The sequence below is a fragment of the Trichomycterus rosablanca genome, chromosome 2 (assembly GCF_030014385.1).
Source record: "Trichomycterus rosablanca isolate fTriRos1 chromosome 2, fTriRos1.hap1, whole genome shotgun sequence".
NCBI lineage: Eukaryota > Metazoa > Chordata > Actinopteri > Siluriformes > Trichomycteridae > Trichomycterus > Trichomycterus rosablanca.
In genome coordinates this window covers 33207737-33348350 of record NC_085989.1, presented here as the reverse complement: position 1 = coordinate 33348350, position 140614 = coordinate 33207737, and the positions used below count along the sequence as shown (strand labels likewise).

General features: G+C 38.9%; 5 protein-coding genes across 10 annotated transcripts; 3 read left to right on the top strand and 2 right to left on the bottom strand.

The window, feature by feature from the left end:
• Window positions 1-36151: 36151 nt before the first annotated feature.
• Window positions 36152-107275, top strand: ripor2 (RHO family interacting cell polarization regulator 2). Of its 3 annotated transcripts, none has more exons than XM_063014505.1 (22): window positions 36152-36227; window positions 75263-75383; window positions 77610-77774; window positions 79408-79486; window positions 82178-82201; window positions 82434-82487; window positions 91021-91170; window positions 91257-91320; window positions 91403-91446; window positions 91807-91932; window positions 92251-92399; window positions 92614-92746; window positions 95341-95964; window positions 96700-96872; window positions 97927-98092; window positions 98296-98428; window positions 98925-99086; window positions 100298-100462; window positions 103409-103611; window positions 103755-103838; window positions 103933-104023; window positions 105628-107275. In XM_063014505.1, the coding sequence occupies exons 1-22, from the start codon at window positions 36152-36154 to the stop codon at window positions 105726-105728; spliced, it is 3087 nt and encodes a 1028-aa protein (XP_062870575.1). In that variant the 3' UTR covers window positions 105729-107275. The 3 variants fall into 3 exon arrangements, with proteins under 3 accessions (XP_062870575.1, XP_062870584.1, XP_062870593.1); XM_063014514.1 differs by lacking the exon at window positions 36152-36227 and adding an exon at window positions 53319-53438; XM_063014523.1 differs by lacking the exons at window positions 36152-36227; window positions 75263-75383 and having other exon boundaries at window positions 77743-77798.
• Window positions 107276-111557: 4282 nt separating this feature from the next.
• On the bottom strand, window positions 111558-118714 carry gmnn (geminin DNA replication inhibitor). Of its 3 annotated transcripts, none has more exons than XM_062990750.1 (7): window positions 118707-118714; window positions 114596-114663; window positions 113083-113184; window positions 112836-112992; window positions 112495-112577; window positions 112093-112203; window positions 111558-112006 (listed from the first exon to the last, which is right to left on the bottom strand). In XM_062990750.1, the coding sequence occupies exons 2-7, from the start codon at window positions 114647-114649 to the stop codon at window positions 111770-111772; spliced, it is 744 nt and encodes a 247-aa protein (XP_062846820.1). In that variant the 5' UTR covers window positions 114650-114663; window positions 118707-118714; the 3' UTR covers window positions 111558-111769. The 3 variants fall into 3 exon arrangements, with proteins under 3 accessions (XP_062846820.1, XP_062846819.1, XP_062846821.1); XM_062990749.1 differs by lacking the exon at window positions 118707-118714 and adding an exon at window positions 115722-115796; XM_062990751.1 differs by lacking the exon at window positions 118707-118714 and adding an exon at window positions 114804-114869.
• A 2518-nt stretch (window positions 118715-121232) lies between these two features.
• Window positions 121233-125981, top strand: c2h6orf62 (chromosome 2 C6orf62 homolog). Its single transcript, XM_063014473.1, has 5 exons — window positions 121233-122559; window positions 123197-123373; window positions 124050-124175; window positions 124626-124760; window positions 124843-125981. The coding sequence occupies exons 1-5, from the start codon at window positions 122431-122433 to the stop codon at window positions 124966-124968; spliced, it is 693 nt and encodes a 230-aa protein (XP_062870543.1). The 5' UTR covers window positions 121233-122430; the 3' UTR covers window positions 124969-125981.
• A 65-nt stretch (window positions 125982-126046) lies between these two features.
• acot13 (acyl-CoA thioesterase 13) lies at window positions 126047-131851 on the bottom strand. 2 transcript variants are annotated; one of them, XM_063014495.1, is made up of 3 exons: window positions 131793-131851; window positions 127320-127504; window positions 126047-126311 (listed from the first exon to the last, which is right to left on the bottom strand). In XM_063014495.1, exons 1-3 carry the CDS (start codon window positions 131832-131834, stop codon window positions 126155-126157), a joined length of 384 nt encoding a protein of 127 aa, XP_062870565.1. In that variant the 5' UTR covers window positions 131835-131851; the 3' UTR covers window positions 126047-126154. The 2 variants fall into 2 exon arrangements, with proteins under 2 accessions (XP_062870565.1, XP_062870555.1); XM_063014485.1 differs by lacking the exon at window positions 131793-131851 and adding an exon at window positions 128712-128887.
• Window positions 131852-133430: 1579 nt separating this feature from the next.
• Window positions 133431-138784, top strand: tmem106bb (transmembrane protein 106Bb). Its single transcript, XM_063014461.1, has 7 exons — window positions 133431-133635; window positions 133751-133814; window positions 134716-134875; window positions 135879-136019; window positions 138194-138243; window positions 138323-138376; window positions 138492-138784. The coding sequence occupies exons 1-7, from the start codon at window positions 133431-133433 to the stop codon at window positions 138619-138621; spliced, it is 804 nt and encodes a 267-aa protein (XP_062870531.1). The 3' UTR covers window positions 138622-138784.
• The last annotated feature ends 1830 nt before the right edge of the window (window positions 138785-140614 follow it).

The following is a 140614-nucleotide window of genomic DNA, read 5'->3' as shown; positions in this document are numbered from 1 at the left end:
CAAGTTAATGAAGTATGATATTTAATTAGTAGCCTGATTTAGTAGGGCCTTTTGTCCCTTACACAGATCTTAGGTACTTAGTAAGCACTCATCTTTTGTTACATTTTTTTACATATAGTGGACAGTAATTTAGAACATTTTCCACAATATTTTACTGTGTTTCTTATACACCAAATCATAAATCTGTTTGCTGTCTTGGATGTATGGTTCAGTTTACAGTCAGTTACAGTTTTCCTACCGTCATTTATGTTTAAAAAGATGCTGACTATAGGTTGATGGTTATCATGCACAGTTCATTGGGTACAGGCATTATTAAAGTGTCATGTAAGTGCATGTAAGAATGCCAGTTTTCAATAGTCGCACGGCTCTGTGGCGCAGCCATGCTTTAAGATGATTGCAGGTATTCTCTATCAGCACAAAAAGCTTCAAATGTTGTGCATGTTCAACCTTCTCTTTGTGAATTGCACCAACAATCATTGGTTATAATGTCTGTTTAGGTTGTAATATATTGGTGTAACAAATTCTGACAATCTTGAGAGGCAAGAAATGAATCGCATTGCAGTTGGTTAAGTTGTACAGAGTAATGTACAAAGCCTGGGTGTAGTTTACTTATGTGCTCCAATAAGCTTAGATTACAATTTATTTTTTATATAAAGCTTTTAGAGGGTTTTTCTATTTCTGAAAATTAATTCACTTCCAAATTAATTTTCCAAATTCTGATTTGTTTCCTTGAATCAGTCATGTTTTTTATGATTATTTATGCAGTACCAACCACTTCTTTTTCACCTGCATGATGTAAGTTCCCACAGGGATCCGTATCTCGCATGGAAAGTCACATATTGATCATCATTATAGTCTCTGTGCAGGTGCCATTGACCAGCCAGCAGAGCCCGCAGTTGCAGCAGCAGTGAGGAATCCTTAAGGTCTGCTCACTCTTAGACATAGCCAAACCTGTCTGTGTAGGCACCTGAGCGAGTGATAGCCAAGCTGAAACTCAAGGTATCAGCATAGGTATACTTCAGGCTCTAAAAATTAAATAACAGTCAGTGTGCTACTATAATTTTGAGTCCCTTTCTGGAGACAAATTAAACTTAGGTTGCATGCTCTTTGTAAACAGAGACAGCCTGTATTTAAATTTCTGTATCTTCAGTGTGCAGCTTGGCCATGTGTATCACACATGATGCAAACACACTACTGTGTTAGAGTCAGTAATGTGTTTAATAACAACAAAATGAGACCAAATACCAATTCTTACACTTTTTTGGGATGCAGTCTTTTTCAGAAGAAGCTGCATGAGCACAGTATTGTGGTGTAACTTTTTTTCGGGAACTGTAGTCTTTATGGTGTGTTCAAGTGCAGCTACATTGTGTGCTTTTGTGTCAAGGACCTATTATAGATTTTTTGTGTGTTTAAGCCTTAGTTTTAAGTTACAGTCTTTAGCGCTAATGCTAAAGAATTAAGGATCACCAGCTTACCAAAGCCTGGTGTGTTTACTCTGCAGGCAAATGGGTTGTAGGTTCTCTAAATATCCTTCTGCATATGCTAATGAACATGTCTGAACCAAAATAAGGGTACCGCTTTAAAGAATGTTACTACTTCTGTGTTTTTCAGCCACATTTTGTCAACTGTGTTGTGTGATCATATTCTCTGTTCCCTTTAGTGACACGTTGTGGTTCTTATATGTCTTCACATATTCCTGTTACACTAGTGCTGTATAGTTGTTACATGTACCCTCTGTAAAGGGGATTTTGATAACCAAATATTGTCCTTTTGTGGGTTTTATGCAAGTGTTTATGTGAGTTGGAATGCACTGATCCTATATTAAATCCTATATTTGTTTGAGTTTTTTCCTCCCATTTTGCATCCTGACAATTGGAGCTTATCTCTAATGTCACTACTGCCAAACCCAATTGAACATGCGCACAGCTAATCGCTTCTTTTCACCTCTCAGGAGTAGGGTCTCACAGAGCGCATTATTGTACTGCCATGTACCGTGATCTGTGATTAAACGCCCCATTCAGGCGCCTTGCCAATCGTGTGTCTGTGTAGGCACCCAGCCAGCTGATAGCAGAGCAGATATTTCTCATCTAATACAATTACGAGCCATGCATGTGCGTGGCACTGTTATGGTGGCTTGGTGGGTAAGCACTGTTGCCTCACAGCTAGAAGGTCCTGGGTTCGATTCCCAGGTGGAGCGGTCTGGGTCCTTTCTGTATGGAGTTTGCATGTTCTCCCCGTGTCTGCATGGGTTTTCTCTAGGTGTTCCGGTTTCCTCCCACAGTCCAAAGACTTGCAGTCAGGTTTATTAGAGATACAAAATTGTCCATGACTGTGTTTGACATTAAACTTGAACTGAATGTAATCAAAGTGTAAAACATGACGTTAAAGTCCTAATGAAATAAAATAAGAAAGTGTGTGACACTGGTCATATAGACACATTGTTCTAAAAGATTTTACCAAAACATTTACATTTACATTTTTAGCATTTAGCAGACACCTTTATCCAAAGCGACTTACAGTACAGTGACAGTATACAGTCTGAGCAATTGAGTGTTAAGGGCCTTGCTCAAGGGCCCAACAGCAGCAACCTGGCAGTGGTGAGGCTTGAACCAGCAACCTTTTGATTACTAGTCCAGTACACTAACCACTAGGCTACAGCTAAATATCAAATTATAGTTTTTCCATTAACCGCATTCAAGTGCACTTCAAACCACCTTTGATTGCCTGATTTTCGATGTTACTATGCACTTTTTATGGAAAATGTCATTGCCTGACACTGTACCACACTCCCACGCCTCATCTATCTATTTTTAAGCAAGAATATAGGATGTTTCACTCAATTATTTTAAACAAAAGGCAATAACTTTGAGTTACTTTGAAATGTTTTAGGCAGTATGGTGAATTTAAACTTTTCTGTTTATAAACATGTTTGTAAACAGAAAGTCTGAAGGGGGAATACATTATTTTAAAGTTGTTATTTTACTGAAATGAAATATTGGATCAGTGCATCCCCAATATGTTTATAAAATTACAAAATGATGTCACTGTTTTTGATATTCTAAATTATTTGCTGGTTTGCTTAGTTTATAGGTGAGCACATCTACCTCTCTCTGACGTCTCTGTTTAAGGTTGGGTTTTCTGTTTCGCGATGCATTCTCTCAGTACTATTTCTGTGCCTGAATTCTTGTATTTATTTTTATTGCAAACTTTTATATATTAAATAATAAAAAATTACAAATTTTTATTTCAGTTATTTGTGTGTTTGTGTGATCAAGAAAACCCATTGATGGTGCTTTTGTACCTGGACTCCTTGAATAACCAGAAATGCTTTTAAGTGCTTTTTGGTTCAATATGGATCAGTTAAAATAAAGTTGTTTTGCTTTATACCTGACCTAAATTTAATTTGCCACTTATTTTTTTGGGAAGTCATAGTGGTGTTACAACTACAGTGCTCGGATTGAGTGGCGAAACGTATCTCTACAACAAACTTGTGTCCAGATGAACTGATTCAACTTTGTGGATTTGTGTGCCTGGATTATTGAGCATGCATCAACAGAACTACAGTGCTTGTTAAAAGTATTTGCCCCTTCCCAATCTGTTTTTCTTCTATTTGTTACACTTACATGATTCATATCTACTTACTTTAAGTATCAAAAAATAACCCAAGTAGACACTAAAATGAAAAGGTAATTGCCCCCCTAACCGCTAATTCCACCTGTTAGTCAAATTCAGTTGATAACTGGATACAATTTCAAGAGCCACACCCAAGCATAAATACTACAAGCCCTGTTAAATCTAGAGAGTCCCAAAAAGCAGCAAATAATGCCACATTTCAGCTTCAAGAGCTTTCAGTATAGAAAGGATTACAAAGCAATTACTAAGGCTCCTGGACACCAGTGAACCACACCAAAAGTCATTATGGACAAATAAAGAAAACTTTGAACAGTGGTGAACCTTCTCATGTGGGCTAACCACAGTTTCACCAATAATGCATCAACAACTTATTCAGGAGATCTCAGCTAATAGGTTTAGAGGGGAAATTTCTATTTCACATGGATGATAAAGGTTTTCAATAAGTATTTATCTTTAATAAATCATCACTGAAATAAAAGGCATGGCATAGTGGTGTGGCAATTAGAGTGAGTGAACTGCTCTAGGGTCCTGGTGACTTGGGTTTAAACCTTGTTTTTCCAGTTTTCCAATATCTGGATGCTGAGCTTCTGCAAGATGATTGGAGGATCAGTCGAAAGGCTGAATCCCGTTTTGATTGACAGCTGTCGCTGGGAGCTTCAGTACCATCGTGGATTTTGCGAGTGAAGTCGGAAGACAAACTGCAACCCATTTCATGCCATTTTCTTGAAAACTAACAAAGGGGAGAATTTATACATTTATATATAAATAAATTGACAAATTTTATGATGTAAGCCGACAACGAGCTTCCCCTCTTTGAAAGAACAGCAGCCGCCACTGCCCTACATGTAGCTAGAATGGCTACTTTAAATTGCCTTTGCATAGCCACTACACAGGCAATAAGCTAGCATTCTCAACCTCCTCCACTCAAGCAGATTTTTTTGTTCCAGAAAACATTGCATACCTTGGTTTTACTGTGTGGCTGCTCAGCCACAGGAATCTCCTGATGAGCACTTCTTGTCCTGATGTTGCTTTAGAAGCAATTCAGAACACCTTATGACACTTGACATGCATGCATGAGCATTTTAATTCTAATTAAGTGCTTGTATGGCCTGCTGTTTCACAGCTGTTCAGTTGTTGTTCCTAGGTGTTTCTACTTCTCTAAACAGAAGCAGGGAAGAAATCTAATAAGCCTGTTAAAGATGTGGATCATTTGGCAATCATTTTGATAGCCTTAGAATTATTTAGTACAACCCATTTGGATACTACTGTGTTGGAGATTGCATGGCTGTGGGCTAAATTCCATGTGTCTGTAGCAATAGGTGTGGCTGAAATGTCAGAACCAATAGGTTTATAAAGGTGTTTGCCTTCATTTGATTATGAAAGAGGTTTTGGTTCTGTCTGTGTTTTTCATGTGGAACTAGGCAGTTGCCCCTGTGTGCCTACGTATATAACAGTCAGCTTACATTTGTTTGAATGTGTCCACTGGCTTGTATCCAGTACCCTCCTTTTAGGAGAAAAAGGGCATCACGTTTCTGTGTGTGTGTGTGCGCGTGCGCGTGTGTGTGTGTCCATGTTCCTACTTTCAGAGCTGGCCGCGAATGGTCGCTCCTCTTTGGGTCAAGGCAGCCCTTGGTTCACTAAGCCGAAGGGAGTTTGTTTCTCCTGACTCATACATAAAATATAACGCTGAGGTAACACAAACAGTCCGGCAGACACAAGAGACACACAGCCACAGTGAGGGAGCTAGAAATGTAGCAAAAAGTCAGCCTGGAGAAGCTTGAATACATTTTTAGCTAGTTTGTGAGGATGTACAGGACCTGGAGAGAGTCAGGCTTGTCTATCAATGTGATGAGCTCAGCAGTGGGGAGAAAGTGGCCGAATTAAGGCTGATGTTAACTGGATGAGTTCTTATGGACACACTGGCTCAAAGCCATGGAACTGCCTCGAAGGCTTCGCTGGATCCGCAACCAGCACTGGAGAGCCCGGGCCCATCGCAGGGAGTTCAGTAGTAAGTATGATGAGTTTTCTCTCTCTTTTCTGTCTGTTCATTCTCAATAATGAAGAAAAGAGGAAGGTTAATGATCGTGCTGAACAGCCTCTTTGCTCTCCACTGCCCGCAAGCTAATAGGTGTTCTGCAAATGGCCTGTTATACAACGGCACCATTGTTTGGCTGCTTCTGTATTTAGAGCATGTTATTGTATACACCAGGTATTTATTCATCCAGTACATTGAATCCTGCTTCACACGGTTATTCTATTTATTTTTCTAATAACTGCTATTGACTGTATCATTCTGAATACAAACATGCTATATAGTGATAACAATGTTAAACAATAGGAGTTGAGCCTGGGAGTGCGTTTGTATGTTTTGGTGGTGCAGTAAGCTGTATAAGTGTAGGATCAGGTGGCACTTAGATGCTGACTTACAATGTGCTGACAGGCTGTCAGACAGTTTTGCTTTGTTGTGATGAGTTGGCTTGGCTTCCGTTTCACACCAGACAGTTTAGGCCAACGCATAACATTTATAGTAAGATTGTAAATGACCGCAGGTAAATGTAACATATACTTTTTTATGTTAAAATAAAACCACTTATATGAAAGAACACTTGAGTAAAGTACCTTATAATTAAGAATAAAGCTGAAATGTTTCATACATGCAGTTTCTTACTAAGCTGTTTTAGCGTTCTTATTAGGGCTGTCAAACGATTAAATTTTTTAATCGCGATTAATCTCAGAATTTCATATAGTTAATCGCGATTAATCGCATTAAAAAAAATCTGTGTAAATGTTATAGAAAACAAGGATTTTTAAGTGAAATGTTACAATTACAATGGTGAACACATTTTATGCTAAATGTACTAATGTTAAAAACTGCTGGGACAAGAGAAAACTGTAAGGGAGTTTTATTCACTCACATACTAGGCAGTAATACTATCCAGTGGTTTAATGGACGTTTCTACACGAACTGAGTGTGTTTAGACTAGGGTGGCCAGATTCATAGTAACAAAAGAAAAATTACTTACACCCCAAAAAGCCGGACATCTTATTAGGAACAGGGGGACATGCTACTGCAACACACAGAATGAATCCAGAACCCATATAACAGTTTTTGACCAATTTAAGCAAGAATTATATAACAAATGACTGTTTTACTCACTGAATGTTGTGTCTTTTCATATTTAGGTCCGTTCATCGCTGCCTCAAAAGTTTACTTTTTGGCATTTTCACCGCGTTCCTGATCATGAGAGCTGAGTGATTGACTCAGGTAGCGCGGTGTTTACAAAACAGAGAGGGCGGGCGAAATTCAACCACCCAATCACAGACTAGCATTTAGAGGGCGGACCTTCTCCGATTGGCCAGTGGTAGCTCTATAAGGAGTCAAATGAGGCTGTTAAACCAATGAAATACAAAGCATTTGTTTTGACATGTACCTGAGCCAATGGTAAATAATATTGATCAAAAATGAAACCAGTTCACTCCAAAAGGAGGATTTTTAAGTGTCCGTCCTAGCGTTACGTGAATGGAGGACTGGCAGCTTCTTTATTATGCAAGTGCATTACTACGACACTACCACGCTCGGTAACATTATGTTAACAAACCGCAAATAAAAAACGGTGGCAAGTCCGACATTAAAACGTTTGTTCTACCAGTCAAGTCTCAACATGAACTAGAATTTGCGTTAACGGCACTAATTTTTATAATCGCGTTAAATTGAGATTGCGTTAATGCGTTATTATCGCGTTAACTTCGACAGCCCTAGTTCTTATACTTACAACAAACTGATGCTGATGTGCCAGGAGATTAAGTATTTCTTTATTTTTGAAACCAATGTGAAAGTATAACTTTATCCTTAATGTCCCTAATTTTTTTAAATGCATTTTCTTCCTTTTTCTCCCGATTTTTAGCGCGTCCAATTCTTACCCTCATTGCATTATACTTCCTCTCTACTGGTGCTGACCCCCGCCCCTGATTGAGGAGAGCGAACTGACACACGCCCCCTCCGACACGTGTTCAGTGGCCGACTGCATTTTTTCACCTGCACGAGGCGAGTTCATATGCGAATCAGCCCTGTGCAGAGAGCCACACCCTGATCGCATTATTCCTCTACTCTGTGCAGATGCCATCAATCAGCCAGCAGAGGTCGTAATTGCATCAGTTATGAGGTCCCTATCCGGCTCCCTACCCTGTATGAACTACAGCCCAGCTCAGACGGATGGCAGAGCTGAACTTCGATACGATGTATTCGAAATCCCACCTTTGGTGTGCTAGCGTATTTTAACGCTGCGCCACCTGAGCGGCAATGCCCCTCATTTTAACACAGAGAAAATTGCTATCTTTCTGTTGCACACTTTTTGGCCATACTATTATAACTTTATTCTCATAGGTTTTAGTTCTTCTCATTAGCTTCTTTACCTCTTTTTTTATACTTTAACCTGTGCACACAACTGGCATTATAATTATCTCTGAACATGAAACAGAATTTTGGGGGATCTGTTTTAACAGCATTGTTTATATTGATCATCACTGAAATAAAAGAAATGGCATGGTAGTGTGGCAGATACAGAGTAAATGAACTGCTAGGGTCCTGGCAACTTGGGTTTATTTATTTATTTATTTATTAGGATTTTAATGTCATGTTTTACACACTTTGGTTACATTCATGACAGGAACGGTAGTTACTCATTACACAAGATTCATCAGTTCACAAGTTTAATGTCAAACACAGTCATGGACAATTTTGTATCTCCAATTTACCTCACTTGCATGTCTTCGGACTGTGGGAGGAAACCGGAGCCCCGGAGAAAACCCACTCGTACACGGGGAGAACATGCAAACTCCACACAGAAAGGACCCTGAACACTCCACCTTGCAATCGAACCCAGGACCTTCTTGCTGTGAGGCGACAGTGCTACCCACTAAGCCACTGTGCCGCCCTGGCGACTTGGGTTTAAACCTAATTTCAACTCATTTCAATGCACTGTTAAAAAACAGTTTTTAACAGTGGTTCTAAAATGTCTTTGTGGTGTCCTTCACTACAGTACTGCAAAAGTTAAGACAATACAAAAATGAAGACGATAGTACAGCCTTAGAAATGCATCCAGCAAACAACACAAAGTTATCATATAAACAAAATCCCTTATAAAAAAACCTCTTAAATAAACGTATGGTTAAACCAACTGTCCCTGCTTACCTTATATTTGTCATGGTGATGGTGAACGCTGGTGCATTTGGCTGCCGCTACCGTTGCCGTATTTTATTTTATTTTATTGTATTTTATTTTATTTTTATCGTAATTTTCTTTCATTTTCATCTTTTCGCACACTCCTGTGGTCACTAGCCATTCGTGCATTTTTGGGTCGTTAGAGTTACGCTGGTGTGTTTGGATGCCGCTTCTCCCCCAGTGAAACTGTTTGAACGAAAACATTGCACGAAACATTTTACTGGATTTTATGCATTGGATTTGGGATCTTTTTTACTGTGCTTGTGTTGCTGATGCTTCTATGATGTGGAGCGGTGTATCCGGAGCAGTGAGAGTTAGCGGATAACTCCTTTCTCTGTCAATGTGGATTGTTTTGAATTGCTCCTTTGGCTGCTGGAATTGGATGGCTTGGAGTCCCTGCAACTTTTCTGGTCTAGACAACGTCTGCGGTCTCATCATGATGATGGAGTGCTCTTTCAGTGAACTCTATGCTCTGGGACATTCACGGTATAAACCTCCAACATCTTTACTGCTCCACCGCGACCTTGGTATTTTGCAAAGGCCTAAATATTCCCACCGAGCCTCAGTTCAAACTTTTGTTTACCAACAGCATGCTAACAGCAACGTTCCCTCACTCTGGTCACTGCAACGCCGTGAGGTTGCCAAGGTGATGCTAGGCTCCTCCCACCAGAAGTACGGAAATCTCATCTGCAGCAGCGTTCAAAACCCTCAAAACATCTTTTCCAGCTGACTCAGAACTGTGCCACATGTTTGGTGTTTCCTATGTTTGTAAATGTGTATTTTATTTATTTTTGCTTAGTAAATGTGTATTTTATTTATTTTTGCTTAGTAAATGTGTATTTTATTTATTTTGCTTAGCTTTTCTATATTTTTATTGTACAGTGTCCTTGGGTGTCATGAAAGGCGCTTTTCAAATAAAAAATTGTATATTATTTATTTATATTTATACATTGATGAGCCATAAGTACAGCTGTAACTACTGTGTGACTGTACTATACTTCACTATATCTGTGTTACACTTGTCTGTATGAAGAACATATCAGTGCAGAAACCACAGCTATTAACAATTCTATACATATTAAACCTGTGTTTGCACAGCAGGCAAAACTCGTCTATGTTCACAATATTAAAGCCCAATAATTAATAACAGGTTGACAGCTTTTGGGAAACCGCTAATGACCTTTGTACCCTGATCAACACAAGGAAATTCTGGCAGTGTTGTGTGAAATATTTTTGTAGCTAACTAAATATACACTACAGAAACTGTGTCTTAACACTGACTCCATTAAAACATCTCCATTTATGCTGACTTACATAAGAAACACATCTGGACCAGAAATACAAAGTCCATGTTTTTTGTTTATCTGTGTTCTGCTTTTAAGATGGAAAAAAACAGTGAAACTTTAAAGCTAATTAATTGAAGTTACTGGGAAACGTAGCTAAAGTCTAGGCTGTTTTTTTGTTTGATTGTTTTAGATTGGCTAGGGGGGCAGAAGGCAGAGGTTTAAGAGTCACATTCACTACTCATTTATAATGTGTTCTCTAGTTATTTTGATCAATTAAAATTTATCGTATTTATTTACTGGGTTTCAAAACCTTCAGGAAACAGTGGACCATAATTTAGACGTTATTTTAAATCTGCATGTATTTACTTCTTGTATTTGTACTGTTTCGTATTATATACAAATGAGTATGGATATGAAATGTACACAACACAGCATCTGTTCGCACATTAAGCTCTCCATTTGAATAGTAGCTGATCCCATCATGCTGTACAGCTGCTGTACAGACACAATAGCTTTGTTTCTTTGTGTCAGAGGGAAGAATGAAAGATCTCTGTAGGAGACTTAACTATCCAAATCAAACCGAATTCTGTCTATATTATAAAGAAATGTGGGTTTTTTTTCATGGAAAACAATTCTAGGTCTTTAGTGACTGTTGGATTCATTTTTACTAGACAATTAAATGGCTTGTGAGGTCTTGAGTCTCCACACACCCCTCAGGCTCACAGCTACCAGAGTCTGGGATCTGGCTTAAACCCTGTCTGAAGGTGTCTGCCCTTTGACAAACTTTTAAAGCCCATGGCTTTTTGGCTCTTTGATAAAGACAGATTATGAGACATCAAACATCAGTCTAATTATAAGTGCTTTCTTAAGTTAAAAGATGAGACTGGCCTTTATCTACAGTATAAAAAGCTAGTAAAGCTTCAGCTTTGAACTTCACTTTCCTCCCAAGTGCTCACTGCTGTGTAACATGCTGTATTGATCTTAGACCAGAAAAAAGAAGCTTCTCTTTCTGTTCTGCCACCCCTTCTTCTTGCAGCAAGGCACCTGCAAACCTCTTCAGGGAAATGTCTGATAGGAGTGATTTTTCAGAAACTTACCCCTGTGCCATTTTTTTTTACTCTGACTTGACCCTAACATGGTTTTAACAGATTCAAAGGGGGGACTGATTTATGTTTTTTAACTACTAAAATTACTTACCCTTATTGCAAAAAAAGTTAGGATAGTAGATAAAAATTAAAGAAATCCAGAAAGCAATATATTCCAAATCCTAAACTCAACTAAAAACTGTACTAAAAGAAACTAAATGTTCAGACTAATCAACTTCATTGTTTTTTGTATGAGGGATCTTCAGAAAGTTTCCGCACTTTTATATTTTGGTTGGAAATGGCGAGGGCAAGAGGAGTAGTAATTGGTCGTGTCTGAGAGAGAGAGCTTATAGTCCTGATTTCCACCTTTTTGGATTTACTTAAAGAAGCTTTAAGGGGATAAAGATTTTTATATGATGATCATGTGAAAGCAGTGGTGCATCAGTGGCTATGTGCTCAAGCAAAAACATTTCTTGCTGGTGGTGTTAAAAAAGTTGGTACAACGCTGGGAAAATGCATCATAAGGTGACTATGTAGAAAAGTGAGGTAATTTGTTTTTGAAATTCTTAATAAATGAAGTTTTAAAAAAGTGCAAAAACCTTTTGAAAAACCCTCAAATTTTTATACACACTCAAGATTTGATGGCTGTAACACATTCCCAAAAAGTTGGGTAACCACCTTCATTTTCATTATATTTTCATCAGTCGCATTATACTGGTCAGGGTCGCAGCTGTCCTGGTTCCATCGGGACAGAGTACCAATCACAGAAACACCCTGAACAGGGTACCAGTTGGAGGGCTTTATCAGATTTACAGCACATGTTTTCTCTTTGTGCCAGTCCATCACAAATTGAGCCCAGAGAACTCAACATCGTTTCTGGATGTGGTAAGATAACAAATGAATTTTACTTTCTATGTCTAACCTTGCATTTGTAGACATATATGCATGGTTTAAACATCAGTAAAAACAAAAAAGTTAAAAAGTTATTTTACATTCATAAAGTGATAAGATCTCAAGTATTTTAAGTGTAATTTGATTTTAAAAATAATATTGTAGTGAATAGCAGTAGTTTTTTTTTTTTTTAAGTGGTAAGACAGTGGAATGTTGGCCGCTCAGGTGGCGCAGCGTTAAAAACACACGCTGGAACCAGAGCTGGGATCTCAAATACATCGTATCGAACCTCAGCTCTGCCTGCCGGCTAGGCTGAGCGGCCACATGAACAACGCTTGGCATGTTGTTCAGATATGGGTGGGACTAAGTCGGATGGGGTCTCTCTCCTATGACTGGTGCAATTACGACCTCTGCTGGCTGATTGATGGCAACTGCACAGAGATGAGAAAAGAGTGCTCTTAGGGTGTGTCTCTCCGTACACAGTGCTGATCCGCATTGCACCCATCGTGTAGGTGATAAGATGCATACGGCATGCTGCCCATGTGTCGGAGGGGGCGTGGGTTAGCTTCTTTCTCCTCAATCAGAGCAGGGATTGGCATTGGTGGAGAGGAAGCATGACGCAATCTGGCAATTAGACACGCTAAAAGGGAGAAAATGCATAAAGGAAATATATTTTAAAAAAGGACAGTGGAATGTTTTGCAATAATGAACACTCAATAGTCTTAACAACATCAGCAAGGATTCTTTTAGGTGTAGAATGTGTGGTGGTTGTTCTTTTGCAGGTGTCAGTAATGAGTTTTAAAAAGCTTTTATTTTTTTATTATCATTTAAAAAGCAAGACTGAAAATTAAACTGCTTTAAAAATTTGATAATGATAAAGGTGTCTTATGGTGTCAGCTGATAAGGTGTATCCAGACAGACCTGTTGGTCAAGTAGTTTAAAACTGAAGCCAAAAAGCATGTTTGAGGTATGTGTAGCAACCCATAGTGCGCTATAAATTGTAGCCAGGGTGTTAATACTAATAACAAATAGTATTTTGTACAAAACATGTGGTTTGGAATGCAGCCACTGGTCTGATGAAAGGCTGTGTATAAACTAAACGAATAGTCAAAATACTAAACTTTTAATCACTTAGCTTTGAAGTTGTTCTGTATTTTATCAGAATTGCAGAGCTGCAATGATAAACACATCTGTATTTCATTTTGTTATTGCACACACTTTAGAGTATCAGACCAAAATAGAGAGCAGAGACTGATCACTTTAAACTTCACATTTCGGTAAGCCTGGTAATGAAAGGCTTGGTAATGATCGTTTAATGGCTGGTTTGTATTCATTTTCTATGATTCAGTAGCATTTTATGCTGTTATGTTTGCAATCCGGAAGGCCAGCAAAGCAGGATGTTAGCTGACAGTGCCGGTTTTTTCCTTCTAACTGTATATTCCTGAGAAGAAGGTGGTAGAGGTGCTATTCTTAGTTGGCAAAGTGTCTGCAATCAGTCAGCAGCTCATTATTGCTCTAATCAGTGCTTCGACTGCAGTGCCTCCTGAAACAGCAGGGACACTGCAGCTGTCCACCCACAGTCTCAGCGTTAGCACAAAAAAGCTGTACATATACTGTATATACACACACACACACACACACATACATACATACATACATACATACATACATACATACATAAAATGATTACAAATAAATACTTTAGTTAAAGTGAACATACACATTTCAGAGAGAAACTACCTTATTACTACCTTATGATCACAATTACTGTTACTCATTACATAGGATACAGTGATGTAAAAAAAAAATCACTATTTATTTATTAGGATTTTAACGTCATGTTTTACACTTTGGTTACATTTATGACAGAAACGGTAGTTACTGGTTACACAAGATTCATTCGTTTACAGGTTTAATGTCAAACACAGTCATGGACAATTTTTTATCTCAATTCACCTCACTTGCATGTCTTTGGACTGTGGAAGGAAACCGGATGCAAGAACATGCAAACTCCACACAGGAAGGACCTGGACCGCCACACCTGGGTGTTCGAACCCAGGACCTTTTTTCTGTAAGGAGACAGTGCTACCCACTGAGCCACAGTGCCACTCCCCAAAAAATATCACTGTAAACAAAAGACAAAAATGATTATACTGTATACCAAAGCTACTCTGATATTTAATAGCAAATCCTGTTACCCAGCATTTTACAAAAACCTAGCAAGACTGGCAAGACACTGCATATGTATAGTGTATTTAAAAAGTCTACAGCAAATTTCACATACTGGAAAGGATTAGTATTTCAAAGCATTTTAATAATAGTAAACCTATAATTCTACACTAACATACAAGCAAAGATAACCAAAGGGGGGTGACTGAAGCCCTGCAATGGATTGGTGTCCTGTGCGGTATGTGTTACTGCACTGTGCCTAGTGATTCTGGAAAAACCAGACCCACCATGATCCTGACCAGGATAAAGATACAGAAGGTAGATTGACTGCTCTAAAATGCCCCTAGGTGAGCCCCGAGGACAGTAGTATGTGAGTATGATGCCCTGTAATGGAATGTCTGACATGTACCACTACCTTGCACCAAGTGTTTCCTGGAACAGGTTACAGACTCACAGCGACTCTGGTTATGATAAAGCACATACGCTATTTGGCCAAATATACAGTATGTGGACACCTGAGCATGAGCTTTTTAAAACCATGGGCAGTAATATGCCACAGGTTTCTGGGAATGTTTTTCACAAGATTATGTACAGTAGTGTTCAAAAAAATAGCAGTGATTTTAAAAAAGTGAATAAAGCACAAAATCATTCTAATAACTTTTATTTCCATGAATGCAAATGCACTGAAAATACTACACTTTCAATTCTAAATCAAAACATTAACAAAATTTTGCCAGTTTGCCAGTTTGTGTTCATCATTTACAGAAAATTAAGAAAAATGAATATTAGGCTATTCAAAAAAATAGCAGTGCCAGCATTTTTTTCAAAAAATGTATCTATAAACTAAAAATGTTTGAGGTTTCACTTTAGTTTAAATTACTGAACGAATATTTAGTGGCATTACAATTGTTTCCGAGATCTGTGTTGCATGGAGTCCACCAACTTCTGGCACCTCTGAACAGGTATTCCAGTCCAGGATGATTAGACGACATTCCACAGTTCTTCTGCAATTTTGGGTTTTGCCTCTAAAGAACACTTCAGATATCAGAACACAAGTTCTCTCTGGGATTGAAGTCAGGGGATTGTGCTGGCAACTCTATTACCTCAATCTTGTTTGTCTGTAACCAAGATGTTTTGGGTCATTGTCATGTTAAAACACCCATTTTAAGGACATTTCTTCTTCGACATAGGGCAACATGATCTCCTCAAGTATTCTGATATATTTAAACTGATCCATGATCCCTCGTATGTGATAAATAGGTGTAACACCATGGTATGAGAAACATCCCCATATCATCATTTTGTACCACCATGCTTTACTGTCTTCACAGTGAACTTTGGCTTGAATTCAGTGCTCGGGGGTCGTCTGACATACTGTCTACGGCCACTAGACCAAAAAAATACAATTTTGCTTTCACCAGTCCACAAATGTTGAGCCATTTCTCTTTGGACCAGTCAATGTGTTCTTGGCAAATTTGAACCCATTCAGGTCGTGTCTTTTTCTTAACAACGGGACTTTGCAAGGAGTTCTTGCTGGTAAATTGGCTTCACTTAATCATCTTCTGTACTTACTGGTAACTTCAGATGTTCCTTGATCTTTCTAGAGGTGATCACTGGCTGAACCTTTGCCATTTTGGCTATTCTTCGATCCAATCGAACAGTAGTTCCACACTTCCTTCTGCGTCTTTCAGGTTTTGGTTGTCACTTCAAGACATTTGAGATCATTTTAGCTGAGTAGCCAATAATTTGCTGCACTTCTCTGTATGTTTTTCCCTCTACAATCAACTTTTTAATCAAAGTACGCTGTTCATCAGAACAATGTCTGGAACAACCCATTTTACCCAGTATTTCAAAAGGAAATGTGCTATGACCAACCTGTGCAACATTTGCCACCCTCCTAAATTAAATAAGGGCCAAATTTGACACCCGTTCTTCTGCAGAATGAATGACTTCACCAATTGAACTCCTCACTGCTATTATTTTGAACAACCCCCTTTTAATCAATGCTTCGATTACTCAGAATGAGCGGCATGCATGTCCTAATTGTTGGGTTTGTTTTGTTTTCATTACTCTACTACACTTTCAAGTACAATTTTTGCTATGTAGAAATATCACTTAGCAAAAATTGTACTTGAAAGTGTAGTAATGTAGAAATATCACTTCTACTAAAACAGTGATTTATCAGGTTAATGGTGTTGGACTGCTATTTTTTTGAACACCACTGTATGTATGTGAGTATGTATGGAAATTTGAGTCTATTCTGCCAAAAGAGCATTTGTGTAATGCCATTTATCCAAAAGTCTAGGTCAGGGGCCTATGCAGGTCATACACACAGTTCCTCCTCACCAAACTTTTCAAACCATGCCTGTATTGATCATCCTTTGTGCACAGGCACTCGTGAAACAGTTGTTGGAAATTGAAAGCATGTAATTTCTTATACACCTTATGAAGGGCCCCCATATACAGTACTTTTGATATATAGTGTTTTCTAGTAGGGCGGCACGGTAGCATGGTGGGTAGCACTGTTGCCTCACAGCAAGAAGGTCCTGGGTTTGATTCCCAGGTGGGGCAGTCTGGGTCCTTTCTCTGTGGAGTTTGTATATTCTCCCTGTGTGAGCTCTGGTGTCCTCTCACAGTTCAAAGACATGCAGTCAGGTGATGGAGATACTAAAATGGCCCGTGTGTGTGGGTGTGTGTTAAGGTGTGTTAAGGTGTGAATGTGTTTGTGTGTGTGTCTGCCCTGCGATGAACTGGTGCTCTGTCCAGGGTGTTTCTGTGTGCCCTGCGCCCATTTATAGTTGGGATAGGCTCCAGCACCCCCCGCGACCCTGATTAGAATAAGCGGCTTAGAAAGTGTTTACTGGTTAAAATAGAAGTTCTGTTTTATTTCCCAGAAACCACCACTAGATGGCTTTACTGCTCAAAAAGTAGCTTTTGTGTGTGTGTGTGTGTGTGTGTGTGTGTGTTATGTAAGGTTGTTTTTTAGGTACATTTTGCCCTCTTCAGGATAAAGCAGTTACTAACGATAAATGAATGAATGGATGTAATGACAGACTGATAATATTCTTGATCTAGAGCTGAATATTGAAAGGGTATATTTTTAAAAACCATTTACAATATTTAAATTAGATCCGTTTTAACCCATCACAACACTTCCCTTCCATTCAAAAAAGTGTATCTGAGTATCAGACTCACAATAATACTACATGATGATTCACACATATTGTGCCCAGACTCACTGCTAAGTAAGGACTTTTATTTTAATATGTTTGTTTGGCCATGTGAACGTTTTAATTTTAAATGTTGCCCGATGTAACCCTAAATTGTAATAGACAGCTAGTCAAAGAATAAAGTATATGAACATTTTACTTAGTCTGAAATTACTAAAATCATTAATTGCAGCATGTGTGTGCAGTTGTGTGTGTGAGTGTGTTTTACCCTGTGATAGAAAAGTCACCTGTCCAAGTTACTGTATTGAACCTAGTAGTATTTGAAGGATACTGGTTATATTTGAAAAATATGGACAGGAAGGCGCAACAGGTTGTGAGGGTGCTGCAGAAGAGGATTGGCTGGACAACATCGTCCCTATGTGTTGGTGTGTAAGTGAATGTGTGAGTGTGTGGTGCCCTCTGAAGGATAGGTGCCCTGTTCAGGTATTATTCCTGCCCTGAACCCAGTGCTTCCAGGTGGCAACAGACCCACCGCAACCATGATCAGGAGAAAGCAGTGACTGAAGATGAACAAGGGAATCAATTTAACGATAAACTGGATATAAAACTGGTTGATTTTTAAGAACAAGAAAAATTACTGTTAAGTTGACCCACTGTGACCCTGATTAGAATGTAACAAGGATGGATGAATAAATAATTGATTACTTTATTAATTAATACATAGAGTGAAATTAAAAAGCAAAATAAGCTTACTAATAGCTCTTAGCTGATGTTCTAGAAAGACGTTACGGCAGTTTAAAAAAAAACTGTGATGCAATGGATGATTGCGTTACAGAAAAGTGAAAGAGAAATGAGGAAAGCTTTTGCAATGCTTGCTAGATTGTTAAAAGTCTCACAGATTCTCACCAGTTTCAGATGGGACACACCCTGTGAGTAATTCTGCAGCTGGAAAATCAGATCTGAACTACTATCATAAAACGTTCTAATGCTGTATGGTGGGGCCATATGTTTAAAGATGAAATGAACTCTTCCTAATTTAAAAAATAATAAATTACACGCCTGTGCGTCTCTCTTTGCAGAGAATTGAAATAGAAAAGTAATAGATTTGAGTTTAGATGGTTTAAAAATTTCTTGTTTTTTATGTTCCATTAATTAAAAGTTCTAGTAAGAGCCACTTTGCTTTTATTTTGTAACTCAAGGTTCATTATTAGCTTTCACGCTGGGGTGGATTTTTAAACACCAGGTTTATTATTGGCTTGTGCTTATAATTAGTTTATACTGTGAACCTCAATAAACAAATCTAAAATCAATTAGGATTTTTCAAGGGTTTCTCAACTTTAGAGTAGTATGGTTGTGTAGCTTAATGTAAGAGCTCAGGATCAAACCAGGGACACTGAGGCTGATAGTCATCAACAGTGAAGAAACATAACCTAATGTAATAAAATATCCTTTAATCCGATACATTTATTATTAATGATTCTAAAAGCTACAACCTATTATATAAATGACCGGTTATGGTACTCGGCAATGTTAAAAAATACTAACAACACTGCTGCACCTAAAACACTCATACCAGAAGGGGGGGGTTTGCTGGAGCCTATCCCAGCTTTACAATGGGCGCAAGGCATACAGTAACACCAGTCCATAGCAGGGCAGACACACACACACACACACACACACATTCTAATTAACCTGACTGCATGTTTTTGGACTGTGGGGGGAAACCGGAGCTCCCGGAGGAAATCCACGCAGACACAGAGAAAACATGCAAACTCCGCACAGAAAGGACCCAGACCGGGATCGAACCCAGGATCCTCTTGCTGTGAGGTGACAGTGCTACCCACCAAGCCACCGTGCCACCCCAATTGTAAACAGTACTATACAAATACATTTGATTTGACTTATTACAGTGATGAGAATGGTCCTCATCTGGCCAGTAGATGTCCTACGGTTGTCCCTTTTATTTGATAAACTGGGTTGGGGGGAGGGGGGTGCAGTCATTGTACACCCACACAGTTTTTCTGTATAGTAGGTCTTATGTATAAAAGATTAATAAATGTACACCCAAGATAGTGTGTGTCTATACCTCAGCCTTATGACAAATGACATTTAAAATAGATTTAAGATAAAATACATTTATTTACAGTACCAGCCTTTTTATAAGTAATGAGTGTGGATATTCTATGTAAAGTATTATAGTTGTGCAAATTCCAAAAGTAAATCTAACCTTAATGAACTCCTCGCTTTCTTTTTCCTCTGTTCTCTTGTTTCGGTTTTGTCTATTTATTAGCTTAAACTGATTTTCAATGAGCTTTGCAAGCAGAACATCTTCCCACTCCATGGCAACACGCCTCTTTTGTGCTAAAGCCAGACCCCGAGCATGAAGGTCTTGTACACAATGCCAGTGTAAGTGGAGATTGTGTAGAAAGTAGAGCGTACTGTGATTTACCCTCACTTCTTCACTCTTTGGTACATTGCCCACTTACCTATCCCAGCTTTATTTTTATCTTTCTTAGTAAACACAGCTTCTCTGATAGGCCATCATTTTACATGTGAGTCAGCCAGGAGATTTAAATAATCCTCCAAGATTTTAGATCTGAGCCGTAATGTGGGAGGACTTCTGTAAAAAGAAGCCGTGATTATAGCAATCGAAAGCCTTCTCACAGGTAAACAGTGGGGTTAAACGTGAGCTGTAATTCAACAGCTCATTTGTTAGCAGTCCTTTGAGAACTTCAATCAAACTAACATGGGTCATAATTTTTCTTTAACCCTTTGATGCACAACCTGGGTCAAAAGTGACCCAACTGAGTTTTTATTTTCTATATCTTTGCAATAAATTAATTTCGTCATTCAAGCTTCCATTAATTTTTCAATTAACTTGTTTTTGATCATCACAAATCCTTATTTCAGTTTTATATTTTTTGCTTTTTTAATAAAAATCATTTTGTATCACTACCCTTCTAATGCGCAACATGGGTCAAAAATGACCCTTATGTATTTACTATGGAATTTGACAGAAACTACTGACATTTGTAAGTGTTTGTAGTCAAAAACATATTTACTGATCTTTTGAAATACAACCAAAGATTAGGCTCTTGAATCTTGAATATGTCCAATACTATTTGCTTGCTAGCTGTTTACATATTCTAGTATAGATAGCTTGTATTAGCTAAGACAGCAAATACATGAATAACTGACAAATGTGCATATGAAAATATTCTTGAATGGATGAATATGGGTCATTTTAGAAGGGGTTTGCTTAGCTTGTGCATCAAAGGGTTAAAACAGCAGATCTGCCACAAGTGATTTTAAAATATGTGCTTTGTAGCACAAACAGAACAAGCAGTTAGCCTTCATGTAAGATGTCTGTCTCACGTCAACACATATAGCGGCATACTGGAACTGACAAGACGGACTTGCTTTTTATTGATAGTTTCTGTAAATATAATGGGCTAAAGTCAATCTAAGCTTTAAAAAAGGCTTCTGATATCCATATACCATACCATAGCCACCCATAGCTGAGATGAAGCCATGCAGTATGTTTGATGTATGTTCAGAATTGGTGCATCAATTTAATCCCTGGAAAATTGCTATTTTGAGCAATTGTGATTTTATTGTCATCCAAAAGATTTCTGAATGGCAGTCTCACCTTAAATTCCAGCTTTGTAAAATAAATGTTCCATTTTTGGTAAGGCACATAGAAGTGCTCATTTAGATATTTTTGTGACATTACTTTGGGGCCAATTACCAACTATTCCTCAAGTGTCACTCTCTAAATATTAAATCAGTTGGTGAATAATGCACCTGCTATTTGGTCACCCAATATACACCGATCAGCCATAACATTAAAACCACCTCCTTGTTCTACACTCACTGTCCATTTTATCAGCTTCACTTTCCATATAGAAGCACTTTGTAGTCCATCTGTTTCTCTGCATGCTTTGTTAGCCTCTTTTATACTGTTCTTCAATGGTCAGGACTCTCCCAGGACCACTACAGAGCAGGTATTATTTAGGTGGTGGATCATTCTCAGCACTGCAGTGACACTGACATGGTGGTGGTGTGTTAGTGTGTGTTGTGCTGGTATGAGTGGATCAGACACAACAATGCTGCTTGAGTTTTTAAACACCTCACTGTCACTGCTGGACTGAGAATAGTCCACAAACCAAAAATATATCCAGCCAACAATGCCCCATGGGCAGCGTCCTGTGACCACTGATGAAGGTCTAGAAGATGACCAACTCAAACAGCAGCAATAGATGAGCGATCATCTCTGACTTTACATCTACAAGGTGGACCAACTATGTAGGAGTGTCTAATAGAGTGGACAGTGAGTGGACACGGTATTTAAAAACTCCAGCGGCGCTGCTGTATCTGATCCACTCATACCAGCTCAACACACACTAACACACCAGCACCATGTCTGTGTCACTGCAGTGCTGAGAATGATCCACCACCTAAATAATACCTGCTCTGTGGTTGCCCTGTGGGGGTCCTGACCATTGAAGAACAGGATAAAAGAATGAAAAGCAATTAGACATGACTGGCATTGTAAGAAGTGTGTTTCAAATGTTCAAATGTTTGTGGTAACTAAGGTAGAAGTCACGTTAGACTTTAAGCTGTTAATGGTAAGGTGCAGAGCAGGAGACCATCTGATATCTTAACACTGATCATTAAATGTACTCGGCAAACACAACATGGTATTTAGTGGACAAACTGTGTTAGCATCTGTCCAATAAATATAGAGTTTATAGAATAAAGGCTTAATAGTGGGGGTCTCAGCAGTTAGCTTAAAGCAGTGCTTGGCTCTCAGTCACTGGATCTGCTCTAACAACAGTCACAAGTGAGTCATGCCAGTAGGAGCTTTCAGATGATCTCAGTCCTGGGGAACAGACTGCAGCACAGCACGCTGCATCAAAACAACTCTGCAGCATTAAACTCTAGCCTATAAATTCTACACAAGTAATGAGCTTAAAATCTAGTGACTTTATTAGACAAGTTAATGCAAACAAACAGAGATCATGCAATAATGCTTGGTGTAAAGGAACACTTCAAATGAAATTTGACACAATTTTGTACCCAATTGTAGTCGATCAGACAAGATATCCTTGGGCTCTGAAAGACACTTTCGGTGGCACTTTTCACATGATGTAGAAGAAAACATGATTCATCAGACCAGGCTACCTTCATCCATTGCTCTGTGGTCCAGTTCTGATGCTCACGTGCCCATTGTTGGCGCTTTCGGCAGTGGACAGGGGTCAGCATGGGCACCCTGACTAGTGTGTGGCTATTGCTGCCCCATTCGCAACAAACTGCGATGCACTGTGTATTCTGACACCTATACTATCAGAACCAGTATGCTATCAAAACCAGCATTAACATCTTCAGCAATTTGAGCTACAGTAGCTCGTCTGTTGGATCGGACCACACAGGCCAGCCTTTGCTCCCCACGTGCATCAATGAGCCTTGGCCGCCCATGACCCTGTCGCCGGTTTACCACTGTTCCTTCCTTGGACCACTTTTGATAGGTTCTGACCACTGCAGACTGGGAACACCCCACGAGAGCTGCAGTTTTGGAGATGCTCTGACCCAGTCGTCTAGCCATCACAGTTTGGCTCTTGTCAAACTCGCTCAAACCATTACACTATATATACAGTATATACAGTATATATATAATTTTTTTTGAATGTATATGCACATCTCTGTCCATCTTTTTTATCAGATGATGTGGGTGGAAGGAGGGTTTTATTAGAGCCGTTTGCAGTGTACTTTTTTGCTTATTATTTGGCAATTTAAATGTTGTCTTTTGTTTTTAAGTCCTTTTACAACTCTTTTTAAGTGAATGGTTTTTAAATACATACATTTTTTCATAATTATTAAAACAAAAATGTTGATAAATGCAGTTGAAGTATAATGAGTAAAACCAAAAGTATTTAACTTTCTTTAACTTTTTATTCAACCATGACTGTTACAGCACCCCTGATCTGGCCAGTGACCCAAAAGATGGCAAATGCAAATAAGTCATGGGTCTCATATCTTTTGATTCATGTGTTCCTCATTTGTCAAGGAACACTATGGTGTTTACTGGCCTCCAGGTTCTTTTGGAATTGGGACTCGGTGGGGGGCATTTGGTGATGGCAGGTTGCCACAGTTGGCTGTGTTGAATTAAACAGGGTGAAAGGCAGTGGTGGGAAAGCTAATTCTCATGCAGATTGACCGGAAAAAGAATCTCGTCTAAAGTTCTGGAACTTAATATGAGAATCAATGATCACTTCACACTCAGATAGAAACCGGGGGGTTTGTGGACAGTGTGTAGATAGAGTGTTCCCAGCATGCTTTGCATAAACTATGAATTAAAGAAAGTGATCTTATGTGGAAGGAAATAGTGATTTGAATCTTGCGCAAAACTAAATGTCTTTTATTTATTACATAAAACATGCCCAGTGTTATCCTAGGTGTGTTATTTTTCAAACCCCATCTATGTTTCTGATATTTTAGATCAGCTTCTACATTTTTAATATCAAATCCTGATACGATTGGAAGAGAAAATGTATCTATATTGTATACATGACTGGCTAGTGATCGACAGAGGAGACAAAAACACTTTTCATCCTATCCATTGAACAGCACTGATGACATCACCTTTTGTTGTCATTTGTGATAATAGGGCGACTGTTCTGGCATTGTTTTACCCATTGAAATTATGCACAATCTAACCCTTGTAAATCTGCTGCCAGTGTGCCCATGTTGGGATTTCCGAGGCTACACCCCCATTACATTGCTGTATTACCAAAGCACCTATGTTAAGCCACACTCCAGTGCTTGTTTGCAGGAAATTGGGTAAGGCTGAACTTCAGGCACCACCAAGCCACACCCTAGTTTAGAGATGTGATACACAGTACGTTCTCTGTTCTCTTTGTTGAGTGCTACACTTCTCTTTTTGTTGTCACCTGCTGTACTGTAGATATGGATGCTGTGGTCATCACAGATTACTCTTCCAGCCTAATAAGCTCTGTGTATTTTATTGTATTCAGAATTTGTCAGTGTGTCAGCTGTTGACAATTCCAGAGGATAATAAATTATCTGATTCCGCATACCTTGTGCTAATATTAAACATCCATGTGCTCCTCTAAACAGCTGCTTGAGGATCTAAAAATAAACCCAAATAATGCCTACATTTGTCTACTTTGTCACGCCATAATGAATGCTGAAAAGAAGCTAACATTTATACTGGCAAATATCCAAAACATACCTTAAAACCCACCATTAACTATTCGTTTGGAATGCCTCTAACAGTGCTTCAACAATGGCTCTTACAGTCCCCATACTTAAATATTATTAAAAATCTGTGAATAGATAGGGTTTGAATATAAATCATTCTTGATTATTTACTTATCATCCCTTTAAACCCTAAGACATGTGCTAAAAGCAGAAGTCAGAATGAAACCTGCTTTGGGATGCCACAGAGTGAATGTTTATTATCTTTATCTCTTTACGCTAACAGCTGTTTGTCATGTTGGCAGTGCCCTCATCTTCTGCCAGCTGGAGTAGAGCACAAATGGTTTGTAAAGTACACACTTGCTGACATGTTACTATATTGGAGTAAACCAGCAGTGGCAGGCCAACCTTACCAGATTTTTCCAATTAATAAACACGTATTCTTAGTAGACCAATGTTTACAAGCACAATTTGGCAAAACGCTTACCTAATAAAAATAAAACCCAATACTTAATGTAAGAAAACAAACACAACTGCATGACCTGATTGTTCATTATTGTTTTGTTCATATGTCAGATATACCTGGTTGAAGGTCAAACTTGTTGACTAGATTGGTTGTTCCCACTGTCCTTTTTGCTGGCGGTTTTAGCCCAGCTGGTAGACCGAGGCATCATTTCTGTGTGGTAGCTCTCACAGGAACCTATCCTGACTTGTCTTTTATTCAGTGGCGTGTGGCAGCTTTCATGTGTTTTTGTTGCTGTCAGTTTGCTGTGTTCCCTTGTTTGAAACACTGGGAACTGTTTGGGTTGTAACTCACTGGTGGATTGAGTACACTCTAAAAAGTAATTCAGATGGCCTTTAACCAGTACTTAAATATATGCACTGCTGTATGACAAAAAATCAAGTTACATTATATTACACAATTTTTTACTTGCAGTTGTTATAGTAAAAAATAACGCACAAGTTCTGATAACGCACAAATTATAAGTGTTGTTTCAACACACTATAATGAATCACCTGAACTTAAGATATTGGGTTGAACAATAAAGAACAAAATTTAGCTTCTAGCAACTTAAAATACATACACTGTACGACTTAATTTTCTCATTAGTTTGAATTCGCCCCGCCCACACGGACAGAAACGGTCTGTGTTTTCAAGGCGCCCTTTCTTCACTGTGGAGTGAGTCTTTCACAAGCAAGGTGAGCATTCTAACTGTTACAAACATTTTTTTGACCTATGTATCTACAGATTTCACTTTTGTGATTTGAATAATTTGCCCGCTTTGCAGTTGAAGGTCGGCAGGCACAAACTACAAGAGCGAGAGAGCGGGAAAGAGAGAGTTTGAGTGCTATGCAAATGAGCTAGCTAGCTTTTCTTCAGAGTGGCATGGACCAACACACCATTTGGTGATATATACTGAGTAAAACTTGACTTTTTCATGGATTAAAATATTTCCAGTGACATAAAATTTCCCTGGTGAGCTATTAAAAACTTATTTTTTGTCTAGTCTATTTTACGATGTTTGTGTAGCAAAAGTAGCCAACAACTATGCTAAGGTTGGCTAGCTAATTATTACGTGTTTGCGTTCTAGGTAAAAATAAACTAAACAATAAACATTACTCATTTGTTTAATGCATATAATTTTTAAAATACTGATTTTACAGACTGATATGTGGAATTTGTTTTTTCATAGTTTTTATTGTTGTCCACTAATGGGATTTGTTAAAAGTAGATGTGTTCTGTAATAAATGACTTTTGGTAATAATTCATGTTTCCTTGTTCTTGTATCATTGTTTAAATTGTTTTACATTCAGCAAATTCAGTGCAATGCTAACAAACATTCAAATTAATGTTTAGAGATATTAGGCTACAGGATGTTGGATCAACGTAATTCTACGAGCAGTTGGCATAACTCAAAAAGACTAATGCAAAATGTTGCCTTGATTTTTTCTGTTGACCGAATGTTATATTTAGTATTAAAACTTTTAAGTTAAATGAATATTAAATAAAACATTGGGTCAACAAAAAAAATCAAGGCAACATTTTGCATTAGTCTTTTTGAGTTATGCCAACTGCTCGTAGAATTACGTTGATCCAACACAATATTTTAGGTTTTCATAATTCAGTAAAAAGCATTTTTAAATAACACTAACTTAAAAATATGTGTTCATGTTGACAGTTATTAAGTTTGTGTAATTTAAAATATTGTGTTGGGTCAACGTAATTCTAGGAGAAGTTGGCATAACTCAAAAAGACTAATGCAAAACGTTGCCTTAATTTTTTTTGTTGACCCAATGTTTTATTTTTTAGAGTGTACCTGGTGCAAATGCAACCCAGTGCTCCTTCAGTTACTTCTCCAGTCTATACCTGTTTGTTTCTGTTTTTTCCTGGTGATTACATTAAGTGCAGCATTTCTTCTCCAGTGATGCGGTCACCTGACTTTTCTATCATCAGTACTTGCTTTGTGCTGCAGTTAACAGTTTAGTTACCTTATTTATACTTCTTACATTTTATTATTTTGTTCACCCATTTGGTTCTTATTATTTTTGTTTTGATTTTGTGGTTTTCAGCCACAGTGTTGTTCTACCTTGGTTACATCTCATTCCTTAACAACATTCAGGGTTACACCTGGCCCATCCTATAACACCAAACATGCATTAAGATTAATTGTGGGTCTTTATAGACTCTGGTGTGTTTCTTTCCAAACTATGTCCGGTCAAGGCAAATTTCAGTTTATCATTTTTAATACATTTTTAAACACTAAAACATTTTTCCCTTTGTCTTTGTGGGTTATTAGGTGTAGATTGATAATAATTGCAAATATATCTACAAAAGAATAAGGTCAAGGGGTCTGAATACTTTTTAGAATCCACTGTATGTATTTGAGAATGCCTTTACTTGTCCTATGTACATATACAGAACAGTGAAATTATTATTATCATTTTTTGCATATTCCAGCTTGTTTGGAAGCTGGGATCAGAGTGCAGGGTCAGCCGTTATTCAGTGACCCTGGAGCTGAGAGGTTTAAGGGTCAAGGGCTGCTTGGTAGAGCCAGGATTTATTCCATTCACATTAACATGTATTATAATGTCATTATAATATTGTGAAATACAGTAAGCATATAAAAAATCTACTCAAAAAGTACCAGCACATTAAAAAGAAACACAAAAAACCAACAGAATACAATTTTCTTTTACAATTAAAATAATAAATAATCTGTTGCTTAGGGAGTATATACAGATTTTAATTGGCCAGATTCAGGTACAGGCTGCTCTGTATTATTGTCACCAGATAAAGAACCTTAAAAACCAAATCACTAAACTACAACTAAAAGTGTTTGTGAACACACTACACCAAAGAGTACATTTAAATCCAACATAAACTGACAAAGTGACAAAACATGTGTCAATTACATTTCTTTTAGTGGTCAATTTGGCTGTTTTATACTCAACAATCATTCTCTTGCTCCAAGTCATATAAGAGTCAGACATGATTATGTTTGCTGTTTATTTGTATAGTTAATTTGATTTTACTTTTTAATGAATGATTTTTGCTAGACATGTATTTCTGTCAGGCAATGCATCTACACTCATGACAGAAACTTTTATGTCATGTTACATGCAGACGTGTTTTATTATAGACTTTGCTATAAGGCAATATTTTGATTTGTATTGCTTGGTTGCTTTAGATTTTTAAAGCTTTTAAATAGTTGTTTAAATACATTTTTAATAGTTTTCTGTCTAATTTAAATAACAACTCTCTAAATAGGTTTTTACCTTATTTTTTTTAACTTTATAACTAGTCTGCTCTTAGCCATAAAGCTAATAGTTGATGTATATAATTACAAATCATATCCAAGAGAGACAAGGCCTTACTGTAGTGTTGCCAATCCAGCATATTTTCAAACTTCACACTTCATGCAATTATTCTGCTTTGTTTATCCAAAGAGCAGGGAAAGTGCTAAAGCTAAACAAGGTGTGAGGTCTCTGAGGGACAAGTGCTGAGGCTGAAGATGCAAAACACTTTTCTGGTGCCCGATTTTACTCAGCAGAACATTTCTGCAAGCACTGGTTTCTAAACATTTATTATATGGGTGTGATGGATGTAATAACATCTGTTTAGCCTTCATTTAATCATCTTTAGTCACAAAAACAATTGATTTTTTTCAAAAGATGTTTTAGTTTTCATCAACCACTTTATTTTAATTCTTTATGAGAGTCCAAAATCTTTCTTTTTTTTTTGACCATTTAGAGGTGGACTAGCTTGTGTGCTTCAGATCATTGCCCTGCTGCATAACACAACTGCGCTTGAGTTTTAGGTCACAAACCAATAGATGGACATTCTCATTCAGGATTTTCTGATAGAGAGCAGAATTATGGGACTATAAATGATGTTAATAATTAAGTTGTCCAGATCTTATGGATGCAAAAAAGCCCCAGACTATCACACTACCACCACCATGTCTGAATTTTGGTATTATGTGGTCTCATGGTGGTAGCTGTTCACCAAATGTAATAAGACCCAAATGTGAGACAAGCCTTTGCCAAGGGATCTGAGCATTGCACCTCTTTTATGGATGCCATTTTTGCCCAGTGTCTTTCTTATTGTGGAATCATGTACATTGACTGTAAGTAAGGCAGCTAAGGTCTGCAGTTCTTTAGATGTTGTTCTCAGTTCTTTTCATCAATGAATGAGTCATTGATGGGTTTAGGGAAGGTTCACCACTGTTCCAAGTTTTATCCATTTGTGGATAATGGCTTTCTGTGTGGTTTGCTCAGAGCCTTAGCAATGAATTTCCAACACTTTCCAGACACAAGATTTTAATGAGTTTTTTTAGCATCTGTATTTTAATCTTTTTAGAATGTGGCATCATGTGCTGTTTTTGAGACTTTTTACTTACACACAATATGTATATAAACATTACATAAATGATTCCCTGAAAAACTTGAAGCTAGGACACAAGGAAAAGGACTATAAAATATATACATATATTTTTGTAACAATTACCACTTACAGTAGCTTTTTTTTTAGTTTTTCCCCTTTTTGGCTCTTGCAACAAGCTGAAAAGAAATGTTTTGATTATGAGCACTGACAACAATAAAACAAGGTCATAGTTTGTGGCCAGAACAGTGACCTGTGTTGATACAGTATGTAGAGTGTAGGATGCTGACAGCTTTCTTGTCTAACTGGAACAGTGTGTTGTATAAAAGATGGCCAACAAGAGTCAAATTGCTCATAAGTTGGTGCTGAACACAGTGTTTGGTGCTGCTTTTATAGGGGGTTTGTGTACATGTGCAAGTTTGATAAAGCCCCCAAAACTAGGCACTAGTGTGCTTGTAAACATATAGTTTCAAGGACTTTTGTGTCTAAATTAATATAAACTTTATGCATTTTGCAGACTACTGTTATTATTGTAAGAAAAAGACAATAAAAAAGAGAATTTAAAAAGTCGATTTGTCTTCCGCTGCTGGGGATCCCAAATTTTGCAGTTGAGAAGGGTATGTTGCTGTTCACGCCTCCTCCGACCCACGTGCAGCCCTTAACGGAACCCTTTTCTACCCCCATGCACTCTGCACAGGCGCCTCTATCCGCCAATCAGGGTCCTTACACAGCATTTGAATATATTCCGGTCATCCCTCCCTGCAGGCACTGGCAATTATGCCCACTAGATGGCACCCAGCCGACTGGTGGCAACACTGAGTTTGAAACTGAGGAGTTCAGAATCTCGGCACTGGTGTGCTAGCGGAATATCTCACTGCGCCACCCGGGTGCCAGCAATACAGTTTTGTATTAGATGTCTTTACAGAACTGAATATTGCATTTGTTTTTAATGTGCCACACCTACAGAAGATTTATTTCTTTTAAAGCTCAACATTTACCTGTCACTGATTTATTTTCCACAGATACAGATGTGTTATCAACTACACATTACGTTTATACAGCAAACAGACAAGCCTAGTCTTACAGAGTGGGTTTTCCACTTGCATATGTACATTAATTGGGATTTATTTTGTTTCTAATTTAAATTAAAACACATCACACATGCACAAAGCATACGCCTGGTTTAGTCCTACCCACTAGGCTGGCTACTAGCATGAATAAAATAATTATGTATATATAAACTATGCAAACAATCACCCAACATTAAAACAAAATTATAAATGTTTATTTTTTTTATTTTAACTGTTAACGAGGGATCTTCAAAAAGTTTCCACACTTTTATATTTTGGTTGGAATCGGTGAGGGTGGGAGTAGTAGTAATTGGTCGTGTCTGAGAGACTGAGATAGAGCTTATAGTCCGGATTTAGCACCATCTGATTTCCACCTTTTTGGACGCTCAAAGAAGCTTTAAGGTGGTGCCCAGGTGGTGCAGCGGGATATTCCGCTTGCACACCAGCACCGAGTTTCTGATCTCCCCGGTTCGAAACTCGGTGTTGCCACCGGTCGGCTGGGCGCCATCTAGCGGGCATAATTGGCAGTGCCTGCAGCAGATACTAATTGGCCACCGTATCTGAAGGGTGGGGGCCGGCTTATGTGTGGGTGGGTGGGTCTTCATACGCTGTGTAAGGACCCTGATTGGCAGAAGAGACGCCTGTGCAGTATGCATGGGTGAGAAGAGGAGGGCTGTGCACGTGTCGAAAGAGGCGTGTACAGCGACGTGCTCTCCTCGAATGCAATCTGGCATCTCTCAGCAGCGGAAGACAAAAATGAGTGCGCTAAATCAGGAGGAAAATGGGGTGAAAATGCATTTTTTTAAAAAGAAGAAGCTTTAAGGTAAAGAAAATGTTCATGTGATGATGATGTGAAAGCAGCGGCGCATCAGTGGCTACACGCTCAACCAAAAAAATTTTTTGCTGATGGCATTAAAAAGTTGGTATGACGCTGGGAAAAACGCATCAGAAGGTGACTATGTACAAAAGTGATGTAATTTGTTTTTAAAATTCTTAACAAATAGAGTTAAGAAAGTGAGGAAACTTTTTGAAGAACCCTCGTATTTAATTACTTTTGCTGAATTACCCCAATATTTTGCAGACAGCCAGTGCGATCAAGATTAGTGATGGCTACATTTGACTACAAAGTTCTTAGCACTTAGTTACTATGTCCAGAGGAAAACTACTAGCATGAATATTGAATGCTTGAAGACAGACGCAAAGCAAGATGTCTGATAACATTACATGGTGATCATCTGAATTTCACCTGCTGAGCAAGGGTGCATTTTTATTTTAGCTTCATAGATTTCTGCTCTTTGTGTAAATGTATTGTGTTTTTAGGCTGATGTACAAGAGTAGAGTGTTGCTACCCTGGGCAGCTTGTTGTGGGTGGGATGTGCTGTAATAGCAGATGTGTGTGTATGTGTGAGCTGTGTCCTCTCACTGTTCACATAATGAGCACTCTCTGAAAACCCAAGGGACACCACTGAAACCCATTGAAGCATTTGTTTTGACAAATAATTTATATTCTATAATGCCTCAATTGCTCCCTAACCAGCACAAGCTGTAATCATACAGTGCTGTGAAAAAAGTGTTTGACCCTACCAAATTTTTTTGTCACGTTTCAATGATTTAAATGATCTTTGGTGAAATTTTGGTAGGCCAGAGGTTTCAAGTGTTCACCCTTGTTCCAATTGTTCTCCATTTGTGGACAATGGCTCTTACTGTGGTTCGCAGGAGTCCCATAGCCTAAGCAACTACTTTGTTTTTCAGATTTCAGTGACTTTTTCTGGCATCTGTTTTTAAATCTCTTTAGAATGTGACATCATCACTGATGTCAGTAACACATTACTTAGTAATGCGTTACTCTAATCTGACCAAATTTTTCAGTAACAAGTAATCTAACACGTTACTATTTCCAATCCAGTAATCAGATTAAAGTTACTTATCCAAGTTACTGTGCGTTACTATTTTTGCGTCTCGGAGAGTGACGTCTGGCCTATGCGACAATTAAGTCACGAGCTGCGTCCGGAATCGCATACTTACAGAGTATGCACTAGATTGGAGGAAGTATGCACTACTCGGCCGGTAAATAAGTACATACTTTCAGTACAGAAGTGTGCAGTATGCACACAACACCGCTACGTACTACACGTGGGGACGTGATGACGTAATATCACCATAGTTACTGACTCATTACAAACCCCACTCGCCAAAATTTTGGATATTTATCGTCTTTTTGTTATTTATTTGTCTCTAAAAATTTTATTTTATTTATCTTACTTACACTTGTGAACAGAGGACTTAGTTTTCCGCTATCTTTCTTGTTTCTTATTGAGCTTCAATCGCCTACGCAGCTCCAGTTGCATTACGGCAGCTGCTGAATGTATCTAATAAAGTAACTTGTAATCTAACTTAGTTACTTTTAAAATCAAGTAATCAATAAAGTAACTAAGTTACTTTTAAAATCAAGTAATCAATAAAGTAACTAAGTTACCTTTTAAAGGTAACTATGCCATCACTGGACATCATGAGCTGCTTTTTAAGACCGTTTAGTCTGCTTCACCCTAACAGGCAGGTTCTATTTAAGTGATGATAATATTCAAAAAGTCTGACTGTAATCATGCATGGGTGTGATAAGTTAAAATAAACCCAACTGTCAATTGAATTTGGTTATGTAACAGAAAGAGATGTGCCTTGCCAGTGAGGTACCAAGTAGAGGTCCTGCATTTGCAAAAATAAAAAATGAACCCAATTTGCAGGATGTTTAACCACGGTAGGAGAACACTGTGGCAAGTAACCAATAACAGACAAAACATCTGCAGCCAACAATGGAGAACAGGGATAGAAAAGGGATAGCACAGAAATGAAAACTGAAAAAAATCAGCGAACTGCTCAGTGCATCTGTGACAAACTAGCTACCGGAAAAAAGAGGAAACAAGAACAACCCAGTAATTGCAATGCACGAGTGGCACCCCACCCCACCAACTGGCACAGCCCACATTCAGTTCCCACGTTCAGTTCCTAAAAATGATAAAATGTGTCGCCTTGCTGAGATCTCAAGCTCTCGAGTTCGAATCTCAGCTCTGCTATCAGCCAGCCAGGTACTTACATAGACACAGGATTGGCTGTATGTCTGTAAGGGGTGAGACACTGGTTGAAGAGGTTTTTCTTATAACCGCAATTCCAGCTTTTGCTGGCTGGTTGATGAGAAGAAAACCCACAGGAAAAACTCCAGGCAGAAAACCCGACTGTATCAAGCTTGACATCAAAATTTTAAGAGAAAGCAGGCTGCCAACAGAAAAACTCAGTGAGGAAGAAACCATGATCAATAGAAGTACTTCCACCTTGAGCAAATTAATTAAATGAATAAATGATTGGCTGTTGTTCATGCAAGGTGGGAGCTGAAAGGGGATTCCTCATAACTGATGCAATTCTGACCTCTGATGGCTGATTGATGGCGCCTGCAGGAATATTGGGGATCAGGGTGTGGCTTTCCATACACAAAGCTGATCTGCATATGAACTCACCTCCTGAAGGTAAAAAGATGCAGTCGGCTACTGCACAGTGTCGGAGGGGGTGTGTCAGTCTCGCTCTCCTTAATCAGCAGTGGAGATCAGCAGCAGTAAAGAGGATGCATAATGCAACTGGGTAATTGGATACGCTAAAGTCAGGAGAAAAAAGGAAGAAAATGCATAAACAAAATAATAAAAATAAATAGTTTTGATGAAACGTTTTACAAATTCGCAAAAAATGGAAATAGGCAAAAAAGTCCTAGCTTTTTTCCACTTATGCCCTCACTCAGTGGGTGTTTTATCAAGTACACCCACATTTAGATGGACGGGAAAGAGTGTGTGTGCTCTTTATCTACAAGTGTGGTTATTTGCAGCTGCCTCTGGGCTCTTGTTACGCTCCCATTATCCATTATTTATGCACATAGTCCTAAGTAACACCTTCTAGCTATTGCAGGCTATCTTGTCTTCCCCTAATTGGTGCACACATACAGTCGAATGCTTTGTACTCTAGTTTGCTTAAAGAGGGATTATTAGTATATTATTTATTACTATGTATGGAAAATCAAATCAAGTTTATATAAATGTATCTTGGTCTGGCTGTAGTTTTATTTTCTTTGTGGAGCGAGTTATTATGGAGTGTATAATTGCTTTCCTGTGGCTGTGGTTTTCTGAACTGCCCCCTTCATTAATGAGATTGCTGTTAGGTCGATTCCAGAGGGTTTTTAAAAAGGAGCACAAAAATATAGAGATATGTTAAATCGAACCACTTCAGCCTAGTTACTATTTCAGCATGTCTCCGCAGACTGGCATACGTCATCCTCCACTGTGTCAGAATACATTAAGATGCAGACTGATACATTTTACAAGTTGAAATAGGTAATAGCCTGGGTTAAAATGATGCTTATTTCATCTGTACTGCTAAAATTGCAGTTTTGAATGGTTAATACTATACTATACATATACTAATTATGATGATTAGAACTATTTAGACTCCCTATTTTTATTGATAATTTCCTTATAAAACAAAAATATTATATTAACAATTAACCCAGCAGTTATGAATCTAAAGCTGAACTGTTGTTTAAAGTTGCTTTTTTTAAGGTAAGCTCAGGCACTTAATTACATAAATTAAATCCATCCACCCCTTTTTCACCTATGCACCCTTCACAGGCACCTCTCTATCTGCCAATCAGGGTCCTTACACAGCGTTTGAAGACCCCACCCACATAGTCCGGTCATCCCGCCCTAGCAGAACTGTGTCTGCTGCAGGCACTGCCAATTATGCCCACTAGATGGCGCCCAGTCGACCGGTGGCAACACCGAGGTTTTAGAATCTCGGCGCTGGTGTGCTAGCAGGATATCCCGTTGCGCCACCTGGGCGCTATAGTTAGATTTTTTTGGGTCAGGTAGCTATATTCTCTGAATGCAAATGATAAAGCACCAACATTGCTCATTAGACACAACTTTAAAATTGCAGTGTACCTTTAAAATTTATAAAGGGAAATAATTGGACCGTAAGGACCACGGTTGTACCTTTCTGGGTAGATTCACATAGTTTATTCTTTGAGGAACAAAATGCACCAGTTCAGTATCTTCTTAAGCCATTGTACATGTGAAAAAGAGTACTGTAGTAACAGCCAAATGAACAGAGGTTGAGTGAAACAAAAACAGGTTAAGTGATTCAAAACATGCTAATTGTGCCATTTTATCATTAGGATTTAGTGTACTTTTCTCATACTTAAAACACCACACTCAACACAAACCCTCATCCACACCCACACACTCAAAGTTTACTTTGTACTTCTTCCATGTAGCTGACACTCAGGAGGTTATGAAATCATCCTGTTGTTAAAAGCAGGCCTGGATGGTGTGGGCTCACACTCACTTTCTCATACACCCTCTCACACGCTTGTGCGGTGAGCAGAAGCTTAGTCAAGTCCAAACCATTCTCAGGTTCTGGTGAATACTAAGCTCCAGACTGGGACGAGGAACATAATTGCTTGAGTGAAGGTAAAACCAGAGGGGAGAAGGGATGGCCTTGTCTGACATCATGAAGGACGACATAAGTGACCAGATTCACGAGGAGGGAGAGGATGTCTTTCTGGATGGTAAGTCATCCAGGGTTATGGCATTGTTTCAAAGAGCTAAAGGGCATGGGGTTGATTTGGTTATGATTTTAATACTTGACTTGTGACTGGCTTCATACTAATGTTTAGCGGATGAGTGGAACTTAAGTCCTAAAAATGTCTAAGTAAAATGGGTATAAGATTGGTTCTAGATTAGTTTAAGACAACTATTGTTGTTGTTGTTGCTTCACTCAAATGTATGATTGAATTGCTCATTTGGACGTGTACAATGTTTGTATATAGAGAATTTTTTTGCAGCTTAGCCAAAGGTTTTCATATTCGTTCAGCTGAAGAATACAGAATGTTGTGTAGGTGTTCTTGTGGGACTCCCAACTGCCCAAAGCAAATCATGCAAGTATTTTATTACATAATTACAGTTTATACAGTACATGCACCCTCAGAAGGAAAACATTGTCCATTTTGTGTAGATAAGTCCAATTGTGTGCCTAAATTATACTACATTTATTTACCTCAAAAGTACCTGAAGATATTGTATCATGTAAATACTTTGTAATACATTTTGCCATGAGTTTTGTGCCTTTTTTTTGTTTATTAGCTTCAAGATATTAGGAATTGGCCAATAAAGCAGGATCTAGAGCATAAATACCCTAGGTAAAGCATACTTATTGCCTTTGGTCCCTAGTTAACTTTTAAGCATGAATTTAAATGTTTAACTCCTCATGAATGCTTGACCTAATTTATATAAGATGGTTTTGGGTCAGTGCAAAAATCAGATTTATTCAGAAACCAAATACTTACCTAAAACTTTACACCTGTATTGTGGCATTTAACTGTAAGTGCCATAATAATCACATCTAATATTATTAAAGAATTACAGATCACACCTACATCCAGTGTGACCCATACCCATTTGTCTTCTGAAAAACAGATCACGTAGCATATAGTGATGTAAATCTGGTTTGGTAACTGCTGTTCTATTAGCTATGTTGCATCAATTGCAGTCAGTATGCAGCATTGCAAGAGTAGTAACGCTGGGTCACGTTCTACCAATGCCAGGCTGCCATTGAGCAATGCCATTAACCTTCAATTGTAAGTCACTTTGGAAAACAGCATTTCATGAATGCATTTCATAAATGTAAAATGTAAAATTTTGCTAGAGATAACATGCTACACACTCAATATATATAAATGGTATGATATGTTTTTTTAATGTTTTTAATTTCATTCCCATCAACCTCTTTATCCTTGTGATGGTGGGTCCAGCTTTGATTAGGAAACACTGGGAGCAAGGCAGGAATACCCTCGACAGGGCCCAATACATCCCAGGGTTTCAGTCATACCCACCATCGCCATTCCTGTCTGTGTAGATGCCCAGCTGGACAAAAGCATGGGTTTACAACAGTGGTGGGCTAGCGCAATAGACGCACACACATGGTATGTTAGAATAAATAATTACAACACTATAGTGTTTGTGACTGTCTGCAAATTATGTTCTGTCGCATTATAGATACAGAAGATTAAGGTTCTACCTTAATATTATCTGCATATTACCTTAATATCTGTATTGTGAAAGGTTTAGCAGATTATGTTTAGCAATGTCTGTTATTGCAGATCAATGTGGTAATATTTTTAGAGATAGGTCCTGCATTGCCTTTAGTTGCTTTGGATGCCCTATTTTTCTGGATGAGTAAAATGCTAATTTTTGAGCATGTAGCGTGGAAAGATTGCCATGAGGCAGATGAGCCAGTTCAAATGTGCTTCTAGCTGTTTTGGCATAATCTTGGCATAAATTTGCACATACAGCTCTACTGGGAAAGATAGATAGATTAAGTAGGTTGCAAACACAATTTGTTTGCTAAATAATTTTCTAAATAATTTTTATGTGCTTTCCACATAGTACTGTTCTCAGTTCAATTGGTTGTCAGTTGCTTTGGGTTTATAGTTAGATTTGATGATCACAAAATGCTTTATTACCAGAAATAACACTCACTCACTTACTCACTCATTCACTTTTTTAACCGCTTACCTAATCAGGGTCATGGGGGGAAGGGGGGGGGGGGGGGTGTTGGAGCCTACCCCAGCTTTTCAATGGGCGCAAGGCATGTAGTAACACCCTGGACGGGACGCCAGTCCATCGCAGGGCAGACACACATACACACACACATACACACATTCACTTATAGGGCAATTCAGTGTCTCCAATTAACCTGACTGCATGTTTTTGGACTGTGGGAGGAAACCCACGCAGACACGGGGAAAACATGCAAACTCCACGCAGAAAGGACCCAGACCACCCCGCCTAGGGATCGAACCCAGGACCTTCTTGCTGTGAGGCGACGGTGCTACCCACCGAGCCACCGTGCCGCCCCCAGGAATAGAATGAATAGAATAGAATGAATGGAAGGTCACATGTGGCTCTTTGGTTTCAAAATGTAATATTGTTATTATGCTCATTGACCTTAACTGAGGCAAGTGAGACTAGGCCGGCCACTCCTGGGAAGGTTCACCACTATTCCAAGTTTACTCCATTTATGGATGGTGGTTCACTGGAGCCTTAGCAATGGTTTGGTAATTAGTTCCAGACTAGTAATCTTTGTCTGGATGGTCAGTTATATTCCAAGACTGCTTAACACTGAAGGACATTGATCAGAGTCAAGCAAGCTCTATATCACAATGGATTTGAAGTCTGTCATGCAAGTAAGAAGCCCCTTATTGTTAAATTATCTTTAATTATTTAACTGTGAACTATAGCCAGTGATTCTTAGGAAGTTGAGCAGGACATGACAAGAGGCTTACAGTTCTTCTGTGATGCAATTTAAAAGGAGAAATAAGAAAAGTCATGCACAGGTCATGTACAGTGAGAGAGTTTAAAAACCACTGTACACAAACCAAAATTGCAATAATGCATGGCTCGCATTACCTCTGATTTTACAAATATATGCAATGTAACCATCTCAAGACTTGGAGCTAAAGTTATAAATTAAAGTACTGTATTTTGCTGACCGCTAGCTCCCACATTTCCAGCACTTGCACTCATATACAGTATGCCAAGTATTTGTGAACTCTGATACTATGTGATGTAGAAGTAATTTCACAAATCATGCTGAAAAATGGCATTTATTTTCTCAGAGCTAACATTTCACTTGCAGCACCTGAGCTTATCTCTGTGTACTGCCTTGGGCAAACCAAGCAGTTCTATACAGTGTAACCAGGAAGTCGGTACTGATTGTATCACTGTTACTAGTCAAGTCTTTTTCTGTGTTGATGAGATATAAAGGTCAGTGAATGAGAATGAGCTCTATCTGGATTCTTCTTCTGACCAAATGGAGTGGATGAGTAAAAGACCAGATTCAGCCTGATTATCCATTCAGCTATGGCTGTCTTGCAATGTGTTTATTAGGGCTGGCTCGATACCACTTTTTTATGTCCGATACAATACTGATATTTAGTTTCTGCCAATACGATACCGTCATTCCTCCTCTCAAACAACTAAGCAGTAATAATACATGCCTCAATGCACAATGCTAGCTATCTAAATAACAATGCTCAGACTGTGAAACAAATATTCTAAAGGAATAAATACAGAACCTACAACATCACACTTAAGCAAAACTGCTGTTTTTATTTCAACTTTTACACACAGAACATTTAGCATTTTGTCTTGTTTAACAGCACCGTACAAACATTTAAAATAAAATTAAAAGTGCAACTTTATCTGTATTTAACAAATAAATTATAAATTCAATATAAAATTCTAGATCTGTCAACTCTCAAGCCTACACCTTGAAGAGGCAGCAAAAAAATTATAAAATAAATAATAAAAAAATATTATTTATAAACAATAAAAATTAAATAATTAAATAATAAAAAATAAACAAATGTGCCTATCTTGTCCTGGCTTGGAGATATCTCACATCCTCAACGAAATTTAATCCATTAGTGTTATGAAATAAAAGAAACTACACGGTTTCCCGTTTAGCCACAGATGTCCTCTTCAAAATCAAGCAGGGTTTTTTAATTAGCGCTCTTTGGTTTTTAATAAACAAAAATATGACAGAACTGTGTCAGTTCTAATTGGTGTCAATTGTGCCAATTGTGTGTCAATTCTAATCGCGTTTGATTGACATCCACATCTTCCAATTGTAGACGATTTATACGACACGCTGTAAAACGTGCTGTAAAACACACCGTGTTTTTAGTTGTGGCAGTAGTAGATGATTTTTTAAAATGCTAAAAGTTTAAGTAGATCGGTGTGTTTTTATTTTTGAATGGCCTTATTTACACTAAGTGTTATTTACATTAAGTGTTATTTACATTAAGTGTTATTTACATTAAGCAACGGTATCGGATCGGATTACATGGTTTTTTTCTTCCGATATACGATCCAGTGATTTAGGCCAATATCGAACCGATACTGATACAGAGTATCGGATCGGTGCCAGCCCTAGTGTTTATCCATGCAAAAATCAGTAAACTGTTTCACACAGTACTTCTTTTGCTTCCCCTTATCTAAACTGATCCTATAATAGACATGGGAGAAGTGTATCTGTTAAGGCCTGGCTGCAGGGCTTGTTTAGGGGGCATCTGATTTCACAGAGCCACCTGATCAAGTTATTCATGATTTATCAAGTTATTCATGAGATTTAGGGGTGTTACCTGTTGCACCAGTTTAGTTTGCACCAGGAGATTTGTTTTTTATTTGTTTGTGGATCAGCGAGTATCAGTATGACTTCAACTGACTGTTAACAGCTATCTTTAGATCTGAACAGATTCAGACATGTACTGTATAAACCCCATTTCCCAAAAAGTTGGGAAATTTTGTAAAATGCAATAAAAACACAAATCTGTTTATTCTCTTCAGCCTTTAATTAAATGACGAGTAAACAACAAATTGACTTTTAATCTGCCTAAACTGCTTGATTGTATTTTGTAAATATAACAACATTTTAAATAATGAAGAATTTTCAAAATACACTTTACAGCATATGCACACTGTTTTAGCATATGAGCAGTTAACATGTTTTGATGTACCAAAAATAGAATGGAAAGCCTAAGTGTTATGACAGTCAAGTCAAGTTTATAGGAACCTTTTTCTCTTTTCTTAATTTTGCAAAATGCTTTTATGAATTCTTCAGTCAAAAATATTTGTTATAGTTTTAGTTTTAGTCTATACGTGGTTCCAACAACAGGCATTTGTAGTGCCAAAAAGTTTGTTTGGTCATCAAATGCTCTAGGATTAATAGGCCTAAGGTACAAAAGTGAGAGTTCATCTTCATGTGTAGCAGTCCATAAATAGCATATGGTCTGCTGGTAAAAAACACTTGGTCTGTAGCTTTATAATACGTAAGAATCTGTAGTTATGTATTACCAACATACCAAGTAACAGCAAAACATCATAGAATTGCTTCAGTGTTTAAGTGGATAAATTCTTACTGATGGAGTCTTTTGGCAAGCAATTACCCATGGTTGTTTTAGATTGCATAATGGCTTTGTGACAAACATCAGAAATGTTTGAAATTGTAATTAAATATGTTGGGTAATTAGCGCCCAGGTGGCTCAGCAGGATAATCCGCTAGCACACCAGTGCTGAGATTCTGAACTCCCGAGTTTGAAACCTCAGCTCTGCTATCGGTCGGCTGGGCGTCCTCTAGCGGGCCTTATCGGCAATGCCTGCAGCAGACATAATTGGCCATTTAAAGATTAACCCATTAAACAATTTTGAGATGAATTGTAAAATGGATTTCAATGCTGTCCTTTTCCCTGATGTCATAAATGCTCTTTTGGCTGAACAGGCACACATTTTCACAGATAAACTCTGGGAAAGAGGGTGAATTCAAAGCTGAAAGCAGGAAAAGCACACCTGCAGAAATATCGTCCACGACTTTATTTGTATGTGTGGGTAATTCACAGTGCAAATAAGGACAGACACTTTACTGATTTCTCTAAACAGTTTCAGTACAGTCTGCTATTTCTGCATCAGTGGTTTTTAAGTAGTTAGCACTCTGTAATCTGGATTTACCTTCATGAGCTGTAATTTAGATTCAAGTTCTTTTCTATGTAACCTACAGAAGACACCCAGTTCCCATTGTAATAACAAGTGTCAGGCTCTACTGTGTTTGCTGAGATTTATTGAGATCACACTACATGACTTTCCAAGTCGTCAGGTCACTGTACAGTTCACACTACACAACTGGATCTCTTGTAATCGGGAGTCTTTCAGGTCGGTGTGGCTTTCACACTACATGACTGATCGGCGATAGGGGGTTTCACACTACACGATCTATCACCAACTGGAATCGCAGACGAGCTTCTCTGGTCTCCCAAACTACGTTTAGTCACGAAAACAAACCCGAGAAGTGATGAGGGGTTTAATGATACCACGTCCAAAAATGCACGTTAACAAGTAGCGAGCGATCAAAGTTTGTGCGCTGATGTGCAGCATAAAAACAAGTAGAAAAAATAGGAACAGCATGGATTTGTTCTATAGTGAGTTGGAGGTTAATAAATATTTTTTGCAATGCAACGTTGGTGTTATGTTTTGTAGAGAACGATAAGGTCAGAAATACTGTATAAAACTTGTGTGTGCCGATATATTCTGATATAAACTACATTAAGCCCCTGTCCCACCTTTTTACAACTCCTCCCCTGCGTTTCCTTTCACCCCATATCTTGCGTTCTCATTGGCTGTTTGACATAGCACTCATTGCCAGTCAGGCAACTCAGATCCAGATATTTGACAAGCTAAATATATTTTTTGAGATGCCGAGTTGCTCCCAAGCCGGCAAATCTAGTGCTGACCAGTCGCTGAGTAAAAATCAGGGCAAAAATCGTGTAGTGTGAACTAGGCATTACGTGATGATGTGTTTTGGAGAGTCCGTTTGCAGAATGCACTCACCTCCCCAGGCATGAATAACACCATATTCCTTTAGGCTGAACACAGAGAGTTAAACACGCTACGACTGATTTCGTTCTTACTGCAATATTATGGTTAGTCTGTGGAACTGGGATTTAATAATACCAGATGTAGCTGTCATGTAATCAGAAACATATAGCTTGCAGTATTTTGCGATTACGCCAAAGAGCCGTCACTCCCGGGCATATGTTGCATAATGTGCATGCACATTTGTCTTACTGGAGAGAAGACAGAAGCACCCATTGACCTACTTTAGCTTGAATGAGCAAATCTTTTCACTAACGCAGGGCTGCATTTAGCTTTTTTACATTGACTGAAATGAAACATGGAGAGACAGAACACAACATGGTGATGACCACTGATAGCTTTTTTTTTTCAAATGTTGAAGCCTTTGAGTTATAGATAAGATAGTCCCTATTTATAGCGTTTAGCAGATGTTTTTATCCAAAGCAACTTACAGTTAAGGGTTAAGGCTCTTGCATCCTTCAGGCCATTACCCATTAAAGGTCATGATTAATGAAAATCTTATAAGCTATATCTTTATTAGAGAAAAAAACAAGAAGTTGGGCAGAAAATGACTGACTCCTTATTCAGACACATTCAGTAATATATTGTGAATATGTTTAGAATACTTGGCACACACTTGACACATGTGAATCGCCTGTGGCAAATCATTCCATGTGTGACTGCCAAATGCAGGAGACCCCAAGAGACAGTTCAGTTGCACTGTGTCAAATCTGAACTATTACTGAACTTATTTCTGCAATTAGTGCATACATAAGAGCAGATTGGATCAGGTTGAAATTTACTGGAGTGCAAAGATAATCATCTTTAGAAGTAAAGCAGATGCTCTTGTATGCCAGATTCCTACTTTTTTCATGTAAACCTTGAAGATAAAATAAAAAGAAACACAAACAAAAGCACCCAATAAACTTGAACAGTATTTGTGTAGTATTTATGTGAAATTATACATCAAGCAATTTGTGTTTAGTGATTTCCCCAAGAGCAGGGTGATTGTGATAAACAGTAATAAATCACGCTGCTATTTATGAAAATTTCACCAGGCTCATAATAAGTCAGATATACAGTGTACAGTACACAGTCACAATTAGAAATACAACTGTGCGCATGAGTAAATCAGTTCATTAACAAATTACATTCATATCTAATGTTAGGAATGGAAACACAAAAGTTTTGAGCCGAGTCAAGTTGGCATGTCATGTATGTGCATGTTTAAATGTTCATGTAGAGTACAATGAAGGTAATGCATGCTAAATCTAAGGACTAATAATAATAATGAAGCTGCATCAGTGGTTCAAAAATAGCCCAGTTCTGTAGGGGAAAACCATGCAACTGGCTGGGTCGACTGCATGAAGCACAGTAGGGATGCTAACAAATGTTTTAGAAATGTGAAGTATTCTCTTAAAAAACAGGCAACTATTTGACCTACTTTAAAAAAAATTATATATATATACACACACACCGATCAGCCATGACATTCAAACCACCTCCTTGTTTCTACACTTACTGTCCATTTTATCAGCTCCACTTACCATATAAATGCATTTTGTAGTTCTACAATTACTGACTGTAGTCCATCTGTTTTTCTGCATGCTTTGTTACCCCCCTTTCATGCTGTTCTTTAATGGTCAGGACTCTCCCGGGACCACAACAGAGCAGGTATTATTTGGGTTGTGGGTCATTCTCAGCTCTGCAATGACACTGACATGGTGGTGGTGTGTTAGTGTGTGTTGTGCTGGTATAAGTGGATAAGACACAGCAGCACTGTCCCTGCTGGACTGAGAATAGTCCACCAACCAAAAATATATCCAGCCTAGGCAGCGTCCTTTGACCACTGATGAAGGTCTAGAAGATGACCAACTCAAACAGCAGCAATAGATGAGCGATCATCTCTGACTTTACATCTACAAGGTGGACCAACTAGGTAGGAATGTCTAATGGAGTGGACAGTCAGTGGACACGGTATAAAAAAAAAAAACTCCAGCAGCACTGCTGTGTCTGAGCCACTCATACCAGCACAACACACACTAACACACCACCACCATGTCAGTGTCACTGATCCATCACCCAAATAATACCTGTTCTGTGGTGGTCCTGTGGGGGTCCTGACCATTGAAGAACAGGGTGAAAGCAGGCTAAAAAGCATGTAGAGAAACAGATGGACTACAGTCAGTAATTGTAGAACTACAAGGTGCTTCTATATGGTAAGATTTAGGCAGTTGTACTGTGGTGCAGCATGTAGTATGTGTGTACCATATAGTACCAGGGTCCTGGAGGTATAGCTTCAAAACTCTACTCAGGCCACTTTTTGGGACAAGTATGGTATGTTCCCATGGGCTTTCTTTGGATGGCATTTAGCACCCTATCAAAGACTTGTTACCCACTTACTTAATCTTCATCACACATCATCCTCGACTGATCACAGACCTACAGATGGTAACTGATGATAAACACCTGGTGAGGAGTACACAGCCAGCTGTGCAGGGTGGGGGGCCTGGACCGCTACCTACAGCTGGGTGTGTCATTAAGACCAAAAGCAGGAAATTTGTGTTTTAAGCATGATAGTCTTTAATCTAACTAAGCCAGACTAACTGAGTATGATTTCTGCCAGTTAAAATATCCACAGCCCTTGTGGTTGGCCTGGATTCATAGGGCTGAGGATTTTTATTATAAAAGGATTTGGTTTTTAATGGGACGAACAAAAATGTATTTCTACCTTACAATAAAAAAGAAAAAGGGTAAAGTACTGACTGCATGACCTATGTGATGACCTGTTATCCAGGTTTCTAACCCCTAAAAACAAGCCTAGATAGAGAAGAGCAAGACTGAAGAAGTCATTCGGATTGAGTGACGAAACGTATCTCTACAACAAACTTGTGTCCAGATGAACTGATTCAACTTTGTGGATCAAAGCAATATGATAACAGTCAGTAATACAATAGAGTGCAGTGGTGAGATTTGGGCAGTTTTTTTCTGTTTTCTGTTTTAATGTGGGTGCAGTCACTGCAGATTCTTATGCCTACCTTTGATGGCATAATAATCTCTGGCTCAGAGGATCCAGCCTCAGGTAGGTGGGATGGTGCATTGTTGCAAGACCTCTGATGTGGTCAGATAATCACTACAGCACAGGTGCTAACCTTCTTAGAGAAAACACATATATAGTTAGACATAGTAGGAACACAATACCTAGGAGTACCAAGTACAGCATGAGACTCCGGCAGCGACAACTAGAACAGCATGTCTGAAAGAAAGAACCAGAAGGTACCAAGTGGTGTCACAATGCTTCTCTAAAAACATCAGTTTATATGACTATGAACCCCAAGTTCAGTGGCCACAAAGAAGCAAAATGTTACTAGACCAGACCAGAGCAGGACCAGGATCTCAGGCTGTGTAGGGCAAAGCTGGAAACCACCATTGAGTGTCTGTGACCTTTGAGCTTTCAGACAGCATTGCATGAGAAACCATCACGCTACTGTGTTAAATATAGTCAAGTCAAGTCAACTTTATTTATATAGCGCTTTTTACAATATACATTGTCTCAAAGCAACTTTACAAAATCCAGGACCAACAGATACAAAAACCCCTGTTGAGCAAGCCGAGGGCGACTGTGGCAAGGAAAAACTCCCTGAAAATTACAGGAAGAAACCTTGAGAGGAACCAGACTCAGCAGGGCCCATCCTTCTTGGGTGGCCTGGAGGATACTTTAAATAAATACACGATTTACACAAATCATACAAACACAGAATTAAATTATCTAAAAGTCATAACTGGTAATAAATAGATAAATAAACAATTAAATAATAATAGAGTTGTTATCCGCTCTAGTCTTCAATAAAGTCTGTAGTGATTTCTTGTCGTTGCAATTACTCCAGACCCGTCACATCTGACAGGAGCAGCATCGTTGTCCCGGCAGTCTCGACTTTAATCCTTAACCTCGGCGGGTAAACAGGTTTCCATCAGAATGCCCTCGGGGTAAAACAACAGAGAATGTAGTTAATAATGTACAATGCTAGTTGACAAACAGTTTTACAGAGAGTTTTAGACTCCGGCAGCCCTAATTATTACAGCATAACTAAAAGGGAGAGCGAGCAGGTAACAAGGTCATGAAGGCTTTCACAGGACATCAGCGCCCATCTCCCCACTGTCATCAAACCTCAGTGATCGGACAAGAGAGGCAGGACGACAGCAACCCAACATCCCTGATCACCACAAGTTTCTATGACCAAGAACCCCCAAGCTCTGCGCCTTTGTCTATACTAATCAAAAGCCTGAGAAAATAAATATGTTTTCAGTCTAGACTTAAACATTGAGACTGTGTCCGAATACCGAACAGAGGCAGGAAGATTATTCCAAAGTTGTGGAGCTTTGTAAGAAAATGCTCTTCCACCAGCCGTGATCTTTTTAATTCTAGGAACTATAAGTAACCCTGCATCTTGTGAACGAAGTGGACGTGTTGGGTTGTAGTAATTAATAAACTCACTCAGATACTGTGGAGCCAGACCATGTAGCGCTTTATAAGTTAGTAAAAGTATTTTGTAATCAATGCGAAATATAACTGGCAGCCAGTGTAAAGACGATGAGCACCATGGGCTTGAGAATAGTTCAGTAAACTATTGCCATTTAACACAGTCCATCGCTGCTTTAGGAAATGCAACCTGAAACTTTATTATAATTCTATGCAGAAATGCCTCCAGTTTCTCTGTGCCCAAAACTTACCTGAGCACATATGTTCTATAACAGTTACCTTTTTAATTTAGAGAGCCTTAATAGCACAATATGAGAAATCAGTTTTAAAGTCCAGCATGGTTGTGGAGCTCTGGTTTTATTTATGGCTTTTTACTGTTTGCATGACACTTCAGTAATAATAGCTACTGGCTAAGGGCTGCTGATGACAGTTGTAATTACAGGATGAGCTTTACAGCGGCTGAGGGAGGAGGTGTGTAGGGGTGTCAGTGCTAAACTGCCCAAGGCTATCTACATTTGTTCACTCAGCCTTTGGACTGACGTTGAACACATGGATTAGAAGGTCAGATCCACTTTTGTCTGGGATGAGCCAGTTATGGCTTTATTCAGGTAGTTTAGTTGAGTTATGGGACAGCATCACAGCATCCAGGTGCTCAGACTATATTGAACCCACTCCGATTTCACTACAAAGTGCCTTTGATTAAAATATCCTTTGCTTAAAGCCAGACTTTTGACTGCTGTGCAGTCATGCGTGGGGATAAAAAATAAGTCACTTATAAATACTTATAAATCCAGCAACATTTTGTCAGTGTTCAGAGCTCCTTAAATCAGAAATTTATTATAATTATCTTTCTTTATTTTCATTCCAGCTAAGAACATTTTCTTAGTTTGTCCTAAAAATTACTTCTGTGTAATGTTTGCATTTATAAAACACAGTTTTATGGTAAGTTGATTATTGCATAGCTCTATACAGATATAAAGCTTATTGACTCTACAAGTTGTTTACATAATCTGCCTCTAATTGAGACATGACAGTACATTTCTTGTTAGAAAGTTATGTAACTAGTCAAATTATATATTATAAAGAATACATCATATAACAATCTCACACAAGTGTAATGTTTTTTCTACTAACAACTATATTAACACATTGTCCTATATTACGAAATGAATTAGAGAAACTTGAGAATAATAGAAATATTAAACAATATTAAGAAAATAAATGGTTGACAGTAAACATCTCCTCTCCTTTGTATTTTTACAGATAGTATTTGCATGTGTACATTTGCATTTAGACATTTGGCAGAAACGTTTATTCAAAGCAACTTACATTTGAGACAAAACACAATTCAAGCACAGTTTAAACAAACGTCATTCATTGTCAATTAAAAGCTTTGTTTAAGGGTTTAGCAGCTTAATTATACTGAGGTTTAAACCCCAGTTTAGAAGTAGAACACCTTTATTTGTCATATATACATATACAGGTGTACAGTACAATGAAAGTCTTTCTTTGCATATCCGTTTGTTTGGAAAATGGGGTCAGAGCACAGGGTCAGCCATTGTACAGTGCTCCTGGAGCAGATAGAGTTAAGGGCCTTGCTCAAGGGCCCAACAGTGGCAGCATGGCAGAGCCACAATTCGAACTCTCAACCTTTTGATTGACCCCACTAGGCTACCACTGTCCTACTACTACTGACCAATGGTTCCACTAAACCAGAGTTAATACGTAGACTATTCTTCTTAGTTATGTGTGACGTTTTGTTAGTAGCATTTTATAAGTTTAGTTTTGTTTGATGCAACCAACATTTTTCACTGCATATTTACGGTGCAAATAAATTCCAAAAGGTTAACTTTAACATAACTTCAAAATTTGAAATATTTTGAATTTGCATCATTGAACATATTAGCAAAACCTATTGACTTTTTGACCACAGTAGAACACTAGCACAAAAATTAAGTAATTAAGCAGTGTGCCAACATTTACATTTTCAGCATTTAGCAGACGCTTTTATCCAAAACGACTTATAGATCTATGACAGTATATTGTCTAAGCAATTAAGGGTTAAGGTCCTTGCTTAAGGGCCCAACCTGGCAGTGATGAGGCTTGAATCAGCGACCTTTCAGTTAGCAGACCAGTTCCTTAACCACTAGGCTACAACTAGGTACAACTGGCTACAACATAATTTTTTATACTTACAAAACTAACTTTAAATGAAAAATTATATATATTCAATTAGAGTGAAGTGTTTACAGAAAGTCTGAATGCTAAATTATTTTACTTCTATTATCTTTACTTCTGTGTTTTAATTGTTTATGCTTATTGAGTTACCTAACATTCTGGCAACAAACTTATAATGTACAAGTTAGTGTACTTATAAGACTTCATTTAGTTATTTTGAATGAATTTATGAGACTGAGGAGAAAAAATACAAAGTTACAAAGTTAAAGGTATAAACAGCTAGAAAAATATTGCCCAAGTGTAGTTTTATATACAGTATGTTACCAGTTCTCTAGTCTCAGCCTGGTCTTGCATATTTCCCAGGGTGTAATGTAAGCAGCACGTTTATAACATATAGTTATTTATTTAAGCTGTTATGCACAGTAATTACAGGTGTTTAGTTCTCATATTTTGAAATTATTGTATATAGTAATCGCCCACACAATAGAGTGGCATATGGAATAGATTAAAATAATATGGAGTATTTGTTTAACCAACATAAGCACTTTATAATTGTCCATGTGTAGTGTTTAAATATTGTGAGCTAGAGCTTATACACTGATCAGCCATAACATTAAAACCACCTCCTTGTTTCTACACTCACTGTCCATTTTATCAGCTCCACTTACCATATAGAAGCACTTTGTAGGTCTACAATTACTGACTGTAGTCCATCTGTTTCTCTGCATACTTTTCTTAACCTGCTTTCACCCTGTTCTTCAATGGTCAGAACTCCCACAGGGCCATCACAGAGCAGGTATTATTTAGGTGGTGGATCATTCTCAGCACTGCAGTGACACTGACATGGTGGTGGTGTGGTAGTGTGTGTTGTGCTGGTACAAGTGGATCAGACACAGCAGCGCTGCTGGAGTTTTTAAATACCTTGTCCACTCACTGTCCACTCTATTAGACACTTTTACCCAGTTGGTCCACCTTGTAGATGTAAAGTCAGAGGTGATCGCTCATCTATTGCTGCTGTTTGAGTTGGTCATCTTCTAGACCTTCATCAGTGGTCACAGGACGCTGCCCACAGGGCGCTGTTGGCTGGATATTTTTGGTTGGTGGACTATTCTCAGTCCATCAGTGACAGTGAGGTGTTTAAAAACTCCAGCAGCGCTGCTGTGTCTGATCCACTCATACCAGCACAACACACACTAACACACCACCACCATGTCAGTGTCACTGCAATGCTGAGAATGATCCACCACCTAAATAATACCTGCTCTGTGGTGGTCCTGGGAGAGTCCTGACCATTGAAGGACAGCATGAAAGGGAGCTAACAAAGCATGCAGAGAAACAGATGGACTACAGTCAGTAATTGTAGAACTACAAAGTGCTTCTATATGGTAAGTGGAGCTGATCAAATGGAAAGTGAGTGTAGAAACAAGTGTATATATACCTTATATACAGAAACTGGTCATACAGAAGTATGGTCAGAAGATTTGCCACTGTTGTTCCCATGGTACAGTAGATTGAGCAGTGCATAACTTGCATTCCTTTTTCATGTTACCATCTGACATACCCACTCAGCTTTCCATCTTTGTGTACGCACAGGACTATGAGAGCAGGGAGGGAACAGAAGAGGGTGATTCTTTATACAGTGTAGCACTACTGTACATGTATAGTACATACCTGATGACAGCTGAAAAAATAACAAACTAACTCCAGGCTCTGCTAAAGCTTCTACCAACATATGTACTGCACCACATGGCACATGAGCTTGTTGTCTATGCTTGTTGTCTATGCCAGTGGTATTCAAACTGTAGGGTGGGCCTCTTTTGGGTGCAGTGAAAATGCTTGTGGTAAATAAGCAAAATGCTTTTGCTAAAAAATTAATCATAAATTAAATGTCTTCTATCTTCTAATAGGCTTTTTAGTAAAGATACATGTCAAACTTACAATATTAATATTTTAATGGGCTTTAAAATAGCCCTCAGTTGCAGTCAATATGAACATTTCTAACAGTGGTATAAATGCTTACATAAATATATATTTGGGGGCCCAGGTGGTGTCCTGGGTAGTGCTGTTGCCTCACAGCAAAAAGGGCCTGGATTTGATTCCCCGGCCAGACAGTCAGGGTCCTTTCTATGTGGAGTTTACATATTCTTCCTGTCTGCCCTGTGACGGTGACCTGTCTCGAGTCTCTGTGGTGGGGTCTTTTGCCCAATTAACTGTTGTTATCAACACAAGTGTCTCTTTTTTGTGTTTATCTTTGAGAAGGCACAAAAATACCCACCACCACCAATTTGCCAATGCAGGGCCCCTGAGCAAGGCCCTTTACCCTTAATCGCTTGCACTGTATTCAGTTACAATTGCTACAATTTAATGTGATAAAATCCTTTTGTAAATGTAAACATTCTGAGACTTACATTCAATTCACCCTGCTTCAAAACAAATAAGTGCATCTGGTGGATAATTTATGTTACACAATATCTTTGTTTTTTACTGATAGAAAATATACCCATTCATGAGGTAAAGGCTGTTTTTGTTTATATTTACACGCAGGTGAGCCTACTAAAGTGGGTTCTGTGCCCTGACTGGCAAGAAAAATGACTACAGACACAGACTAGGCATTAAAAAAACAACTAAAACCATCATTTTGGAATTTGAGCAATACATCATTTGTGTTTATGTTTGTGTCTACTGAGCAAATAACATGTTAAACGACTTTTATTAATTATATATTTGTATTGTAATATACACCGACCAGTCATAACATTATGACCACTGACAGGTGCAGTGAATAACACTGATTATATCTTAATCACGGCACCTGTTAGTGGGTGGGATATATTAGGCAGCAAGTGAACATTTTATCCTCAAAGTTGATGGCCGAGCGTAAGGATGTAAGTGAGTTTGACAAGAGCCAAATTGTGATGGCTAGACGACTGAGTCAGAGCATCTCCAAAACTGCAGCTCTTGTGGGGTGTTCCCGGTCTGCAGTGGTCAGTATCTATTAAAAGTGGTCCAGAAAAAGGAACAGTGGTAAACTGGTGACAGGGTCATGGGCGGCCAAGGCTCATTGATGCACGTGGGGAGCGGAGTCTGGCCCATGTGGTCCGATCCAACAGACGAGCTACTGTAGCTCAAATTGCTGAAGAAGTTAATGCTGGTTCTGATAGAAAGGTGTCAGAATACACAGTGCATCCCAGTTGCAGGGCTGTTTTGGCAGCAAAAGGGGGACCAACACAATATTAAGAAGGGGTCATAATGTTGTGCCTGATCGGTGTATAACTTAAGTGTGTGAATGTGCGAATGTCTGTGACTGTGTGGACAGAAGGGAAGAAGTTTTGATGTCTGGGCTGCTAAGTTTGAGAACCACAGAATAGACAATGTAAGATGAAATGAATATTCATGACAGGGCGTATTCATAAAACGCCCGGTCACTGTTCTGACTGTTTATTGGGTAATTTGTGCTGAGGGGGCGGGGTTTATACAATCTGAACATCTATGTGCATTGGATGCTAGCGGTTCGGTTCAGCAGCGTTGTGGAAAGGCAAGGCTGGGAAACAGTCAGAAACACTATTTTGTGGATGATTTGAATGCACCTTGCGGATGTAGCACTAGAGGTTGGAATAAACAGAATTAAACTGGAATAACTTGTTTGTTTACAGCGGTAAGTGTTCATTCCTTCTTTCACTGTCATGTGGAGTTGTAACGGGCAGTAATGATCAAATAAGTCGGTGTGCTGGACGTGTTTAGTCGAATGTAAATATTTTGTATCATTTCTGACATTGTTCTGCTTGTTGTTATTTTGGACTCGTGAACAAACTGTCAACGCGAGTGTTGTTGAAGCGGCGCTGACTGAAAATACATGTTCTCTAAAAATATGTGTCTACTTTCAGCACGTCATTTAGCTTTTTGTAACAATAACAGCCGCTGTTAACTTATTGGTTTAGTACAAAAAAAACAATAACAGTTGTATGTATCTGTGTTAATATTATCCAGACTGTATTTCACCTCATAGTTTCTGCCGCCACATTGATTCTTGAGACTTGTATTCTCTCCTGGATTATACACACATAATGACAGTAGTCCTGTTGTCTATGGCTTTTCAAAAATGGTTCTAATATTAAAAATAGATCTAGCATTACTCAGACTGTATTGCCATTTAACAGTAGTCAGATGTAACCGTTCCCTTGTAGTACGGTAGTGAGAGCCACAATATTGTATAGCTAAAAATCTAGTCAATTTACTATGTGTATGGACCTGTGTTTGTTTATTAGGATTTTACCGTCATGTTTTACACTTTGGTTACATTCACGACAGAAACGGTTGTTACTCATTACACAAGATTCTTCAGTTCACAAGGTTATATCAAACACAGTCATGGACAATTTTGTATCTCCTCACTTGCATGTCTTTGGACTGTGGGAGGAAACCGGAGCACCCGGAGTAAACCCACGCAGACACTGGGAGAACATGCAAACTCCACACGGAAAGGACTTGGACCGCCCCACCTGGGGATCGAACCCAGGACCTTCCTGCTGTGAGGCGACAGTGCTACCCACTGAGCCACCGTGCCGCCCCATGGACCTGTGTAAACTGAAATTATATTATTAACATTATCATTATCAAACTAATACTTTAACTTATACATCTTGTATAACTGTTAGTAAAATAATACAAGTTAAAAGTGCTAACAAATTACTCGGCTAGAAAGCTCTTGAATATAGTTTATAGTATATTGATTAACAGGAGCTGAAATGAAGCAGGACCATCTATACATCCCTGGATGGTCTGTGGCATTCTTCAGAAATAAAAGCTCTTGTGTTTTGGGTGATAAAGGAGTTAAAGACTTGCTTTACACTTTATCTCTAAACTTCAGAGCTGGTCTTAAGGTTCTTTGAGGTTGAATTTTAATTGGTGAGTGCATGAAAGGAACTTGAATTCATCCAGGTGTTTATCCACCCTCTTGAATAATTATAAATAGAAGCAACTGTGGTGGCTTATAGACAAATTCTATTCTAAATTTTAAATTGGGGACGGTTGTAGCCTAGTGGGCTAACTGAAAGGTTGAGAGTTCGAATCCCGACTCTGCCATCCAGCCACTGTTGGGTCCTTGAGCAAGGCCCTTAACCCTGTCTGCTCCAGGAGCACTGTACAATGGCTGATCCTGCGCTATGACCCCAGCTTCCAAACAATGCGAAGAAAGAATTCCGTTGTACTGTACGCATGTATATGTATATACGACAAATAAAGGCATTCTATTCTACAGTATTTTAAATTCTTTATCATGGTATACTTAATTTTATAAATTCAGCAACAGAATATATCACATTTTTTGTAGAGTACTTTAAAACATTGCTTTTGTTACATTTTGCTCATTGGTGTTAGCTTTTTGTTTAAAACTTTACATTATTATTACATTATTGGCATGATGGATCTGGTAAAAGTTCTATTTTCAAACTTTATATCATTATGTCCTATAGAACTGAAATCGTTTTCTCTAACGTTTTCTCATTTTTTTTGCATACGAGTTATAAATATCGGTCCTCCGGACCACAGCTCAAATTATTTACAGTGTATCACAAAAGTGAGTACACCCCTCACATTTCTGCAAATATTTCATTATATCTTTTCATGGGACAACACTATAGAAATAAAACTTGGATATAACTTAGAGTAGTCAGTGTACAGCTTGTATAGCAGTGTAGATTTACTGTCTTCTGAAAATAACTCAACACACAGCCATTAATGTCTAAATAGCTGGCAACATAAGTGAGTACACCCCACAGTGAACATGTCCAAATTGTGCCCAAAGTGGCAATATTTTGTGTGACCACCATTATTATCCAGCACTGCCTTAACCCTCCTGGGCATGGAATTCACCAGAGCTGCACAGGTTGCTACTGGAATCCTCTTCCACTCCTCCATGATGACATCACGGAGCTGGTGGATGTTAGACACCTTGAACTCCTCCACCTTCCACTTGAGGATGCGCCACAGGTGCTCAATTGGGTTTAGTCCATCACCTTTACCTTCAGCTTCCTCAGCAAGGCAGTTGTCATCTTGAAGGTTGTGTTTGGGGTCGTTATCCTGTTGGAAAACTGCCATGAGGCCCAGTTTTCGAAGGGAGGGGATCATGCTCTGTTTCAGAATGTCACAGTACATGTTGGAATTCATGTTTCCCTCAATGAACTGCAGCTCCCCAGTGCCAGCAACATTCATGCAGCCCAAGACCATGATGCTACCACCACCATGCTTGACTGTAGGCAAGATACAGTTGTCTTGGTACTTCTCACCAGGGCGCCGCCACACATGCTGGACACCATCTGAGCCAAACAAGTTTATCTTGGTCTCGTCAGACCACAGGGCATTCCAGTAATCCATGTTCTTGGACTGCTTGTCTTCAGCAAACTGTTTGCGGGCTTTCTTGTGCGTCAGCTTCCTTCTGGGATGACGACCATGCAGACCGAGTTGATGCAGTGTGCGGCGTATGGTCTGAGCACTGACAGGCTGACCTCCCACGTCTTCAACCTCTGCAGCGATGCTGGCAGCACTCATGTGTCTATTTTTTAAAGCCAACCTCTGGATATGACGCCGAACACGTGGACTCAACTTCTTTGGTCGACCCTGGCGAAGCCTGTTCCGAGTGGAACCTGTCCTGGAAAACCGCTGTATGACCTTGGCCACCATGCTGTAGCTCAGTTTCAGGGTGTTAGCAATCTTCTTATAGCCCAGGCCATCTTTGTGGAGAGCAACAATTCTATTTCTCACATCCTCAGAAAGTTCTTTGCCATGAGGTGCCATGTTGAATATCCAGTGGCCAGTATGAGAGAATTGTACCCAAAACACCAAATTTAACAGCCCTGCTCCCCATTTACACCTGGGACCTTGACACATGACACCAGGGAGGGACAACGACACATTTGGGCACAATTTGGACATGTTCACTGTGGGGTGTACTCACTTATGTTGCCAGCTATTTAGACATTAATGGCTGTGTGTTGAGTTATTTTCAGAAGACAGTAAATCTACACTGCTATACAAGCTGTACACTGACTACTCTAAGTTATATCCAAGTTTCATGTCTATAGTGTTGTCCCATGAAAAGATATAATGAAATATTTGCAGAAATGTGAGGGGTGTACTCACTTTTGTGATACACTGTATGTGTACTGTAATGTAATCAGTTTAGCAACATCTCTACTCAATTGACTTTTACACTACATGTACATTTTCAGCATTTAGCAGATGCTTTTATCCAAAGCGATTTACAGCACTGTGACAGTATACTGTCAAAGCAATTGGGGGTCAAGGGCCCAACAGTGACAAGCTGGCAGTGGTGGGGCTTGAACCAGTGACCTTTTGATTACTAGTCTAGTACCTTAACTGCTTGGCTACAACTGCCCTAGGTCTATATGGTCTAAAGTATGTGGATACCTGACTAACCTGTTAAACACCCCATTGAGTTAACATGGAGCCACCCCTCTTTGCATCTATACCTGCTTCCACTCATCTGATATATATTTTTTTTAATTTGAGAGTGTGTATGTGTGAATTTGTGCCTATTTGGGTAAAAAAGCATCTCTGAATACAGGTTGCCTGGCTTGAACTCAACATTCCAAACCAATCACAGTGGGGTTGCAATCAGTGCTCTGTGCAGGCAGCTGGAGCCAGCACATTAAATGAAGTTACTGACCTAGCAATACATAATTTGTATACTTGGTTTGCACAGCTACATGGTTCTGAGAACTTGAATTTAATCATTGTGTTTAGTGACAGTCTATGCATTGGGTTGTGCATGTTCTCCCCCTCTGTGTAGCTTTCTTGCAGTTACTCAGATTCCCTCCCACATCCAATAAAAAGCACACAGATACTGTGCCCAAACAGAGACTTAAACCTGGATTCCGAGATTAATGGTGCTCTACCGACTGTCCAATCCAGGCTCTTTACACGCTAATACTATAAATTGGTTAGATTGAATAGGTGTGATGGCTTACAATATTATGTAAATGCTAATTCCAGTACTGAGTAATGCAGGGTCAGGCACCACATCCAAACACTGGGTGCAAGGCAGGAATACAATGTGAACAGAAGGAAACCCATACAGGCACTTGGAAAAAGCCCACAAAACTCATCACAGACAGTGACTGGAGAAGTGGAACAAATCCAGGACCTCATGTTGCTGTCTGGTACACATGAATAAAGTTGTACAATGAAATTTAGGCTTGCAAAATTATGCCAGGTTAAAAAAAACTCTCTGAACATCAGTGTTTGATGGAGTTAACAATATATACAATTATTTAGATTTTGTGTTTTTTCTTGGTGGGTCACACAGTCGCCTCACAGCAAGAAGGTCCTGGGTTCGATTCCCGGGTGAAGTGTTTGCATGTTCTCCCTGTGCCTGCGTGGGTTTCCTCCGGGAGCTCTGGTTTCCTCCCACAGTCCAAAGACATGCAAGTGAAGTGAATTGGAAATACAAAATTGTCCATAACTGTGTTTGACATTAAAGACTTGAACTGATTCTTGCGTAACCAGTAACTACCTGTTCTGTCATGAATGTAATCAAAGTGTGTAAAACATGACGTTAAAATCCTAATAACTGATTAAATAATGTTACATATTGCGATAATATCATGTTTTCATATGGCCCAGTTCTAGTTCCTACACCTGTTTTTTAAGCAGCACAGCCAAACACAGCTTTCTAGTGTATGTAATGTAAATTATAAATAATTACAGTCATTTTGTAGAGCTCTGAAGCTGACTGTAATTTTCATTATTGCCAAAACTGTAGTGGTTGGAAAGGAAAATAAGCTTCACCTTAATCTTCTGCACAGCTAGGTGAACATAAACACAGTCGCTTTGATATGGTTAAATGCTTGCCATTTGCTCCATTTACTGGAGTGGCTTCTGGAGGGCGTTTCATGAGACAGTAAGAAGAGGATGCCAAGTTGCCCTCTGCCACATAAATCACCACTGCTTTGTCTTTCAGTTCCTCTTTCTTTTTTGTTTTTGGGCTTTCCCATTTTCTAACTCTTCACATTTATTTGCCTGTGTCACATATAACATGCAGCTTGCTTAGACCAGGCAGTTATTGGCTTTGGAGGTTTGTCAGTGTGATGAGGATCTGAGCCAGTGGGCAGGAATGAAGTGAGTCAGCTGATGTTTCATTTGTGTTTCACTGCAGCACTGGGTACAATGGGCCTTTTTTGAGCACTGATATTCTTTACAGTACAGACAGGCATTTAAGAAACTCTCCAGCATTTTTCCCCACCTTATCGTTATACCAAATCTGTAGCATGAGCAATGATCACAGACAATAATGTAACACATTCTTCTACTGGGGAAAAACGCCAAACATTTTAATTCAACCCCTTCCCACTCAGTTTATCAGGGTGGAGGATAGAACACTTTTGTATAAAATGTGTTAATTTATTTAGAAATAAACTGTTCATTATTATCTGTGAAATTGATTCTTTTAGTAGAGGAACTACTGTTTTTAGAGACAAGTCAGATTCCCATTTCCACCTGTTACTTTTTCGGGTTGCTTTTTTATCCGCTTGCTCGCTCACATACGTGTACGTATAAGCTATACAGTAGACCCTTGACTTACGAGTTGAATTGGTTCAGAAGGGCTGTTCTTAAGTCAAAATGTTTGTTAGTTAAACCTATTTTTCCCATAAGAAATAATGTAAATAGAATTAATCCGTGCCAGACCTCCCAAACCACTCCCTTACCTAACCTATTTACCAGAAACAACAATAACTCTCATATTTCTCTATCATTTCCTTCTTTATTTCAATACTGTTGTATTTTATAATTGCACGAAAGAAAGAATACTTTACTCAGCGACTTTCTTCTTCTCTCTCACTCACTGTCCCCTCTTTCTGATACACAGTGACAGCTACTGGCAGGAGTAATTATACAACACAACAAATGTAATAGATTTGTTCTATTTCTCAACACTACGATTGAAAACGAGTGTGTGTTGTGCTGGTATGAGTGGATCAGACACAGCAGCGCTGCTGGAGTTTTTAAACACATCACTGTCACTGCCGGACTGAGGATAGTCCACCAACCAAATATATCCAGCCAACAGAGCCACGTGGGCAGCGTCCTGTGACCACTGATGAAGGTCTAGAAGATGACCAACTCAAACAGCAGCAATAGATGAGCGATCATCTCTGACTTTACATCTACAAGGTGGACCAACTAGGTAGGAGTGTCTAATAGAGTGGACAGTGAGTGGACATGGTATTAAAAAATTTCAGCAGTGCTGCTGTATCTGATCCACTCATAACAGCAAAACACACACTAACACACCACCACCATGTCAGTGTTACTGCAGTGCTGAGAATCATCCACCACCTAAATAATACCTGCTCTGTAGTGGTCCTGTGGGGGTCCTGACCATTGAAGAACAGGGTGAAAGCAGGTTAAGAAAAGTATGTAGAGAAACAGATGGACTACAGTCAGTAATTGTAGAACTACAAAGTGCTTCTATATAGTAAGTGGAGCTGATAAAATGGACAATGAGTGTAGAAACAAGGAGGTGGTTTTAATGTTATGGTTACTTGGTCTATATGTCTATAAATCTGGTCAGTGTATCATGGTGGCTCGGTGGGTAGTACTGTCTCAGAAAAGATCCACATGGAGCAGTCATGTTCCTTTCTGTCTAGAATTTGCATTTGCCCTGAGTGTGAGTGTATATGTGTTTAGAATTGACCTGAGTGTGAGTATGTGTATGCCTTTTTGCCGTAATAGACTGGTGACCTCTCCAGGGTATGTCCTACCTTTCGCTTAGCAAATCAGATCCACCACAACCCTGATAAAGCGGAGGTAAAACAGATCATGAACTAATGATTGAATAAATAAATGAATGAATTCATACTGGTAGGGGTTGCAATGGGTCTGGCAACACATGGGTCTCCGAAACACTGGCTGTAACAGGGTAATGCACCAGGATAAGGTGCCAGTTCATTGCATGGCATCACACATTCAAACATTTACTTGTACACTCACACAAAGCAATGTAGAGCAGCCAGTCTAGCTTTTACATGGTAAGCGGGTGAATGAAGCAGGAACATGTGGAGGAAACGGACAGAGGTAGAGCATGACGAACTTCTCAATGACCGTACCTGGAGATGAGGACTGAATCAGTGTTCCTTGGATATATGTTGCTGTTCTGGGCATCCACTATCAAAACCGCAACTGTGCTGGTGCTGCCCTGAGAAAAAATACAGGATATATAAAAGTGGGAACAGTTCTTTAGTGTCTCCAGTGTAAATGATTCCTATGATTATCATAAATATGTGCATTCTGACTGGATCTCCTGTGGCAGTTGGGTATTACATAGCTTACTGCATGTAACTTTTAAAAGACTGATAAGTCTGCTCCAAAATTGTGGGCACTTTTGTTAAGGATTGGGTAAAATAGGTTGAAAAATGCTGTAGTGCATTATCTTTAATTTAAATCAAAATTTTACATTGATTGGAAGCCTTTTCCCCTGCTCTTAACCCCCAGGTTTTCACAGAATTTAGGACAGGGTAATAAAACAACACCTGCAAACACTTGATTTGTGTGAGTGGCTTGTTGGAAAGTTCAGATTTCTCATAGTTTTGTGAGGTGTGGCTTTTGTTTCCAGCTGACCGACACTTAGTTAGGTGTGTCTTGGTCAGGCCGTCCAGCATTGTTCTTATTTCTCCTACTAAGTAAGATGCGCCAAACTGCCAGTACTGTGGATCACAGTTATCAATTAAACATATCCTGACAGAATGCCAAGCCATCGACAATAGCAGAAAAACATATTACAAAGACACTAATATGAATACTTAATTTCTTGAATGATCTAAAAATAAAAAAACAAATATAGTACATCAATTTTGATTTAACTTAAACTTGGTTTTTGAACCCACATCTAATGCCATGTACATAGCCAAATTGAGCTGGAATGGCAATAAACAAAAACAAACAAACAAACAAACTCCTACTAAGTCTTTTTATTGGCTTGATTTGGATGGCACACATGTTCCACAAGCAACTGCCCCCAACATTTACCCTGTTAGCCAAGATGAGAATTTCCTTTTTGTGCCCCTTTGCATCAACTGTACTTCAAAGTGTAGAGTTGTGGAGTGATTTATTGCTGATTCTTGTCAGTGCTATCTGTGTTAAACTGCCTGAGTCTGTTTCTCTTGTCTGGACAAATCCCAGCCGCAGAGCTTTGCCCTCATGGTGTGCTGAGGGGTATTTTGGGAGAGATAAAGGCAGGGGGAAAGTGGGGGATGGGAAGACAGATTTTGAGGATTGTCTTGAAAGGGCAGATTTAATTGGAATATCGGGAGGGAAGGAAACGTCAAAAGGGAATGGTAAAAGGAAACGTCAGAGCTTTTTTTCCTCAGCTGTGTTCATGATGAGTGGATGTGCCGTGGGCTGTTCAGCATCACAGCTGGGATGACATAATTTAATAAGCTTGGAAAACTCTGCTACAAAGCTGTTGTGGTGTCTGATCAAAGAGAATATAATCACAGAATGCAACCAATCCACCATGGGGTCTTGGCCACACCACCCTTCCTCAGACTTAGCCGATCATGTCTGTGTGTAGATACCTGACAAGTCGATAACACAGCTGGGTATTTAAGTCATGGATACCAGCAGTTGTGGGCTAGAATATTTTAGAATACCACCTATACTTACTGAATAATGGATATTAACATGACTAGTAATAGGATTTCTATGATTGGTATGTTTGCATACAGATGGTTTTTTCACACTTGTACTCTTGTCTTGGTTGGATCCTGAACTTAAAACTTTTGTGTGGCAGCAGTTTTTGAGTCTGGATCCGACCTGCTTACTGATGTTTGCACCAGCTGAAAAAAGACTCTAGGAATAGGTTGAAGAGAGCTAAGTGGCTCAGCAGTCCACTTCTAGGGCCGGCATAAAAATGCGACTGGTTAAACATGTCACATTACTTTCAGCTGTAGTAAAGAGGGACAGGATGCTGTGATCGATGAATGGGATATTTGCATATGTTGTGAAAAAGTAATCAAACACAAATCGAGTTATTATTTTTTAAATATATTTCTAAACGTTTTTGCTATTTTTTTTTCAAATGCCAAGCAAAAATGCGCAAACTAATTTTAATTAAAAAGAACAATTAAATGTTCAAAAAAAACCAAAACAAGAGGTATTCTTTTATTTTGTTTTGTGTACAACTGTAAGTTGCAGTTTGGAAAGTCTCTGTGGAAATATCGGCAAACACGTTTGAAAAACAGTGTGATTAAATGACAAAGAAAATATGCAGTACTGCTGTGGTCAAAATAGACACAATACAAAACGTATTTTTCTCTAGTTAAATCTCTTGGGTGGTGGGAAAGGTAGTCCACGGATTTTGACTTCAGTCATGTCTGTATCTACACGCCAGACTGGCCGATAGCTCTGCTGGGAATTAAATCCTGAATCCCAACAGCAGTGGGCAAGCACAATGTACCGCTGCGCCACCCAAACACCCCTCAGTTGAATTGCTTGATTAGATGTATACAAAAATAAAAAAACACAGCAACAACTCAACCACCAGCTAAACCCGAGCGGTCATGCAGAAAAGTGCATTCCTCAAACCAGCTTATGTCGCACATGAAGTGTGAATGGTACACACCCTAAACCAGCTTGTATGTAATTATTAAAACCTTAAAAGTAATCTAAAATGGAATTTAGTAATTGATTACTGATTTATGCACTGCCTGGGTGTATTCCTACCTTGTGCCCACTGTTTCTATTGAAACTGAATTCAATGCAACCCTCACTACTGTAGTGTAAAGCAGTGGTAAAAACATGTTTTTGTTTTAAACATCATCCTGCTAATTATTATTGTTTCTGCTACCTTAGATACAAATATTAATAAATTACAGTGGAGCTGTGGGCATGTACAGATTAGTCACACTAGTACAGAGAGGAGCCTTGATGCCTGTCTTCCTAGGGTTCTGGATCAAGATGAGTGAGACCAGAGCCGTAGATAGAGAGAGTTGCGACACTCCTTGATCTCGCCGCTACGCGGTCACGTGGTTCATGTAACCCTCCAATAGTTCCAAACAAACCCGGCGCTGTCATGTTATCATATGGGACAGGCAGCAGTGAGTGAAATATTAAACGCTAAATAATAAACATTTGTACAATTTCTGGGTATTTTCAACTGCGTTTACATTTACTGCATCTGCTTTAATATCAATTTGGTATATGAAGTGGAAGACTGATGTTTATAATGACTTAATAGGTCGTTCTTGTTAACACACAGTACATTATATTAGCATACATTACATAATGCGATATCATTAAGTAGTAGAGACAATATACAGTACAGAGATTAGACAGTTTTTTATGTTTTGTTTTTTACATAAACTAATCTCCCTTCACTTTCCTGAGGATTCATAATAATAATCATTTTGGTTAAACACTAAGTCATGTGCTGGATTCATAAGGTTTACCTGCACTGAATGAACAGATTGATAAACACATTACCGTACCAAAAACATTATAGTGCAGGTACATGAAATAGCATTAATTCATGTCTTATTTCATGAGTAAGTAATAATTTATTCCTACATGTAATACATGAATTAATTCATAATTAATATGCACTAGTTCATTTTGTCTAATGTAAGTGGTGGACAAGGTACACAAACCATGTAGTTGAGTTAAAGTAGAGATATCCAAGGTAACATATTACTCCAGTAAAAGTAGTAGTAAAAGTAAAAATACTCTTTACCTCCACTAAAGTACTAAACTAAATTTACCTTCAAATGTACTTAAGAATGAAAGTAAAAGTATAATGATTTATTATGGCTCTGATGTTTTATTATCATTTCTGTAACAAGACTCTTGATTAATCAACTTTTAATTAATCAATTTTAGGTGAAAAGACTCTAGTGTCAATAATTTAGCTTAACTGACTAAGCTAAATTGGGTTATACCTATTAATTAAGATAAACATGTAACACTTAGTGCTGAGCAAATGCTAAATAATAACAGTATTACGTATATTAATGACATCAAATTCATTATTTTTTTTAAAACAAAGCAACAAACAGCTAAAAATGCTTGATAAGTAGTGGAAATGAATGGGGCTCTATGGGATGTTTGGAACTATACAGAGCTCCACAACCCGGAAGCTGCACAGAAAATATGTCCCGCCCCCTTTCCAACGGTTCCCTATGGGAGTGTCGCCACTCTGTTCTCTCTACCGCTCTGAGTGAGACGTATGGCTTGAAGGTTGCATGGCACTGAGCTGGATTTAATAAGTTCTCTTGGGGCTGATCCATTTTTTCCTTTTTAGGCAAGCATCATTGTTTTAAACTAAAAGCGGGCAGCTACAGAAAGCCAGTGAATGGTGCAGCAGTGGGGTGATGTGGCAGAGTTTAGGTTGGTTGAAACCCAAGTGGGCAGCTGCATTTTGATGAAGTTGCAGGGGTTTAATCGTGGACATGGGAGCATCTGTCTGGAGGGAGTTTGGATCAAAGTCACTATAAATATAATAATTTTAAAACATATAAGCTAGAGATGGACCGATTGGGGTTTTTGGCACCGATTCCGATCTCCGATCTCCTTTCAGGGACATCGGCCGATAGCCGATTCCGATCGGGAAGGGGGGGGGGGGGGGGATTAGCAGTAAATAAACTTAAAAAGAGCCTCACAGTAAAGATAAACCGGAGCAGCGCGCGCGCGTGTGTGTGTTTGTGCCTTTAGAAGATACGCTTTGTTCACAGTATCGCTAGAAGTGATTCATTGATTCATGAGTTGATTCGTTTTTATGTGAAGCGTAAGTTTCTCTTCTCAGTTATCTCTCCGTGTTCACTGTTATTAATTAAATGTCGTGGTTTTAAATAAACACCAGCTACTACAGAACATTTTGTGTGACTCTCTTACATTAAAAAGCTTAATTAAACTGCTATTACCACAGATCTGTAACCGAGTCAGACTCGTGCCGTCTAAGGAGCTAAAAGTTTTCTAAAAGTTTAGCAGATGATCCTGAACTAACGAATTTGGTAATGAATAAACTTTTGCCTCTGATTGGCTCTGTAACGTTTTCTGTTCTCATCTACATCACAAGTAAGAACCACTTACGATTTACCAAAGTGAACCAGGAGTTTATATAACGTGCTGATAGAATCGACTCAGATGTGACCGGGTTGAATTATCTTTTTAAAGTAAATATTACAATCAGCAAAATTACATCGTAAGAGCTTTCACTGTGGTTTCCGTACGATTGTTGATGAATGGTGATGTGATGGTTGGTTCGTAGCTCAAAGTCTGGATCAATCCACTGAGCTGTTAAGTTAACATGGTCTTTATATATCACACGATCGGATCGGCTACTTTTAGGAAATATCGCCGATAGCATATTTTGATTAAAAATATAAGCATTTGCATTGCATCTTTTATTAACATTCTCTATCAATATGTCTTGTGTGTTCAGTTTTTCTAGTGCACACTTTCAGAATTTATTATGACCCCTTGGTGACTATGCTGGATTATGGCCCCCTGGGATGTATTTAATGGATGGAGCAGGTGTTTGGATGAGAATGGACTGAGACAGACAGTCTCCTTCTCGTTTCCTTTCACTCTGAGCAGATGATCTGTGCTTACAGTGACACTGGACAGCAGGGGGCTTCCTCACAACCCCCTGATTAACAGTCCGTTTGGATAAAGGAGTGGAGTCTGCACTCTTTCCAGTACTCTTCTAGTTGGAGTGGACTTTCAGTATTAAGCATAAAGGCTTTATCTGTCACTCAAGCTGATCAGCTGGATAGTTATTCATCTTTGCTTTCCCCAGTGTTGAACAGCTGTACATGAAGATGACCTTGTGAACTCTAAACTACTACTGGCTAAAATTTAGATAATGTACCATTTTTATTTATTTCACCAATGATCTGTGGGGTGTAAAATCTGCTTGTAAAGGTTTATTTATAATCGGTGAGTTTTGAAAAATGATTGCTATGTATGATTTTTAAATCATGAGGGAAGTGGAATCTACAGGCCGGAGGCTGTTCAGACCACAATAGTAGCTACCTCATGCTGCATGTTTTTTTTACCTCATACTGCATTCATTCTACGATCAATTCCTAGCAGTCTTCTTGTTTCTGCGACTGAGAAGCACCCCAGTAGCATGATTCTGTGTTGGTATTCTGCCCAAAGAGTTTTTGTCTTATCAAAATTAAATTCTCAACACAATAAAGTGCACAATCTACAATTCTGGTAGATTCAAAAGGTAGATTTTATACAGTTTGCAGCAAACTGTTAATTGATTATGATCATCAGGTTTAATTATTGCTTGTAATTAAGATGCAGTGCGTATATTCCTGACAACATGAGATGTGACTCTTTCTGACAACACTGGTGTAATTATTATAAAATGATTTTAGAGTTTTACTTTTCTTATTGAAGCATGATGCAAGCTATCCGCATCATTTAAAAAAAGTAAAATTTACAGATCTGCACAAACATGCATGACACATAACAGCTTTTGTTAGTGATTTTAATGCATAACATCTTTTGCTCTTTATTTCATTATTATAAGTGCATAAAGTTCAGATTAGAAACTCCAGACGCAGCTGTACACAGAGCCGGGGTCGGGGTGTATTTCAAGAGGGAGAGTGGGAGGCTTTTGGCACGTTTTCTCTGTACAGATTATAGCTGCGCTCCCAATTTAAGTAAAGTCTCAGCTGCTGGAAGTAAATTCATTTATTGTCTGTCTACTGCTTTATCCTGGTCAGGGTTGCGGTGGGTCGGATTTATTGGGCAAAATGCAGGAAACACCCTGGACAGGTTGCCAGTTAATCACAGGGTAGACACACACACTCACACTTTTACCTCCAATTGGCCTGACTGCATGTCTATATATTTGTGGGAGGAATTTGGAGCACCTGGAGAAAACCCACATGGAGAACATGCAAACTAAGCACAGAAAAGACCTTGGTCATTTAGCTAGGAAATCAGTCTTAGGCCCTTGGTTCTATGAGGCAGTAGCATTACCTACTGTGCCACCGTGCTGCCGGAAATGAATTTAAGAGACATTTTTTAAATGACCGCATTAATCAAACATATTGGTTATCGGTTAATCGTTGACATATTAAAAAAATTCTGTATGCAAAGGACTAATGCTAATAACCAGTACTAAATGCTAATGAAATCCCTCAAATGGCACTGCATTAAGCAAAACTTGCATGCTTTTGTGATAAGCTGTTCCCAAACACTGTTTCCTGCATCCTTATATGCAAGACTCTGTAATGCACACTTGAAGCCAGATGTCAACAAATTACTACAAAAACACTGCTGACTTTTCTAGGCTTAAACTTGCCAGACTGTATTTTGGTTTAATTATATGACTCAAGTCCTTGATAATAAACATGGTTTTAAAAGAAGCTTTAAAATATAGGACGGTGGAACCTGACGACTTGACATTTAACGCGCATACACCTTTATTGTTACATAATGTACAGTAATCCTGGCAGATGGCAGAATGTGTACAACAGATACATCAGTTATGCTCAGCTGGCCAAGTAGAGCAAAATCCAGTCACACAGAAAAATCTACATTTAGCTCTGCTGCTGAATTATACCTGAGCCTGCATGTGCCTTGTGCTGCTGAGATCCACCAGTATGGTGCCCTGTCTGCATTATTAATACTGTTCATTTGATACTGTTGATCTGCAGCACTTCAGTGTAGAAAGTGTTAAGGGGATTTATGTAGTCGCTTGGCACTTCTTATTGCATTGCACGTCTCCTCAAATTAATAAATTAAAGCTCAAAACTAAACTCACATTTCTATACAGTTATTACTGGGGAATATGCTTTCAGCCAAAACGTCTTACAGTTTAGCCAAGCAGTTGAGGTGAATGGTCTTTTTCAATAGCCCAACAGTGGGAGCTTGACAGTTCTCACAACTGTTCGTTTAGCAGTCTAGCCTCTATTATGCCAATCACCTGGATTACATAACTTTGTGTAAATGATTTAATGTCTAAATATGTATATATATTAGGGCTGTCAAACGATTAAAATTTTTAATCGCGATTAATCTCAGAATTTCATATAGTTAATCGCGATTAATCGCATTAAAAAAAATCTGTGTAAATGTTATAGAAAACAAGGATTTTTAAGTGAAATGTTACAATTAAAATGGTGAACACATTTTATGCTAAATGTACTTATGTTAAAAACTGCTGGGACAAGAGAAAACTGTAAGGGAGTTTATTCACTCACATACTAGGCAGTAAATGTCAGATTGTAGGTTAGAATTTCTCCATCAGCAAACATTGTAGATCAGCGGTGCTTTAGGTGGGATAAGGCATAGTTATTGTATCAGACTTGTCTGTGGTTGTATCGTGACGATGGTTTGATGGACGTTTCTACACGAAGTGAGTGTGTTTTGACCCTTTGGGGCTTCCATAGTTCATGAACTAACGTGCTCGACTCAGCTTTCCGGTATTCGGTACAGAAGAAGAAGTTAATTAAGTGTAATAAAGTGTTCTGCTCCCGACAACTTGTGAATATAGCGTGTATTTATTTCTTTATTATGCAAGTGCATCACTACCACGATCGGTTACATTATGTTAACAAACCGCAAATGAAAAACGGTGGCAAGTCCGACATTAAAACGTTTGTTCTACCAGTCAAGTGTCAACATGAACTAGAATTTGCGTTAATGGCACTAATTTTTTTAATCGCGTTAAATTGAGGTCGCGTTAATGCGTTATTATCGCGTTAACTTCGACAGCCCTAATATATATATATATACAGTGTATCACAAAAGTGAGTACACCCCTCACATTTCTGCAGATATTTAAGTATATCTTTTCATGGGACAACACTGACAAAATGACACTTTGACACAATGAAAAGTAGTCTGTGTGCAGCTTATATAACAGTGTAAATTTATTCTTCCCTCAAAATAACTCAATATACAGCCATTAATGTCTAAACCACCGGCAACAAAAGTGAGTACACCCCTTAGTGAAAGTTCCTGAAGTGTCAATATTTTGTGTGGCCACCATTATTTCCCAGAACTGCCTTAACTCTCCTGGGCATGGAGTTTACCAGAGCTTCACAGGTTGCCACTGGAATGCTTTTCCACTCCTCCATGACGACATCACGGAGCTGGCGGATATTCGAGACTTTGCGCTCCTCCACCTTCCGCTTGAGGATGCCCCAAAGATGTTCTATTGGGTTTAGGTCTGGAGACATGCTTGGCCAGTCCATCACCTTTACCCTCAGCCTCTTCAATAAAGCAGTGGTCGTCTTAGAGGTGTGTTTGGGGTCATTATCATGCTGGAACACTGCCCTGCGACCCAGTTTCCGGAGGGAGGGGATCATACTCTGCTCAGTATTTCACAGTACATATTGGAGTTCATGTGTCCCTCAATGAAATGTAACTCCCCAACACCTGCTGCACTCATGCAGCCCCAGACCATGGCATTCCCACCACCATGCTTGACTGTAGGCATGACACACTTATCTTTGTACTCCTCACCTGATTGCCGCCACACATGCTTGAGACCATCTGAACCAAACAAATTAATCTTGGTCTCATCAGACCATAGGACCTGGTTCCAGTAATCCATGTCCTTTGTTGACATGTCTTCAGCAAACTGTTTGCGGGCTTTCTTGAGTAGAGACTTCAGAAGAGGCTTCCTTCTGGGGTGACAGCCATGCAGACCAATTTGATGTAGTGTGCGGCGTATGGTCTGAGCACTGACAGGCTGACCCCCCACCTTTTCAATCTCTGCAGCAATGCTGACAGCACTCCTGCGCCTATCTTTCAAAGACAGCAGTTGGATGTGACGCTGAGCACGTGCACTCAGCTTCTTTGGACGACCAACGCGAGGTCTGTTCTGAGTGGACCCTGCTCTTTTAAAACGCTGGATGATCTTGGCCACTGTGCTGCAGCTCAGTTTCAGGGTGTTGGCAATCTTCTTGTAGCCTTGGCCATCTTCATGTAGCGCAACAATTCGTCTTTTAAGATCCTCAGAGAGTTCTTTGCCATGAGGTGCCATGTTGGAACTTTCAGTGACCAGTATGAGAGAGTGTGAGAGCTGTACTACTAAATTGAACACACCTGCTCCCTATGCACACCTGAGACCTAGTAACACTAACAAATCACATGACATTTTGCAGGGAAAATGACAAGCAGTGCTCAATTTGGACATTTAGGGGTGTAGTCTCTTAGGGGTGTACTCACTTTTGTTGCCGGTGGTTTAGACATTAATGGCTGTATATTGAGTTATTTTGAGGGAAGAATAAATTTACACTGTTATATAAGCTGCACACAGACTACTTTTCATTGTGTCAAAGTGTCATTTTGTCAGTGTTGTCCCATGAAAAGATATACTTAAATATCTGCAGAAATGTGAGGGGTGTACTCACTTTTGTGATACACTGTATATATATATATATATATATATATATATATTATTTTACAGCCAAATTGGCTGCTGGCTGATTTTTACAGTTATATTGGCATTTTGTTTTGAGACACCACCATTGTCTCAACCAACCTGAAGACAAGCCGTATTGGATAAATTTGTTTTCCAGCTTTGTAGCTTAATAGCAGTGAGGTTTTAAATGACATAAAATAGGGATGTCAATGATTAACCAGATAACAGACAATAAAGGATTGTTTAATTAATGCTGTCAATTAAAAATATCTGAATTTCCATTAAGAGTGAATCTATAATCTGTACCAAATAAGATTGCTGATTTATAATGCAATCTTACCCGTCCTCAGTGTGCATGTGCCAGCTTTGTGTACAGCCGGGTTTGATGTTTCTAATCTAAACTTTTTTCATTTTTATTATTTTATTTTATTTTTGTCAACTGCTATATCCTGGTCTGGGTCATGGCACATTGGTTTGACTGGTAAACAGTGGGCGCAAGGTGGGAATACCCCGAACAGGGAGCCAATACATCACAGGGCTTTTGTTACTCCCCCCTCCACCCCAGACATAGCCAATCGTGTCTGTATAGACACCTGATGTTAACTGTTTACTAATATTGTTCACTTAGGTTAAATGATATTGGTGAAATTTGCACCCCTAACATAGATCCATGCTTTCAGTTCCTGGTTTTCAGAATTCAGCTAAGCACTGGACATAGATGATCTCAGCAGCGGTTCACACTTCCTCACACACACATTCCTCTCAATGCCAGCAGCTTTGTGTTACACGTCATCTCCACTGTCTGTCAAATATGAACCCATGACCCACTTTACTCAAGCCCGTTTCTCTCAGATGACCAAGATCTCGGTTTTGCTTCTGTTTTGAAAAACACAGCATACTATAACAGGATTAAAATCACCACAATTGTGTTTAATAGCCTTTGGTAAAGTGTTTGAGAGCACAGCTTCCAGGTAAAGGTTATCACTTCATGGCAGTTTAATAATAAAGAATCGGTGAACTGCGTCCCTCTTGGCCTGCTGACATTTCCAACATGCTCAGACCTCTCCAGACTCTCATTCGTTTTTAAAAGTGACGTTATGAGCCCGGTCAGATCTAGATATGCTCATGCTATGCTGGGAATAGGTGTGACATTTAAAGCACATAGATCACCAGTACAGAAAACACGGCTGTCAAGTAAACATCTCTCCTGCTCGTGGCTTGGTTTGATATTGTTTTCCAGATTAAACCGGCTGGTCACAGTGTTAAATGTCAGGGTGAAGTGTTTTGAGGAGCAACTGCTTCACACAATTTAAGGAAAGGATGTCAGCATGTACAACAATAGGTGACTACTGCTAGTAGGATGAATTCTCATCTTGCCTCTCCTCCTGTAGGCACATTCAGTTGTGTTTGGGTAAAAAATACATATAAAAATGGAAAAGCTAATAGTTTTCCACTATAGTTTTCCTAGTTTACCTGATTTCTTCTATATTTGCATCGCCATTAATGCATTTTGGTCCACTCGTACTGCCTCATTACCCAGCTGTGCTTAAACTTTTGGTCACAAACTGACGGGCAGGCATTCTTCTTCAGAATTTTTTAGTAGAGAGCAGAATTTATGGTTCCATCAATTACGACAAGTCAAACTGGTCCTGCAGAAGCAATGCAACACCAAACCATCACACTACCACCACCATGTTGTGGTGGAATGCTGGTTAGCTTCACACAAAATTTAACGGGACCCATAAGTTCCAGAAAATTCCACCTTTGACTATTTAGTACACAGAATACTATCCCGAATGCCTTATGGTTACTTTAGATGTTTTTGGCCAGGGTTTAGCAGTGGTTTGCTTATTGCAGCTCTTCTATTAATGTCATTTTTGCCCAGTGTCTTTCTAATAGTGGAATTGTGCTCCTTGACTTTAACAGAGGCAAGTGAGACATGCAGTTTTATAGACGTTTTTTTGAAATTTTGGTAGGCTAGACACTCCACCTGGGGGTGATATGAGACGATAAACACCCATGTGTTGAAAATACAAGCAGTTTTTTCATGGCTGATGTAAGGATCTCTAATTATTTATTCTTTCTGTGCGGCCCGGTAATCAATGACCCACGGACCGGTACCGGTCCGTGGCCCGGTGGTTGGGGACCTCTGGTGTAGGGGATAATCCGCCAGCACACCAGCACCAAGATTCTGAGTTCCCTGGTTCAAATCTCGGCTCTGCAACCGGTCGGCTGGGCGCTCTCTAACAGGCACAATTGACTAATGCCTGCAGGAGACTTCCTCTCTTCCAGTCTGCTGGGTGGGAAAGACCGGACTAAGGGGTGGGTTATCAACGCTGTGTAAGGACCTTGGTTGCCCAGGGTGCCTGTACAGAAAGTGGAGAAGCACAGAGATCGGAGTGTGGCTCTCCGTACACGAAGCCGGCCTCATGTGTGAATCCACTGAAGTATGAGGGAATAAGAGGAGATAGGTGAACTGCGCTCAAGTCGGAGGAAGTGTGTGCCAGGCGAATATACACCCTCTTTGGACGCCATCGGGGTCCCCAGCAGCAGATTGTGTACTCTAAATTGGGAGAAAAAGGGGTAAAATGCATAAGAAGATAATTAAAAAAAGGAGGATCCATTTTAATATAGGATTTTCATCAAGCTCAGGTGTCCATATAGTTTTAGTGTAGCTTAGGTGAAAAAGGCAAACATCCAGAAATAAACTCTTAGGGGCTGTGGGAGCTCCGTGAACCATTGTAGAGTTTATGTACTGAACTGGTAATCAGAACATTGCCGGTTCAAGTCCCTGGTGGTCACTATTGGGACCCTGAGCAAGGCCCTTAATTACAGGGAATCAGTGGTTAGTTGTTCAGTTTTCTACACTGGCATGACTGCGGTAAGGTCATTTGTGTGTGTAGAGACAGGAGGGATGGGTGAAACACAAAGGGCAGTCTGAGAGCATCCTCCTACCTAGCACGGCCTGTAGTAGGGCGCGGGAGAGGACAACAGTGCCTCAGAGCTGAATGGGAGGTGGAGGCGCACGACTCAGTACAGGCTGCATAATAGCAATGTTGTTTTACTCCACACACTATGTATTGTGTGCTGTTGCCAAGGGGAACATCATTTCTTCAAGCAGACGGTGTTAGGCTGCTGTTGACACCCTGTGGTCTGCGTTTAATGCAAGTCACACGTACCCACCACAACAGAAACCGAGTGCTCAAACTTGTGCATGTCAGCACATCAGGGTTACAATGGCATGTTACACAGAGATATTAGCATGTGTTATTACATTTCAAAAATATACTTCCCTAAAACCCTTCCCCTTTCTGGAGTAAGCTTTTACTTATGATTTCTTTCTTCTCTTTTTCACTGTCATGATTTATAAAACTGAACTTAACTATTTATTGACGATTGTTAATTATTAGGCCAGATTATTATTATTAATTTGACTAATATGTCTAATGATTAGACCAATGATTATGCAATTAAACATAGGACAAACATTGTTTTAAGGCCTGTGCTTTTGAAACTGTGATGATTTGAATGTCTCAGCAACAGAGCTTTGTAGAGATTTTCACTGGTAAAGACTTTTTCCTCACTTCGCTCTTCTCCTGATCGGTCTATAGAGACCAGCCGCTGTAGTCAGAATGCTGATGAGCATTGTGCATAAGGATGACGTAACATCCTTTAGACTTGTATTTAGGACTTTTTGTGAGTTAACCCTGGCATGCCTCAGTGGAGAGAGGCACCACTGTTCAGCAACCATCCAAGCATACTTTAGGGGGCACAGTGTGGCTTTGACTTAATTTCTTCTGCCTAGGGGAAAGTGTGAGATGTTAAAAGATCAATATTATTTACTTCCCGTGAGTTGTATGCATAGCAGGTAAAATGCTCAAATGAAGGCTTAAAATTTGTATAATATTATTTTTTAAAGGCTTTGTAGCACTGTGACATAACAATATGAAAAGCTTAAAGTTAAATTCCATTAAATCCATCTCTACCCCTGTACACTCCTTACATCTGACCCTCCTTACCCAATACCTGAAACTTAACCTTTGCCTCACCAAACTTTTTTCTTTATTTTCCTGCAGGAGTTTCTTCCCGCTTTCCACAGATTATGGCGGCTGGTACCCACTCTCCTGGAGGGCCCAATGGAATCATTCGAAGCCAGTCATTTGCTGGTTTCAGCACACTGCAGGAGAGACGATCACGGTAAAATCTTTTAGCCCAGCCAGTCACAAGCAAAAATACAACCCCAAATCAGAAATGTTGGCACAGTGTGGAAAATGCAAATAAAATGCAGTGATTCCTACATTTACTTTCATTTTAATTAATTAGAGATAGTATGAGCTTAAGATACTTTGTTTTGTCTGGTCAACTTTATTTTATTTGTACATATATGTCCATTCCTGCATTAAGGGTCTGCAACACATTTCAAAAGATGTTGGGACGGTGAAGTATCTACCACTTTTTAGTCTTGCCATTCCTTTTCACCACACTTAAAAGGATACCAGTTTTCCAAACAGACATAAAATATCTTGGGTTCATACTGTCTACAATAAAATAAAGTAAAAAGTCAAAGTAGATGTAGGAAACACTGTTTTTTTTATATTCTGTACTGTCTTTTGATTTGTGGTTGTATCATGTGTCCATTAAATAAATAAATAAATTAATAAATACAGATACAGTGTTTTAAGCAAATGTAGGCTTGCTTATACAGGGTTGAATTAGGTGCTCTGTTGGCGCTGTAGTAAATTGCTCTAGCCCACTACCACTGGACGTCTACATACAAACATAATTGGCTAAATCTGATAGGGTGGCCAAGGTCCCATGATGAGATAAAACGATTGTAAAACATGAAAAAAAGAAGAAGAAAAAGCACACACACACACACACAGAGCATGCTGCATGTTTAAATCCTTACACAATTGTCTGTCTTGGCATGATTTAATACTGTATTGGGGATGGAAGTCAGTAACATTTGTGACCCTTAGGCACAGTGTGCTCATTCACCAAACTGGCCTAGATTCATCACTGTGGAACTTCCATTAGAGTGACATGTGGAGACATGCTAGGCAACATGCTGAGTATCACAATTCCCTTATGCCAATGGAATGCAACAGTATATTTGGTGGTGATTGATTGTTGCTGTAGCAGATAGCTAATGTACACTTTGTAGCTTGGGTTACAGATGATTTAACCCCTTATCCAAAAGCCACTGGGTTTATAAATAGACATTACTGAGATAATTCATGTTAGTTTTTTTTATAGCACTGTAAAAAATAAACCTTTTTTATTTCTTTTATTTGTGCATAAGTGTCACACTTAATTGTTTCCGTCTTCAAATGAAAATGAATAAAAGACAATCCTGAGTTGAACACAAAATACAGTTTTACATTATTTCTTAATTTATTGCTGGAAAAAAGGTTACCATCTGGTCCTGTGTCCTCTTACTCGATCAACCAATAAACTAAATTTAGATAATAAATCAGTCACATTTGACACACGCATGCATATAAATGTAAACCTTTTTTAAATAAGAACTTTCCAGCAGTGTGATGCTTAAAGGTCTCAACAAGTAACACAGTATGCTGCAATTAGAGGAAAAATGTAATGAAAATAAAATTAATTAAAACAAATCTGATCACAAAGAGTTCTAATGCAATTTTAAGGCTTTGGGACTTTAGTGAACCACAGTGCGACAGATTAGCTTTCTAAGTTAATCTTTCTAGAAGTAAATTAGTCAGTGTTTATAATTCCACCATAACTATTCATGGTATAGTTACAGGGTGACACAGAAACAAGCAACATAAAGGCTCGTCTTTTTGTGATCATTTTCTGTGGGCTGATAGATGTCAAGTTACATGTGACATAAAGCTAACAACGTTTACAAACAATGACAAAATAAGGAAAAAAAAAACATATATCACATACCATATACCAACACTTGTCATAATTGACAGAACCATTAATTTGGCTCTTCAGGAAAAATCCTGTGTCAATATTTGACAGCATCCTGTGATAAATAAAGCTTTAAACAATAGTGCTATACAACCAGACAGCTATCTAGAGCACACAACATTAAATGACAGCTTGATACCACTAACAAAGCTGTAGTGATAAATATGTTTGTTTTTTGGGTGATATTAGTAGTACATCACATTTTTCTTATAAATAAATCATTTTCTCATGTTCTTGTTAGATTGAATTATATTTTCTATAAGCACCTGAAACAACTATGTGTAAAAATTATGCAACAATAGAGAAAATCAGGAGGTGGCAAATACCTTTTCATGGCAAAATTGGTAATAGCTTTATGACCTACTTAGTCATAAAGCCACATGAGGTCCTTCAGTATTTCAATCCTAAAGCTACTTTATATAGTATCACCCAAGATTATGATCATTTCTGATGGTGTGTGCACATTTCTGTTTCCAGGTGTAACTCGTTCATAGGAAACACGGTAGTGCAGAAGAAGCCAATCTCCAAACCCAAAAAGGCCCATCTGTCTGGGCACAAATCCAGTGGCAGCGGCAGCAGCTCACATGAGCCGCAGCCTAAGAGAGTGGAGGAGGTGTATGGAGCTCTGAAACAGGGTCTGAAGTAAGTACAGCTCGTATGTAGAAGGTGTGTTGGAATAGATTAACTATGTACAGATGGGGTTTTTGCTAAGGAATTGTAGCGCATTTATTTACAAATATGTTGGCTATTACAGTAAAGTTGTGCTTTTTAAAATTAGATAATTAGATAAAGCTAATAGCATTTGTACACAAGATAAATAAAAATAGGTTGTTAAACCACAGGCTGGGTAGCACCGTTGGGTAGCACCGACTGGGTAGCACTGTCGCCTCACAGCAAGAAGGTCCTGGGTTCGATCCCTAGGCGGGGTGGTCCGGGTCCTTTCTGTGTGGAGTTTGCATGTTTCAAAACATGCAGTCATGTTAATTGGAGACACTGAATTGCCCTGTAGGTAAATGGGTGTGTGTATGTGTGTGTGTCTGCCCTGTGATGGACTGACGCCCCGTCCAGGGTGTTACTGTGTGCCTTGCACCCACTGAAAAGCTGGGATAGGCTCCAGCATCCCCCCGCAACCCTAATTGGATAAGCGGTTAAGAAAGTGAGTGAGTGAGTATTAAACCACATTTCTATACCTGTGTGTACCCACATATACTGTATACAATTACAAATGTAAAAAAAGCTTAGTAAAATCATGCATTGTTACTATGTTGATTAATTAACTCTTAATTTAAATATGTAGTGAAATTTTTATCTTACTACTGGAAAAAAAAACAGTCGCTAAGTTTCTTTATTATAAAAAGAATTCTAAAGATTATTTACAAACACTTACATACAATAATCCTAAATGTAAAACGTTAGGCTCAAGATTTTAGCTTATATATAAGAACCAGTAGAGCAGACAGTCCTCCCACTCACATGTTTGTGTAGGTGGGAGAAAACCAGATTTACCCTGTGGAAACCCTTGCAAAACCTCTTACATGCAGTGACTGGAGAAGTGGATCGAACCCTGGTCATCAAGACCCATGTTGCTGTGCTGCAACCTGTTTATCAGCCACTGTAGACTACCCCAGGTGTACAGTTATTCCCTACAAGCAGTTTATAAAATGGTGCAGCCTGATACAGCCAACTTCACGGTTTTGGTCCCTGCCTGTGGTCACTGTCCTTCAGAAGTTCTCTCCGAATGCAAAGCTGCTCTCGCTGAAATGAGCAGGTGAGAAAATGTGGCCAGTGACTACAAGTGTGTAAAAGGGGGCTTAGTCTTAGCTGGTTAAAAATGATGGTTTTTGTAAGTACGATTCACTGGGTGAAAACACCCTAAACAGGTCATCAGTCCATCACAGGGTGCGCACAAACACACACACACTTGTACCTAGGGCAATTTTAGTAGCTCCTCTTAAATCAATTGCATGTTTTTGGACTGGGGGGGGTTTGAACCGGTGCAGACACAGCGAGAGCATGCAAATTCCACACAAAAAGGACCTAGACTGCTCCAGCTGAGAATCAACCCCAGGCCCTAAACCTTGCTATGAGGCGACAGCACCACCCACCAGGCCACAGTGCCGCCCTAACCTATTTAGTTGTAAGAAATTACAATTTTGCTAATGTTGTTGCTTTTGATCATGTTGTACATTTAAAATGCTTATTGTTGCAAAGTTCATGTTTCATGTCAGTATCCTTACACATCACTGTCTCTTTTCCTTTATTCTCCCATAATCAGTGAGTATCTGGAGGTGCACCAAGTAGAGCTGGATAAACTCACCTCTCTGCTTAAGGACATGAAGAGAAACTCCAGACTGGTGAGACAGCACATAATCACTTCCTTCTCTCTAATCACATCCTTTAGGTGCATGTTATACAGTGCCTTGCAAAAGTATTCAGCCCCCTTGAACTTTTCAACCTTTTGCCACATTTCAGGCTTTAAACATAAAGATATGAAATTGTAATTTTTTGTGAAGAATCAATAACAAGTGCGACACAATTGTGAAGTGGAACGAAATTTATTGGATATTTTAAACTTTTTTTAGAAATAAAAACCTGAAAAGTGGGGCGTGCAATATTATTCAGCCCCTTTACTTTCAGTGCAGCAAACTCACTCCAGAAGTTCAGTGAGGATCTCTGAATGATCCAATGTTGACCTAAATGACTGATGGTGATAAATAGAATCCACCTGTGTGTAATCAAGTCTCCGTATAAATGCACCTGCTCTGTGATAGTCTCAGAGTTCTGTTTAAAGCGCAGAGAGCATCATGAAGACCAAGAAACACACCAGGCAGGTCCGAGATACTGTTGTGGAGAAGTTTAAAGCCGAATTTGGATACAAAAAGATTTCCCAAGCTTTAAACATCTCAAGGAGCACTGTGCAAGCGATCATATTGAAATGAAGGGAGTATCAGACCACTGCAAATCTACCAAGACCCGGCCGTCCCTCTAAACTTTCAGCTCAAACAAGGAGAAGACTGATCAGAGATGCAGCCAAGAGGCCCATGATCACTCTGAATGAACTGCAGAGATCTACAGCTGAGGTGGGAGACTCTGTCCATAGGACAACAATCAGTCGTACACTGCACAAATCTGGCCTTTATGGAAGAGTGGCAAGAAGAAAGCCATTTCTCAAAGATATCTATAAAAAGTCACCTGGGAGACACACCAAGCATGTGGAAGAAGGTGCTCTGGTCAGATGAAACCAAAATCGAACTTTTTGGCCACAACGCAAAACGTTATGTTTGGCATAAAAGCAACACAGCTCATCACCCTGAACACACCATCCCCACTGTCAAACATGGTGGTGGCAGCATCATGGTTTGGGCCTGCTTTTCTTCAGCAGGGACAGGGAAGATGGTTAAAATTGATGGGAAGATGGATGGAGCCAAATACAGGACCATTCTGGAAGAAAACCTGTTGCAGTCTGCAAAAGACCTGAGACTGGGACGGAGATTTATCTTCCAACAAGACAATGATCCAAAACATAAAGCAAAATCTACAATGGAATGGTTCACAAATAAACTTATCCAGGTGTTAAAATGGCCAAGTCAAAGTCCAGACCTGAATCCCATCGAGAATCTGTGGAAAGAGCTGAAAACTGCTGTTCACAAACGCTCTCCATCCAACCTCACTGAGCTCGAACTGTTTTGCAAGGAAGAATGGGCAAAAATTTCTGTCTCTCGATGTGCAAAACTAATAGAGACATACCCCAAGCGACTTGCAGCTGTAATCGCAGCAAAAGGTGGCGATACAAAGTATTAACGCAAGGGGGCTGAATAATATTGCACGCCCCACTTTTCAGTTTTTTATTTCTAAAAAAAGTTTAAAATATCCAATAAATTTCGTTCCACTTCACGATTGTGTCCCGCTTGTTGTTGATTCTTCACAAAAAATTACAATTTCATATCTTTATGTTTAAAGCCTGAAATGTGGCAAAAGGTTGAAAAGTTCAAGGGGGCTGAATACTTTTGCAAGGCACTGTATATCTGTTGATTCAAGCTCTGTCATTATTATTACTTTAGTACTAGCTCATTTACAGTGAGGGCCAGAAGTCTGAGACCACTAGTGAAAATGCTCCTAGTTCGTTTTTTTTCTAAACAAATCAGCATTAAAAATGGAATGAAAATATGAATCTTACATGCATTTCAGAATGTCTTGTCTTGGTATGGGCATTTTTGTGATCGGTAAGCACTGGCTGCAAATGTGTTTCTGGTGGGTAGATCAAATCCAACCGACTTAAAGATGTCTGAGCATGTGCTATAATGGACAACATAAGACTTAAGGAAATCTGACCAGTGCTTACTTGCTTTTCAGTAATACTAGGGAATTCAGAAATGTGTGCATTTTTTTTAAGATTCAACTCGTCAGTGCCCAGGTAGTACAGCAGGATACTCCCCTAGCTATCAAACGCTGGGATTCTGAACTATTCAAAATCTCAGCTGTGCTACCGGTCAGTTGTGCACCCCTAGCAGGCACTTTTTGCAGTGCCTACAGCAGACAAAATTGGCCAGTAGTCTGCTAAGTGAGAAAATACCAGACTAAAGAACCAGGTGGGGCCTTCAACGCTGTGTGAGAACCATGGTTAGTAGCCCAAGGTGCCTGTACAAAAGTGGAGGAACCACCGGAGTATGGGTGAATAAGAAGGGGTTGGTGAACTGCGCATATACCCACCTTAGATGTGATCTGGGTTCCCAGCAGTGAAAGACTAACTGGCTACGCCAAACTTGGAGAAAAAAAGAGAAAATCCATCAATAAAATAAATGCATGTTTATTAGTGGTCTCAGGCTTTTAGCTCACACTGTACATACATTATTAGGTTATCATTTGATAATTAACACAGTTGTTCAAAAATTATTACCCCTTTATCACAGTTATTATTCTAACAAGTACTCCTCAGCTATAATTTCTCGCTTTGTTTACCGTGAACAGAGATGAGGTTAGATTTAGTTACAATTAGTCCTGATTGTTGCAGTACACTGATACTTGGTATGTTTATTTTTCCTCAGGGAGTGCTATATGATCTTGACAAGGTAAGAGAAGCACGACTGTAAAAACTTCACTCAGCTTTTATTGATGTAGCACTTGTAAAAACTGACAGCCAGAGAAGATAAATGTAGAAAATAAACATCTGCTGCATCTGCTGAATGTGGGATCTGTTATTACAACACATTCTGCAAGTCTTTGCCTTCATAAAAACTGTAAACTCTTTTACAGATTATTCTGTAGTTTTCTGTCCTTACTTATTTGTTCTTACTCTTGCAGCAAATCAAGACTATTGAGCGATATATACGACGGCTAGAGTTTCACATAAGTAAGGTAAGGAGTGACCATATTCAATTGTTAGTTAATTAAGCACAGGATATTCTCAGCTCTACCAGTTTTATAATTATTAAAATAAAAATAAATGCTGTAAAATTTTAAAACAGCAGGATGTTAATACTGCCATGTCACAATTATGTAACCCCTACATAATACTGCCGATCTTAACTTGACCAGAACTTGGGTTACAACATGGTTAAACCAGTGGGAACCCAATAACAACCAACCCAGTCCTGAATAGAGCTAGCAGGGATGTGTCAGGAGGAACATTCATAGTAAAAACTGTGCCAAGTCTGGTATATGGGCCAGATCTGCTGTGGTGACCCCCCACAATCACTTTATCCTATCAATCACTTTATCCTGATCATGGTTGCAGCCGGTCTGGTTCCACCAAAAAGCACATAGGCTTAGACAGAAATGCTCTGTACAGGGTAACAATCCACGCAGGGTTTCTGGTTGCTCTCTCTCAGACATAGCCCATCATGTATGTGAAGACACCTGGATGTCCAATAGCACTGCTGAGATTTGAACCCAAATCTGAGCTGTGGTGAGCTAGGGTTATAGACCGCTGCACCCTCGAGCACCTTCAGTTTAGATTAGTTTGTACTAATCACTGATGCTTTTAAAGAAACTGGTTGGTAGCTCGGTGGGTAGCACTGTTGCCTCACAGCAAGATGGTCCTGGGTTTGATCCCCAGGTGGGGCAGTCTGGGTCCTTTCTGTGTGGAGTTTGCATGTTCTCCCTGTGTCTGTGTGGGTTTCCTCCGGGAGCTCCGGTTTCCTCCCACAGTCCAAAGACGTGCAAGTGAGGTGAATTTGAGATACTAAATTGTCCATGACTGTGTTTGACATTAAAACTTGTGAGCTGATGAATCTTGTGTAACGAGTAACTACCGTTTCTGTCATGAATGTAACCAAAGTAAAACATGACTTTAAGATCCTAATAAATAAATACATTCTGAGAAACTCTTAAATCCAAATTTAATTACAGGTATTTATGTTGTCCTAGATTTCTGCACAAGTGGGCAGCTTTATGCCTTGTTCTTTCTGTTCTGTTTGGCTTTCTTCATCTCCACCTACACTCTCTCTTTTGTGGCCTTGTGTACTTCCTCCACAAAGCAATCTTTACACATCAGCACATCGACCACTACATTAGTTCCCGATTTAGATGCTCGAAAGACGGTTGTGACAACTGGCTTTGTCCTAACAGTTGGCCCAGCTGTGTGAATTTAGGTGACAAATACATTGCAGAGTAGGGCAGACTTAGTGGGGGGGTTTTGGCATTGGCACAGAGTTGTTTGTGGTAATTGGAACAACTTGTGTCCGAAGTGCCCAGTTCTCCAGAGCCCTGCTGTGCCATGTCCTACACTCACAGGTGGGTGGGTGATGCACAGTGTCGCACCGATTGGCAACCTATAAAACAGCACTTCTGCTCCGAGGTAGCTATAGTAACCTAGAATAGAATCTTTAAAGCAGTTTCTTACCTGATATGAGCCGTGTAACATCCATGCCTGCTTACTACATCAGCTAACGATTGAATCAGTGACTATTTGTTTACAAACCAGAGTCTTATATAGAAAATCGTGTAGCTCCTTGAGGATGATTCACAAGCTCTTCAGTTTCATTATTCTGTTCACTTTGTAGCATTTTGCCTTGTAATTGTACTGATGCTGGATCTAGGTCAAAGCAATCCTACAGAGTTACTACTCCGCACAATAATAATAATACACAGCGCTGTATATGTGTTTTAGTCTGTGTATTTGTGCCAGTGGGAGAGGCAGTATGCAGGTGGAGAGCATGTTTTCTATCTTCTTCTTTAGATTTGACATGTTATGAGTTGTTGGGTGAATTCTTTTTAAATATTGTGTTTTGGTAAATGTTATTTAATACTTCAATTCCATACTATTCTAGATATTTTAAGCTATTTGACTTTTATTACAAAGATTTAATGTTAGATATGTATGTGTAGTTGTATGCATTTCTATAGTTCTTATTTTAATGTCCTCTGAAATGTGTTTTTTGTGATTTGTATGCTATACACACACTATGCACTTAGCAGTTCATGTTCCATATATTTAAGTGGGCAACCACTTTTCAGATGAGCTGGTTTTACTGTACAGTTAATTGTAGCAGCTCTATGGGGCAGAATTTGGCCAAATGACTTGTTGGACACGTGTAATTCTATGACTGTGCCAGACTAAGAACCACTTTTGGAAGCCCCAATCAGTCTGCTATTGATGTTTCCTGAGAAGATCAGACACACCCCTAGTGTTTGTTTTTTTAAAGGCAGGGCACCCTTACAACTCTCATCTCTGATACACTATATGACCAAAAGTATTTGGACACCTTGTTGGACATAGATTGACCTCTATGTGATCTTTTCAGCTATAATAACAGCCACTCTCTTGAAATGGCTTCTCACAACACTTTAAGGTATGTCTGAGGGAATTTGTGCCCATTCATTAAAAAAAGTATTTGTATGGCTGGGCACTGATGTTGGTCAAGAAAGCATCAATTGATGTTCCAGTTCATTCCAAAGCTGTTCAGTGGGGCTGAGGTCAGGAAACTGGAGCTTCTTTAAACCAAGCTTTTCTTCTGTCTTTATAGACCTTGCTTTGTGCATTGGGCACAATCATGCTGGAACAGGAAAGGGCCTTCCCTAAAATGTTGCTGCAAAGTTGAAAGCATATTATTTCTTTTTTATAATTGATTCTAACATGTTAGCAATTGCTGTGGCTGAAACACTTGAAATCACGAATGAATGCCTTAATCTTTTTGTCCAGAAAGTGTATTATTATTTGGAACACATCATTTTTGGAGAAGACTTTTAGTCTACAGTTGTTTTCTTCTAAATAATTATTTAAAATGTTCAATAGTTCATGACAAGTAGAGTTTGTATGATTGGTTTAGGTAAAATGTGGTCAGTTATTGAGGAACTCTAGGCTAATGGGTTTGTAGACTCTGTCTGCAGCTGTAGACCTGTTAAAGGTGGCTCTGCTCTTTGCAGTAAACACGTATAAGTGGGTCAGTGTTGCCTCATGTATCTCACCAACATACCCAGTAGATGTAAAGCAAGATAAACAGGAAGTCACATGTTGGGTGGTGGAGCAAAAAAAAAAAAGCAGAAGGACGGATGAGCATGAGAGGGAGGAGTCCTCTTTTCTCCTAATCTTTTCTTTTTAAAAAAAAAAAAGCAGCAGCAACCTCTGGGGTTGAGTAAAAATAACTCGCTCCTCACTTGACAGAACTCTATCTTTGATTTTCAGCAAGCATGTCAATTCTTAAACTTCTTAAACATCCTAAAAGCATCAACGACATGGTAAAGGCTTTAGTGCAACAAAAGAAGGGAGCAAGTGTTAATTTGCAATGTTACAGCAGCTTTCAAGAATATAGAGATATAAAGAGTGTTTATACATATATATTTAAAATTTAAAAATTACAAAAAATAAAATTCAAAGAAGTATAACAGATATTGCATTGAACAGTATTGCACAAAGTTTAATACTGAGAACTGATATTAGCATTTGATACATTAGTAGTGCCCGGTCTTGACCACAAGGGCCAATGTTAGTCTAGGATTGATACCACCAGTCACAACTAAGTTGTCTGAAGACCAAGACACACAGCTGTATTCCTGCATTTCCAAACTAATCGTCATGCACTGCGTTTGTTTTATGTGGCCGATTATCACTGACATTAATTTTAGAACTGAGTAATTGAGTAAACAGAAAACTAGGTACTTGAAAATACACCTACACCCTATGGCCAAAAGTATATGAGCACCTCACAATGAATTGTTGGACATACCAAAAAACCATGGGCTAGTAATATGTAAACACGAGTGTTGCTTGTTGCTTTAACACCCTTTTTTATTTTGAAGTGTGTCCTTGAGAATTTTTCCCATTCAGTCAAAAAGTATTTGTGAGGTTCTATAAATATTTGTATTGTTGTTCTGGTTTGGACTACTTTTTTGAGAAGGTATGTTTCTTTATTCTTATTCTTATCCTAAGTATTGCTGTTTCGCATACATTTATGCGGCTACCTCAAAACCTTTGGAATTAGAATTGCATACTACTTTGTTCCCAGTATTCACTTAAACATTTTAATACAGTCCCTGGTTTACAGTGGTATATCTGTGCAAAGCATGCTGATGCTGAGCTTTTTATAAACTCAGTGTCTACCCACCCAGCCCAGCTGTTTTTGGAACAGCTGCTTGCCTGTTTGGGTTGGTCCAGTAATGACTTGTGCCCATGCTGTAAAAAAAAATGTATAGCCAATAATAGATTATTGTGAGGCTCTATGTCCCTGAGGCCTAATCCTGTACACGTGCCACACCCGTGTCACAGAAGTCAAGTGTGAAGAGATGCAAAATGTGCAGTAACCTTCCTCAAATGCTTTCTATTACACACCCAGTTGCGTCACTCTGCCACCATATACTCATTTTATTAGAAACACTTGGCAGAGTTATATTTCTCTTTCATCTGACCATTGTTGTGATTAGTCTAAGAGCTTGTTTGCCAACTTTAGACACACATCTTTAGCTTCTGTTTTAGCAGAGAAGTTTTGTGGAGGTTGAGGGAAGTGAGGTGATTGCACTTTAGTTCGTTGCATATAGTTTACTGTAAAGCTGTTGTCTTTGCTGTTTTTAGGTAATTATTCAGCATATTTCCCAGGAACTACGTTGGCTTTTATACATACATATATAAAATGTCTAATATTTTAAAACATATATTTGCTTATGCTTATAAATACATACAGTTGATATAAAAAATTTACACACCTTTATGAAATGTTGTTACTATACCAGATCTTTGTGATGTTAAAAATGGGACCAAGATGAATCATTTCATAAATAAGCGTCTTTGAGTATCTTGAAAAGCGCTATATAAATAAAATGTATTATTATTATTATTATAAATGTTTCCACCTTTGATGTGACCTATATTCTGTACTATACAATTTAAAGAACAAACTGAAAATAAAAAAAACTTACAATTATGTGGTTGCATAAGTATGCACACCCTTAAACTAATACTTTGTTGAAGCACCTTTTGATTTCATGAAAACATTTGGACTTTTGGGGTAGGAGTCTTATCAGCAAGGCACATCTTGACTTGGCAATCCACTCTTCCTAGTAAAAGCACTCCAAATCTGTCAGTTTGTGAGGGCATCTCCTGTGTACTGCCTTCTATAGGTCACCCCACAGATAATCTGGAGACTTGAACAGAATAGAATAGAATGCCTTTATTTGTCATATATACATATACAGATTTACAGTACAACAAAATCCATTGTATGATGCCCCTGTAGCAGAGAGGGTTAAAGGGCCCAAAAATGGCTGCAAGGCAGACCTCTAAACCTTTCACTTGATAGTCCATTTATATGCTTTGGATTGTTGTGCTGAAAGGGGAAATTCCTCTTCAGCTTTTTAACAGAGGCCTGAAGGTTTTGTGCCAAAATTGACTGATACTTGGAACTGTTCATTATTCACTCCACCTTGACCAAATCTCCAGTTCCTGCAAAAAGACCCAAATCCTAAATCCAAATGCTGCCACCACCATGCTTTTACTGTGGGGTAGTGTGTTCATTCTTTTTGGAATTATGGCCAAAAGGTTCAACCTTGGTCTCATCAGAACATAACACATTCTTCTGCATGCTTTAGCCAGACGTGATGTAGGTTTTTGCAAAATGTAGCCGAGCTTGGATGTTTTTTGTCACCCTACTTTACAGTCCAGACATACAAAGAATACAGGAGATTGTTGTCACATGTAGTACACGGCCAATACTTCCCGGAAATTCCTGCAGCAACTTAACTTAAGCTGTTTTCTTTTTGTCGTTTAACCAGTTTTGGAGAGGCATGCAGTCATTGTTTCATCATTGTTGTTCTATATTTTATCCACTTGTTGATGACCTAAATGTTAAAACATTTATCTTGGTCTGTTTTTTTTTCACATTACAAAAACCTGGCATTTAAACAGGGCTGTGTAAACTATTTAAAGCCACTATAATTTATTATATATTCAAATTACAAGAACTGTTTGAAGTTTATTGGAATTAAATTAAATGACAAAAACAAATGTGGTTAAACGTGTCCCTTCACATTCTACATACACCCCTTTTCTTTAAGATTCATCAAAGATTGGTTTTTGTAGCCATGCTGAACGTTTCAGCAGTCAAATATACGACAGGACAGACTTTGCTTGGGAAAAACAAGACTTCAGATACATGCTGATTCATCCCCCACCAACACATAGCTTTAACAGACGAGGCGAGGGTGTAAAGGGGATTTTAAAAGCTAGGGTAACCACACACCACAGAAGGAATGGTTGTGGTAGGAGTGTGTGGAGTTTTTCAGACTTGGGTGGGTCTTGTTCCCCAGTTTAACTAAACAGATGGGACCACCACCAGACAGTCCCACATTTTTACACCAGACATTGTAATTAATCTGCCCAGCCCTGCACTCTGAGATCTACTCCTGCATATATGTGCATTAAATAATTGATATAGTTTTAATGCCAGTAAAGCATCAGCATCAATCAGATTGTTTTCCAGTGGTTTAATGGTAACCTAATTATCTTACACTATTAAAATTGCATCTGATTGTATTAATTTACTGTGGTAGACATTGGATTTTGCTGACTATGTCTTGACACTGTGATTGCTGGAACTGTTTAAGGCTTCTATTTGATTTTTTATTATCTTTGTTAGAAGTCTATGGTCACATTTGGCTACATTTTAACAAATAAATGACTTTTTAATGCCATAGCTTGTAAATGTATTTTTTTCTTAAACCATTTGTGGGGAAAACGCCATTGAAACTGGAATAATGACTGTGTCTTTAACTTGTAGGAACGTAATAATCTTTAACTCCCAAATATAAATGTAGGGGCATAAACTTGAAAGTTCGTGATTAGTTAATGTGTTTAAGGTTTCTTTGGTCCAATTTTCCAATGTGACTATTTCCCTTGAACTGACTGTTTCACTTGAATTTGTAAAACTTGTTTTATTTGTTACAAATTGTAGTTTTACAATAATTAAAATCTTGCATTAACTACATGTATATGTAATTGTTTTCAGTGTTTTTAATCTAACAGCATTGACATTAGAGAAGGGGGCTTATGTGAGCGCATCCATGGCAGTTTTTTTAACTTCTTATTCTATGTCAAGAGGCAGTTAGGATATTTTGGCCACACACATGCAAATGTTGCTTTAAGAGACCTTAATTTTTGTTATACTATTTTTTGGTTACTACAGCTTTCATACACTGATCATTGATCATACACTGATGATTTTTTAACACATATTTTGTTAGCTCTGTTATTTTACTGAACCACATTTGTTTAATCATTTCTCATAAACATGCTTTTTGCTGTCCAAATGTGGCTTCTGTGGCCACCCTTTTCTCTAACATGTAGAGTGCATGTGCACATGAGCACATGTGCCTTGGAAGCATATGGACAAAACAGTGGAAACTGGTAACAATACATTTATTTCAAGAATCTTAAGGAGTATGGTCACCTTTTGTCTGCATTCGAGCTTTAATACTTGTTTTCATAGAATTTCTGACTGGTTTGTGGTGGAATGTTGGAAATATTAATATTTACTGCACAGACTGTGGTGTTTAACAAATCCTGGTGTTTACTAAACCACACTTGAATAATATCGGCAGCATGAATGAAGGTATTAGAATTATAGCTGAATAAACATAGCCGTGGTCTCATATTTGTTGGCTGCAACTATGCAAAGCAAACAAATGCACTAAAATTAAACAGATAACACAAAGCACCATTCATTGTTATAATAAACTCATGACATCCTGCTCCCTGGAGCTCTCTATACCTGTGCTAGGTTGGCTGTTTAGCTGGCCTGCTAGGTGTGCTAGGGCATCTATACAGAATCATAGCAGTGGCATAATTTGACATATTTGGCTTCCTTTTCCATTAAGAAGATGCAGTTTGGGACTCTGTGACCTGATCCGTCTGTATTTGTGACCTATGCATGTATTAACTTTTAGACCCTAAGAAAGCTGCCTCTTCAAGTTTATGGTGGTCTGACTGGAACTATTTGCTGTATGTTTATAAATGTAAAACATAAAAACAAGCTAAAATTTGTGTTTAATTTCATATTGTGCATTACATTCAGAGTCAGATATTAATAACACTGATGCATTGACATACCATTTAGAATGGCTGTTTGTTGTTTGGGAATGAGCCACATAGTTGATGATGCATGTCAGGCACTTGTGCTGTTATTATGAGATGGCAAAGGGCCACAGGGTTGTTGATGGTGGACATACTCATAAATATTTATATATTCTGGTATTGCTTTTATATATTCTGGTAATAAGGTTTCCAAAAGAGTTATTTGGTTATTACAAGGTTATTTAAAACATCAAAATAATTACAGACACTGGCACTGTACTACCAAAAAAAAAACCTGCAGCATTTTCTTACCAAACACTTTTCTTCTAACAAGTTGTGTTCATTCTCATTATCCTCCTCAGGGCTATTTATGTCTGTTTGGTGTTGCAGGTGGATGAGTTGTACGAGGGCTTTTGTATACAGAGGAGGCTGCAAGAGGGGGCAAGTAAAATGAAACAAGCTTTTACGGCCTCACCTTCTACTAAAGGCACACGAGAAAGCCTGTCTGAGGTCAACCGCCGCTACAAAGAATACACAGAGGTCAGCCCCAAACAGATTGACTTGCTGATGTGACGTGTTTACCTTGAACTCCTTTCCTTATATGTCGCCATTATTTTCTTATATAGAACATGGGCACTTTTAAGGGGGAGTTGGAAAACCTGCTGGGAGAATTCCATATCAAAATGAAAGGTAAGCATATTTTTGGGGCATTTGCAGATATTTGTGGCATTTCAGTTCATAAATATCTATAAATGTGTGTTCTGTTTCTCAGGTTTGGCTGGATTTGCACGGCTCTGCCCAGGCGATCAGTACGAAGTAAGAATTATTTGCTTTGTTATTCTTGTATAAAAATACATTGCACTTGTCCCCAATTAGAAAGTACTTACACTTAATGGCTGGAAAGTACATCAAGTACATTTATAATGGCTGTTCCCCTAGCAACACTTTCAGTTTTAATCCAGCAGCACAGCTCATCACAGCAAAGCCCTTTTTTTCAGCCCAGTAATTTTGGCTTTATAATTCTGCAAAAACATGAACTTCTGTTCGGCACACATGCTGGATTAGTCTTTATGCTCTGCACATATAATTCATTGGGCTCATCAGCTTGCATCTGCTTTTTCAACCTAGACGTTTTCTTCATAAACTGTACAGTTATCTCTTTCCTTCCACACTTAGATTTTTATGCGGTACGGACGGCAGCGCTGGAAGCTGAAAGGCAAGATTGAGGCCAATTCCAGGCAGAGCTGGGATGGAGAGGAGATGATCTTTATGCCTCTTATAACAGATCTAATCTGCATCAAGGTGGGGTGGAAGCTACAAGCGAATCTTGCCGCATTGTCTGTGGATTACAAAAAATGTCATGTGTCTTAATATTGTATTTAATTTTGTAGAATCATGACTTCAGTTCAGCTAGTGGTTAGTGTCTGACATTTGCTATTTGTAAATGTTTGAAAATTCGACCAGCCTTAATAGGTATTAGTTGTGATTTAACATCTGGTTTTGGCTGTTAGAAATGACATTATCAAACACGTAGATTTTACAAGATTTTCACACATAAATTAGATGAGAATTTAATTGTAAGCCCTGAATGAAACTTTCTCTTTGTGATTTCTCCCTCAGGTAACTGAGCTGAAAGGACTTGCCACTCATGTTCTAGTGGGCAGTGTTATTTGCGAGACCAAGGACCTGTTCACCGCCATGCCACAGGTGGTAGCTGTGGATGTAAATGACCTCGGCACCATCAAATTAAACCTTGAGGTCACGTGGTTGTAAGTGCTAATCCATAGTAATTACTTACATTAACATTAAGTATTGCTTCAGTTTATCCAGCTCGCTCCACTAATAGAAATAAAGGGTTTTGCTGCCCTCTGCTGGCACTTTAATAGACTGTCACTACCAATGTACAGTACTAACTACTGTACTTCTGTTTGTTAATCAAATTGCGGTATGACTATATACATTACTACGTTTGTCATCCTGTAGTCCGTTTGACGTGGAAGACCTGACGCTGTCTTCTGGTAATGTGAGCAAAGCCACGGCCCTGCAGAGACGAGTGTCTGTGTACAGTCAGGGCACACCTGAGACCCCTACATTCCACAACGACACAACGTTCTTTGTAAGTCTTCATTTTATTAAGGGGGGTTTAGCCTGGATTTAATTGATTAACAGCATTTATTCACTAAACCCATATTTTACCTGCTTTTAGAAAAGTAATACACTGCACTGCTTTACCATGCTTAGACATAAGTTTCCTTTTATTAAATATCAGATATGAATGTATCAACTGTTTGGACACCAAATGAGAGAGAGAGAGAGAGCAACAGAAAAAGGTTGAATGGTTTTATTTATATTCCTGATATATTTAGTAACGAGACATTTAATAGCACCAAACATGGAAAAATGTATTTACTGTCTATTTGAGCCAAAACATTAGGACGACCCTCATAATATGCTGTCAGAATAGCTCTGACGCATGGTTTTCACAAAACATCTGAGGGAGTCCTGTGGTATGTGGTATCAGGGCATTCCCAGCAGGTCCTTTAACTTCTGTATGTTGCAGGGTGGCTCTGCCTACAGTGCATCCTGATTTACAATATCTTATGGAATGTGTTAAACCATTCAACCGTCTTACATTGCTCTGATGTCTAGTTCCGATGCCTGTGAGCTTACTGTAGTGATTTCATTGATGGGCAGATGTTAACATGGGCACTCTGACTGGTCTGCAAACACTTAGCCCCATATACAAAATGGGTTTGATTCACTGTGTATTGTGACACATTCATCTCATCACCAGTATTAAAATGATATGTAATCTAAGCCACAGTGGCTCTTCTGTTGGTCCATTCCAGACACCACAGCCTTCATGCACTCTAGCATCAATGAGTCTTGGCTGCCCAACAATCTGTCTCTGGTTTGTGGCTCACCACAACTGGCTTTAAGAGACCTTTTAACTCTGGCCATAACAATTTGGCCTTTAGCAAAGTCACACAGGTCTTTAACAGACATTTGTACTACCATCAGCTACAATCAGCCAAGTATTTAATATGTTTGTGATTATGACATTTGGGGGGGGGTCCCAATTTGGGGGTCCCAATTTGTTCCTTTATTGGTGTAAAATAGCTTTAATGTCTTTTTTTGTTTTTATTTACCTTGTAAATGGGTAATTCAACTTCACTGATAGTTTAATTGCACAAAACAAATAAGCAAATAAATGGAGTTCCTGTAGTGTCTGCTTTTTTAATTTCTGCTATATGTTGGTGTTTGCGCTGATCCCATGCTTACCAGTTACTACCCTCCTGTTGTCTGTGTTAACATCCCTCCCCCCGGCTGTGTATGTGTTGATGTGTATGCTTGGGTGGGTGCACAGACATGGCAGTCTCAGCATCGTCAGGGCCAGCACCTCTCTTTCCTTCACACACTCAGAGACACTCTGTTAGAGAAACTCAGACGCAGTCGCTCATTTGGTGACCTGGCTGCACTGCGGCCTCGTCCCAGGTCAAGTCTGGAAGTCTACGTGAGTCAGGTCTCTGTGCCCAACTACTTCTAGTGTGTGTGGTGTTTCTACTGGCCTTGCAAATCTGATGTATTTCCTCTGCATGGACTTTCTGTGTGCTCTTACTGATGTGTGTTTCTACTGAACTTCTAGAAATAATGTGAATGAAGAATATACTGTATTTCCTAAATAAGTCTGGTTTGTGTTTTCACCACACTGTAGGAACAGTATGCACAGATTTTCTGTGTGTTCTTACAGATGTGTGTTTCTGCTGAGCTTCTAGAAAGAATGTGAATGATGGATACATTTCCTAAATGAGTCTGGATTGTGTTTTCACCACACTGTAGGAACAGCATAGAACTTGTATATCTCACTGCAGGAACTAAAAGGTTTTTGGCACTGCAGCTCAAAAGTAAAATCAGCTCTGTTTCTTCTTGTGAAAACTCACAAAGTAAAGATTCTAAAAAAATCATGTGGTGGAAACAAAGACAAAGAGTGGGGCCTATATACACCTACGAGGCATAACATTATGACCACTGACAGGTGAAGGGAATAACACTGATTATCTCTTCATCACGGCACCTGTTAGTTGGTGGGATATATTAGGCAGCAAGTGAACATTTTATCGTCAGAGCTGATGTGTTAGAAGCAGGAAAAATAGGCAAGCGTAAAGATTTGAGCCAGTTTGACAAGGGTCAAATTATGATGGCTAGACAACTGGGTCAGAGCATCTCCAGAACTGCAGCTGTTGTGGGGTGTTCCAAGTCTGCAGTGGTCAGTATCTATCAAGAGTGGTCCAAGGAAGGAACAGTGGTAAACTGGTGACAGGGTCATGGGCGGCCAAGGCTCATTGATGCACATGGGGAGCGAAGGCCGATCCAATAGATGAGCTACTGTAGCTCAAATTGCTGAAGAAGTTAATGCTGGTCCTGATAGAAAGGGGTCAGAATACACAGTGCATCACAGTTTGTTGCGTATGGGCCAACAAAAGGGGGACCAACACAATGTTAGGAAGGTGGTCATAATGTTATGCTTAATCGGTGTAAAGTCTGAAACCTTTAGTGAACCTGCTCCTGTTTTGCATTTTTTCATGTTTTACCACTGCTGCTTGGCCATGACGGCCAAATATGTAGATACCCGACCGACCGGTTTCACTGTTAGGGATTCAAACTCACATTTTACTCACAGTCACAGTCCCTCTTCTCCTCCTTTCACAGTCAACACTGCCTGATGATGTTTTCGAGAACGGTGGCTGCGGTTTGGCCGAATACAAGCGTCTGTCCTTCACCTTTTCTGACACACCTGCCTCCAGCCAGTTGAACCCTGAGATCACAGTAACGCCCCCTGAGACAGATCCAGCCCTTCATCTTCCTCCATCAGATTATCATCCTGCTGAAGATGAAGATAATGAGGATGAGAGCACCAGCATCAGTGCTAGCCTGGCCAGTGCCAGTGAGGCAGAGTCAGAGCGTGACTGGGAACGGGTGGAGTGCCAGGGACCTGGGTACGACTCTGCAGCACCCTCAGTTACGTCAGATGGCCAGCTATCGGCCGTGGGGCCTGAGGACGTGGTGTTCCTGGAGCCTGGCAGCCATGATGACAGCTCAGAGCTGAAGCCTGTGGAGCTGGATGGAGAGGAGGGCAGTCTGACCCGGCAGCTGGTGAGGAGACTCACCTCGTCTGAGATCCTTCCTGAGTCTGCCACAGTAAGCTGGGCTTCAGAAAGCAACCTGGAGGAGAACATTCACAGCCTGCTGATGAGACTGGAGAGCATAAGCCAACGCTGTAGAGAGCTGCAGGACCTTGAGCAGGAAGTAATGAAGCTGGAGGACCTGCTCAAGGTGAGACTGACTCACATTTTAACACTGGAAAATGGTGTATAGTACCAGAACAGTAAAAAAAAGTTTTTTTGACTACCGGTAATTTAAAATATTGAGATGATTTTTTTGTTTTGGTACCCAAACATCTAAATGTTAAATGCTGTTTAATATTTTAATAGGTTTAAACACGTCATTGTTCCTAAATGTATCAGTTCCTTTTATTAATGGCATCTACATATTTTGCCCATACTGAATGTTTTTCATATTTTGTGTACTTGGCTTAATTTTCTCACTTTTTTACTTTTCATTTACTATTTACAATGTTTGTAAACCACGAGGCTAATTCTACCTTGTTCTAATAAATGACAAATACACTAATAACTGTGGAAAGTTTCAAAATAGTGTAACTTAAATATTTTATAAACTCTTCACTTTTTCATGCCCCATCCCAACTCAGCTGTTTGCAATAAATCAATAAAGAACAATTTACATAACTCAACACAACTAATATAACAAGTGGTTTCTCTGATTTCAACACAAAATGCCACTCTTAATGACCACTGCAATCTCAGAATTAGCAGCATGACTTGCTGCAAACGTGATGCATAGCCAGACACCAGCTTATGGCAGAGTTCCTGAGAAATCTCATAGAAATCAATAGCAAGGGACTCTGTATTTTCCACCTGTAAGATTTTTGTTTATTTATGTTTTTGCTGTGCTAGCAGGGTGTTAACTGGCTTTTTTATCTCTGCTCAGTGTCGAGGTCCTGCTCACCAAAGTTGCTCGTCCAGCCTCAGTCTGACTGTGGAGAGTGCACTTGAGAGTTTTGATTTTCTCAACACATCTGACTTTGATGATGAAGACACCGGGGATGACAATGCTACCGTCTCACGCTCCGTCTTTTTTGATATGGAGTCAGAGAGGATGGGGTAAGGTCTCTGTCTAACTTCCCCTGTTGCTACTACCTTAAACTTTCTTACCTTTCACTTTTGTGTTTGACTGACTGTACATTTTTTTAAACCCGATGTTTTGCTAAATCTGATCTAGTTGATGTACAGTACATCATGTGTGAAGAGCACACCTAGTGGCAAATCAGGAGTGTTTTTTTTGTTTTTTTTCTTACAATAGAAAAGGGTATTTTCAGTAACTGACAGTTTTCATTTTTTGTGTCAGTATACCCCTAAGATTCTACTCTGGTAATTGCATTGGTGTAAACATTTTAATTATTTATACAGGAAAAAAATAGCCAAAACATATACTAATGTACAGTGGGTAATGTACAGCTGTGGGAGGTTCTTTAATCTTCAGAAACAATTCCATACGTTTAAAAGCTTTATTATTTAGCCTGAATTTACTGGAGCTAAGAAGCACACTACAACACTGCCTGCACTTCACCCTGCACATTTCGATTTGTTTGGAATTTTAGCACCGTGCCCCCAAAGCAGGGCATGATTGTACCAAAAATCTGAAGCTACAATTGCTGTGAACTCCATGTAACAGTGAATAAAGCTGTAATGAAGCAGCAGAATGGGAAAAACTGTTTAGTTTTGTCTCATATTACATACTCACGTTTACTCTAAATCATTATGTGACAGCAATTTGTTAAAAAAATGTTTCATTTACACCTGTGATTTTCAACCTTTGAAAAGGTGGGCCTCAACTGCCTATAACAGTGACCAAATGTCAGTGTTGCAGGCCACACTAATGTCTTAATCATATAGGATTGAAAGGCCTAAAATACAAAAGTAAAAGTCACACATGTGTTGCCAGTACCAAACGGCTGTTTTTGGGCAGTGATATCTTAGTGGATGAGATACTGGCCTAGTAATCTGAAGACCACTGTTTCAAGCCTCACCAAGTAAACTATGCTAGCCCAGCACTGTGCATTTAACTGAAACAAGTAGAATTAGGAAAGTCAGGAACAGGGTTTGAGGACATAAAACAATGAGACAACATAAAAGATTGTTGTTACATGTGTTACAGGCCTGGCAGACATCCAGAGGCTCGGGGTCATCTGAGCGAAGCCCTGACAGAGGACACTGGGGTAGGAAACAGCGTGGCTGGCAGCCCCCTTCCACTCAGCACAGGAAATGATAGTCTGGATGTGGCCATCATCATACATCTACAGTATTGCAACCACCTTGTACAGGTAGCACTCACTCCATCACTTACTCATTCATTAACCCAAACAGTTTTGGTTTGATCTATCTGCCTGCATGCTTTACAGTAGCATGTACTTTATTGTTTACCCATAACAGTAATTAGGGGGTTTCTGAAGGCATATCACCCTTCTCTGTGTATGTTCAACATGAAAGTGTTACATTTGTTTATGTACAACACCTGTGATTGTAGCTGCTGATGTCAGGAGGAAGCACAGGGCAGCACAAGGCACGTTTGCACAAGCTTGCACTCCAAACTCTTCTGCTGGAGGAGCTGACCGAAAACAGCATCGAGTGGCTTGGCAGCATCAGCTCAGCTGCTGATGGTAAGTTTGTTAGAATGAATAAAAGATTCCTGCAAACTCTTAGAGACAAAATTAGGAAGGGGAGATTGAGATATGTGCTGAGGGCATATGCTGAGGAGGGATGTGAGTTCTATTGAAAGCCACCAGGCAGGAGGAAGCGAGGATGGACTAAGAAGAAGGTTGTAGATATGGTGAGGGAGGACATGTAGGTGGTTGGTGTGACAGAGGAGCATGTTCAGGACAGGGAAAGATAGAGACTAATGATCCGCTGATGGGAGCATCTGGGAGAAAAAAAAGAAGGTGGTGGATAGGCAAAAAACAAATGCATAGCTCCTGATGGTATACAGTTAGCCCATGTGCACCTGTATAGTGGCTATAGCAAATCAAATAAGTAAGTTAATAAGTATATGCAGAATGAAAATGTATGTAATGTAATGTACCTGCTGAACTGTGTACCTAATAAAGTACACTTCACTGTAATGGTGTAGTAAAAGTAATTTTGCATATGTGTGCTTAGTGCTGCCTGGGCTGGCCGAGCGGCCGGAGTTGCTGGCTCTGTGGTGTGAGTGCAGCGGTTCTGGAAGCCTCTTCCACACCACATTGGAGCAAGTACTGAAACACATGCAGCTCTGCTTCTCTGCATCGCTGCAGGAGACTCACCCTTACTGCACAGACTCAGGTACACAATACACCTGTTTGTTAATCACACCTTTTTACTAATCATGTGACTTAGTTATATGTGAGCAGTTGTGGCCAGTGATAGCTCAGTGGTTAAGGTACTGGACTAGTAAGCAGAAGGTTGCCGGTTCAAGCCCCGCCACCACCAAGTTGCCACTGTTGGGTCCCTGAGCAAGGCCCCTAACCCTCAATTGCTCATCGTGTTCCGCTCATTGTGTAAGTCGCTTTGGATAAAAGCGTCTGCTAAATGCTGAAAATGTAAATATAAATGTAATAACGTATGTTATATTACATAGTGTGTTATAACGTAACGGCTGACTCAATCACAGGCACGGGGTATTTTGTAGCTGTAATGACATTAACTAATATAGTAGTTTTCTGTATGATCTTTCCTAGCGTTTCTATATTCTTTACTAATGCGGTCCTATATCCTATAAGCAATTTACTTCAAACATCAACAGTCATAATTTTTTCATTTAATCTAATTTTCATGTTTTACCACAGCTTTATCTTGGTCAGGGCTCCAGTGGGTCTGGTTTTCCGAAATCTCTGGGCGCAATACTGTAACACATCCCAGACAGGACATAAATCCATCGTGGTGCCTCGACCACCAACCCCCTCCCAAACATAGCCAGTCATGTCTGTATGTTGAGGCCCAACCAGCGGATAGCACTGCTAGGGATTCAAACCCTAGATCTTAGCAGTAATGGGCTAGCGTAACTAACTGCTGTGCCCCCCAACACCCAACAGTTATAATATTAATAATAATAATAATGTATGCACTTAATCATCTAATGTTCCTAAATAACAAAGTAAAACAAACTTTGTCAAGAGCGCTACAAAGACAAGAGGATTATTGCTTATAAAAGTTAATGAGTACACTTTGGGTTACAGTCAAGCAAAGACAGAATGAAAGCTGCACCACTGATATCAAACAGGACTTGCTTTGATGGTGCATTTCTATTAGTGCATTGCTTGCCCAAATGCTGGATGAAGGGCAATGATGGGTCCTAAAATTACTCTACTAAGGCCACTGTTTTGTTCAGAGTCTTGTTCAAAGAACAAAATGACCAACAAACATGTTCTTAAAAAAAACAGTAAGTTAGAGCCAGCACTGTAGCAAATACAGTGGTTGGTGCTGTATTTCAGAACCTTGCTCATGTATCAAAAAAATCACATTTCATTAATTTGTGTGTGTGTGTGTTTGTGCAGTAATCAAACTGGTGGTAAGTGACATGGTGGACAGGAGCGAGCCGGCCACCTTCCCCACCTCTTCTCTGGCCCAAGATGTGCTGACAGTGTTCCAGTTTCACAGCTACACCACTGAGCACAATTTCAGTGATATGCAGCAGCACTTACTGGATGTGGCGAGAGAGGGTATGATTACCATGATTTGCAAATTGTATTACAGCAAAGTTCAGCCGAGAAATCTTTAAACACATCATTCCATTTACCAAAAATGTAGTCAATCAACCATGTTTACTGTCAGGAGATTTGACTAAAAAATCTTGGATCTTGAAAGCTTGTTTAGAGGCAGCTATTAGCATGTTTTGGGGAAATGAAAGGAAATTTGAGAGACATTTAAAAGAACATGCCAGACTCTACAGACCTGTAAGGAGTAAGTGATGTTTGCATCCAGGACATAAGGAACAATGTTGCTTTATGTTGCATCATTTTTTCAGCTGTGTCACTGTGACACTCAAGTCTGATAATGGGAATCCTTTAGGTATGCATGACTCACGCTGTAATCAGATTTCTTAGAGAGGTAGTGTGACAGCCGGCTGTGAGGCTATTTACTTTCTAGTCATGAAGTGGCAGTGTATCACTTTTACTGTGAATAAGGTGGCTAATAATTAACAACAAAGTAATAATGATCAACGCTATTTCACCTTATTAATTCAAAGTAAGTTATATAAACTGTTTTTGCGGTGTACATAATATTTTGTATACTATTGTATACTATTGTATAGTATATTTGATTGTAGACTGTTATATAAACCCAATATATCTTATGTTTCTTAACTTCATTTATTAATAGACATCCATTCCTGCATTTCAGGCATATATATATATATATATATATATATATATATATATATATATATATATATACTGTACATATACAGTGTATCACAAAAGTGAGTACACCCCTCACATTTCTGCAAATATTTCATTATATCTTTTCATGGGACAACACTATAGACATGAAACTTGGATATAACTTAGAGTAGTCAGTGTACAGCTTGTATAGCAGTGTAGATTTACTGTCTTCTGAAAATAACTCAACACACAGCCATTAATGTCTAAATAGCTGGCAACATAAGTGAGTACACCCCACAGTGAACATGTCCAAATTGGGCCCAAATGTGTCGTTGTCCCTCCCTGGTGTCATGTGTCAAGGTCCCAGGTGTAAATGGGGAGCAGGGCTGTTAAATTTGGTGTTTTGGTTACAATTCTCTCATACTGGCCACTGGATATTCAACATGGCACAGCATGGTGGCCAAGGTCATACAGCGGTTTTCCAGGACAGGTTCCACTCGGAACAGGCTTCGACAGGGTCGACCAAAGAAGTTGAGTCCACGTGTTCTGCGTCATATCCAGAGGTTGGCTTTAAAAAATAGACACATGAGTGCTGCCAGCATTGCTGCAGAGGTTGAAGACGTGGGAGGTCAGCCTGTCAGTGCTCAGACCATACGCCGCACACTGCATCAACTCGGTCTGCATGGTCGTCATCCCAGAAGGAAGCTGACGCACAAGAAAGCCAGCAAACAGTTTGCTGAAAACAAGCAGTCCAAGAACATGGATTACTGGAATGCCCTGTGGTCTGACGAGACCAAGATAAACTTGTTTGGCTCAGATGGTGTCCAGCATGTGTGGCGGCGCCCTGGTGAGAAGTACCAAGACAACTGTATCTTGCCTACAGTCAAGCATGGTGGTGGTAGCATCATGGTCTTGGGCTGCATGAGTGTTGCTGGCACTGGGGAGCTGCAGTTCATTGAGGGAAACATGAATTCCAACATGTACTGTGACATTCTGAAACAGAGCATGATCCCCTCCCTTCGAAAACTGGGCCTCATGGCAGTTTTCCAACAGGATAACGACCCCAAACACAACCTCCAAGATGACAACTGCCTTGCTGAGGAAGCTGAAGGTAAAGGTGATGGACTAAACCCAATTGAGCACCTGTGGCGCATCCTCAAGTGGAAGGTGGAGGAGTTCAAGGTGTCTAACATCCACCAGCTCCGTGATGTCATCATGGAGGAGTGGAAGAGGATTCCAGTAGCAACCTGTGCAGCTCTGGTGAATTCCATGCCCAGGAGGGTTAAGGCAGTGCTGGATAATAATGGTGGTCACACAAAATATTGACACTTTCGGCACAATTTGGACATGTTCACTGTGGGGTGTACTCACTTATGTTGCCAGCCATTTAGACATTAATGGCTGTGTGTTGAGTTATTTTCAGAAGACAGTAAATCTACACTGCTATACAAGTTGTACACTGACTACTCTAAGTTATATCCAAGTTTTATTTCTATAGTGTTGTCCCATGAAAAGATATAATAAGGGGTGTACTCACTTTTGTGATACACTGTATATAAACTGTTTTTGCGGTGTACATAATATTTTGTATACTATTGTATACTATTGTATAGTTGACTTTTATTTGATTGTAGACTGTTATATAAACCCAATATATCTTATGTTTCTTAATTTCATTTATTAATAGACATCCATTCCTGCATTTCAGGCATATATATATATATATACACACACAAACACATAATAATCACAGCTCTTATAGCATTATGTTGCACAATATATGTTCAGTATTATGTTCAGTTCTTGCACAATTCTTCTTTGTCTATTTTGCACACTTGGTTCACTTTTAATTGCTTTGATTTTTTTATTATATTTTATTTTTATTATGTTTAAGTTTAATTTAAGTTATTTCTATTTTGTTTACATTTTAAAACATTTCTATTTTTAATATAAATATATATTTTATGCTAATTACTAATATGGCTGAGCAGTCACAAAAGCATTTTACTGCCACTTGTACTGTGTATGACTATGTATATGTGACACATAAACTTTGATTTGATTTGAGAACTAGTCTACATGAATCAGTCATCAGAAACTGTAAAGCTGATATTTTAATTACATTTTGTTAGATTTGGTTATGTTTCTGAACTGAAACACTTATATTTTGCTGTATTTTTTACACTACTAAACTCTTTTGTTTACTATTCAAGTGTTGCATCTAGGTACATTTTGCCACAGGTCTGTGATTAGAAATCTGAAATGTGTTTTTGTTCTGTGTAGCTGAGTTTGCAGAGCATCTGGGTTCCACTGATGTTGAGTGTGTTGTAAAGGAGATGCAAGAGATGTCCGTCACCGTCCTGCAGCCCCGTGCACACACCTTGCGAGCACTGGCAAGACTACTGACTTCTGATGACTCTGATCTCAGTAAAGCTGCCTCTGCGTTTCTCTTTAATGCTGCTTCACATCCACCATTTAGATCGAAGGTGACGTTAACACTTTACTATCTCTGATAATGAGCTGCTGACTTAATCAAATGATTCCTGCTTTGTTCTTTAATTTTCAATAGAAAAAGAACTACTGAAAAATGTTAATGGCTTAATTTGTGTGTGTGTGTGGGTGTTGACAGGCAGTGGATTGCTACACACAGGCCTTATCAGAAGCAGGCGTGCACACACAGAGAGCAGCGTGTATGGCACTAAGCTGTCTGCAGGTTATTAAGTCAGCCATATATATTCAGAAATGTCATTATATTGAATGATAATGTGTCACTATAATGGTCACAGAGCTTATGTCTTCTGTTTCAGGCTGTAGAAAGTATTAGTGCAGTTGTTACACTGTGTGACTCGGCTGATGAGGAGCTTCGCCATGTTGCAATAGAGACTCTGCTCACATTTGGTATGATTCATGCTTCTGCATACATGCACATGCATCTCAGTGTCGAGACCTGACCTGGACTTGACCATGGAGTGTATATTGATTTTGGTGTTTTCTTCATTTAGTCCAAGACTCCTTGTCTGTGGGTCTGTCTAAAAACCTAGTGAGCTGCCTTGTTGCCTACCGCCTACCTAGGCAGCTGCCTAAGTAGATAGTGTTCTAATAAAATATCGACTTATAAGGCAGATTATTTGGACACACTACTTAGTTCGCGATTACATCACTGCATTTTTTGCTTACTAGGCTAGCAGGCCATTCAAACCAATGGACTAAGGCGGCATAACCCGCTAGCATGCCAGCTAACATCTCCCTCCGTGTACTGAAAACAGTTTAATTGTCACTGACAAGCCCAAATTTGCTAATAAAATACATTTATGCACCTTTATACAAATTAAAAATTAATGAGAATTTGTTTACATTTTAAAAGAACTCTGTTCGTTGCTTCGCATTCGTCCACCATATTTAGTAATTTCATGTAATTTTTTGTGAAAAAAAATGCACTCACCGCTAGGGAAGCATCAAGCTGGTCTTGTTCTCATTTGGTATAGGTTTTGACTTAAGCTTGACCAATTTAATTATTTTTTATCCATGTTTTCTCAATTTTCCTCCCAACCTAGTTGTATCCAATTACCCAATCGCATTTTGCTTCCTCTACTGCTGCTGACCTCCACTTCTGACCAAGGAGAGCCGTGACTAACACACGGCCACTCTGACTAGTGTGCAGTAGCTGACTGCTTCTTTTTACCTGCATTAGGCGGGTTCATATGGGGCTCATATACCAGTCATTCATGGAGGGTCACGCACTGGTCTCCATTATCCCTTGTCCCTGTGCAGGCTGCATCGATCAGCCAGCAGAGGTTGTAATTGCAGCAGTAATAATGAATCCCCCTCAGACATTCCTGCTCTCAGATGAGCCAATCATTGTTCCCATAGGTGCTCGGACTGCTGGCCGCTGAGATTTCAGAATGTCAGAGAGTTCAGAATGTCAGCTCTGGTGTGCTAGCGTGTTTTACCGCTGTGCCACTTTGAGCACCCCAGGCTTGACCAATTTTAGACTAAGTCTCGCTTTTACAATAATTCAAACTTCATATTAACTTGGTCTCACAGTTATTTCTATTTGGTGTTGACCTGAACGGAACTTGACCTGTTAGACTTAGTCTTAGTTTAGTACTCAGTTTAGGCTATTTGTGGTACTAGAATTGACTGACTTCCATGAATTAAGAAAATGAATTAGGTGTTTACACCATCACCACGAAGTTTGTATGTGTGTATAAATGTGTGTAATACTGCGATTGCTGCCCTGTCCTGGGTGGTGCAAACCCACTATGGTCCTGACCAGAATGAAGCAGTTAGAGTTTAAATAAAAAGGTCCATAATTAGCTTACACAGGAATAAGAATGTAACCTGTTCAGTCACATTAGGGGAACAAGTTACTGTTTGGTGCATTTATCATTAACTATAATTAATATGTGATGAAATGGACAAAAGTGAACATCAACCAGCAAGGGTTCTAAAGGAAATAAACATTTGAGATCATCTCATTCCTTGCTGTTCTGTGTGTGCAGGTGAGGAGGGTCGGCTGGCGTATGAGCAGTTAGACACTGTACCAAGGGAGATGGTGCGACTGGGCACACGCCGTGGCACCGCCGTCACCACTGCCTTCTAAGAGGAGCTCAGAATCAAAACTCTACAATTACCGTTACCATGCCCTGAATCTAGCCGAGATGTTCATCGTCTCTGACTAAGTGTGCACAGGCTGGGAGAACTGAGGTGCTGTTCCTCCAGCACATACCACGACTCCTCGCTCAGGCTTCTGAAGCCACCTTCCCTTCAGTTCAGGCAGTACTACTTCATCCACTGCTACTAATGATGATGTTTTTTTTTGTTTTTTTTTAGTTAGAGGTACTAAGTAGTGCTGAATTTGCACTTGTCGAAGGCGTGTACATAAGCACATGATTATCCGTCTATTGCGTGGCGGCATATACTACCTAAAGTGCTGACCGTTTTTCAGTCATACACCCACCTCACCCTCAGTTGTGTACATGACGTTAAGCTTCAGGGATACGGACAGACCACCTCACAGTTTGCAGGTTGTGTAGTGTGTAGCTACGCAAGAAGAGTCTAGCTTTGAAAGGTCGCCTGTATGTATCATTTCTATACCAAAGGATGCATTCTGGGCGTGGCAGCATGAGGCGCTGTAGCGTCTGTATTACTTCCTTTATCCTTAGGGTGAGTGTGTTTATGTCATGGCAAAGCAGTTTGAGGAATAATCTTGCTCTGCGGTACAAACCTGTTTCTAACAGACATATTTGGGGCAGTTGTGACTACCCGGTGGGTAGGGTAGTGGGGTGTAATGCCTTAGCACTGCCAGTTAATTGTAGATTCTTCATTTTACAGACAGGCTAAGGTACAGCCCCTAAGGCACAGATGGGTATAGCATAAATTGTAAAGAATCCACATTAGGTATGTACAACAAAGCCACATGCGATTTGGCATTGTATCCAGTTTTTATATTTTACCATATAAAAAATCTCAAATCTGCTTATCCAGACCTGTATTCAGTAGGTAACAATCACATGCCAAGCTGTAGGGATGAGTAATCAGGGATCAGTATTGCCTTGCTTGGAATAATTAGCAGTGTGATTGTCCACTATTGACTGAAGTAACTTGCTTCTTCAGTGTTACACTGCACGCTATGTATTGCATTATTTTAAAACTAATGCCCTGCTGAGTGGTGCAGACAGACTAATGTGTGTGCGTGAATGTGTGTGTGTCCGAGTAGGTGATTGAGTGTATGTGTTTAAAGGCACTTTTGGGTGTTTTAGAAGTCTTAATGGATTAACTGTGAATTTGTTGTCAAGCTTCAGTGAAGAAATACAGTGCTCTGTGATCCGCCCAGCTTCTGTGCCTATCATAACTGTACTGAGTCACATTGTCCACTGTGACGTTGCTTTATTTATTATGTTTTAATATACTTATCATTTTTTCCCTTATATTTACACATACATTCAGATAAATCTGCAATATACTAAACATACCACTTTTTCTACAGTATTTTAATTCTTGTATTTTTAATGCTTGCTGCACAGTTACTTATAGGGTTGGTTTCACAGACAGGGATTAAGCCTAGTCCTAGACTACACAGCATTTTGAATGGAGATTCTCCATTTAAAGCAAAATGTAGTCCTGGACTAGCCTTAATCCCTGTCTGGGAAACCAACCCTTAATGTTTTGTTAGTGTGAACTTTGTTTTGTTAAGTTTTATCAAGCACAAAACTGTACTCTTGAGTGTTGAGAGTATTAACTGCCTTACTGAGCACAATGGAATTATTTTACCACTTATATTTACCTGTTTAATTCTGATTCTAATTCTAAAGCCGTAATTGAGACCAGACCAGAAGGATTTACACTCAGCAACTTAAGATTATTAATTTAGTGGTGTAGAAATGTTTCACATTGTTATTTAACTTTGTGGCAGAGCTTTTCCTAATTACTTATTAGTAATTGTGATTCACTATAGCTGGTGATTGTTCCTATATAAATAGGGCTGCACCCATTAAAATGTATATGGAACAGTAGTCACTTTTTCTTTGTTTAAAATAAACCTGAATGGTAATTGTAATCCAAATAGCAAAGACAGGCTTCCATGAACTGGAAGTAGTAAAACATAGGTGTCACTCTAGTCTGGTTCTTGCTCCTTTATTGCACGACGGCCTCCAAGCCCATGGTAAAGTAAAGCTTGCTTGGCTATAAACAGGGTTAAATCAAATTGTAGAACTTTCTGCATCAATAAATGTAAGTTGTTGTATATATATTTTTGAACCAGAGGATTTTCAGACAGTACACTTTAATTATTCAGTCACAGATAAGAAACAGTTGCAGAATCTACATACAGTAGATGCTGCCTCAATGACCCTTTAGATATTTAGTAACAGTTTGAAGTTTTTTCTTAGTCCTGCAGCATTTCTGCACAGTTTTCAAGGGAATTATCTTGTATCTTTGTACATATTTATCCCTTAATGTGTGTTCGTTATCGATGTGCTTTATTCAAATCCAAGTTTACCCATACACCTAGTTACATTTTTAGTTTTTTTGCAACTTACAAGCTCCTGTTAAATATTTTCTAATAATACCTGATTGAGATGAATAGATGTAATTTACAGTGTAGAGAGATTGCTGTAGCAACAGCTTTAGCTTGGCTTGGATTTGAATAAATCAAGTTGTGGGCACAAACCTGTTGTATAGTATCTCAATCAAGTTTTGTGTTTTCAATATCTGTCTATTAAAAGTGGCAATAAAGTTTATTTTTTGATATTTCTATGAATTTGAAGTCATTCCGGTATGTGTTTAAAGACTATAGTTATTGTGTGAGTGGGTTTTAATTTGTTCATTTGCTTGTGTTTAGTGATCATCTTGGTAGTGTTAGGAAAGGTGCTGTTTACACTGATATTTATTTATTTATTAGGATTTTAATGTTATGTTTTACACACTTTGGTTACATTCATGACAAATGGTAGTTACTGGTTACACAAGATTCATCAGTTCACAAGTTTATATCAAACACAGTCATGGACAAGTTTGTATCTCCAATTCACCTCACTTGCATGTCCTTGGACTGTGGGAGGAAACGCACGCAGACACTGGGATCCACCGCTCAACATACTAAAGGTAAAGGACTTACTGGTTATGTTCTGGTACAAATGTCACAGAAGCTGTTTAATCAAGCCAGGGCTTCTTGTCTAACATCAGTGCCTACTCTGGGGGCAACTTTTAAATTCTATCTACCACTGTATTGTAATGAGCAAGCTCGTAGTGCTATAGCAGGTTGGCACGGTGGCTCGGTAGGTAGCACCGTCGCCTCACAGCAAGAAGGTCCTGGGTTCTATCCCCAGGCGGGGCGGTCCTGGTCCTTTCTGTGTGGAGTTTGCATGTTCTTCCGTGTCTCTGTGTGGGTTTCCTCCGGGAGCCCTATAGGTGAATAGGTATGTGTGTGTGCGTGTGTCTGCCCTGCGATGGACTGGTGCCCCGTCCAGGGTGTTACTGTGTGCCTTGCGCCTATTGAAAAGCTGGGATAGGCCCCTGCGACCCTGATTGGATAAGCGTTTAAGAAAGTGAGTGAGCGAGTGAGCATAGAATTCAAGGATCTGGGTTTGAACCTAATCTCTGGTCACTGTCTGTGGGACAACTGGCATTTTCTCTGCACATCTGCAGTGTTTCCTCCCACCTCCCAAAAATATTCCAGTACATGGATTAGCTACTTTAAATTGCCCTTTTCTGTAAATAGGTAAGTGGGTAGCTGGGTGTTTAATGCCATGTTGTCCAGAAAGAAGCATTTACAAAAAATCTATAAATAAATGAGGGAATATTGAATAAATGTATTATTAATGTATAGTTTAGGCACAGTGTATCTTTAGGATAGTACATTTGTTAATAAATGTATACTATTTTTAACATAAGAAACTAATATATGGAGTATTATGTATCCAGTTGTGTTTTAAACTCAAAATTTCAAGATTTGAGAAGTACATTTACATTTTCGCCATTTAGCAGACGCTTTTATCCAAAGCGACTTACAGTTGTGACAGTATACAGTCTAAGCAATTGAGAGTTAAGGGCCTTGCTCAAGGGCCCAACAGTGGCAACCTGGCAGTGGTGAGGCTTGAACCGGCAACCTTCTGATTACTGGACCAGTACCTTAACCACTAAGCTACAGCTGCCCTACATAAATGCAGTAATTGGGTTCAGAAATAAAGCAACAATATTGTTTCTATTAATTTGTAGATTCTATTTCTTAATGTCTTATTGATTTTTAAGTGTTTATTTTTTAATAATCATCATCCAATGACCCAATTTCATATGGAAGTTTAAATTTTGTATTAAAGCCATGGATGCACTGGATAAAAGCTGAGAACTGGATTAAGATGCAACATAACACTGAGTGAAAATACAGATAAATACTTTAATCAAAGGTTATCTGATTAGTGCTGACAAGCGTACTTAACGTGACAGGTAAAAGTAATTAAATAACAATTAAACAGTGTAAAATAGGGCATTATTTTGATAATTTTTTCTCTTTTAAATTTGCAACCATAATCTACAGAGGAAGACATGAGTTTACACTTCAAGAAGATCTTGGAAGCTGGTCAGATCCTCCAGAACAGCTCTACCCATAGCAGAGAGTCAAGGCAGCTCATGCGCTTGGAATTCTAAGATACAGTATGTTTGAATTACAAAGTACATTTACATACAATTAGCAAGCTAGACATTATTACTCCAAATGAAACAAACTTTAAACCACCTAATTTTGACATAAGTATGGTCCAACTAAATTCTCAGAAGGGTCCTGCTTAATTTCTCAAACTTGGTTTTTCAAAAATCACAGATTGTTAAACAATAGAACAAATGAAAGCTCCAATACAGTCAGCCTACCCTAATAGCACCCTCTCAAAGACAAATTCTCGTCTGCATCCACAGAATTGGTTGGGAGTTTTCCAAACTCAGTTACCTGCATAGTGTTTTTAGCTGCTTTAGACTTTGACATTGCTATATTGAACCAATTGCTAGTGTAACCAAGTGTCTAGAGTTTGCTGAGTTTATAAAGAAAAAAAAAATGAACTGTATATAGACAAGCCATCGGGAGCATAATACTTTACAGGCTTGTACTTTTGAGGCACAGCACAGAGATGATAATGTGTGTAGAGAAGCACACACTTCCATTGATTATGGAATCCCAGAGGGTACAAAAATGCACTCACAATAAGTTAAAACCAACATTGTCAGCACACAACTCAGAAAAGTCGGTTTCACTAGTGTAATTGTCGTATGACTGCTAGGAACGGCTCATATGCTACTTAAATGAAAAAATGTTAAGTCGCTAAACACAAACCTTAAATTTCATGATTCGTGACATGATTTTTACTGCCGTGAATTAGGTAGGGCCTTAGACATAAGATTCTCTCATATTTTGCTGGTTTATGAAGCATTAACACAATCACAAATTCACAACCCTCTCTCTCGCTAAGGTGGTTACGCAACTGCAAAAAGTGCTGCAGATTTCATGCCTTCCATGGTGGAGCTTCTGAAATCTCCCAACCTATCAAATGCCTGGATTATACAAGTGTTAGAGGGGTTAAGTGGCATCTGCCATGCACACATTGCTAACCAGAACTTGGCGAAGACTCTGGGACTCCCTGACATTCTACAGGAAAACCTTGCTCTAAATAACCAAGCTAGTACTAAAGATAAGCTGTGGATCTGCCACATTCTTGACAATCTCTGCTACAACAATGTGCCCTTGATTCAAACCCTGAAGTGTTCAGAAACCCTACAAACACGTCTACAAGAATTGCAGGGGCTTGACTGGTATGGCTGGCGTGAGAATTATGCCGAGAAGCTCCTTCGCCTACTGTGCTTTTGGCCACCCCAGCCTGTGGCAAACTTAGACAAGCAGTGTTGCTTCAGAAACAGACAAGTTGTGACCAGCACTGAAGCAATGTCTATAAAAATATGGCAGTTTATTCATGCACATGTTCATTTTACATATGTACAGTGTTCACATTAGCCAGCCATTCAGATCAAAAATCAAGTTATTATAACAATGCACATTAGGTAAAAAAAAAAATACCAATAAAAATAACCACACCCTGCAATAAGGGCAGTCATGAAACAAGTCAAACACCAGCAGTTCAAGTCAAGTTTTTAAAAAGATCACTTAGATTTTTCAGCATCCAGTATAGAATCATCTTTTGGTTCCAGCACATTTTCTTGACTGTGTGAATTTTCTGAACTTGTTTCATTTCCATTGTCCTCACTCTCTTCACTTTGGTACTCAGATTCATCTTCCGAGTCCTCAATATCCTCTGCATCTTCCTCATCCGTTTCATCATCATCAAAAGCAATCTCCCGCAATTCCTCCAAGTTATCTGGACTTTTACCTGTTAACCTCTACAGCAAAAGTAACAAGTTAGTACTCTGCTTAGGTACTTTTAGCATTTAATATCAAAAAGCATATCGTTTTTAAATGAACTCACCTCAATCATGTCAGCCATCTGTTGTACGTGCTGGGCTAGCTCCTGAAGTTCATCGTTTTCAGTTTTTAGATTAGTAATCTGCTCGTCTTTAGCCTCAATTTCTTTGTGCAACTGCAGAAAGTCAATCAGCACAAATGTTAACTTTTACAGAAATAGTAGTAGAGAAAAACACCCTGCAACCGTGAGCTTAATTTCACACCCGTTTTGGCAGCATTTGAAAAGAATTAGAAAAGAATAATGGCTTTGGGTTTAATGTCTACGTGAGAGGGCGGGACAACGCTACAATAAAATAGCCGAGTAATACAGCTATCATTCTACTTAACACCAAAGACCATAAACAAACAGTACAATTGAGTCACTCATGCAAAAGCAACAGACTATAGAGGGACAAACATTTCTCACCTTCTCATTCTCCTGAAGAACGTTGAACAGGGCTTTCCTCCGTTCCTCTGCCAACTCTTTCCAGTAAGCAGATGTGGGGGTTTCTAAAAGAAAGCAGTTTGTACCCATTAGTACAAAACCTCTAACAGAATGAGGAAAATTCCCTTATATTCTTCTAGACAGGATAATCATTATCATAAAAGTTTGATTTTTGAACCAGGCCATCCTATTTTTGGTTTAATCACTGCTAGTTGTTAAATAGCAGTCTGACATGAACAATGTAACAGGCCTACATGTAAGCACTTAAACTAGACTGTAGCTTCTGGTAAAACTCTGTACCTAAAAGCCATTACATCCTTTACCTTTAATCATCAGCTCGTAAGCTTCCTGTGACACTCCATCAGCTTGGTTTTCATTTTCAGCATCTATGGTCTTTACTGCCACTTCAGCTTTAACCCTCTTTGAAGCCTTTACCTGGTCTGCACTCCACAATTTCCTTTTAGACACCGTCTTTCCAGGCTAGAGGAATTAATAGTGCAGAAGTAGATTACATTCCTAGTTTTAATTTAACTAAACTGATCAACAACAGTAGCCCATTATGCCATGTACCTCAGTTATCTTTCCAAGGGTCTTATTGACTGCAGCAGGCTGAAGGACTTGCAGTGGTGTTCTTCCTGTAGATACATTTGATGTCTGTACAGCAAAAAATCTCTGCAATACAAGAGGTTGAGTCATGAAGCAGAGTTTCTATAATTATTTAGCATGTGAGAACTAACCTTAAAAAGAAGTGGTGGGAAACTTTTGCCAGGAATTGAGTGTAGTTTCAGTCATAAGCATTCCCATGGCTCATTAGTCTCCACTTACACTCTTGTTAAACTGTCATTGTAAGATCATAGTGAGCATGGTAGTTGAGCAGCCAAGCATATCCGCATGGGTTGCTAGCGTGGGAAAGGGGCAGTACAGTTACCCAAACAGGCAAAAACACCTCAAGTTCCCACAGCCACCGATTGGTCCTTTTATCTAATTGCTTACGACTTGCACAAAAACTCTGGGAACTTTAAGACTTATGGCCAACTACAAGTTAGGAGTTAGTTAATGTTTTTATGTAGAGTGGCAGATAAAGATGTAGTTGACAAGTTTATATATTTACAAACAAGGCATTGGTTGTGTTCATGTTGACAGTTTAACTAGTGGGTGAGAGTCCATTAAAACCTATTTTAATAAACAAGTAAGACCATTTCATGATAAAAAGTATCAAGTCTCAGATAAGGGTTGAAAACAGTTCTACCAGGAAACATCAAATACAAGATAGGAATACCAAAGACAGGATGCCAATACATCATAGGGCTTAAGCCACTGAAATATACAAATATTTTTCATACCTTTACATCAATCCATAAGTGAGCCATAAGTAAACCATCCATGACAAAACCTTAACTTCCCATATTTCTTATGGTTGAAGTGTATTTTTGGAACATTGAAATGTAGTTTACCTAAATCTAAACACTAAATTAAAAAAATTACTTTGTTCCAAGAACAAAAACTGTTGGCATCCATGAAATTCCCATGAGAAAAAAAATAAAAATGAAAAACACCCATATGTGAACCTTTTCTTGCCTCTAATCACAAGCACCTGGGATTTGCTAAACACTATAAAATCTCTCTTTTCGGCAACACAACCAGCAACCTTTCAATTACTAGTCCAATACCATAACCGCTAGGCTACACCTGCAATAAGTACAGAAGAGGACCTGCAGAAATTTAGAGCCTCCGTATAAAGGCATGCTATCACTTCTTACTCTGGGTTCTTCAATCTTAATTATTATAAAAACACTCCAAAGCCTAACAAAAACAGTGTTAAACACCAAAAACACTTAAATACCAAATTACAATTTATTAAAGGTCGTCATCATACTCAAACTGCCTTCAGGTTAAATAGGACATTAAGCTGATCAATAGATTCTGTCTGGGGGGAAAAGCTTGATATTCAAAGTAAAGCTAAATTCAAGCTTGAACAATTTAAAAGGTCACTGCAAAAATATAAAAGAAACTCAAATTTCCCCCAAGACAAGGCATTTGTAAAAAAAAAATTTAAACATTAAACAGAACCAATTTTACCTACCTTCAGGTTCTCACCAGGATTTTCATTTAGCTTTACTTTTCTGACAGAACTCATGGTTTCAAGGTTACCTATGGATAAGACAAGAAGTGTAAAGTGTCATTTAACCAAGCAGTGTGCAAACATGTCATTTTGTTGAACTTAACTTTTTAAAAACCAGTATTAGTTTATATAAATGTCAGAAAACTCAAATGCATTACTAAAAACTTACAGGACTATAACAGGTGGTAATTCAGGAGACACCAGAACTAAAAAAGGGAGTAAAAATCTTCCATCCCTTGCTAAATATTGAAGTATGACAAACGTGATAAGCAAAGTAAAACAAGCAGATGACTGAACAACCACCTAGAACATCGAGAACAGTGATACTTAATCTAGCCATTAAATCCAAATCTCAGCCTGGATTTAACACCTGATGCCCATGGAGAGCAGAAGACCTTTAGACAATGATATAAAGCACTGTCATGTGATTAATAATAAACATAATCAGACATAGCAGGTATCAGTAGTTGATACATAAATGTTATAAATGTTGTCGAATTGAAAAGACTAGAAAAGGTATTTTGCTTTTTTAAACCATGAAACTTTGAATATAAACTAGTTAACGGCATGGGACGCTGACGTGTTATTAAATGTAATTGTTATTCTTGCTTAATGTGGCTCCACATTTTTTGCAAAACAGGGTACATTTCGCCAGGAAATACTACAAATATTCATGGTTTTATACCGTCTCAATGTATTAAGCAGATTTTTAGCAAATTAAAATAAATACGATATACAAGTATCGCGATATTTCTGCCACATCGCCTCGTCCCACTAGCCAACTACAGTACTTACTAACAGTCCAGGCGCGAACACCTAGCAAACAAAGCTAAATACAGTCCTACGTACGAACTAGCGTATTACACGTTGTTAGACAACCAAGTTAGATTTTGCTAAGCAAATCATCACTCAAAAAACAAGTACAATTAATAAAATAACAGCTTTATACACTAAAGTTGGCACGAGCATAGCTAACCACGCTACCTGATATTATTATCCTTAAATAATCTGTTTAATCAAACCCTGAAACAAACAAAAGCACACTACAATAAGTAATTATCGAGAAAGGTGTTAATAAACGCAATACCTTTTGTTTTTAACGTGAACAAAGACTCGTTAAGGACGTCTTGCACACCAGCTCACGTTCAGCGGGGAAAACAAACTGTAATCAAAAGCCCGCCACACGCTTTAAGTAGTGCTTGTGAGCTCGGTCACGTGACCACGAGACTCGCGCGCTACCATTGAAAACTGAATGAGGGGTGTTCTCTGTTCCCGCGATTTCAATCTGAATTAAAGAAAAAATTCAACCAGCTATAAAGAATGGAAATACATTATACATTTAAACCAGCTATAAGGAAAGGAAATACATTATACATTTAAACCAGCTATAAGAAAAGGAAATACATTATACATTTAAACCAGCTATAAGGAAAGGAAATACATTATACATTTAAACCAGCTATAAGGAAAGGAAATACATTATACATTTAAACCAACTATAAGGAAAGGAAATACATTATACATTTAAACCAGCTATAAGGAAAGGAAATACATTATACATTTAAACCAGCTATAAGGAAAGGAAATACATTATACATTTAAACCAGCTACTTTTGGGCAAAGTCTGCATTTCATTTTATTTGGAGCTCCTTTCAGATTTACGACATATACCAGCTAAATAATTAGTCCTAATTTTGTTAATCTTTATATGTGAAAATTACTTAAAATTTAGTAGAAAAGGCACTTGTCTATGTTACTGCACCAGGTTAATAGCTAAAATGGTTAAGAAGTGTGGTTTATCATTTTTAGCAGGCCAAACTTTCATAAAAGCCACACAGGGACAGGGGACAGTGACAGTGGTAGCCTAGTGGGTAGAGCTTTCGGCTATCAACTGAAAGGTTGATATCAACTGTAAGCCACTGTTAGGCCCTCTCCGTTGGACCCTCTCTGCTCCAGGGGCGCCGTACAATGGCTGATTCTGCGCTCTGACCCCAGCTTCCAAACAAGCTGGGATATGCGAAGAAAGAATTTCATTGTACTGTACAACTGTATATGTATACAGTGTATCACAAAAGTGAGTACACCCCTCACATTTCTGCAAATATTTCATTATATCTTTTCATGGGACAACACTATAGACATGAAACTTGGATATAACTTAGAGTAGTCAGTGTACAGCTTGTATAGCAGTGTAGATTTACTGTCTTCTGAAAAGAACTCAACACACAGCCATTAATGTCTAAATGGCTGGCAACATAAGTGAGTACACCCCACAGTGAATATGTCCAAATTGTGCCCAAATGTGTCGTTGTCCCTCCCTGGTGTCATGTGTCAAGGTCCCAGGTGTAAATGGGGAGCAGGGCTGTTAAATTTGGTGTTTTGGGTACAATTCTCTCATACTGGCCACTGGATATTCAACATGGCACCTCATGGCAAAGAACTCTCTGAGGATGTGAGAAATAGAATTGTTGCTCTCCACAAAGATGGCCTGGGCTATAAGAAGATTGCTAACACCCTGAAACTGAGCTACAGCATGGTGGCCAAGGTCATACAGCGGTTTTCCAGGACAGGTTCCACTCGGAACAGGCTTCGCTAGGGTCGACCAAAGAAGTTGAGTCCACGTGTTCGGCGTCATATCCAGAGGTTGGCTTTAAAAAATAGACACGAGTGCTGTCAGCATTGCTGCAGAGGTTGAAGACGTGGGAGGTCAGCCTGTCAGTGCTCAGACCATACGCCGCACACTGCATCAACTCGGTCTGCATGGTCGTCATCCCAGAAGGAAGCTGACGCACAAGAAAGCCAGCAAACAGTTTGCTGAAAACAAGCAGTCCAAGAACATGGATTACTGGAATGCCCTGTGGTCTGACGAGACCAAGATAAACTTGTTTGGCTCAGATGGTGTCCAGCATGTGTGGCGGCGCCCTGGTGAGAAGTACCAAGACAACTGTATCTTGCCTACAGTCAAGCATGGTGGTGGTAGCATCATGGTCTTGGGCTGCATGAGTGTTGCTGGCACTGGGGAGCTGCAGTTCATTGAGGGAAACATGAATTCCAACATGTACTGTGACATTCTGAAACAGAGCATGATCCCCTCCCTTCGAAAACTGGGCCTCATGGCAGTTTTCCAACAGGATAACGACCCCAAACACAACCTCCAAGATGACAACTGCCTTGCTGAGGAAGCTGAAGGTAAAGGTGATGGACTAAACCCAATTGAGCACCTGTGGCGCATCCTCAAGTGGAAGGTGGAGGAGTTCAAGGTGTCTAACATCCACCAGCTCCGTGATGTCATCATGGAGGAGTGGAAGAGGATTCCAGTAGTAACCTGTACAGCTCTGGTGAATTCCATGGCCAGGAGGGTTAAGGCAGTGCTGGATAATAATGGTGGTCACACAAAATATTGACACTTTGGGCACAATTTGGACATGTTCACTGTGGGGTGTACTCACTTATGTTGCCAGCTATTTAGACATTAATGGCTGTGTGTTGAGTTATTTTCAGAAGACAGTAAATCTACACTGCTATACAAGTTGTACACTGACTACTCTAAGTTATATCCAAGTTTTATTTCTATAGTGTTGTCCCATGAAAAGATATAATAAAATATTTGCAGAAATGTGAGGGGTGTACTCACTTTTGTGATACACTGTATATGACAAAGGCATTCTATTCTATTTTATTCTATTCTATTCTATTCTATTCTATTCTATTCTATGTGATATTAAATATAGTATGTATGTGTGTGTAGCCAATGCCTCATACCTAAATACAAAAGGGTCATATTTAGCATTTTAATGTTGTAATGACCCGACCACAACACCAACTGCTGCCAAAGGGCTTTTTAATTTAGTGCAGCATAGTATTGAGGTGCTTCCTCCTCAGCAGGATAGGGTGACCATTTTTATATTTAAAGATCAGTTTGACTCATTAATGATTTTATACTAAAGAATTTTAGTAAGGGTTGCTATAAGTCTGCAAAATACTGGCTGAAAACATTCAAGCTAACAGAGAAAATCTTATTAAACAAATACAATTAGCGGGTGCATTTGATTTGAAAATCATCATCTATTACCATCTGGTTTGGCTCCTCCACATCAGAAGAACGAGCCAAATTCCAGCGTATAATCAGGCCAACACTCCAGGATATCTACAACAGCAGAGTGCTGAAGCGTGCCGGCAAAATTACTGCAGATTCATCTCATCCTGGACATCTCCTTTTTCAAACACTTTCATCTGGCAGAAGACTCAGGGCAATCAAAACTAACACAACCAGACATGCTAACAGCTTTTTTCCCAGAGCTGTAACACTTCTTAACCACAATTGTTCCCTTGGTTTAAATACTTGTTAAGAGTCTGTGTGTGAACTGATCTGTTAAATATGTTACATGTCATACATGTGTATTATGTGTATTATTATGTGTATCATCAAAACAAATTCCTTGTATGTGTAACATACCTGGCAAAATAAAGTGATTATGATTATAATTCTGATTTTAGATTTTAGATAGCGAAGAAGAGCTGCAACACAGTCTAATATTCTAGCCTACAATGTCAAATTAGGGTCTCCATGATGCCATTGCCCTGGCCAGTCAGTTTACATACATGTCTGACCTTGTCTGAAAAAAAGAAAGGCCGGTTGAGTTGAGAGTGCTGGCACAAGTAGTGGAGAAATACAAAGATAATAGCATGGTCCTCTGTATGTGTTAAAGCTGAATAAAGCTCAATGTGTGCTCAAGTTTAATTATACATCATTGTGAACAAGGTATGCAAATTATTTTGGGAATATATTTGGGAATACATTTACCTTAATAACTACTTTATCTTAACCAGGGTCGCGGTGGGTCTAACCAAACTGCACATGGCACAAGGCACAGGGCAGTAACTACTGTAACTACTGTGGCCGAGCAGTCACAAAAGCATTTCACTCCCAGTTGTACAGTGTATGACTATGTATGTGACAAATAAATCTTGATTTGATTTGGAGTAATACACCCTGGACAGGCTGCCATTGCAGGGCCCTGTCTGCATTTTCACACTCATTCACTTATTCACTCCAACTCTGATTACCAGGTGAAACAGCTGCTTTAAATTGACCCCATTTTGTGAATGTGTGTTGCACTGTTATTTTTTGGCACCTTCTCCATGGCATGTTTCTCCCTTTATTTGATCAGCAAACTAATGATTGGGTATTTAGTCACATGTAAACCACGTGACAACCTCAATGGGTTGCCAGGTTCGTTGGGATAAGCTACAACAAACCAGTGCCTAGGCCCTAGGGTTAAAGACCAAGCGATGTCCAGGTGTAGCAGTTTGCTTGAATACGGCGGTGCTTAGACATTCACAGCTTTATATCAGAAAGTTGGAATGACAGTGAATTTTTGCTAAAACTGGAGAAAATGTCAAATTTATTTGGCAATGTTTCTCAACGCAAATTTAAATTGGGATCACTTGAAATGAGTGAAATACTACATTTATTAATGTTTATTAACATAGATGCATGGTTTTAAAGGCATTGTGTTTGCAGTGGTGTATAGTAACAAAGTAATAATACTTCGTTACAGTACTTAAGTATTTTTTTTAGAGTATTTGTACTTTATTGGAGTATAAACAATTTCGGCAACTTTTACTCCACTACATTTCCTAAAGAAAATGTATACTTTTACTCCAATACATTAGCTGTATGTAAATTCGTAATTGTACGTCTTTAACCCTTTAATGGTCTCAACAAGAAAATAATGTTTAAAAAATATTTCTTTGCTTTTCCTAGTTTTCATGTATAATTTTTCAGCTGCTGCTTCAAGTTGACATAGGTTAGAAATGGTGTTTTCTTAAAATAACAGTGTCATCTATCAATATTTTAGAGTTAAAAACATGTTTAAAGCATAAACATGCACTTTAGGCCTACAAGACATTCCGAAAAAGTTGGAACAGGGCAATTTAGGGCTTGTAATGAGGTAAAAAAAAACTAAATAATTACCAGATTTCATAGGTGATGTCAATAGCTGATTATAATCATGATTTGGCACAAATCATGTTCAGATAAAGGAATAAAATGGATTTAATTCTGTAAATTCTTATGTTGTAAAGACCTGGTTTTTCTGTAGGTGTAAGGTTCCATTGTTAAGGTGGTTAAAAGAACAGGCTTAAAAGAACAATCTTCATACTTTTCAAAATTCTGACCGCTTCTGTTTTTAAACAGCATTTACGTCTACTTCTACTTTTAATACTTAAGTACATTTAATATCAGAAAACTACTTTTGATACAAATCAAATCAAGGTTTATTTGTCACATACATAGTCCTAGACAGTACAACTGGCAGTGAAATGCTTTTGTGACTGCTCAGCCACAGTAGTTACAAGGTACTTCGGTACATTAAAAATCAGACACTTTAGACTTTTACTAGTAAATTTCTGGTAAGATACTTGTACTTTTACTCAGGTATGGCCTTCAGCTACTTTATACACCACTGTGTGTTTGACAGAAGTGAAACGTTCAATTCAGTTTAATAAAACTTTTTTCCATGGTTCTGGCAACCCTGTTCCTTCAAAGCTGCGTGACGTTCTTGGTCAGCCATTTTGAGTTGTTTGTTCACTGAGCTTTGGGTTGTTGTTCTGCGCACAGACAGCCATCAGCAAGCCGAGGATCCGAAGAAGGAAGCTCCCGAAAGACATTTTACACCCCTCCTTTTAATTATGGGTCCACCGCGGAGCAAATCTAGTCGCCTGTTATCCGAAAGAAGGGGGGAACTCAATTGGTTTGTTAATTTATCTTGACATGGCTCGGGAGGTTTGGTCGGTTTGTTCTGACTGAAGAGCGAAAACAACAGCCGCAGCAAAGAGAAACCAGCTGGTCATTATTACGCTTCACCCGACAGGTTTTAGTTCGGTATTTAAAAGAATAAAACGCTTGAGGTTTCATATGCGGTTAATTCTTAGAATATGTCTGAAAGTGTTAAAATAGCTGGCTAACAGAGGTAACATATCACGCATTGTCATACCGTGCCAGTTTAAGTGGAGTAAAGAGGAAGCAGCTCTCAGCCTGACAGAAATGTAACAGCAGCACCGCTAACATAAACAACACTGCAGTACAGTACAGTACATGTGAAATGTAGCTGAAGTGAATAAACTGGGCTGTTAATGGGGACGTGTGAACACAGCTAAGCTAGGATGGCCAAGCATAACCCAGCAGATCGTGGCCCACAATCATAAAGGCCAACATGTCGAGATTTCTCCGTTGTTGTTCTTGTACATGGTGCCAACTCCTGCAGGCATCTCGGTTTCTCTGCCATGCTCGGCTTTCTCCCTTCTCATTATTCCGAATTTAATACAGCAATATGAACATAATCCGGTGCTTCGGAAGAGACTCCAAAGTCCACAGTCAGGTCTGACTCTGTAGGATTAATGTAGACAGCCTTTAACTATCAGATTTCAACTTTCTCTTCACTTCCAAAAAACAGTCAGCATGGATTTCAGTTCATTTGGTTAATAGAATTGCATTAGTGAGTTTAACGTCTTCAAATTCTCTGGCCTGTTTCTAAAAAAAAATGCAGTAATGTTTGGAGCTGATTCAAATAAATAAGCCCCAAGTGCACTATCCACTACTGAGCTTAAAATGACCTGATTTTGGTTTAAATATATCTTTTTTTTCTTTCGTTATCATTAGTGGAGCTTACAGTAGTGCAGGCTATTTTATTTCTTTCACAATTAAAAACCTCAACAAATTTAACAGCAACAAAGCTTGCTTTTAGAAAGCCTTAAAATAATTATTTGTGCAAAGAAACTACTTTTGTAAAACAATGGGAGACCCAAACTCTCGCCGAAATCAGACAAGAAATCGACTCCGTGCCCAGCTTCGAAAGAAAAAGGAGTCCTTGGCTGACCAGTTTGACTTCAAAATCTACATAGCCTTCGTATTTAAGGACAAGGTGACTGGTTTATGTTTTTCTGCAAAAAAAAAAATAGACCTCAAACCTTGCTTTGGGTTGTATTTAGAACTGTGCAATATTGATTGTTGATTGACGAACAATTTGCAATTTATTAGATTTTGCTTTATTTATTTTTTTCAAGAATGCAGACTACAACAATACTTGTTGGTATTGTAGCTTCTGCTCAATACTTAAATAGACATTCACTGCATCTTAGCCAGTTTATTTTAGCATGGTGTTAATCGTTTAACATCTCAGTTTTTTGCATCACATTATTAGAGCACATTTATTTGACAAAGCTTAAAGCTAAACTAATAAGGTCATAGGGACATTGACACAATGACATTATTAGCATCTATCTGAAAACACATTGATATGCATTGCTGGCATGTCTTTCTACAAGAATGCTGTGGATTAGGACACGTTATCATGTTCTGTCAAGTTCAAACCTGGTAAACTTTTTTTCAAATGTATAACCCAGTGCAGTTTAACTCTTATTGTGATGTTATATGTAAACACAACCTTAGAAATTAAGTTTTCCAGCACTAATATGAGTGTTTGTTAGATACAGTTTGTTCACAGGCTTTGCTGTGTAGTTAAACATTTGATATCTAATTTTCCACTTACATTTGCACAGAAAAAGAAGTCTGCTCTTTTTGAGGTATCTGAGGTGGTACCTGTTATGACCAACAACTATGAAGAAAATATCCTCAAAGGAGTGAAGAATTCAAGCTACTCCTTAGAAAGTTCTCTGGAGCTTATTCAGAAAGATGTAGTGCAGTTGCATGCTCCTCGCTACCAATCCATGCGCAGGGTAAGTAATGTTGAAAATTACTTCTGAGATTACACGCCCCATCAAATCTATCTATCTATCTATCTATCTATCTATCTATCTATCTATCTATCTATCTATCTATCTATCTATCTATCTATCTATCTATCTATCTATCAATCATAATGTGACTGAGCTATCACTATTGCATAGACTATTTTTGCAGCTTCATCAGTGATTTAGTTTTGAGGTTTAATTATTTGCACAGTGAAAATCTATTTATTTATTTACTTATTTTTACTGTGATTTACTGTGGTTTAGCTGTAGCTTTAGAAAATGCCAGATACTTTGCTATAGTGTAAATGCTTGTAGATTATCGCAGAAGGCTGCTTGCATGGCAAATATAAACTTTTAAATTCAAAGATCCCTGATCAGATTTTCCTATCAATATATGGGGGAAGGGGTGGGGGATGGTAAGTAATTGGAAAACAAAATATGCTCTACACTGTGTTTTTTAAAATGCAGATAGTGAGATAATACCACTCATGCTTTTCTTTACTGAAATAAGCATAGTCAATCAGCATACCAGACTTCGATGTGTTGACAATATTCAGTCATATGTGGTCCTCTGCAAAAATAAGAGTATAAAAATTTCATTTTGGAGCACTAAACCTGTCTACGTGTTGTAATTATAATTTGATTTTTATTTTTTATAAAGGATGTAATAGGTTGTACACAGGAGATGGACTTCATCCTCTGGCCCCGCAATGATATTGAGAAGATAGTGTGTCTTCTGTTCTCCAGATGGAAGGGAGCAGACCATGAACCCTTCAGGCCTGTTCAGGTGACTTTAATAAATACATAATGTGAACACTCAATGAACACTTTATTAGACTCACCTATCTGATACGTGCATTTCTTGGAAACACCCACCATACAGATAAATGTTGTGGGTATACAATTATTGACTGTAGCCCATCTCTTGATTTGTATACTTTGTGCCACACTGCCTCATTTATCAATGAAAAATAACTCTTAAGTGATGTTTGGGTATGAAACCAACAACACTGCTGCAATTGCTACGCTTAAAATAGTACAACACACACTACTGTGTTATTGATGGGGTACAGTGGGTAACAAACTGTACAGAGAAACAAATAGGCTACAGTCAGTAGTTGTTTCCAAATGTAGCTGTATGATAGGTGTAACTAATATGTGCTTGATTAGAGTACAATTTAAATTTATTAAAACCACATCAAAGTTATTTTTTTCTGCTTTCTATATTTAATAAAAGGCCAAATTTGAATTTCACCACGGAGACTACGAGAAGCAGTTTTTGCACGCTCTTGGCCGTAAGGACAAGGCTGGGATGGTGATGAACAATCCAAATCAGTCTGTGTTTCTTTTCCTGGACAGACAGCACTTGCAGGTGGGTACATTAGACACACCAAGAGCATATAGAAATCTAAAAATACTCCACCGGCACTCACCATGCATGTTCTTGTCTGCAGACTCCAAAAACCAAGGCCACAGTTTTCAAGTTGTGCAGCCTCTGCCTCTACCTGCCACAGGATCAGCTGACCTGCTGGGGGGTGGGCGATATCGAAGACCACCTCCGCCCATACATGCCAGACTAGCAGAGACATAGAAAACTCCTCCTAAGGCTAATTTAGCAAGTCAACCTCATATTCATCCCTCAGTTAAATAGAACTGAACTTGTGTGGAACTCTCCTTTTTGTTAATCACTCATTTTCATTCTGAGGTTCATTTCAGTTTGTTGTATCCCTCCTTCCAGCCAATTTTGGTTTGAGTCACCACCATTTATCCTACTTTTAACCTGTCTGCCTTTATTTGAACGTGCACGAACATTATGAGTGGTTGTTCTCTTGGAGCAGCACTGTCAACATCACCAATCAAAAGGAACTCTACAATGGGGGAATAACAAAAGCAAACCAATGTCAGGGTTCCTTAAATGTTGGCGTCTTGTGTTGGACTGGTTCTGATATCACTTTTGTAAGTGGATAGTTGATTTGTCTTTATCTTTGGGGGGAAAGGTTATTTAAGGGTAATGACAATCAGTGGCAGGATTAAACAGCCTTCATAGTGAGAACATAAAGGCTCATTTTATTAGGCAAACTATTTTTGGGGTAGACATTGCTCCTCGTTATTTTCAACTGTCTGAGTTTTGCTGGACATTTTATGTTGTCGTCATTCCTTGCTTGTAAGATGCTAAGTGTTTGTTCATTTTGTTTTTCTTTTGTCATTTTTGGATGATTTAATGCCTGAAGGGTTGGAGAGGTTACTTTTATCTTAAAAATGGACATTAAGAAGTTGGTAGGGTGATTTTGGGTTTCTATGGTGTTGGTATTTTGATCAGTTTACCAATCGAACAATACATGCACTATTCTTTCGTGCTACTGATAGCTGATTTTTTCTTCATTGGTGGATATTCAGAAGGTAACTAACACCTGATTTTCATTTACCTAATAAAGAGTACTATAAGTTACTGTGGGGAAAACGTAATCCATCAATTAAAGTTTGTTTGCTTATCTGACAACCCCATCGATTCTTAATAATCAAGAGCTTGGAATTTGGTATCTGTAAGCCAGCTTTGTTGGGTAATAAAGAATAAAATTCTACCTTTTCTTTACATTGTACAGTTTTGTATTCACTTGCCTTAGCACATTGCTGAACATATCCCACTACAGCACAAGCTTTGAAAATCATTGTGTTTTATTACTATTCATCTGACATTCTGTACAGTCAAGCGAGTCAGCATTTAGTTATTATTACATTTACAAAGGTGCAGGGTCCCACAAAGAATCAGCTGCCGAGGTGCTTGGTGTGTCTGCCTTGAGCAATCAGTTTCCCAGTAGCCTTGTTTGTTAGATCCACTGTAGTGAATCCCAGACTTCGCCCTTGCTTTAAAACTTGTGCAGTTATTAGGATGTCTTCTCCAACTTTAGCTGCATTCATGTACCTGTTAACATCAGTCTCCTTATTATCACAGTGTAAAAATTTCCATCACAATTACAAAAAAATCAATTTCTTGTTTGTAAACTTTTATACAGTTGCAATTGAAAATATTTTAAAATTGAAAGTATTTTAGTGATGTGAATAGAATGGAATGACAATATAGTACAAAAAAAAAAGTATAGTAAAGTTATTGATGCATACAATCAATTTTGATTACAGAATTTGACCGAGTTGAAATTAAAAACACTTACTTTTCATGGTACTGTACACTTTTTGCCTTGATAACCTCTAAGTGATTTTGGCACATGCTACAAACAAACCACTAATAAATATGACCAAAGAGTTCCAGTTTAGATTCACCACTACATGGAACTGTGTCCAGAACTCTGCATGCCTATTGTAATTCCTTTTGGTGTATTCCAGTCGACTCTTTCTGTGCTTCTTGATCAAGAGGGCCGTGCATTGTGGAACCTAACCATTAAGTCCTAGGTCCCAGTTACTCCCAAACTGAACACTTAAATCTCTAGGTGATTTTATATGGCATCACAGCTGAAGCAAATATTATGTAGGCATATAATAACAAACTAAACAGACAATGCAGTATTAACAAAATATCCTGCTACTCTAATGAATCCTTATTTTCTTTTTATATACTATACTGTATATGTACTGTAAAAAGCCAGCTCTAGGTGGATAGCACTGTTGCCTCACAGCAAGAAGGTCCTGGGTTCAATCCCCAGGTGGGGTGGTTTGGGTCCTTTCTGTGTGGAGTTTGCATGTTCTCCCCGTGTCTGTGTGGGATTCCTGCGGGAGCTCCGGTTTCCTCCCACAATCAAAAGACGTGCAAGTGAAGTGAATTGGCGATACAAAATTGTCCAGGACTGTGTTCGCTATAACCTTGTGAACTGAAGAACCTTGTGTAATGAGTAACTACCGTTCCTGTCATGAATGTAACCAAAGTGTAAAACGACGTTAAAAATTCCAATAAACAAACAATAAAAAGCCAGCTTACGTGATGTTCATGTCGACGCTGACTCCAGGCGCTCCTCTCTCCGTGTACAGCAGTGCTGTAGTGGAAATCACATCAACCAAAGTAGCGGTCAACCCTCCATGCAGAGTTCCTCCTCTGTTGGTGTGTTCTTCCTCCACCTTCATTTCACACACTACCTTTCCTGGACTGGCAGAAACCAGCTGCACCTGTATCACCACAATGTAAAGCTTGTAGAAGAACTTTCAGATAGAGTAGCAATACAAATTCAGTGGTACGGTTGCATCAGGTAGTTGTTAGCTGCACATTTACGCTATACATGTGCAACCACATCACGAAAGTGCTCTATTGGATTAAGCTGTGATGACTGCCATAGAAGTACTCTGATCTTATGTTTATGAAACCAGTTAGTTTTGAAATGAATTGTGCTTTGTGACATGATGTATTAAGATTCTGAAAACACCATAGAGACGTACATAGTCAGCAACAATTCTCAAATTGCCTGTGGCATTCAAATTCTGCTTAGTTGGTATTAAAGAGGGAAAATCCCTGAACAATTACACCACCTCAATAACCACCCTCAGCTGACAACTCAAGGCTGACTGGGTCTATTAATTAATATAGTTAATGCGGAATGTGCAGCATAATTCAAGATTGATTAATTGATTAATTATTTTCTATTAGTTTTTTTTAAACAGTTGATGAGCATGTGTCCACTCCAGCTGCAGATCCTTGGCTGACAGTAGTGTACCAATGTGGTAGCCTACTTGCTTCATGATTCAATTGTTATTTTTAAATGCTTTTTCGTTGACCTTGTAAAGAGTTATTCGATTTAATGTAGCATTCCTATAAACTCAAACCAGTTTGGTCAGTCTCTCACCCCATTCTGGAGCTTTTGACCCGTGTCTGTATATTTTATTTATTGTGCTGCTTCCACATGACTTGATTGCATACTTACACGAATAAGCAGGTACACAGATGACCATGTTAAAGTGACCGGTGGGTGTAAAACACTGCATTATAAGCACTTATCACATCAGTGTTATTCAAAAATCTTATCAAGGTTGCGTAGAGTTCAATCATCCCAATAGACTTTGCAGAATATGTGAGCTGTCTGTCTGGTCACTGTCTGTGAGGTGTTTTGCATGTTCCCCCCAATTGTATGCATAGGGCACTAGAGTTTTCTCTCCACTTTTTAAAAACATGCAGTAGGAGAACTGGACGGAAGGTTCGTGCCCACATCCCTGGTGCTTTGCAATACCACCTGTTGTGTGCCAGCGTACTGTCTTCAGCACAGTCTTTAGCACGGTGTAATTCAATGGTATTGCAGTAAAACACTGCATTATAAGCACTTATCACATCAGTGTTATTCAAAAATCTTATCAAGGTTGCGTAAAGGTGAAGCCATTCACTCACCTTACTCAAAACTCTGTCAAAACCAGGAGAATCCAGCATTACCCGCATTATCTGTTTAAGAGAATTTATAGACAGAGAAGCCATATCTGACTGGATTACTAGTGGATATTAATAAACTCTCTACACGACTAGCTAATAAAGTTCAAAACGACAACAAAAATCTTCTTCTCGTTTGGTACTAGGTTTCTTACAGTTATATTAGCGCCCCTTAATGGTAGCTGGGTAATAGCTTTCAGATGGCTATGCACACTACCTAACCCTGTGGATTATGTACCGTTCATTCAGTTAGCCATTGGGGGTGAGTGGATTTTGTGGATTTTCTGTGCAGCACCTGATCCACCGCGACCTTAACCAGCATGTCGGTGGTTACTAAAGATGAATAATGAATAACCACTCAAAACACCCACAAAAGACCCTTTATAGCAAAAATCCCATCACAATTATTTCTTATGACACTTCTTCACACAAACTAAAAACTAAACATTTGAAATAAATAAAAAAAGATCATGTTTTACACTGTTTGGCTTGATAAGAATCCTTTTAAATATACATTAATACCCAAGGAAACGCAGAAAGAACATGCAAAACTTATCATAGACATTAATCACCAGAACCAAATCACCAGAACCCAGCGTGTCATCTTTGCAAAGGGCACGAAAGCCATGCCAGGCCAGAGTTTTTAGTCATTACTGAATGAATAAATGCTTTTGTTTAAAAAATAACAGGCAGCTCAAGGCAAGGCAAGTTTATTTGTATAGCACCTTTCATACACAGAGGCAATTCAAAGTGCTTTACATAAACAAGAAAAAGATAGATTTAAAAGCAGTAAAATATTAATAAAATGAATAATTAATATATATATATATATATATATATATATATATATATATATATATTTAAAAGAAAGAAAATTAAACTTAAGAATAAGGATAAAAAGTGGCATTACAGGATAGAACTTGTTGTAAAACTAACAGTGTTTTAATCTGAGCTGAAAGCCTGCTCAAACAAGAATGTTTTCAGCCTGGATTTAAAAGTGTCCAGTGTCGGGGCTCTTCGAATGCTTTCTGTCAACTGATTCCATTTAATAACAGAATAGTAGCTAAATGCTGCTTCTCCATATTTAGTCTTTACCTTAGGCAGGACTAACTGACTAGTTCCTAAAGATCTGAGAGTTCTGCTCGGCTCATATCGCTGCACCATATCAGATATCAGATAAAGTAAATCTTTGCTAAATTATTTTATATGAATAAACAAAATATGAGTATCAATAGAAATACTAGGTTAAAATGAGAAACAGGAATGTTGTTAGATTGAGCTAGTGACCTAAGTTAACTTTCCACTTTCCAAGAATGTTTACATTTGCAGTATCACACCTTTGGTATTTTATTTAGGCGAACATATACACTTAGGTGGCCCACCTTGCCAGACTTGGCATTTTTAGTCTTTACTGAATGAATAAATGTTTTTGTTTAAATAATCATTCATTAATTTGACTCTTTTGGTTAAAAAATTACTGCAAACCTTAAGTGCTGTAGATGGCTCTATAATGCCATGGCGTCCTAATTCCAACCTTACTTTACATTTAAATAAAAATTTTGCCATTTAGCAGACATCTTTATCCAAAAAGACTTACAGTACTGTGACAGTATACAGTCTAAGCAATTGAGGGTTAAGGGCCTTGCTAAAGGGCCCAACAGCAGCAACCTTCTAATTTCTAGTCCAGTACCTTAACCACTAGGCTATAATGTCCCTCCAGTAAAGTTTAGATTTACAGCATATAGGGAGCACTTTTTGTACAAGACAATTTACAACTGCGACCAAACACAATCAACCAACAGTGGCAACCTGACAGTGGTAGGACTTGAACCAGTGACCTTTTTGTTACTAGTCCAGTACGTTAACCACTGAGCTACCAGTGATGTACTTTAATTAAATATGAGTTGAATTATTGCCAGAATTACATTTTTTTAACCTGACTAGAGTAAATTGTCCAAATCCCAGTGTTACTGCACACCACCATGAGTGCTGTTGATTTGAGTTCAATCATCCCAATAGACTTTGCAGAATATGTGAGCTGTCTGTCTGGTCACTGTCTGTGAGGTGTTTTGCATGTTCCCCCCAATTGTATGCATAGGGCACTAGAGTTTTCTCTCCACTTTTTAAAAACATGCAGTAGGAGAACTGGACGGAAGGTTCGTGCCCACATCCCTGGTGCTTTGCAATACCACCTGTTGTGTGCCAGCGTACTGTCTTCAGCACAGTCTTTAGCACAGTGTAATTCAATGGTATTGCAGTAGGTGGTGGCAATGCTCCCAAATGAGCTGAAGAAAACAAGTAGAAGCAGGAGTACAGCTTGAGGAATTTTATGATCAGGGGACCTTTATAAAACTAAAACAGGTAGGAAAATAAAAGTTAAAAAATCGTGCAGATGTGTAATATGAAAGCTGATGTGGAACTGAGGGATGTTACTGAGTTGTGTTACTGCTGGTTAATGCGGGTAGCTGGTTAGCGGCTAATAATAACAAACCAACTAGCAGTGGTTTATTTGAACACAACTAAGTTTATTTAACTAGCTAAATAATCTAGTACTGTACCTTAATAATGTTCAGCTTCAACCTATTTGTGAGTATATCCTCTATTATTTAACATTTAAAAGTTGTCATCACATCAGTTTGATATTACAGCTGTATAAGGAGGGACGATAGTGCTAGCCGTCAAGTCAAGTCTGATGATCATATTTTCAATGGTTGTCTAGGCACTGTTAATGGCCCAGTTGCTTATGTTTTTAAATAACGGATTTACACACTAATACAAATAAATAGCAATTATAAAATTATATGAATGCCGTTAAACCAAAAGTATTCAGATCCCATGACTTTTTGCACACTTGTATGTGTTGTGGATTTGATTAATATCAGTAGAGATACTAGGTTAGAATGAGAAACAGGGATGTTGCTAGCTTGAGCTTTCAGACCTAAGTTAAGTTTCCACTGTTCAAGAATATTTAAATTTGCCTTATCACACCTTAACACCAAGTATTTTAATATTTTATTGAGGTACTTATACACCTAGGTGGCCTACCTTAAACTGATAGTGGCAAACACAGCCCTGCAGTAAAAACATGTGTAGCTGACATGTATGTATGATATCTACTCTACATACAACTGAATGTTCTACATACTGAAAATATTCAACCCCCCCCCAAAAAAAAGAAGATATCTGCAGTGCTGATTTTATGTTAAATTAAGACTGAATCAAGTGTCAGTTGATTAATACAATTTACTTGGAATCTCACGGTTGGACTACTGCAACTCCTGGCAGGTGCTCCCATGTCCACTACTAAACCCTCATTCAAAATGCAGCTGCTCGCCAGGTTTTTAACCAAGCTATCTGAGTCTCTTGATGTCTTTAAAAAAACGATTAAAAACCCACCTCTTTACTTAACACTTCAGCTGACTTGTACTTACTTACTAACCCTCTTTTTAATTTCTTTAAAAAAAAGGTTCTAACAGGTTTCAGCAGATTTGGGTTCTTGGACTGTTGTTTTACTTAAACTAGAGTAATGAAATGTTTACTTTGGAAGCACTTCTGTAAGTCGCTCTGGATAAGAGCGTCTACTAAATGCCGTAAATGTAAATGTAAAATACAACAAGTGATCTGGGAAGGGTCAGCTGGAATGGACAAGTGAGAATTTGGTAGGCCTGTAAAAGTCTGGGACACAAGAATCAAAACTGAAACTGTTTGGCCAGATGAATCGGTGGTTTGTCTGGCGCAAGATAGGTGTTATGGATTCACAGAAATACCAAAGCAATTTGTGGAAAATAATTGATAATATTAAACCTTCATGATAACTGGACATTCCAGAAAGACAGTGATCCCAAAGACATCCAGTTCAACCAAAGCTTGATTAAGGAATCTATTCTGGAATATTATGTTTGACATGTTTGGTTACATTCATGACAGAAACGGTAGTTACTCATTACACAAGTTTCATCAGTTCACAAGGTTATATCGAACATAGTTTAATTTATTGTCTCCAATTCACCTCACTTGCATGTCTTTGGACTGTGGGAGGAAACCGGAGCACCTGGAGGAAACCCACACAGACACGGGGAGAACATGCAAACTCCACACAGAAAGGACCCGGACCGCCCCACCTGGGGATCGAACCCAGGACCTTCTTGCTGTGAGGCGACAGTGCTACCCACTTATCCACCATGCCGCCAGCATTTAATGTAGAATTTAATTTGGTTAAATTGGTTAGCATTTAATCACTAATAAATCACTTATTAGTGATTATTAAGGCAAAAGGATGTTACACCAACTACAGTGAATGTGAGCTGAATAATAGTACACACGAATAATTGTCAGAAATACTAGATGTTGTTCATAAAAACTCAAAATGATGTAATCTTGTGTTGTAATTGCTTGTATGTATAAATAAATATTCTTTTTACTGAGACTTCTTGTTGGCTATTTACATTCAATTCTGTACACATCACCGTAAAACTTTTAAGATGGGGGGGGGGGGGGGGGGGGGGGGGGGGGGGTTGATTATTTGTAATTGCAACTGTTTGTATTTGTATTTGTATGTTTTTATTATATGTGGTTAATCACCCTTGCTTTATTTTGTTTTTGCATTTAAAATGAAAACCTATTTCTGATTTTTGTAACTTTAGATCTGAGTGAGAGATCAACTTGAGCTGGCTGGGTGTGATCATGGGGAAGACACTGTCCCACATGTCCAAACAAACCTGTCATGATGAGTGCCATTCCACCCTGGTGTCTGCCACTGATTGCAATGACATGCCAAGTGAGGATGTAAAAAGCAGTGGTGATGTCTCTCAGTTCCCATATGTGGAATTTACTGGCAGGGACAGTGTTACCTGCCCAACCTGCCAAGGCACTGGAAGGATTCCAAGAGGTAAAACATTATTCAAATAACTATATTTTTAAACAACAACAACATAGTTTATTGTACATATGGGTTACATTGGGTTTATGAAATAAGTTGGCACAGTGTAATTGTTTAACTGTAGGTCAAGAGAATCAGCTGGTGGCTTTGATTCCTTACAGTGATCAGAGACTGAGACCCAGGAGAACGTAAGTTGCTCTAGCTCTGTTAACAATTAACTCATATTACTTGGTTTCTCAGATTATTAAATATAATAAAAGTTCACCTGCCAGTATGACATGATAGAATTAGGAGGGTTGTGTCAGGAAGGGCATCCAATATATAACTGTGCCATGTTGACTGAAGTTTGTCATTGATCAAATGAATAATGAAAGGTTTAGCATTTTTGTCTGCTGTGCTCATTTCACAGTGTGTAACTGTATTGACTGATATGATCAGCAATAGACATTGTATTTGATATGCTTTCAAAACAACCTTTGACAAACATCCAAAGCATAACTCATGTTTTTATTGAAAGAAGTAAATCTACTTAAATTAATTGGGGTTATTATGGTCACCCAGAGATACTGATTGCCTGTGATCAATCATAGATATGTTTATAAAACCAATAATATGGAATTCTAGGTAGATTTGTTTAAAATTTAATATTGTACAAATTATTAAAAATAAATAAATAATTATTGTCTAATTATTTATTTTAAAGCCTCTCTTATGGTCATGTAAATGTTAGCTACATAAAATGTGACCTTACCCTCTTGTGATTGGTCTGCACAAGCAAACTATAATATTAAAATTAATAACGTTATTGCCTTTAAGAAGCATACCAAAATTCTGTCCTATATGCATTTTATAGTACTGCACTGAAATGATAAACTGTTGCGGTATGGTGCACGGTTGAGCTTGAGTCGCCAACATTTTTTAGCCTTAAAAATGGGCCAAAAAAAGCTGGAGAACCTCTCTGTTGAGGGAACTGGTAGCTTAGGGTTTGAGGCCTTAATGAAAAATGTACATTTGTGAACAGTTTGTTTTGGTGAATTGTGTGTGAGGATAGGTCAGCTTTTAATCCTTTATGTTTGGTATGGTTTTCAGAAAGTTGTATGTGACAGCCTCAGTCATAGTGTGCTTGCTGCTCTCTGGGTTGGCAGTGTTCTTTCTCTTCCCACGATCCATCGACGTAACCTATGTGGGGGTAAAGTCAGTCTATGTCACCTATGACCAGACCAAGCACATTGTTTATCTCAATATTACGGTAAGCATTTATTAGTGTTTCAGTTTTACTGCAGCTGTTTATATGTGCTTTATATTTACATTCTTCCTGTATCTCTCTGTATCCTGAAAATGCTAACAAAGGTGAAGTTAAACTTACACTGATCAGCCATAACATTAAAACCACCTCCTTGTTTCTACGCTCACTGTGCATTTCATCAGCTCCACCTCCACTTACCATATAGAAGCACTTTGTATACAATTACAGACCGTAGTCCATCCGTTTCTCTACATACCTTTTTAGCCTGCTTTCACCCTGTTCTTTAATGGTCAGGACTCCCAACGGAAGCACCACAGAGCAGGTATTATTTAGGTGTTGGATCATTCTCAGCACTGCAGTGACACTGACATGGTGGTGGTGTGTTAGTGTGTGTTGTGCTTGTATGAGTGGATCAGACACAGCAGTGCTGCTGGAGTTTTTAAATACCAAGTCCACTCACTGTCCACTCTATTAGACACTCCTACCTAGTTGGTCCACCTTGTAGATCGCTCATCTATTGCTGCTGTTTGAGTTGGTCATCTTCTAGACCTTCATCGGTGGTCACAGGACGCTGTCCCCGGGGCGCTGTTGGCTGGATGTTTTTGGTTGGTGGACAATTCTCAGTCCAGCAGTGACAGTGAGGTGTTTAAAAACTCCATCAGCGCTGCTGTCTGATCTACTCATACCAGCACAACACACACTAACACACCACCACCATGTCAGTGTCACTGCAGTGCTGAGAATGATCCACCACCTAAATAATACCTGCTCTGTGGGGGTCCTGACCATTGAAGAACAGAGTGAAAGCAGGCTAACAAAGCATGCAGAGAAACAGATGGGCTACAGTCAGTAATTGTAGAACTACAAAGTGCTTCTATATGGTAAGTGGAGCTGATAAAATGCACAGTGAGCATAGAAACAAGGAGGTAGTTTTAATGTTATGGCCAATCAGTGTATAATAATTGACTGTATTATAACACTGTTCTAATAGATTTTTGTTTTACAGAACACTTTAAATATTACCAACAATAACTACTACTCTGTGGATGTGGCAAACATAACAGCACAGGTGCAATTCTCCAAAACTGTGATAGGAAAAACTCGTGTTAGCAATATAACTACTATTGGCCCCCTGGATATGAAACAGGTAAAATATTGATTTCTATAAATAAGAATTAGGTTTTCTGTTTGTAGGACTGTGTCAAGTTGAATCAGTGTCTGTTGAGTATTCAGACATAAAACATCACTTTTTATTCATTCATTAATTGAATTAGATGCCATGGGGATGGCATTCCAATAGTTTAATGAAAATGAGTTTCATCAACAGTTGGCACTTAATTCCAGTTAAGGGAGCAGCTACAGTCTGTACAGACTAAGAGTTCAAGCATAAATAAGATTAAAATTTGAACCTGTAACTTCCTGTCCTGTCATGAATGTAACCAAAGTGTAAAACATGACATTTAAATCATAGTAAAACAAACTAATGTTGTCAGTAAGAGCTTTAAGATATCGACAGCATCTCAGTTTGTAAACAGCATGTTTAGTTAGTGCTTGTAATGTGTCTTTGTTTACTGACTTTGGATAAAATCTACATTCTGAATGCTCACCATGTTTGTTTATTTTACTGTTTTACATTACTACTACTTTATGCTGTTTATTATTAAAATGAACATGTGTGGCTAGTTGAAACTTGTGATATATTTTGTGTTATGGGACACTTGTCTTTTATCGGTAAGTGACAGTTATCAGTTAAAAGAGACTTTGCATCCACGTGTTTTGAATATGCTAATAGTGAGGTTTCTGTCACATCTTACATGGTGACTAACCAAGTTACTGTCACACCATAACAAGCTTACCTGTCAATGACAATTTGTATAAAACATAAAAAGCTTTACTTACATAGATAATAGGCTAATATTGGCAACACAACACAGTTTACAGCTTACAAGTAACTTACTGTCCATTTGCTATACAGTAAAAGGTGGTGTTTGTAAAGTTGTTTGAAGTGTTTTGCACCCAAGACCCTTTTGCATTATTTTTACAGGCGTATTTACTAATCTTTATCGTGTTCACGTTTGACCAAGGCCAAAGTGACCACCTTTTCAGTTCAGAGCAAAAGTAACATCACTTTATGCCAAACTCCATGAACAAATTGTCAGTCAGTTCAGTTCAGTGCATTACGAACGGTTTACCATACAAACATTTCGGGTTACGAACTATCTTTTTCAACTTAACATACAAACAAATTTTGGATTATGAACAGAAATTCGTGAAACACGTGACGTCACGAACAAATTAACTCCAACCGTCTCTCTCTCTCTATATATATATACAGTGAGCGAACATCCGGACAGCGGACAGTGTTTTTCCGGTGTTTTCTTTATATTTTGTAAAATTCAATATTAAAATGCCCCCAAAGAAGGAAGAAAAGAAGGTGAGGAAGCGTAGTGGTGAGAAAAAAAAAAAAAAAATCACTATTTGTTGTGTTGTATAATTACTCCTGCAAGTAGCTGTCACTGTGTATCAGACAGAGGGGACAGTAAGTGAGAGAGAAGAAGGAATTCAGCTCAGTAAAGTATTCTTTCTTTCGTGCAATTACACCTACAAAATACACCTAAAAAACACTATTGAAATAAAGAAGGAAATAATAGAGAAATGTGTTTTGGTAGATACATTTTATATAAAAAGAAGGAAATGTATTATGGTGTATGGTACAGCACACGCACTGTACTGAAATGTGGTGTGTGTTTTTATGTACAGTACAGTACTACTGTGTATTGTTGTTTATTATTGTTTATTACAGTAATGTATGTTCTATAATTTAAGATTTAAGGGAAAATATACTTGTATTTATAACAAAAAAGACAATTTAAGACATTAGAAGGGTTAGGTAAGGGGGTGGTTTGGGAGGTCTGGCACGGATGAATTCTATTTACATTATTTCTTATGGGAAAAATAGGTTTAACTAACGAACATTTTGACAAAGACAAAGAACAGCCCTTTGGAACCATTTAAATTCGTAAGTCAAGGGTCTACTGTACTTTGAAAATCTGTTTTTACTTAAAACCTAAAACTCTTATTATGCAAAGAAAACTTCATACATCAAATCTGTTCATAAACGCATCAAGTTTTCTAGGCCTGATCTAATCTCAGATGGACCAGAAGACAGAGTAAACGTTTGATGTGGTCCCTGTTTGTAGGCTAATTATGTCACCTGAGACTTTAGCACTGAAGTATGAGTCTTACCTAACTAGTTCATATACATTCAACCGCTAACTAGATCAATAATATTCAGACACTGATATTCTGTCTTTGTTACAGATTGATTACATGGTGCCCACCACTATAGCAGATGAAATGAGCTACATGTTGTAAGTATGCCTTTTTCTTGTCTATACAAAAATAACATGTTGTGGATAGCACTGATCATAAGCTGTTAAATTCTTTCAGTGACTACTGTACTCTGCAGACCATCAAAGTACACAATATTGTGGTCATGATACAGTAAGTAATTCACACACAATATTTTTACAAAAATTCTACTCACAAGTACAACGCAATGCTTTTCTCATGGCATGAGATCTCATAGAAGAGTGATGGTTTGACTCATGGTTTGCAGGGTGATGGTCACCACAGCATATTTTGGACATGCTGAGCAGGTTTCTCTGGAGACGTACCAGTATGTGGATTGTGGAGGAAATGCTACATTACTACATGAATACAATCTCGAAGCTCCTACCTCTGAGTAGTTCTCAAGCCGAGGGTACACTATGTTCATTCCGTTTTCCTTAACTTATTGTATCCTTGTATTAGGCCAAATCCACTGATCTCATGGTGCATGTGATTTCTTTAAGTGGAAAATTTTCCTGGTACAGCATCAGCTTGCTATTAATAAAATAGAATGCCATTTAACCAGTTACTGATCTAAAGCCTCCCACTGCTGTTTGGGCACAAAAAATATTGTGTAGTTCTGATTTTCCAATGTACAGGGTGGGCCATTTATATGGATACACCTAAATAAAATGGGAATGGTTGGTGATATTAACTTCCTGTTTGTGGCACATTAGTATATGGGAGGGGAAAACTTTTCAAGATGGGTGGTGACCATGGCGGCCATTTTGAAGTCGGCCATTTTGGATCCAACTTTAGTTTTTTCAATGGGAAGAGGGTCATGTGACACATCAAACCTATTGAGAATTTCACAAGAAAAACAATGGTGTGCTTGGTTTTAATGTAACTTTATTCTTTCATGAGTTATTTACAAGTTTCTGACCACTTATAAAATGTGTTCAAAGTGCTGCCCATTGTGTTGGATTGTCAATGCAACCCTCTTCTCCCACTCTTCACACACTGATAGCAACACCGCAGAAGAAATGCTAGCACAGGCTTCCAGTATCCGTAGTTTCAGGTGCTGCACATCTCATATCTTCACAGCATAGACAATTGCCTTCAGATGACCCCAAAGATAAAAGTCTAAGGGGGTCAGATTGGGAGACCTTGGGGGTCATTCAACTGGCCCACGACGACCAATCCACTTTCCAGGAAACTGTTCATCTAGGAATGCTTGAACCTGACACCCATAATGTGGTGGTGCACCATCTTGCTGGAAAAACTCAGGGAACGTGCCAGCTTCAGTGCATAAAGAGGGAAACACATCATCATGTAGCAATTTCAAATATCCAGTGGCTTTGAGGTTTCCATTGATGAAGAATGGCCCCACTATCTTTGTACCCCATATACCACACCATACCTATCTATGCTGTGAAGATACGAGATGTGCAGCACCTGAAACTACGGATACTGGAAGCCTGTGCTAGCATTTCTTCTGCGGTGTTGCTATCAGTGTGTGAAGAGTGGGAGAAGAGTGTTGCATTGACAATCCAACACAATGGGCAGCACTTTGAACACATTTTATAAGTGGTCAGAAACTTGTAAATAACTCATGAAAGAATAAAGTTAAAACCAAGCACACCATTGTTTTTCTTGTGAAATTCTTAATAAGTCTGATGTGTCACATGACCCTCTTCCCATTGAAAAAACTAAAGTTGGATCCAAAATGGCCGACTTCAAAATGGCCGCCATGGTCACCACCCATCTTGAAAAGTTTTCCCCCTCCCATATACTAATGTGCCACAAACAGGAAGTTAATATCACCAACCATTCCCATTTTATTTAGGTGTATCCATATAAATGGCCCACCCTGTACAATTTAAACCAAATTTGAGAATTTGAGGTAAAGCCAGAGGTAAAACTATTGTGCTGATTGATGATGAGTAAAAGAACTGCAATTTCGAGGCCCTGTGATTAATTGGTGTTCGGTCTGGGGTGTATGACTACATTGCGCCCAGTGATTCCAGGGAAATCGGACCCACCACCACCCTGACAGGTGTGACAAGCAGTGGTAAATCATTAAAATAAATGAATGACATGTTCAGACACACATTTGGTCAGGGCTGTGGGAGGTTGAGTGCCACACAGTAACATTAGGTGTAAAGCAACTCTTATGATAATGGGAAATTTAACCAATTTAACTTTCTGCATGTAGTATCTGCCAGCTGATACTAGGGTTTCATTATTTTATAGGCTGTTGGAAGGGATAAAAATGATATTGTCTTTAAATGTTCTATAAGAAAACTCAAATTGTGGGCGCTTTGAACTTGAACATTTTGAACTTGTCTTTTCGAATCTCAGCTCTGCTGTCTGGCAGGCTGAGCGCCCACATGAATAACGATTGGCTGTTGT

Coding starts and splice junctions, on each gene's coding strand:
- tmem106bb (XM_063014461.1), top strand. CDS start 133,431: ATGGGGAAGACACTGTCCCACATGTCCAAACAAACCTGTCATGATGAG. Junction 134,876..135,878: donor TTGTTTATCTCAATATTACG/GTAAGCATTTAT, acceptor TTTGTTTTACAG/AACACTTTAAATATTACCAA. Junction 138,377..138,491: donor AATATTGTGGTCATGATACA/GTAAGTAATTCA, acceptor CATGGTTTGCAG/GGTGATGGTCACCACAGCAT.
- gmnn (XM_062990750.1), bottom strand. CDS start 114,649: ATGAGTTCTGTCAGAAAAGTAAAGCTAAATGAAAATCCTGGTGAGAAC. Junction 112,578..112,835: donor TTACGAGCTGATGATTAAAG/GTAAAGGATGTA, acceptor GCTTTCTTTTAG/AAACCCCCACATCTGCTTAC. Junction 112,204..112,494: donor TTCTTCAGGAGAATGAGAAG/GTGAGAAATGTT, acceptor GACTTTCTGCAG/TTGCACAAAGAAATTGAGGC.
- ripor2 (XM_063014505.1), top strand. CDS start 36,152: ATGGCCTTGTCTGACATCATGAAGGACGACATAAGTGACCAGATTCAC. Junction 91,933..92,250: donor CAGATCTAATCTGCATCAAG/GTGGGGTGGAAG, acceptor TTTCTCCCTCAG/GTAACTGAGCTGAAAGGACT. Junction 98,093..98,295: donor ATTGCAACCACCTTGTACAG/GTAGCACTCACT, acceptor CTGTGATTGTAG/CTGCTGATGTCAGGAGGAAG.
- c2h6orf62 (XM_063014473.1), top strand. CDS start 122,431: ATGGGAGACCCAAACTCTCGCCGAAATCAGACAAGAAATCGACTCCGT. Junction 122,560..123,196: donor CCTTCGTATTTAAGGACAAG/GTGACTGGTTTA, acceptor ACATTTGCACAG/AAAAAGAAGTCTGCTCTTTT. Junction 124,761..124,842: donor TGGACAGACAGCACTTGCAG/GTGGGTACATTA, acceptor TCTTGTCTGCAG/ACTCCAAAAACCAAGGCCAC.
- acot13 (XM_063014485.1), bottom strand. CDS start 128,795: ATGGCTTCTCTGTCTATAAATTCTCTTAAACAGATAATGCGGGTAATG. Junction 127,505..128,711: donor TTGACAGAGTTTTGAGTAAG/GTGAGTGAATGG, acceptor GTGGTGATACAG/GTGCAGCTGGTTTCTGCCAG. Junction 126,312..127,319: donor AGCGTCGACATGAACATCAC/GTAAGCTGGCTT, acceptor TGATGTTAACAG/GTACATGAATGCAGCTAAAG.